The 144,179-nt window shown below is 33.3% G+C and overlaps 3 protein-coding genes and 2 long non-coding RNA genes across 5 annotated transcripts; 1 reads left to right on the forward strand and 4 right to left on the reverse strand.

Annotated features, from left to right (window-relative positions):
• Nucleotides 1-11,953: 11,953 nt before the first annotated feature.
• LOC133206015 (uncharacterized) lies at nt 11,954-20,776 on the reverse strand. Its single transcript, XM_061341919.1, has 10 exons — nt 20,755-20,776; nt 20,589-20,607; nt 19,620-19,756; nt 19,274-19,369; nt 18,114-18,846; nt 17,714-17,965; nt 13,820-13,973; nt 12,896-13,034; nt 12,477-12,673; nt 11,954-12,327 (listed from the first exon to the last, which is right to left on the reverse strand). Exons 3-10 carry the CDS (start codon nt 19,698-19,700, stop codon nt 12,138-12,140), a joined length of 1,842 nt encoding a protein of 613 aa, XP_061197903.1. The 5' UTR covers nt 19,701-19,756; nt 20,589-20,607; nt 20,755-20,776; the 3' UTR covers nt 11,954-12,137.
• An 11,137-nt stretch (nt 20,777-31,913) lies between these two features.
• Nucleotides 31,914-47,464, reverse strand: LOC133171675 (craniofacial development protein 1-like). The gene is made up of 8 exons (XM_061306460.1): nt 47,381-47,464; nt 44,303-44,435; nt 42,690-42,924; nt 39,562-39,641; nt 39,140-39,253; nt 35,175-35,244; nt 33,404-33,489; nt 31,914-32,240 (listed from the first exon to the last, which is right to left on the reverse strand). Exons 1-8 carry the CDS (start codon nt 47,433-47,435, stop codon nt 32,147-32,149), a joined length of 867 nt encoding a protein of 288 aa, XP_061162444.1. The 5' UTR covers nt 47,436-47,464; the 3' UTR covers nt 31,914-32,146.
• A 3,705-nt stretch (nt 47,465-51,169) lies between these two features.
• LOC133171674 (enhancer of mRNA-decapping protein 4-like) lies at nt 51,170-71,941 on the forward strand. Its single transcript, XM_061306459.1, has 29 exons — nt 51,170-51,423; nt 53,858-53,918; nt 54,233-54,325; nt 54,670-54,787; nt 55,054-55,159; nt 56,339-56,525; nt 57,392-57,557; nt 57,732-57,836; nt 58,149-58,258; nt 58,653-58,736; nt 59,132-59,227; nt 59,731-59,839; nt 60,712-60,883; nt 60,997-61,096; nt 61,183-61,277; nt 62,231-62,351; nt 62,486-63,008; nt 63,393-63,523; nt 63,859-64,014; nt 64,100-64,141; nt 64,338-64,407; nt 64,581-64,818; nt 64,966-65,121; nt 65,847-65,962; nt 67,341-67,506; nt 67,948-68,134; nt 69,309-69,525; nt 69,666-69,829; nt 70,720-71,941. The coding sequence occupies exons 1-29, from the start codon at nt 51,330-51,332 to the stop codon at nt 70,898-70,900; spliced, it is 4,164 nt and encodes a 1,387-aa protein (XP_061162443.1). The 5' UTR covers nt 51,170-51,329; the 3' UTR covers nt 70,901-71,941.
• LOC133171676 (uncharacterized) lies at nt 58,820-81,882 on the reverse strand. The gene is made up of 3 exons (XR_009718844.1): nt 81,752-81,882; nt 79,171-79,193; nt 58,820-58,834 (listed from the first exon to the last, which is right to left on the reverse strand). It is a non-coding gene; the product is annotated as an uncharacterized LOC133171676 (long non-coding RNA).
• Nucleotides 81,883-117,487: 35,605 nt separating this feature from the next.
• Nucleotides 117,488-119,315, reverse strand: LOC133171764 (uncharacterized). Its single transcript, XR_009718862.1, has 3 exons — nt 119,250-119,315; nt 117,947-117,969; nt 117,488-117,867 (listed from the first exon to the last, which is right to left on the reverse strand). It is a non-coding gene; the product is annotated as an uncharacterized LOC133171764 (long non-coding RNA).
• Between the last annotated feature and the right edge of the window lie 24,864 nt (nt 119,316-144,179).

Genomic DNA, 144,179 nt, shown 5'->3' on the forward strand with positions numbered 1-144,179 from the left:
GTGTGTTAACGATTAGCATTTCTCATACATGCTGATGTAACAAATGGTTTTTAAGTTCATGTTAGTCATTATTGTGCAAAATATAAATAACTATCTTGCCAACAGGGATCTTTATACGAATTGGAACCTTATATTATTTCGCTAAAATGATAAAAATATCATTTCCCAACATTATGCCAAAAATGAATAATTTTGGTCAGGTAGTTCACGTTTATGAAATATTTAAAAAGAACGCGTTTTTCTGGGACAACCCTCGTACTTAGTATTTACATGCAGAATTAAATTAAAAGTGCAAGTAGGTCACAAGGTGATGGCTGACTAATAACATTCAATTACAAATTCTTAACAAGGAATTAAAAAAAATCAAAACTGAAATCAAAGCTAGATTGTACATGCAATACCAGGTAGAACTGATACGTAAGTTGATGATTTTCAACCATGGTATGAAATACGTGCACAATTATTTCAAACAATAATGTGGGCTGTTTCTCGATTTTTTTCTCCGTATATATTTAACCTTTATCTCAAAATATTACTAACCGTGTGTTTGTAACATATATATTCTTTCACTACCTCTACGACGAAGCATTCCCAACAACAGTTGTTGATAGCCCTCCTGGGCATGAAACTAATTGAGACCATCAAAAATTTCGCCTATTGATACCGCCATTTTGTGCATGCTGTGGGGAATGTTACTTTTGCGGAAGTAGTAAAAGAATATGTTAAAAACGTAACAATATTTTGAGATGACAGCTTACGAGAAACAGCGCAGTTTTTGTGCGCAATAAATATACACTTTTTTCAATGGTTGCACTGTAGCTCTCTGGCCGTCCATTCCTTTTTTTTTTCACACCAGCGAGCTACAGAACATTGTGAGTGAAACAACTATTTGGAGATGGAAAATTGAGAGGGGGACATGTATATGTCAGATATCCATTCAGGTCTCGAAAATGACAGTAAAGTACACGATATCGTGAGTTATTTAGCACTGCCATAGTTGGGCGACTGACTATCACACACACGTGTTCAGAGTAGCCTCGTGTATGATTAAGTAGGAGAAGTCAGGGAAGGCTGCACACGTCTTTCGTGTTGTATTCTGGGATCGCGTGAGAAGGTCATGTGCCCCGCTCCCTGTAACATTCTCGGATTAATTAACACCCTTTCTCCAAACTCTGACCTCTCAGAGCCATCATTATACAAATCGACGATAATATAATTTTAACTGAAACTTAAAGCTATTGGTGGTTTGGTGGTCACATACTACTATATGTACAGAACAGAACAGAACAGAACATTTATTTTCTAATTTAGAGCCCATAACAGACAAGTATGAAATTATTACAATAATAAAGAAAAGATATGCCAATGGATAGTATAACAATTTGTAAATGACATTGCTCATTTCAACAATAGTATTGTACTATTTCAGTTAAAGGGAATACTATATATAAAACTGTATGGCTACTACAACATGTTATCATTTATGAATTTGCCCACAGAATTAAGAGTTTCTTTGTCTTCAGTATTGAGTAACCAAAAAAGTTTTTGTTCATCATCTAATGCCGAGAAATTTGGAAATTTACTTTTAATTGATTGAAAAATTTCTTTTCTTTGATGATCATATTTTTTACATATTATTAGAAAATGAGTTTCATCATCTACACTGTTAGAGTTACATCTATTGCATAATCGATCTTCTCGAGGGATGTTGGTAAATCTTCCCACTTCAATTTGCAATCTGTGACAAGAAATTCTTGATTTACAAAGAGATTTTCTGTGATGAAAATTTTTAACTACTGATAAATAATTCTCATAACCCCAATTTTGTTTGAGTTTTACATATGTGCTTAATTTAATTACCATCAGTATAACTTTGTTGACTTGTATACCAATTTTTTACATAATAATCTAATATGGTTTTATGACAGAGTGACTTAAATTTATGCTTCCCATAACGAATTACTTCATCTTTGATATTCAGTATATTTCTTAATTTCTGTACAAATGCGAACCATGAGTTCTTTCCATGTACAAAAAGATTTTTACTACATTCATATGCATCTTTAAGTAAAGGAAATTCTGTGGACAAATTTTCAAATCTATACCAACTTTTGATTAACAATTTGACAATATCATAATGCAGGGGGAACCTTCCCAATTCAGACAATACTGCAAAATTTGTACTTTTCTTATGAACACCAAGAATATATTTACAGAATTTAAGGTGTATTCTTTGACAAAGTAGATTTCTGAAACAGTCTTCAACTTCTAACTTTTGGCATTTTAGGAATCTTTTAGTATTGATATTACTTGCACCCCACACCTCTGCATTATACAAAAGAATTGGTTTAATAGTAGAGTCAAATACATGTATACTCGTTTTAATCCCAGGATTCAAATTAATAAAATCATTTCTCAATTTATAATGTACATATATGTATTACTGATACATGAATTAATATATCTATCTCAGAAATGGTCATGAAAAAAAAATTAGCAGTTAGTTGTTTACAAATACCCATTCTATGTGTTATTTCTCTTCAAGCAAAAATTTACAATAAAAGAATCATTTTGCCGCTCATAAAGCATGTTAAGTAAACATAATAGAAAGTGTGTATTAAACATCTCTACTCCACATTGTAAAAATTATGTATTAGGATATAAATACATCCATGACGTGTTTAAATATTATGTTTAAAATCTAAACACTTTTGTCTAAACATGTGTTATATCTAAACGCGTTTAGAAATTCAACATGTTTTTTTTCTGTAAAGTGCAGAGTTACCTTCCCGGAAATTAAACATGTATATTTGAAGGTTTTGGTAACAAAGTAAATCACAATGTAAGCTAAAGGGATACTGTATACAGGGTTATTTTCGCCCTTTCACACTTGCAAACAATTTTGCCCCGTTTTTAAATTCGCCCAGTCACAATTGTACTGTCATCTTTGAATTCGCCCCGTCTTAAATTCGCCAACTTATGTGTAGGGCGAAAGGGGCGATAATGAATTGGAGGCGAAAATTTCCCCGTATACAGTATATCAAAGAGAGTTACTGACAACCGAAGTGATAACCATGAAAGAATGTATACCTAAATACATTGGAAAGGCATCTTATTACTGCAATTAAAGGTTTGTTTGCTTTTTTTTAAACATTAATTAACCACGATGTCGATGAACAAAGTTGAACTTGTGGTAGTTGTGAATCCAGTTATCTTGAATTCATTCTTGTGAGCCGAAGATGAGTAAATATTGAATTTCAATAAAACATCTATATTGATATCAGTAGTAACTAGTTTTACTAAAACTAGCACAATTATGTTTCGCAATTAAGGCAATGCAAATTTCAGTGAGTAGCGTACTTTTACTTAAACAATGTTAAATCTGACTTTCGTTACTACAAGTTGAATGCACAGGTACTTGTGGACAGAACCCCCCCCCCCCCAATTCAACCCTGATGTTTGTTGGACATTTTTTTTTCACTAATTATATTTATTACACTTATTCATCATGTGCACCATAGGAAAAAATCGTGAAAACCCCAAAATAATCGTTCCACACAAAAATATCCCACTATACATTGTAAGAGAGATATAATGTATAGAGAGGCATTTTTTGTGTGGAACGATTACTTTCATGATTTTGGGGTTTTCACGATTTTTTCCTATGGTACACATGATGAATAAGTGCAATAAACATAATTTGTGAAAAAATGTCCAACAAGCCCCGGGGTTGAATATCGGGGGGGGGGGGGGGTCCTGTCCACAAGTACCTGTGGTTGAGTGGTCCATATTGAACGTAACAAAAAACATGTATCTGAGTAGCTGTTGTCATCTTCAAGTTCAAGAGCAATTTTTGTTTCATTTGTTTCATTATTCAGCACTTCTTACATTCTAGAAGAAACTAAATGGTGTGAAGACTTCCAAGTCAATTCGACAGTTTTGATTACCTGAAAATATATTCTTGTACATTAGAAATGGATTACTTTCTGACAATTATTGATGGACTATAACTCATACGTGGTGCTAGTGAAGGACTTGCTGAAAGTTAAACAATTTGCTGATGATCTTTTTGTGAGTGACATCAGGAAAACTGTCTGCATCCGATTTATATTGTAATTAATTATATATAGGATCTCCCATGATTTGTAGCTGGATATGATTTTTATCCAACAAGTTGTGTGGTTTTTTTTTTTATCCCCGGGCCTTGGAGATTCTTTTTATCCCATGTTTTATACATCACTATCAATATTTTACACTGTTTTTATATAGGAATCCACTTCATTTTACTTCACCACTCTCACGCTAAACCCATTGTGACGCCACAGCAGTGGGATATAAAAAAAAAATCCAATGACATGAATGAGTTATATCCACGGAATAAAAGGGTAAACATGGGATAATTTTAATTCAAACTTCTTTAATAAAGCAATGTTTAAATATTGAGTGAAGTATTGTAATTTATTAAATTGCCAGCTGTTATTTTCTTCGTAACATGAAGTTCAAAAAAGTTTGTTATCTATGTGTATATTATATCTATACGAGTATATATATATGTAATTTCCTGTTGCCCCTTGAGGGCCCTTATAAAAATGACCTTTTTCTTTTAAGTTTATGATTAATTCCAACTTGCAGACAATTTGAAATTCTATTAAGTATCATTTCGAAAAACATTTAAATTGAGGAAAGTGACACATCATTTTCTAAAGATCTTTATGTTCTCACAACATATTTATTTGCATAAAATATAGTACACCCCCTCCCTCCAGCAAAATTTTTATCCGAATTTCAAAGCACTCCTTACAATGTCTTGCAAAAAAACAAAACTTTTAAAACAGAGGAAAATAACTCCTGACATTTTTTAATAAGAAAAAAACAATAATTATTTGATGCGGAGATTGATTGCATACATTAACACACAACCAATCTATACCTCCGACTACACGGTTGTACGTTCTCGTTATTGAACACACTTCCCTTTATTAGAACACAGGTAACCCTCCTTTGCCGTTATTTGCACGGTATCTAGATTTTCGATAAAAGGGTTTGCTTTGATGTTCACCTGACATTTTTCAACAATCGCGACATCCATAGGCACGTGCCAGAACGCGCTTGCATTGCGCAGGCGCGTGCGAAAGCCATTTATCCTGTTGGGATAGGTTTCTCGCGCGACTTGTCGTTAATGAGTATTCATGAGGTTCATTCATCCGTGTAAGACAGTATGCGTCATTGGCGTTTGATTACACACAATTTTGTTATTTGTCCATTATCTCGTTTTTGGCATTTTCACCGCAAGAGGGAGATTGACAAGGATGCTCGAAATGTAAATTGTTTTCCGAGATCACCGGCCGCGCACACCGAGAGGAGAATTGATTTTACGTGGTTCTACCTGAATGATGAACAATCATCCTACCTTTCCTTTAGGTTCCTTCACCACTTGGTGATTATTTCAAAACACTACTGATTCACAATTTATTTAAATGGATAATTTTACTTTATGATATATTAATATGATTTTTACATTACTTTACGCCTATGAAACTGTAGCTTATGGTTTCTACTTTTACATAAAAGTGGAAGGGAAAAAATGCAACTGGAATTGAAATTTTCAATTTAATTAATATTTCAAAAATAATGTGTCCTGAATTTTCTAAATGAAATAAGTATTTAAAAAAAAAACCAAGAGGTCCATGGGCCGCAACACTCACCGGCGTCCCAAGCCCCCCCCCCCCCCCCCCCGTTCTCCATCCTATGATTAAAAAAGTCTACTTTAGTTCACATGAAAAATTCCTACCCAATATTGTGGTCCCATCCTACCCCCAAATCAACACATCCTAGAGATGCTTCAATATCATTGTGATTGACATGGCCTTCCTGCAGAAGTTAAGCATATATTAGGTGAAAATTGCACCCTGGTTTTAACATTACTCTAACTATACTATATTTTATTTGAAAAAGAAATAGCTCCATACAACAAATATTTATATAGGAATGCTATTTAGTTTTTCCCTGCTTTTTTTCAACAGAATATTTCAAAACTAAAATCTTTACTTATTTCCATTTAAAATATGGATTTTCTGTTGTTCCCCTACCTTACCCCGGGGTGGTAAGAGGACGGGGTGTTTTTAGTAAAACTGAATCTGGAGTGGCGTGAATGTTTGTATATTAATATCACTAATAATGACCCTGCTGTTCTTAAAAGAAGATTTTAAAATATTTTCACAATACATTTCCGTGTAAACCTTTAATCCAGTATGTGGCCCTACCCTACCCTAGCTATAGGGCCCATGATTTGATCAAACTTGAATCTGCACTGCCTGAGGATAATTGTATATTAATATCACTAACCATGGCCGTGTTCTTGAAAAGATAATTAATATCAATAATCATGGCCGTGTTGTTCTTAGAAAGATTTTCAAACATTTTTTCTCCGTATATATTCCCATGCAAAACTTAAGACTCCCTTAGATGATTGCATCTTATTATCACTAAACACGGCCCTGCTGTTCTTAAAAAAATAAAATATTTTTCCTTTATATTTCTATTTTATTTTGACCCTTTATATGTGTTCCCTACCACACCGTATCCCCTGGGGATGATTTAAACAAACTTGAATCTTATATATATGAGGATGGATTCAATTTGTCAACACTGTTCAAGACCCTCCTGTTCTTGAGAAAAAGATTTTTAAACATATTTTCCTACGAACTTCCATGTCAAACTTTGATCCCCTTTTGTGACCACATCCTAATGCGAGGGATGGAGGGGGTTGAAGTGGTTTGAACAAACTTGAATCTACACTATGTAAGGAAGCTTCCACATAAGTTTCATCTTTTGTGGACACGTGGTTCTAGAGAAGATTTTTAATTGACCACTTTGTCATAAATATCTCCCCTTAAAAGTCTGAATCATGACTTTGTGCTCTTCTTGAGATCTTAAAGAATTTCCCTATACATCCCTACGCAAAACTTTAATCTCCTATTGGGACATGAACAAACTTGAATCTACACGATGTAATGAAGCTTTCATACAGATTTCATATTTTTTGGCCTGGTAGTTCTTAAGAGATTTTTGAAAGATATCATCAATTTCTCGCTGTTTCTTAATTAATTATCTCCCCTTAAAAAAGAGTGGGGATCTTCATTTGAAGAAATTTGAATACCCTTCACAAAGGGATGCTTTTTGGCAAGTTTGGTTGAAACAAGCCCAATTGTTCTGGAGAAGAAATCGAAAATAATAAACGATTGCAGACAGACAGACGGACGGACGCCGGACAAAATGTGATCAGAAAAGCTAACTTGAGCTGTCAGCTCAGGTGAGCTTAAACGTACAGTTGTTATTATTTAAGGTTATAACTTCATAAGTTGTAAGAACTTTTGTTCGAAATTTTGTATATATGCATCAAGAGGTACCTGTATATAATTTTAGAGTTTCAACAATTGAAGGACATTTGTGTGATTATATGATGCCTGGTAATGCATGCTGTACACCTCCTCTGAATCAAATTTTAAGGACATACCAGCTAAAACTTTATTTTTTGTCAATTTTTCTTCAAACAAACAAACAAACAAACAAACAAAAAAAAAACCAACGATTTTCATAATTTCATATCTGTTCGAAACTCCTGATAACGTATGTTTTTTTTTTTTTTTTTTTTTTTTTTTTTTTTTGATTTGTTTGTTTGTTTGTTTTGTTTTTGTTTTTGTTTTGTATTGTTTTGTTTTTTTTGTTCTAAGAATATCTGATGGTATACCACAGGCACTTATTTCTGTGATAAATATTTTAATTAACCCATAGTATAATAATCACACAAGATATCTAATTCCGAATATTACATGGAGCCCCCCCCCCTCCCCAAAATGCACTGACAAACTGTTTATTACCATTGTCTTTTACGATAATTTATCTACACAACCATATATGGCACGCTTGTCTTTATTTTCTTTTATCTGCATAAAAAGCGTAAAAACTGCTCGCCAACGGGGAAAGAACTATAAACGCTAACTCTCGATTCCCGCCTTCATTTTAAGCCTATTTAATTCAATATAAATGGCAATTTGGCCATTAAAACTTATTTGAATGCAAAGAAGAGTTCATTAAGATTTTTTGATTAATAATTTTAAAACAATGTCAAAAAGTTAATTGCTCTTATTTACAAGTCTTTTCATAAGGGGGGGGGGGTAATTTTTCCCCATTGAAATCAGGCTTTTTATCATCACCAGATTTTCAAATACTCACGAAAATGGATATATGACCCTTAAATCTTTTCGTTTATTTAACTTATGTAAAATTCAACATGTATGATTAATAGAGTACATAATTTATTTGTAATCTCATTTGAAATTGGTAGGAGAAAGACCACTTTTGTTGTTATCTGTGTGTAAATATATGTTACCCACCGTGAAACAACAAAAGCTTTGGTATGAATTTGTGAAATAACAATTTGTTATACCGGTGAAAAGGAATTTTTGTTTCACGAGGGGGGGGGGGGGGGAGGTGTTTCTAAAATAATTTCCGTTTTCCGTTGATTTCTATAGTGAATAACACGTTTTACCAAATTATAGAGTAAGTTCTCTTTGTTTTCCCAAATAAGTTATGTTTTATGAAAATTCACATAAATATAAATATGAAAAATCATTCAAATACGTCAACTTTTGAAAATTGACTTGGAAGTAGGCGGCAGAACAATACTATCGTTCGCAGTTCTTCGTCTCACACAATGAAGTGGTATGTACTAATCTCATGCGGGACGTGTTCTTGAATTTTGAGCGGCTAAAAATCTGTTCCTAAAAATACAGCGGAAGATATCGTAATGTTATTATTGAAAAAATAAAACATAAACAAATTTCATTTATTCACTGCAATGTTTAAACATTATAACTGAATTTTAAAACCCACTCATTTTTAAATTTCCTATCTGCCCGAGATTGGTACATACCTTTTCATGGTGTGAGTCGAATTTTCTAGTCGGCGAGCAGAGTTCTTATACTATGGGTTAAAGAATGATTTTGAATTAAAATATCTTGGAAAAATAATATTGGGAAAGTACATTGTAATGTACATGTTCTTTCCTATATATACGAGGGGTTATCAAAAAGTTCGTGGACTAGCGTCATAAAATTAAAACCGCTTTAGGTACATCAATGAATTTTTACACATTAAGTTAGCATCATCTTCTCTATCTATAGAATAAACCATAAATCATAATTTTTATTTTTTAATAAATTGTTAGTGTTTTTGTAAGCAAAGGTATGTCCAGGCGGCGCAACCTCTAATATGACGTTTTTTTCTACCTGATTGTAACTGAGAAAAACTCTTTAGATATGAGTATTTGTCATCAAAAAATCTCGTTAATTCAGGCATGTGGTACGACACATTTGTTCAGTAAAATTTGCAATTTTTACCCCATTCTGTAATTTCTATGAAATTTTATCGTAAATTTTATATGGAGTGTCCAAAGAATTATGGGCTTGAAAATAACGTCAAAAGGGGGGAGGGGTTTCTTTTTCAAACACTCTATAGAGTTTCGCTCCTGGAAAAACTGGTATTGACCTAAGGAATTTTAAACTGGCTACAGAAAAATAAAATGCATCCAGAGTACTTGTTTTTTAATGCCCAAAAAGATTCAGAGAGATGAAATATGCACAGTTAGTGTCGATTTGTAGTCAGGGTGTCAAAAGTCAGTCACGTCGAAAAGTGACGTTGATCATGTGTGGTAGAAATTGAACTCCAACAAGCTAAGTATTCTGGCATAATCAAGTGAGGATCTTTCCCCATATAAAGATCCATTTACAATATTATATGCATTGAAAAAAGCTGCTCATGACATTTTAAATTCATATAAATAAGACGAGTTTAAGTCCTTACTTAACTCCAGGTAATCTCATTAAGATAAGTGTATGAGGTAGAGAGAGCGGACAGTAAGAAACAATGACGTTAAGCGGACGTCATGACACTAAACGGCGACAGCGCCGGGTGATCACATAAAGTCTTTTTAATTTCAGAATAATTTGGCAAATTTTCAACGTATCAAGCTAAAATTTTCAACATTTCTTAAACTTTTGTTGTTTTATGTTCCGCATAAATTTTGTAAGCAAAGACTACATATTATTAATTTTATCGCGTCAGTCCACGAACTTTTTGATAACCCCTCGTGACACTAATTCTTGGCCAAATTATTCGAGTATAACCTGGTTTGGGTCAGTTTACGCTTTATAATCCGCGAAGCGAATTATAAAACAGCGTAAACTGACCCAAACCAGGTTATACTCGAATAATTTGGCCAAGAATTAGAGTCATTCCTTATAATTTAATTTTAAAATCATTAAATAACTATGGGTGTAAAATTTCGTTACTTTTATTAGTTCAAATTTGCCGCTCAATAATACAACCATAGTAACGGAAGTAACGGAAGTGATGGGAATCGAGGGGAGGTAAAAACTGATACATAGGCCTAGCAGCCATGTTGTTTGGTTACATGTGGTAAGATCGAATTATTGTTTGAAATTAAAGGTACATTTATTAAATCTGGAATTTTCCATGAATCCCGAGGACTGGAAATGAGAGGATTGTATGGATACAGATGATTCAGCTGGTTGTCAGGGGTGTGTGTCCCCATACCAAACCAGGTTATACAGAAATAATTTGTGTTCCTTTTTGGATATTAACCAATCAGAGGCTAGTATACAAACAAAATTAAATTATTTTAGGAATGACTCTAATTCTTGGCCAAATTATTCGAGTATAACCTGGTTTGGGTCAGTTTACGCTTTATAATCCGCGAAGCGGATTATAAAACAGCGTAAACTGACCCAAACCAGGTTATACTCGAATAATTTGGCCAAGAATTAGAGTCATTCCTTATAATTTAATTTTAAAATCATTAAATAAATATGGGTGTAAAATTTCGTTGCTTTTTATGAGTTCAAATTTGCCGCTCAATAATACAACCGTAGTAACGGAAGTAACGGAAGTGATGGGAAGCGAGGGGAGGTAAAAACTGATACATAGGCCTAGCAGCTTGTTTACATGTGGTAAGATCGAATTATTGTTTGAAGTTAAAGGTATATTTATTAAATCTGGAATTTTCCATGAATCCCGAGGACTGGAAATGAGAGGATTGTATGCATACAGATGATTCAGCTGGTTGTCAGGGGGGTGTGTCCCCATACCAAACCAGGTTATACAGAAATAATTTGTGTTCCTTTTTGGATATTAACCAATCAGAGGCTAGAATACAAACAAAATTAAATTATATATATATAGTTATATATATATATATATATATATATATATATATATATATATATATATATATATATATATATATATATATATATATATATATATTAATGCTATAGTTTGTTTATTTATCAAATTTTATTGAAATCAAACATAAGGCGTATTGCTCTGAAAGTCTAATTTTCGGTTCGTTGTTCCGCTGAAGAGGGATAACTCTCTATGAATCCTTACAGAAAGTTTCAAGTTACAAGGACATTTCATTCTGCCTGGGCACAGTACGTTGAAATTGTGTTTTGTTTAAAATTATGAATTAGATTTCTTTTGGAAAATCATAAGCCTTAAAGGAAAATTCCATATGAGCAGAGGGTTGATGAACGCGGATCCAGGAATTGAAGTTAGAGTGGGCGCAAAAAGTAGGCAGGGGGTCTGGGGCCGCCTTGAGCCCCCAAGTGGCTTCAGGGCGAAGCCCTGGTGGGTTCCCAGGGGGCGTAGCTCCCGGAAGCTCCTGGATTCTAGAGATTTTGTAGGGTAAAAATGAGGTCTATCGTGTAGACATTTTACATTTTCTCGACGAAACTATGACTTACACACACCTTGTCATCACATACTCTTCAGGTGTCTTTGACCAGAGAATATACCTTGTGCATCAAATATATCAACATTTTCGAAGAAAATAAACAAAGCTATAAAAACCCCACTAATTTTTGTACATATGTGTCCTTTATTCCCTAAAGGTATACTCATTCAAAACAATTTTAAAGTTGTTGTTACTTCTGTTTGAGTTTATCCAATCCATATTACCATATATACATTTCAAGAGAACACAGAAAGATAACATTCAACATTCATCAATCATGACGAAATAGTGTAGTACAATCCATAAGAATGTCTCACTTATTCTATCTAAAATCTGTTCCAAAATCTCCTTCCAGCAGGGTCATAGGACTGGACGTAAAGACAGACATGGTATTCTGTGGACCGGTCTGATAAACCCTAGCCACTGATGACGTCATTTCCGTGTGGTTTATGGACAACCCACCCTCAGCAAAACAAGAGTTGCACGTGGGATCTGGATTCATGTGACAAAACCTAGGAAACAGAAATAATTACTCGACTGTACTTTTTCTGCGTGTTTGTTTGTTTGTTTTTTTTTGGGGGGGGGGGGGGTTCTTTGGTAATTTTTATTTCAAACAGTAAATTAGAGAGTATAAGAAACTTCAGATCAGAGGTGTACTGACCACATAGACTGATATAGAGGCAAATTCCCATCATCAATGCAGGGCACATATCTCCACCGATAGCAGAGTTTGCACTGGAACCAGGCGAAGGAGTTGTACGTACTGTACTGCGCCATTTTCCCGCGCTTCTTGCGCGGAACACGAGACTGCTTCCTCTCCGAGATTGCTGGACCATACTTGATAATGGTTGGTAGAAACTAGAGTATACACAGATTGACGAAATATTTATGTGATGTAGTCTAATATCTACGATCAAGATTAAAAAAATACTTTTACTTAAAAAAAATGTTTTTTTTTAAATTTTAATCATCGGCAAGAATTGAAATTATTCCTGTTTAAGGAAAAGACTTAATTTCATTACACGTTTATTCATTTTAAACTTCTAATACCTTCTTTAAAAGTTATTCAAACCCACCGACCTTCTTTTTCAGTTTATCCCGAGGTCTTAAGCGGCTCGGCATGGGTTCTATGTGTTCAGTCTCCATTTGTTTCAGAGGTGCATACCGCCACTCGGGGTGTTTTGAGCGAAGTTCCATTATATCTTTTCGGAATTCCATCCTATAAGTAAAAATAACGTACAAACCCTAATCGACTTTAAGGGGATAGCGAAATAAAATTTAATTTTAATAAACATGTGATACCTACTTCGTTTTGAAATAGTATACATTCTCACGACATTCTTCTTTTGATATAAACTGATAATACCACATAACACTTCAAATAAAAGGATGACTGCACTTAACGCCGGTTTTGGAGTCTTTTTCGGGGGCTTCTGTTGCTTTTATAACTTAACCTGATTTCACTTTTTTATATTTATTTAGGAATCCTGTCAATTTGGACAGGCCCGTAGCTACGGTTTCAAAAGTGTGTGTGTGTGTGTGGAAGGGGGAGGGGGGGGGGTTCCCAAAAAAACAAAACTGACCAAAAAGTGAGGAGGCCAACTTCCCATATAATCTGACAAGCAAATTAAAAAAAAAAAGAGAAAAAAAGAAATAAAACCGTAATTAACCGTCCAAATCCTGGAATTTGCCAGTGCTCGACCTTACTGCAACAAAAAAGGGGGGGGGCAACCAGTGTACTATTGCAACATACTATACTCAGAAAAAAAGGGGGGTCAAACAGTAGATCATAGTGTTTGCTTTTAATGCTGTACCTTAAGCTTTTGCATAAGAAAACCCACAACCTAATTTAGCTTACACATCCGACCTGACCGATATTCACTTTTTCTTCGGTCTAAAGAGCAATCAAACAAACTTTTTTGCTTGGGATGAGGTATGAGGGTGGGGGGTTAAAATTATATACTTATATTATATATATTATATATAATTTAACACAACTCTTACTCGTATGGTATTTTTTCTTCGTGACTCATCCTGCGCCATTTAGCGCCCAACATTTTGGACACTTCTCGGTTGTCCAGTTTCGGGTGTTGTTTGGCCAAACGCTTTCGATACTCCACAGAAAATCGTATAAATCCATTTTTGGGTCTTCGTAGACCTGATAAAGTATGAACAAAATGTAATTACATGCTCACAAATTGGGTCTTATCAAATTAAGGTAGGGTTATATTTTGAAATTGCTTAAAAAAGAACCCGTCGTTTCAAAAAATAAATCAGTAAACAAATGCATATTTCTTTGTCCATAATCTTCTTAACATTTAATAGGTAGATGTATGTAATAGGTTAATTGTTGTATGTCATAGGTTGTTATATGTAATAGGTTTATAAATGTAATAGGTTGTTATATGTCATAGTTTGTTATATGTAATAGGTTGCTGTATGTCATAGGTTGTTTTATCCCATGTTTACCCCTTTATCCCGTGGATATGACTCATTGGATAAGTTTTTCATATTCCACAGTTAAGTGCAGTTGTGACGTCACAATGGTTTTTGCGTTAGAGTGATGAAGTAAATTAAAGTGGAGTCCTATATAAAACAGTGTAAAAAATTGGATGTGAAGTATTTAACATGGGATAAAAAGAATCTCCCATGATTTGTAGTTGGATATGACTTTCATCCAACTCGTTGTGTGTTTTTATCCCCTCGCCAAGGCTCGGGGATAAAAAACACACAACTCGTTGGATAAAAATCATATCCAACTACAAATCATGGGAGATCCTATATATATACGTAATAGGTTGTTATATGTAATAGGTTGCTGTATGTCATAGGTTGTTATATGTAATAGGTTGTCATATGTAATAGGTTGTCATATGTAATAGGTTGCTGTATGTCATAGGTTGTTTTATGTAATAGGTTGCTGTATGTCATAGGTTGTTATATGTAATAGGTTGTTATATGTAATGGGTTGTTATATGTAATAGGTTGCTGTACGTCATAGGTTGTTATATGTCATAGGTTGTTATATGTTATAAGTTGTTATATGTCATAGGTTGTTATTTTTCATAGGTTGTTATATGTAGTAGGTTGTTATATGTCAAAGGTTGTTATATGTTATAGTTTGATATATTATGTCATAGGTTGGTATATGTAATAGATTGCTATATGTCATACGTTGTTATGTTTAATGGGTTGATATATGTAATAAGTTGTTATTTGTCAAAGATTGTTAAATGTCATAGGTTATTATATGTCAAAGGTTGTTATATGTCATAGGCCTGATGTAGATATAAGTTGAAGGCTGAACCACCTCCTCAGGAACTTGACAGACCCTCTACAGCATCCTCAGTGACCTACTCATGCAATCCAAATATTATTTTTCCATTTCTGGGCCCGTGTTCAGGGTCATGACCTGATATCCTTTGATAGCAGGCCAAGAATGATCCTCTTATATTATTTTATTACAAAGTGATAGAATGGACAATAATAAACAATCATACATATCGCTTTGGGGACTGTCATAAAACTGGTACAATATGTTTGTACATAAATTATTATTCCTCGAATATCCATACATTTAATTAATGACGCAAGCCCTTTGTTAAAGAAACTGGGGGGATAAGCCGAGCCATATGCCTACACACCGATCGATAAAAATTCAGTAAATTCATTTTAAAAAGATTTCACTTTTTGTTCAATTAATGTAATGTTTATTACTATTGCATTCAAATTTGACAAAACCTGAATACTGTGACAGCGAAAATGATTCTGATTAACACAAAAAAATGGCATCACGCTCAATTTTCACAAAAACTGACATAAATTGGATGATATAACTACATTTTTTTAAATAGAGTGGGTCATCGTACCATTTTTTGAGAACGATTAATGAAAGGCAATGGAAAGATGTTGCTTTTTACACTTGCAAAAATTTGGTACGAAGACCCACTCTACATAAAAAATTAAGTTAACTTACTTAAATTTTCACCGTGGTCTTAAAAAATTCTAAGTCCAAATACGCTTGCTAAATATAGAGAACTGTATGCTATTTAAATGGGTATGTATGTGTGACTCCGTGGTATAGTGGTTAGCGAGGAGCTATTTAAAGGGACGTTTATTGAGGAAAGTGTTCGAGTCATGATTTTTTCATTTTTTATTTTTTGGGGAGGGGGTTAATTTTGTTGAACTTTATAAAAAATGTCTATAGGAATAACATATTTTTCATTGGAAATTATATATATATATATATATATATATATATATATATATATATATATATATATATATATATATATATATATATATATATATATATATATGTAGTAATGAACTCATTTACAGTAAATTATTTAAAATGCCGGATAAAAATTATAATAGATATTTGAATACCTTTATTCCCGTTTTTATTTATTTTTACCACAAGCGCTTCTAGATCACCACTATCATTATATACAATGTTAACATTTGTATATTATCTCCACAATAAGTGTTAACACTCAATATGCAGATTAATTAATAGAAGTCCCTACCCATGTTAGACACTTGTGACAGTAAATGAAAGTCAACTGTTTAGCTTGTTTAGAATATAAATATCATTTTGAGAACTACTGTAAACATTAAAATGCTTAAGTAAATTCGAACAATTGAGAGATTTTTTCCAATAAATGTTCTTGCATAGCCGAAAAATGGGCATGGGCACATGGCTCGTCTTATTCCCCCAGATTCTTTACAGATATCACGTATTTCTGTTAAGGAATAACTGTCTTATTTTTTGGATTCATGATGTGATCAATCGAGTGGCTTGCGTGATAATTTGCATAAACGCCGAAGGCGTTTATGCATAAAATTATTACGCAAGCCAATCGATTGATCATCGTCATGAATCCAAAAAATCTGACAGTTATTCCTTATATTTACATGCTCCTGATTCTGCAAATTCCCGTGCTAATAGCCCCGCTTCTGTCTCTATTTGTCCCGCCCTGCACGTGATTTTTTTTAACCGCGCCTATCGATGAACCAGTAGATTTATGCAGAAATAAAGTATTTTTACAATTTGTAATTTTATCTCGGTCAAAGACATTGGAAATGTAAATATATATAGATATATTACATGCCAGTTACAGCGTCGATTACTTTGTAAACCCATGTATAGAACCTTAAAGACAGAAACATTATAATTTCTACTGCAAAAATAAAGAAAAATCATGATCATATAAAAGATAGGTTTTTTCCCCAGTATTATTCATGTTGGATAAGTCCTATCCCTTTTCAGTATATATAGCTTTAACTCCTGATTAAGTATGCATAGGGCCAGACCCAATATATTCATAAGCCTGTATGACGAAAAACAGAACTTTGCAGATAATACCCCGGGCCAGTGGAATTTGTTAATATACTGGGTTTTTTTGTAAAGTACAACATGTAAAACATCTAACTCTTTAACATTTCAGGTCAGTATCTAAGTCTGACCTCTAAAGGGGTGATCATTATAAAAATTTCCCATGAAACACTACTACACACACTAACTCTCTTGTAAATATGATAACGAGAAATAAAGTGTTTTAATTGCCTGGCTTTCAACTGTCAGAAAAATATTATTAATAAAACGTTTGAAATAGTTTATATTGAAGTAAACTGTTGTTTAAAGCTGAAAGATGGATATCTTTTTGTACAAACATAATAAAGCTGTTTAGAATTGTTTCTAAAATTAGGATTGGTACTTCTTTATTTTCAATGGTTAAATGGGTCATTGAAATTTATTATTTCACCGGCTAAATATTTCTGGAATATTCCAATTGACCATGCCGGTGAAAAATAACAAAAGTTGTTTCGAATCCTAAATACATTTTAAAATGAAACGAATAAAGAGAAGGTAATTTTAAGTCAACCAACGGGTACCTGTACCTCTGCCTTTATCTTTGCAATGTCTATCAGTGGTAGAATCAGGTTCGGTTTGATTTGACGGGAAAAATACGTCATCGTCATCATCTTCAACTTCATCATCCTTCCCTGAAAATCGCCATCCATCAAAACAATTCACTGACGAGACTAATGATTCAGAGTTTACCCAGCTTACTGCATGTTTTCTGACGGTGGATCCAAGAGTGGTGGCAGTGCCATGTTTGCAGCTGCATTCAGTGTTACGGGTACCTACATCATTATATCTATGAGTTTATAGATATTGTAGATAATAATGAACAATTACCTTATCCAATAATCATTGGTTTATACAATCTAAATATATGACACGTAAAAGAAACAACAAGAGTTTGAGAGAAATCTCAATTGCAAAACAAACCTGTTTCATCCAGAAGAGATGAAAGAACGGGATATTTTTCCAGGGAGGCCATTCCATGACTACTGTAGATTGCAGAGGTAAGGCATTCTCTAAGTCCTGGATCTTTGATTCTGGTGAATTGGTCATCATCACCTCGTTTGCTGCCATCAGACGTGAGGAATGTGTCCTTTTCGATGACATTTTCATTAGTGAAACCATGACTCGCCCCAGAATAAGGGACTGTTTCTGAAAAAGTACGGTCATTTAGAACCGTGTACGAGTTCATCCGTCTTCTTGGGGGTGTGCTTGGATCTTTCTTTTCACCGTCGTCATTAACTCTATGGGAAATTTCCTGAGGATAACATTGCTGTTCTTCGTGCAATTGAATCTGATTGATAAGTCGCTTGTTGGGATAAGTATCAGAGAACTTGTTTTGCCATAAAGCAACTGGGTGAGGAATGGACGCCGTGGGCGTTAATGCAAGCTGATTTTCAAAAACGGGACATGGAAACTTGAAAGGCGATTTGGGCCATCCGTCCTCTTCACCATACTCCAGGTTCCATACATCTGACGTGTCCTCGTCATAGACTGCACTTCCGGTCTGAACGTAACGCATGTGATCTGTACCGGACTGAGGAACGAACACCCTTTCTCTCCCCACTTCCGGTTCAGATGTACTCTCGGTCGAGTTTTTGTTATTCAAAATCTGTCGAAGATGGGCAATATAGTCCGATGCACCTCTGACGACAGACAACTGCAATATCCAGAAGAAGAAAAAAACACTGAAACTTATTTCAACAGAAATTTATCATTACTAGTATTTGTCGTGTTTTTGGTCAAATTAGCTCTATTTTGTATTTAAAAAAAGAGACGCAGTCCATATTTTTATCGATTACCACCAAAAGAATTCTAATTTGCATTAGCATAAGTGTCATAATCTGAAGAGGAATTTGAAATCATCGTTTTCTATTACGTTACGTTGGCTCAAACGTAAATACCATATAACTATAAATGCATGTTTTTAAAGGCAACCAGCAATTTCAGTTGTATATTAAATATACAAAAAAGGAATAAGGATTACATTACATTGTATGTTTATACCGGCACCTGTAACCAAAACATGATTTTTTCCCTTCTTGACTGTACATGTACATTTATGTATCTATATACATGGAGCATACTTCATCAATTGGCGTGTCCAGAAAGCTCTGTGGTATCATAAAGGTCAACTGTTGTATCAGAGTATTGTATTGGTCATCACAGCTGCTTATGTCTATCTAGAAAGAGAAAATCACGTACATACGTATCAATGTAATTATACTTCATGGAGAGTTTTGATTAAGGAAATAATCAAAACTACCATCTTCTAATTCAAAAATTTTAAGAATATAATTTTATTGAAATTAATTACAATTTCTGCACAGTGTAATACTAAAGAAGCCAGATTTAAGCATTACTGAAGATCAACTTTTATGAACTTTCATCTCCAATTTGATATGATTTTAAATAGAACTCCGAGTCTCTGACCGTAGCTAAACTAGTGGCGGAGGAGACCGAATCAGCAAGGATACTCTCCGTGCTCAGACACGCCCACTCCCCGGTGTACATGTCACCCACAGAATCTGAAATTGCATCACTGCAACCTCCAAAACCAGGACAATGGCCTAAAATATACATTGTATCTATACAATAATCTGTGCATAAAAATTTACCTTAATTTGACGATAAACTTTATATTTTTGCATAATTTATGTTTTTCTGTTTTTTTTTTCTTTTTTCTTACTTTCTTTCTTTTTTGACTTTTATCATATACATGTTTTCATTAGCATTTAGTTCCAATTCTTACAATATTTTAAAAGATTTGTGAGTAATGTAGACCAGCATAATTACATATATGTGAATCGCGAATTCTCGGAGATCATTTTGAAATTGAGCTGAAAATGAGAATTTTTTAAAATAAATAATTATAGCGTTTCTTTTTAAAAATTTCTTTCTATTTATGTTGCAATTTTGACCGCTAATGCAAATTTTTCTGATGTACATCACGAATTTCAAAAATAATATAAACTATGAATTGAAACCATAAACTCCATAATGTGTGAAGAAATAGAAAGAACATCATACAGACACAAAAAAATATAAAAAATAAAAATACTATGATCAAAACAACTTCAAAGAGAAAAAATCCAAATAGTAAACTTGCTACAAACAAAAAGATGGATGGTATTCGTATATACATAATTTTTGGACTTATTTTTGTTTTTAATTATGCAAATACCAAAGTCCTAAAATAATATAAAGAAATTGTAGATTTCATTTTTTTTTTTTTAGATTTTCAAATTCTTTTTATCATTTTATTGGACACTATTGAGAAATTTTGAAAAAAATAAACTTAATGTGGCTAATTCATTTTACTTATATCAACAAAGACTTACAAAAAAATTAATTAAAAAAGGTTTGTTTGTAGCAAGTTGCCTTAAAAGAAACAATACATACCAGAATTAGAATCTAAACACTAATTAATCAAATAAAAAAAAATATTTTCTTGAGTTTCTTTTAAAATTATATGTATCTATAAAAATGGAAACTATTCCAAATTTTTTTTACCAAAATCATCGATAAACTTTTATTCCTTTGAATTATTTTGGTAAAATAAACATACTAAGTCCTGGATACAGCAGGGACTGTTACTGTTTCCGAAGTCCGCCAAAACCGACATGATTCAGATCCTCTATCGAAACGTGCGCTGTCCACTTGACGAAGAGAGACAACTATAAAATTATAATGCTGTCTCTTCTGACCTTTACTTTAAATGCAAAGATTATTTTGCTTTTTAAAATACAGTGGACGGAATATATACAGTGAGTTACATGGGTCTATACTACACCTTATTTAAAGTTCAATATTAAAATCAACATATTTTATAAATTAATATATTTATCAAATTATATTTTGTGACCTCTAAGCCTAAAATTTAGAAATTAATGATAAATATAAAGTTCAGCATAGACTCAGTGACAAAACTGAGTTTTTATACAAACCACTGTGAATTTACAAGTTACGGTGCTGTTTAAAAAGTAAAAATATATCCTTATTTTCCCACGTAAAAACTTCTGAACACGTATGTATATTACATTGTCCTTGTTGACATCGTGGGAAGGAAATGAGGCATGCGCCGATGTCACAGAAAAGATCCGGAACACCTCGGGCCTTTCACAGATACACCTCGGAATGGGTAGACCACCCTCCCTCCTCTTTATTGTTATAATTCTATATTCAATTCATTTACCAATTAAGGGCCCTCATGGGACAAAAAGAAAGCACGTTGTAAACACCTGTATATTTTCATATAAATGTAATACAATATACATACATACAAGAGAAAAACATGGCCGTAGGAACCGGGGGGGGGGGCGTGCCCCCCAATAATTTTGCCGATATATAGATTACTATAGTAAACATAGATATTATATGCTTGTGCCCCCTCAATAAAAACCTCTGATGCCCCCCCTTTTTTTTTTTTTTTTGCTTGTCAAGGAATTTTTTTTTTTTTTGGCTTGACAGGAAATTTTTAAATTTTTGGTAGTGCCCCTCAACTGTCAACTGAAAAATGTTTGGTTGTGCCCCCCCCCCCCCACTGAAATTGCTTCCTACGGGCCTGAAAAAGAGTTCCATGATTAATAGGAAAAAGACATAAAAAGGAGAAATAAACCAGACAGTTTTTATACATATACGTTTACATTAAGTTTTGAGCAAAAATATTTGTTTTATATATATATACATCATATATATGCATACATTTTCTCTTCAAATGCACTAAATTCAAAGATGAACGAGAAATTTTCTTAAAATCTGTCTCAGAATTATGTACAAATTTCCCTAATCTTGATTTTAATGAGAAGCTTATATGGGTATATTCAAATGAAAATGAGTCAATCTTAAGAATATTAAGTCAATTCATATCAAAACACTGTATATGATTTTTAAACAATATTACTGTATATTGCTACATTTTGTTAATTATAATTGTGCTCATTTTGCTTATCTACATTAGACATGAGGAGGAATGCAACCTTTTATTCATGTTTTTTTTTTTTAATTGACTAGAATTCATGCATTTCCTAGAGCACCGTCCCTTGATGTCTTCTGTAGACTGGCAACCATTAATGCACCTTTATCTTGTAATCTATTTACATTTATACACTCACCATGGTAAAATTTGTTTAAATTTTTCGATTATGTACATTTTCTCTATTTTATGTGATACATACATTATTGAATTACTGTTCTACATAAGTTATGAGGAGGAATGCTGTCCAGACAGTTACACTTCTGAGACATGTATTTCCTAGAGCACTGTCCATTGAAATCTTTTGTAGTTTAGGGAGTCATTTGTAATGCCATATATGGCTTCCTGGTGTAAGGGAGATAATTGAAATTATTCATCAACTCTGTTTTGCTTAGACTCAACATCTAGTATTTTTATGTTCTTTATTGCTGTATGTTCATGTATTTTTTTGTCCTCTTGAGTGTTACAAAATATGCTTGTATCTATATGTTATGCCCCCAGTGGGACCATGATTGGCAAATAAATTCTTTTCTATAGCATACACGTATGAAAGCACATGTACATACCTGGTAATTCATCATAAAACAGTTTACATGCCTAAGACTTATGCTTTTTGTAAAAATCTTCCAAGAGAATTTATATATTTAATTCCTCACAATTTAGAATCCAGAATAATTTTTGTTTATATCAGGCATATTTGTAAAATGTTTTACTTTAGATGAGATTAAGTTAAAGGGGAGAAAATAAGCACCGCCTTCAAATTTACTGTGAACCCCTGTCTAGGTCTTCTCTTTCCTTTGTAAAGGGGGTGTTTCGATAAGGTCACTCAGCGGCCCACTGTTTTTCGTAAAAAAAAAAACAATTTCGATTTATTTTTTCAAAATTAGTTTAGAATTGAAGATAAATATATTAACTTTTGTTATTTATATTTCAAAAGTTAACATGAGATTAATTCACACCGTAGCTGACACATACTTAGATGTACCCTCAGATGCGTTAACATTCTAGACTTATGCGAAAATATAAGAGGGTGGCATTTATAAATCGATGTTTAGAATATGAAGTGCATGAGGGACACTGCATGAGAGACACTCACCTAAATTTGCTCAGTAATTAGATATACATGTACTCTGCATGCACACTAAATCACTAATATCTTGAAATATGATGAGTGTCGCGTGTGCACTTCATATCCAACAATTAAAAATTGCATAAAATTTGCATAACTAAAATTAGAAGCTCCTGGTTTCTTGTTCTGACTCTGTGTTAAAAGTAACATTTTTTTTTTTAAATCAAAGAAGATTCTCGATAATAATATTAACAATAGAAAACATTATCGTATCCTATCTTCATAACAATACTTTTTTCGTCGCCAACGCATAACGCTAACGTCACATTTTTAGCTCACCTCCATGATGGGGAAGCTTTTGTAATACCGTCGGCATCGGTGTTCCAGGTAAAGGTTTTTGAAGCAGAGTATATCTATGCCCCCTATATTAATTAGAGTCACCTAATCTTGTGTGTTTCCTTGTCACCAGTCAGGTTTCAGATGCTCAGTGCATTTTCAGCCAAAAGGTAAAAGTTTAAGTTTTTGGAGCAGAGCAACTGTAAGCACTTGTTGACCAGACTTGCTTCACAATGAATCTTCGGATGTACACTACCAGACTTGCTTCAGGTGCTGGATCTGACCTACATTTTCTTAATGAGTGAGCAGGTTAAAGATTTTGAAGCGGTTCTCATTCTTATGTAACTATAAGTCCTATCGTGACCAAACTTGCACTGATGATTCATCTAGGATTGCACACTACCAGACATGGTTCAGATGCTGAATCTTCCTTACATTTTCCGACTGGCTGAACAAAAAATAAGTTTTGGAGCAAGTCCATTCCTTAACTTTATTTATCATGCATATTTCTTGTAAATAGAAATCCAAGCTCCAACATGCTAGAGAAGCGCCCATATATTTATCATATAATTTTCCTGCGGCTGCCAGATAAGTTTCTAACGCCTGTCATTGAAATATCTGGTGAGCGCCAGATAAAATTGTAGTGTTTTTTGCTTTAACGACACCTACAACTTCAATTTGTAGTCAAATCTGGTACTTTCATGCCTTATTACCAAAGATCAAATCTACACTTCGCACAAAAAATCGCTTCATAAAGTTAATTTTCCCTTTAAAGGATGATGTGACATACGGCCCCCGGTAAATTGACAAAACTACTTTTACCGAAAATAGAAACATGATTTGGAAGAGATATGTCTTTCTTTTGAGTAGGGGTACCATGTTTACATCCAATTCCCATTGAATTTTGGCCCCGCCTCGCTCTTTGAAGCCCTTAAAATATACGAGCGCAAGTAGGTACATTTTTCTCCTTTGGCTGGTCACTGTCTTTTATTGAAATCTATCTATATGTGAAAGGAGAAAAATGAATCTAACTGCGCTCACATGTTGTTTTTAAAAAATAATGTAAAATCTAGCTGGCCTTTCCCATTATAAACAGATCGACGAAACTTTTTTTTCTGACGTAAGAATAAATTCATATGCTAATCGAGGCACTGGCGATACTTTCTAACTGACCAATAAGCTAAATGAGTTGCATAACTAGTGAGTACCACAAAAATACTAAGGACATTTTATGCTTGGAAAAAAGATTGGGTTTTTTTTTAACCTGCTTTCCGATAAACATTTTTAATGCATTTGAGTCACAGATTAGACACGGATCTACAATTTCCCAGCTCATATTCACAAACAATTGATTTATAAATATACATAGTTAAAAGTTTTGTAAAGCGTTCAGTGGGCAATTCGCTAGGTCTACAAGTATTCCCGAGAATCAGTGAATAGAAGTTTCATGTTCATTTCTTGACCCTAAACGGTAAACACTGTGGTTCCATGCGTATTATTATGTATAAGTAGCCTTCGCTGACCATTAAAAGTTTGAAATGTAGTAGAGATATTGTGTAAATTGACCTAAACCACGTGTCTGTGATAAAATGTAAGCGTAGTAAACCAGCATGTTTTGCCGTTCTGTCATCGGATTGGACAATTGTTCTCGGTAAGCGACTATGTGCGAAATAATAACAATAGCCATATAAGGTAGATTCCTCAAACATGAATATCCCTCTATTGTACTAAGACCCGCCTATTCTCTTTTCATAAAAGAACGTATTATCACAAACCAGGCCGAATTTTGCTGTCATAGGGTAAAAAAATCATAGATAATGCAGTAATCCTTATAATTAAAATTTGTCGGAACTATTGAAACTATTCAAAAGGCGTCGTATTTATTCATTCATGTATGAAAATTATCAAAATCGTTGTAGATTAAATATAATTCGTCGTAGAAAAAGGGGCCCCAGATAGCAGTTATGTCACATCATCCTTTATGTTTTATTAGATTACATGTTTACACTGCAAGAATCTCATTTGGCGACTTCTAGTTATTATTGTCGTGGCCGTCAGATAAGTTTTTGGCCTCCGACAGTTATTTATGTGGTGGCCACAGGAAAACTTTTTGGCAGCCGCCAGATATATTTTTCTACGCAGGTAGGTTAAGGCTTCCCGTAGAATATGACAGTGCACTCTCTGAAGTACTAAAATATGACGTCATAATGGAAAATGACGTCAAGTCACTGCCAACTTGAGGTGCTATGACGGGGAGAGTGTCATGAACTTTACACTTTATTTCAAACTGCATGTAAAATGCTAGATAGCTATTGCAAAATTCACGGGTTGTTAAAGGGTTTTTTTAAGTCTTATATGTCCGAATATTTTAAAAATACACCGCTTACCTACCCTTGATTGAAATTCAGCATGTTCAAAATGCTTATGAAAAATAGACTTTTGAAATGTACTCTGTTTTATACCCGTGGTTGGAGGTAGAATTTATTTTGTGTGTATAAAAGAGTCTGGCGCAGGTGATTAATGAGGATTAATCTGAGAATTTTTGTGGAAACCTGTAAGAAGAGTTTGTTCTCTAACTGAATCTTGCTTGGGAAAAATGTGTGTTTTAATACAGATTACGATATTGTGTGGAAAATACCCTCAAATTTGTAGGTAAGTTGAATTTCTCACGAAATATTTTGTAACCAAGTAATACAATGATTTTCCCCAAGCACATTTCGGGTACACAAGGATACGATGAGTTTATTTATATAACAATATGTTAATAATTCTTTTGTTAATCAGCTGCGCCGAAGCGATTTATATGAAACACTTCAAAAAATTATAAATGACCGTCACGTGATCAACAAAGTCATGTGATATCATAACAAATATGTTAATATATAGCCGAGGAATCCCTCTATATAAATTGGAAGTACTAAAATTCAATACTTATAAATTAAAACCAAAACAGACCTCGCAATGACATATTATGTTCTGAGCGCATTTTAAAGCTTCGGGAAGCCTGAACATAGCTGCGTAGCGGCCGCCGAATAATTATGCGACAGCCGCCAGATAAAATATTTTGCACCTACCGGCTTCCGTAGCAATATGAAGCTTTTAAATAAACTTTTTATTTATACAGGTGTGTATATAAAGCTGCACTTATTTTTCAATCGTACCAATTTTTCTTTTTATTTCAAAACATTTTTTTTTAAATGGAGACCATGAATTTCACAATTTTGGTAGAGGTCTCAATGCTGTATTATAATCATGGTAACAGTTTGACGACTTGATGTCCATTTCTGAAGCATAAATAAAATATAAAATCAATGGAAAACCTGCACCTTCCAGGAAATTTGCTCCTTGGACCCCAATTTAGCCGAATTAGAAAATTTATCGTTTATGCATTTTATGCTTGATAACTGCGGACCCCTTCCCCTTAGTCTGGTTCCCGCCCCCGCCACTCCGTTTTTACCTGACCCCAAAACGAAGTGAAAACGGAGTGGCGGGGGCGGGAACCAGACTACCTTCTCCTTTGAAATGAAAATTAAACCGGCGTATCTTTTATTTTCAAAAAAAATAAAGAAGTTTTGTTAGTTTCTTCAAAGATAACAAATTTAAAGAACATGATCAAGAGCTTCCGCGGGGACTTATTCTGATCTCTAATTTAGATCCTGGGTCCCCTTCCTGCTTTTCCAGTCGTCTGTCTCAAGTCCCTTCTAATATAAAATCCTTGATCCGCCCCAATACAGGTTTTAGATTCGGCTTTCATCTTTACCGCAACCCCAACTTTTTGGTTAATGATTGATATGCAGGGATCTCTGTTTAGTGTACATGTATATGCATTTTCTGACTGATCTTAATTATGATATCATTTATTAAATATATTTATAAATTTTTACACATTGTAATTATTTTCCTGAAATGATATAATCACAGGATCATTGTTTTAAATGAGCAATGTTTTATTAAGCATATTGTTATTCTATCCATCGGCATGTCTTTTCCTGAACATATTGCTCCAAATGAGAAACATTCTGTTCTATTCATTACATATCCTAGAAATTTCATCTGGTTATGGGTGTAAGTTGATCAGATGCCATTATTAGACAGCATTTTCCATCATCAATTTGATAATCAATTTATTTTATTTAAAAATAATAAATCGAAACATTTATTTTTATTAAATTACCGACCTCTGTAGTGATTGCATGTCCATGTCAATGAGGAAATAACAGCTAAATCTGGAGAAAATTGGCAACTTCAAAATTGATATATACTCATTTCTACATCTCAAAGAACATGAAGATGACAAGTTGACAACTCAAAAAACTCAATACAAATGAAAATACTTAGTCCAGGTCTAAAACATTAAATGTATTTTCTTCATTTCTTAGACAATGTAATAGATTGACTCACACTTACACTAAATGAGTTAGATTTCATTCCAATCATCTGTTTTAAAGTTATAATTAACCTGCACAATTTCAGTTTCCATTACATGTACATCAACCTTGATAGATACATAGATATGTTGAAATATTTTTATATTCCAAAATTTATAAGTCTTCCATATTCGTTTTGAATTTTTTCCTTTATTTTATTGCTTTATTATCTTTCAAATTGTTTCTTTTCATCATTTATAGTTACAAAACAACATACGATCTACTATACTTTGTTGTAATTACTTAGCAATAATTAAGGTCATAGGATATCCAAAATCTGAAGAAAGTGGGGTTTTTATCTAATCTTCTTGTGTCGTTGTTTTTAGATTAAAATTTATTTGTTACATGGTAAAAAACAATAAAATAAATTCATTTTGGGCAATTTAATTTTTTCATGTTTTTGTGTTGAAATTCAAACTGATGATGCTTTCATATCAATATAACAAATGGCTTTGTTGTTCTTGAGCAGCAGATTTTTTTTCCCATATATTCATTTGTAAAAATTTGATCCCCCATTGTGGCCCCACCCTACCCCCGGGGGCCCTCATTTGAACAAATTTCATTCTACTACCCAAAGATGCCTCCATATCAATTTGACTAATCATGGCTTTTCTGTTCTTGAGAAAAAGACTTTTTCCTATATATTCCTCTGTAAACTTTGATCACCCATTCTGGCCCCAACCTATTCCCGGGGTAATGATTTGAACAAACTTGAATCTACACTACCTGAGGATGCTTCCATATAAATATAACCAATCTTGGCTTTACTGTTCTTAAGAAGAAGATTTTTAAAGATATTTTCCTATATATTTCTATGTAAAACTTTGATCCCCCATTGTGGCCCCACCCTACCCCCGGGGGTCATGATTTGAACAAACTTGAATCTACACTACCTGAGGATGCTTCCATAAAAATATGACCAATCATGGCTTTGCTGTTCTTAAGAAGAAGATTTTTAAAGATATTTTCCTATATATTCCTCTGTAAACTTTGATCACCCATTCTGGCCCCAACCTATTCCCGGGGTAATGATTTGAACAAACTTGAATCTACACTACCTGAGGATGCTTCCATATAAATATGACCAATCTTGGCTTTACTGTTCTTAAGTAGAAGATTTTTAAAGATATTTTCCTATATATTTCTATGTTAAACTTTGATCCCCCATTGTGGCCCCACCCTACCCCCGGGGGTCATGATTTGAACAAACTTGAATCTACACTACCTGAGGATGTTTCCACATAAGTTTCATCTTTCCTGGCCCAGTGGTTCTTGAGAAGAAGATTTTTAAATGATGCCATTATTTTTTCACTAATTCCTAATTATCTCCCCTTGAAAGAGGGCGTGGCCCTTCATTTGAACAAACTTGAATCCCCTTTACCCAAGGACGCTTTGTGGCAAGTTTGGTTGAATTTGGCCCAGTGGTTCTTGAGAAGAAGATGAAAATGTGAAAAGTTTACGACGACGCCAACGACGACGACAGACAACGGACAAATTTTGATCAGAAAAGCTCACTTGAGCCTTTGGCTCAGGTGAGCTAAAAAAAACTTCGCCGTTTTTAGCATTAAACTGTTAACTGACATACACCTATCAAGCCGTATTATTTTAAGTACTATAGTTTTTATGCTCCCGTAATCGAAGATTTCGGGGCAAATAGTTTTTGCCCTGTCCGTCCGTCTGTCTGTCTGTCCGCAAAAACTTTAACCTTGCCCATAACTTTTGATTGGTTGGAGCTATGGCTTTCATATTTCACATGTGTATTCCTTGTGACAAGACCTTTCTTTGGGTACCATCATATTTGACTTTTGACCTTGACCTTGGAGTTTGACCCACTTTTGCAAAATTTTACGAGACTTTAACCTTGGCCATAACTTTTGAACACTTGGAGCTTGGGCTTTCAAACTTCACAAGTGTATTCCTTGTGAAAAGGCCTTCCTTTGGATACCAACATTTTTGACCCTTTGACCTTTACCGTGGAGTTTGACCTATTGTTGAAAAAACTTTAACCTTGGCTATAACTTTTGAACAGTTTGAGCTAGGTCGTTCATATTTTGCATGTGTACTCCTTGTGACAAGATCTTTCTTTGCATACCAACAGCTTTGACCTTTTGACCTTGGAGTTAGACCTATTTCAATTTTGAAAAATTTTAACCTTTGCAATAAATATTAAACAATTAGTGCTAGGGTTTTCGTACTTCACATACACATTCCTTGTGAGAAGACCTTCCTTTAGATACCAACAACTTTGACCCTTTGACCTTGGAGTTTGACCTACTTCTGAAAAACTTTAACCTTGGCCATAACTTTTGAACAGTTGGTGTTAGGGCTGTCACACTTCACATGTATATTTCTTGTGACAAGACCTTCCTTTGAATACCAACAATTTTGGTATTGACCTCGACCTTGGAGTTTGACCTACTTTCTAAACTTTTTAACATTAGCCATAACATTTGAACGTTTGGTTCTAGGGCTTTCATATTTCACGATCATGTGTATCACTTGCGACATGAACTTCCCTTGTGGTACCATTTGACCTTGACCTTTTACTTTGAAAAACTTTAACCTTCGCCATAACTTTTCAACGGTTTGTACTAGGCCTGTCATATTTCACAGGTATATTCCTCGAGACAAAATCTTTCTTTGGCTACCAATATTTTTTTTTTATTTCTTGACCTGCAGTTTGACTTGCATTTAAGAAACTTTAACCTTCGCCATAAGCTGCCACACGGGGGCATCAGTGTTTTACAAACACATCTTGTTTAACTCTGTACTTCTTCAACAGCTTTTTACAGACATTAGCCCTACCATATAAACAAAGAAAACATTTCAATGTTTGCATGCAGAAAAAGAACTTTCTGTCAATCAAGAAGATATTTTTAAAAAACTTAATAATACTTACTATGAAAAATTAAAGTGTCAGTTTAATTTACTGATATTTTCTTTTGTTCGTTTTGTCGATCATTTAAAGATTGATAATCTTGAAAAATTGTTAAATTGTACAAAAATTTAATCACCTGAAAATTATCTCCCTTGCCTTGCACAGCCAATGAAATAATTGACATTTTCACATCATGCATTTTCTACCAATCACAGGAGAGAGGAAAAGCATAGTCTAAAGACTGTAAAACACTTCAACTCTGTATACCGTCTTCCAAGGAAGATGGAAATAACGTTATAAACGCAACATTTTGGCAATATAAAAGCAAGCTTTGAAATTATTTAGCAAAAAAAGTAACGAGAAGACATATAATTGATTTTTTATCTCAGTAGTTTTTAATTTTACCTATCTTTACATCTTGAAATTCCTGACTAATTCGTCTACGTTTTCAAAAAAGTTGTCAGACCTTTTTTAAAGTAACTCTTTCAGTAAAATTGGTCTAAAAACGTTATTTTTCTATATTTTTCAAGTAATGCGTCAAAAACTATACCGGGCTTACAGTAATATAGCATTAAAACCTCGTAGGCAAATTTGATAAAAAAATTGCAGATATGCTGCAAATTCTGAGAAACATTATATAAAATTTTCAGGATATGTTTTCTCATAAGATTTTTTATGCAGTAAACCCGCGACCTACCTTAAGTCATGAGGAACAAAATCCGTGCAGTTATAGCTCCGACAAAAATTGTGACAGAGAGACAAAACAATGCTTTAACATGTACAATATGTCTCTATCCTGTCAGAGGGGGATACTGTATAAAGGGTTATTTTAACACTTTTACACCTGCAAACGATTTTGCCCCATTTTGAATTTGCCAAAACACAGTTCTGTTTAAGCGATAATGCAGTTTTCTTTGAATTTGCCTAATTGTGACAAGAACGGAAGGAGCAAAAAAAAAAACAGGGGCAAAAATTTCCCTGTATTCAGTAATAATACATTTAAATCCTGGATAACTCACCAATAAAAACAACATACAGTATATTAAAGCACTGTGTGCATTTATTTACACAAGTTTCATACCAGGATTTAATATTTTGAACAACCCTCGAAGAAGCAATTCCCGGATGCTTCCCTTTCTGGTTTAACCAGAAAATAAAAATAGACTCAAATCCTGTTGAGCTCCTTAAAAATGAAGAAATGGTCACAAAAAGATGTGTCTTTGTGATTCCACACTAATTTTCACAACAATGGATGTGTACTTTGCACTTTTTGTGTCATCTTTTGCTACTTAATCCAAGTCTTATATTTTTTTCAATTTCAAATTGTCTTTGATCTGCTCTGTTAAGAAACTGCATCCTCTCAATGTATCTAAAACAAGAAAAGAAGGATTACTTCATAAAGATTTCTTGAAACTATATACTATTGCTTTATATATACATGTAGAGTTAAAAAATATGATGAAATATTATGAAGATTTCAATTTTTTTCTTCATAAGTTTCAGTCTAAGGTGTGATAACCATGATATTTTTACTCTCAATATATGTGCAGACAAACTTTTTCCTAATGTCAACATATTTAAGTGGAAACTACTCACTTCATTTCATTCGACATACTAATTAAAATCTATCAAATCAGGATGAAATTCACCATGTGCCAAATGCCATTCTCTAAGACATACCTCTATCCTTCCATTACTCCATGATTAGTCTGGCCTTACCCATCTTTTCCTCTGTTGTGAATCTGGCACAGATCCCCACCCTTAAATTACCCCTTGATTAGTCTGGCCTTACCCATCTTTTCCTCTGTTTATCAATCTGACACAGATCCCTACCCTTAAATTACCCCTTGATTAGTCTGGCCTTACCCATCTTTTCCTCTGTTTATCGATCTGACACAGATCCCTACCCTTAAATTACCCCTTGATTAGTATGGCCTTACCCATCTTTTCCTCTGTTGTGAATCTGGCACAGATCCCCACCCTTAAATTACCCCTTGATTAGTCTGGCCTTACCCATCTTTTCCTCTGTTTATCAATCTGACACAGATCCCTACCCTTAAATTACCCCTTGATTAGTCTGGCCTTACCCATCTTTTCCTCTGTTTATCAATCTGACACAGATCCCTACCCTTAAATTACCCCTTGATTAGTCTGGCCTTACCCATCTTTTCCTCTGTTTATCAATCTCTGACACAGATCCCTACCCTTAAATTACCCCTTGATTAGTATGGCCTTACCCATCTTTTCCTCTGTTGTGAATCTGGCACAGATCCCCACCCTTAAATTACCCCTTGATTTGTCTGGCCTTACCCATCTTTTCCTCTGTTTATCAATCTGACACAGATCACTACCCTTAAATTACCCCCTGATTAGTCTGGCCTTACCCATCTTTTCCTCTGTTTATCAATCTGACACAGATCCCTACCCTTAAATTACCTCTTGATTAGTCTGGCCTTACCCATCTTTTCCTCTGTTTATCAATCTGACACAGATCCCTACCCTTAAATTACCTCTTGATTAGTATGGCCTTACCCATCTTTTCCTCTGTTGTGAGTTTGAAGTTCCTCTGAGATTCCCTTCTCTTGCTTGAAGCTGTCCCAGTCTAACTTTGATTTTTCCTGATGAACCAGAAATTAATAATGTGTTAAAGCTTGAAATCTTTAATCAAACTGCCTGCATAGAGTTGAAAGACAATCAACTCTTTTACCAGAGCCAAAGTCTCAGGTAACTGCATTTATTCCCACTTATACATGTATAACGGATACCATGCCAAAAAGTGTTGATTTTTCCAAATTTTGAGATTAAAAGTTCCCAATTCAACTGGTGAAGAACAGACTGCTATATGACACCGCAGTTCTTTTAGTATGAAGTGTCGTTTGAGTTTAAAATTAATCGAAAGAAAAGATGGCATGACTCGTTATAGACAGCTTAGTGTCTGACATTTCTAATTCAACTGCCAAGTGACAGACTGTTATGACAGCAAAATTCTTTTAGTACAAAATGTTGTATGAGCTGACTAAATTTTTCACTTCCTCTTAAAATTGAATGAATGACTCATGTTATGGACAGCCTACATGGCATGACTCGTGTTATGGACAGCCTAGTATTGATAACTTGAAAACTTAAAAATGTGAGAACAATAGACATTTAAAAACATGTTTATACGTAAAACAACAAATACCTGTTGTTCATTCTTTGAAATGTGGATTAAAAGTGTTAATGATTTAAGAATGATAACACACAATAAATGACATTTTTAATAGAAAAAACCCTGAGTAAGGTTTTATGATACAATTTTTCTGTTGCCCATCTGTTTGGGTATTTTCTGTTAACTTTTTACATTTTTAACATTTTTGTAAACAATTACTATATCAGTTTTAGTCAAAACAGGTCAGAAACACTGATCTGTAAAGGGGTATTGAGGTTTGTTAGAATAAAAGCCTTGTGTCTCTTTCCAAAGAGAGATAATTCATGAAGTGAAAAGATTTGCTGGTTGTTTGCTTTATTTGAATCATCTCTATGAATTTTTTCACTCATGTTGGGAAGCCACCAATTATCATTGGAAGGCTCAAATTTAGACCTGTAGCTGGCACTTCTGGCCACTGTGAAGTTTTGGCTCATGTTTCTGGCTCAGATGAGCTAATAATCAACCTTATCCATAAATGATTGTTTCCATAACCTATATTCATATAAAAGGACAAGACCTTGGTCATGGCAGTAATCTTGATTTCACTGTCAGGTGATGATCAGAATATATTACCTCAGCATAGATAAGATGTGTTTGTGAAACACTGATGCCCCCCGATGGCAGCTTTTCAGAAGTAGGTCAAAATCCAAGGTTAAGGTGATGGGGAAAAATCTTGTTATAAGGAATACAGAAGTACAAAATAAAAGGCCTTTCACAAACTGTTCAAAAGTTATGGCCAAGGTTAAAGGTAAAATTCTAGGGCCAAGGTCATGAGGTCAAAATGTTACAACCCCGAGAAAGGTTTTGTAACAAGGAATACACAAGTGAAATATTAAATAAACCCTAGCACTAACCGTTCAAAAGTTAAGGCCAAGGTTAAAGTTTTTGCAGACAAACAGATAAACAGACTGAACAAAAACTATATGCCCCTGAACCCTCCATAAAAGGGGCAAGAAAAATTTTCATTTACAAACATTCATGTAAAACACAATGGTAAATTGGGAGAAATGATATAAGATATTGGTATAAAATCAGGAGTAATTATAATTTTTTGATAAGTATCCTACATACATTTAATACTACAATGTACTAATATAGAAGAGAATCTTTACATACCAAAGTACTGATCTTATCTTTCTTTCCAATTTTATTCAGCACACTGCCCAGTCCACCTGGTTTTTTCCCTCTGAAAAAATCAAATATAGATAATTACCAGTAACATGTTTCTCATTTCAAAGGTTACAGAGATATCTATAACTCAAATTAATAAATCTATATGTGGTTACAAGGTATTTTTAAAATATATATGTACATGTACCAGGAATACTAGTAATGTGTAGTAGGAAAGGAGGATGGAATAAAGAAAAATTTTACACACAATCAATGATTTTAAATAAATTTCCATAATTTTTCTTACATATATATTATGAAAACATAACTTTTTCCATTTTTATTTACCTGGTATATACAGACCCTGAAACGTGCTACTACCCCAAAAAAGCGTGTGACTTTCGTGCGCTTTTCGTTTCGTGCAAACCGTGTAGCGTTTCGTGTAAACCGTGCAGCGTTTCGTGCAAACCGTGTAGCGTTTCGTGTAAACCGTGCAGCGTTTCGTGTAAGCTCCAAAGCGTTTCGTGCAAACCGTGTAGCGAGCGTGCGAGAAGCGTGTGAGAAACGTGTCGACTTTCGTGTAAGAACCGTGTGAGAAACGTGCGACTTTCGTGCAAGAAGCGTGTGAGAAACGTGTAGGATACATTCGGAACTCATTTTATTTTAAATATGGCTATTGATGGATCAACATGTCATTCTGTGTTGTTTGTAACTAATATTATTCGAATATATTATACCGGTGGTATTTTAAGAGAGAAAAAACTACGGAAACAACAAAATAATATTACTCGGTAGTGTACATGTATTACATATTTGTTTGATTTTTATTCTTTTTTTATTTAAATAAAGAAGGAAAGAGAATATGTTCAAAGTAATTAATTATACGCACATCAATTTTAAGATATTCAATACATTTTTTTAAGGGGGCAATACTGAACATCGTTTAAAAAAAAATCATCAATAATCCGGTCTTGTTCTTTTCATTCATTTATTTGAATCTCTTCACCATTTTACAGTTGTGGTATATAGATATTACAAAAACATATGGGTGATTAATGCAAAATAGTAGATAGATAAGGCAGGCGTGAAATATAAAATACTAAGTTTATTGCGTTGCTATAATTGTTAAGTATGGGAATTCTAGGCTGGGGAGCACAATTATTTTTTTTCTTTATAAACGAACATAATTTTCTTCTGTTACAAGATTGTGATACAAATAATTTTTAAACGATGAGTCACTTATAGTCCTTTTATGCATAAAATTGGTTGATTAAAAATTGTCTTATAAATGAATCATAATTCACATGCATCGGCAAATACAAGGTCAAATATTTCCGGGGAAGGGGGGGGGTGTTCAAATGCAAACACAAACTTTGAGTTTTTGTTATTAACATGTTTTTATAGATGATTTTCTTTTTAAAGAAAATATTGATTTTTTTCGGGGTGCGCTTGATGCACCCCTTAAAAATGTATAGGAATCTTCTTTACACTTCCGACACTCTTCTTACGACTGTGATCAAGGTCATTTACAACAGCGATCAAGGGCTCCGCGTGCCGGGAACTGAAAACTTGTTCTGCTACATGTACATGTATTATCTCTTGTCAATCATGGCTAAGACGACACCCGACAATTACGATTGATTTTTAATTCGTGAAATTTAATAGTTGTATTAGTATTTAAAGGGTAAAAATAAATACCCGTGGATTTTATTTCTTAAATTTATCGATTCTCTGTAAACAGTGAATTGATTTGCCAGTGTTTTCGTGAATAATAAAATATAAAGAAAAAAATCCGGAGTAATTATATATTAGTTGTTTTATTAATCACGCAGTTCTAGAGCATATTTTTTAGTTTTTAGGACACTGGACATGTATTCATGTATATTGAATGTATTGTTAAGAGCCGCGACTATTGATTAAAAATGTCTTTTTTTTTTTTTTTTTTTTTTTTTTTTTTTTTTTTGGCTAGACGGGATTTGAAATCAAGGATCTTACAAGGTGGTGGGTATATTGTTTTTATTTGATAAACACAATGCCTCAAAATGGAGAACTAAAGCATTACAATACCTATTCCCCCGGCTTCTCTAACATATTAAATTTTAATGATAAGTCAAAGTTTGATTCTGTAATGAAGCGATATATTTACCATTCTAATTAAATTGCAGTTAATGAATTACATGTATCTGGTCCCGCTGGAGATATGGATATCCTTTTTTTCTTAGAACGGGTATTTGTTTCTGTAATATTTTTTTCCCAATGGTATACTTACTGAAACAAGTGCCAGTTATATTTAGCCATGAACAGAAGTAAGATCTCGGTAATCTAACCCCCCCCCCCCCCTCCTGCACAATGTTCCTATTTGATTTAGTGTACATATTACCTTTGCAAATTATAAACAGGACCTAATTCAATCACATGAAAGTATTTATTTACTAAATCAAAAAAATGAATAAATCAATCAATAATTTAAAAAAAAAAGGAAAGGAAAGAAAATCAATCCGATTACAGAAATCATACACAATTTAATCATTTTCTATCTTCAAATCAATAACTGGATTTATTTGTCAGTAATAAAACGATTTGTTATCAAACTATAATTGTAGAAACATTGAATGCTGTAAATATTATGAATTACAAATATAATTATTTTTTTTCAGTGCGTACATGTAATTTAGAGTCTAGTGAAAATGTTTTGTACATAGACGATGATACATGTAGGCATTTCACCGTACGCGTCACATTAATTCTCAATGAAAACTATATTATTAATTAAAAACAACTTAACATTGTGTATATTTATCTGTTAATATCGTACTGGTGTAGCGAGGTCTAATCCTAACTTAATCTGAATGATTGCAATTCTTAAATAATCTTTGATTAATCCGTAATTTACTTAATTTAAATAAAGTCCGAGAGATTCCGAATAAAAAATCCAGATCGAGGCCAAAACGTGCGAGAATCGTGTACAAAGCGTGTGAGAAACGTGTACAGAGCGTTTCGTGCAGGCTTTCGTGTAAACCGTGCAGCCTTTCGTGCAAAGCGTTTCGTGTAAACCGTGTAGCGTTTCGTGCAAACCGTGTAGCGTTTCGTGTAAACCGTGCAGCGTTTCGTGCAAACCGTGTAGCGAGCGTGTACCGTTCGTGCAGCGAGCGTGTGGGGTAGTAGCACGTTTCAGGGTCTGTATTTAAAAAAAGCATGTTTTGATGCTAGGATGACGCTGTTTTACTAATTTACAACATCTTTTACAGTTCCACTAATTACAATTCCACTAATTACAATTCAAAAGTTTCAACAAAAAATTCATTAATAACGGAATTAATAATAAATACCTACTAAATAATAAATAATAATTGCACAATTAAAAAATCATGATATACCAGTATACCAATAAAATGAAGCAACCCTAGCCTAGACCAAGATGGTCAGATGTTTAACCACTGAACTACCCTGGTCAATGTCCATATAGTTAACACTATTACATAAGTTTGTGACTATGCACATTAACTAGAACTGTCCAAAATGGACCCCCCCCCCCCTTCCCCCTGGATTTTTCAAAAAATGTACAAAGTCACAAAAAATATTTTATGGATCTAAGAGGTGTTCACAATTTGTTTAAAATTTGAGAGTGAAAATTTAATTGCTCATTGTTTCACCGTATTTTTTATGAATGATGAACTAAGCTGCAGCCTAATAAAACATCAATACTAATAATTATATTGTTTTATATTACATTGAAAAAATTAATTGCAATAATTATTAATAAAAAATCAAAATAAAATGATCATATAATACAATATCAAATTAGTCTTGATAATTTTACACCAAATTAGTTGCTAGGTAAAATACTTACAGAACTGTTGGACCAGGTGTTGCTAGGTTTATACTAACAGAACTGTTAGAATAGGTGTTGCTAGGTTTATACATGTACTTAACAGAACTGATGGTCCTAATGATGCTAGGTTTATACTCACAGAACAGTTGGTCCTGGTGTTGTTGGCTTCTCTTCTGATTCTTTCTTTTCTTGAGTCAACTTTTTCATTTCCTTTTTTCCTTCTTCTGTATTTAAATCTATATCTTTGGTGACCCTTGAAAATACAAAATACATACATGTATATACAGTTTGTATTTTCATGTTTTTAGTACAATATACAGTTAAACTTTGGTATCTTGAACAACGATATCTAAAATACCATGAATATGAGGATGTAAGTTGGAAATCCCAACTGCTTATTTCTCCGTTTTTTGACCTTGATACATGAAACATCTTGAAACATCAGATATATCTAAGTATTTTTCTTGGCCCCAACATGTTTGAGATGAAAAAGTTTGACTTAATATAATGAGATCAATCGGAATCCCAATAAAATGATACAAATTAATTTTGATCACTTACTTAACTGTCTCTCCAGCAAAATCAAACTCTTTTGTGACTGTAACTTTTTTTGAAGTTGGTGTAACAGGGCTTTTGATTGTCTGCAAAGTAAAGGTGTAACGATACAGTGATACATCAACCATATTGTCTGCAAGGTCTCAAGATATGCATAACGTATTATTAGGTATGTATCAAGATACAGTACAAGTTAATTTTTATTTTCTTACTAGAATAATCTATGTACGACCTAATAAATTTAAATGGCAGAAAACATTGTAGATCAAATAGGATTTCTGCATTTGGTCTGTGAATCCACCCATAATAAACTTTGGTAAACAGTGTTGAGACATTCAATTAATGTGGACTGTTTATGTAACCCAAAAATATATGTAAAGATTTTATTCAATTTCCAACAGCTGTATTGTGATATGTTTTATTGCTGGACTGTATCATAAATATAATGTATAATTTAAAAGAACAACTTGACTAAATGAAATCTTGATTATTTTGTTCAATCTCTAAATAACTGCACTAAAACAAAGAATGAAAAAAAAGAATAGCCTCATAAGTTATCTACTCTATAGTTGTTTTCATTTAACCAATAATGCAGTCATTTATCATTGTAAAGTTAATATGCAGTGGTGGTAATACCGTGGTATTTTACTAACTGTAAAATCACATATTTTTTTATGTGTGAAAAATTTAGGGATGGCAATTTGTAATAAGTTTACCGGTAACTCAGTGGGAACGATGGTAATCAGTTAGAAAATCTGTAAACAGTTAGTCGGAAAAAAAATAATATGTGCATGTGTAAATTTGAACACAATTTCCTGAAAATTCAATTAAAAATAGCATTTTCATGTATCTATTTCTAAGCAGATTCGTAGATACATGGACTTATCATGATCTTTCAAAAATTGTAATTTTATGAAAAATATTATCTATAACCTTATTTATTAAAATACTGAATGCAATAAACGTTGTTGAAAGCATATATTTTAAGAGATATTGAGAGCTGAAATTCAAATACGGCAATATGCATATTTCAGTCGGATTTCGGCAAAATACTGCTCTGACGTCATAGGCGGCAATTCGATGATAGAGAGACGAGGATATGCACACTATTAACGGAGTTATCGATGGCAAATGCAGCTATATTACGAAAATTGCTGAGAAAAATTCCTTATATACTTTTCAATTACTGTAGAAACATTAATTATTTCTAAGGTATAAGGCTTTTAAGATATTTTCGGTTTTTATTCAAAACACTTAGAACCTGTAGCTCTAATTGCGGCAAAGTTTCGTGATCGGGAAATTATTTTTCAAGATCGCCATCCTTTAAAAAACATATGAAGACTTGCATAAATTAATATTATATACAAAACGAAGAATAACAAAGTTATATGATGTTTAATTTGTGAATCAAATAAGTAAATACATGTGATAAGATGACAAATCAAATTGCATTGTTATGGCGAGTTTCTTCGTCTTCTCTGCATCTCCCTCGCTATCGTTGCTGCTATTTTTACAATGTTAACAGATTTTTCAGATTTTTTCTTGCTGACAATTCTAACATATAAGGTTGATATTAAATTTTATATCAATAAAATAAGTGATTTGGTCGTCCACAACGCAAAAATTCAGGTTGTATCGCGCATATTTTAGTAAGATTATTGAAGAGCTGATCAGCCATTGTCGCCTTTGACGTCACAGGGTCACATGATCGCTATCTTATTAACTTAGATTTTTAATTCAGGGGTTTTCATTTGAGTCAGTAATTAGTTAAGTACCGCGATTTATCCACAGTAAAAACACAGAATTTATAAATTGTGGTCACAAGGAACGTAAAACGCTTTTAATTTCAAATAATTTAGAAACATGTGATAAGTCCTTTAAGGCCCTTCGGACTGACATCATGGGGGGTAATTGGTCAGTTTTCAAAATGTTAACTGCTGATTAAACACCATGTCGTTACCCAGCCTGTCCTGTGTTCTTTAATGATTTTAATTAAATGATCATTGAGTACTGTGAAATGATTATAAGGTGTACCTTACCTCTTCTATCCTTTGCAGTTACATGTCAAATTATATTATTAAACAAACATCATAAATTAAGAGATAGTTCAGATTTAATTTTGATTATGGTGACAATGCAGAATGAACTTCTCTTCTGAATTTTATTTAAATGTATCTGATACTTCAGGCATGTCTCATGGGTTTCTTATTTTTTTTTCTCCTCTTTTTTTCCCCCATTTTTATTTTTTTTTCCTTTTGCCAATTAAAATTGAAATAAAATAAAATAGTGTTCTGATCATATATGAATATAAACATAATATTACTACATGTAACATCTTTATAGTCTTGTTTATTTGAGTGGAGCTATGTTGACAGTGTTTCAGTTTGATACAATTAACCGATTTTAAAATCAGTCGGAATGTCTTACAGTTAACTGATTGGCAATTCTGTATTCGATTGCCATCCCTAGAAAAATTACACTTCGTGGTGGACATAAATTTGTGGGTCTCTTCATACCTTGAAAACAACGAAAATTAAACCTCTACGAAAATGAGTGATTTCACAGAGATACTGTTAAACTCAAGGTGATTGTTAATTCTTGTAGCATTCAAATTTCTCGTGTTGAGTCATCTAAGCATGAAGTTGGAAGATTATAATATAAACTGGTTATCCATTACACATATGAATGGGCAGAGCTTGATTTACCAATTAAAAAGTCAAAGGTTGAAACCAGATTTAATTCCAATAGTGATATGTGAGGCATCTCATCTTGATTTACCTAGATTCATGATGTTTGAATTTCGAATATTATGGTCAAGATGGGTAATCTTCAACAGAAGATTTTTTTTGGCTTACTTATGTCAAAGTCTAGACAAAGTTAACTCTACAAGATTAATTACGAACAAGTCAGGCTTAAAAAAGCTTAAAGCATTAGCTAAACAAAATGCTAAAAGAGAAGGACAGGTGAACAGACTCTCTCTTTCTGCTTTACAATTTGGCCAAAAATAAATTGCAAATACACTATTCTAAAAATATAAAAGAGTTTTGATATGGATGTAGTCTTCAGACTCCATATGAAGTAGATACACCTGTATGAATACTTACTACATGTACATGTCAAAGCATACAATGTACCTTAGACATACTGGCTAGTGAAGTTCCACTGGGAGTGGCTGGCTTTGCTTTTGGTCGACTCCCCACATCGGACAGAAAACTTGACCACAGGTCATCTGCCTTTTTCTTCTCTTGTTCCTCTTTTTTGGCTTCTTGTTCTTTCTTGACCTCTTCTGACAAGACTTTGTTGTAGTCGTCTTCTGATTCCTTGGTGACTTCTGTTTCTCCCTCAAGCTTAATACCACCTTTACGCTTTCTTGAAAAGAAATGCGTGTTCCTTTCTTACAAGTCAAAAAAATAACTGACAAGACATTATCAGATAAATCATTGCAGATTATTATTTAACTAATCTTTGTTTACCTCTTCTTCCGCAGTCTTTTTCAAACTTAATAGACTTACAATAAAACTTCAATTAAATATATTCATATTGGGTGAAATTACTTGAAAATTAATGATGTTTATAATAGTAAAAATACAGCCATATATACAAATGTTAGTACAACTGAAACTAACAATTTCTCTTTCATACAACTTTACCTAACTCTCTTATGACTTCTCTGAATATGACGTTCAAATTTCAGGGTTTTTCTTTTCACCATGTTCAAAAGACTAAATTCTTAGTGGCTGATAATTTCTGGGTTTTCTGACCTTATCTTTTTCTCTCCCTAACATGACTTTACTCCTTTCTGAACTTTTGTGATATATTGGGAAAAAATTGTGATAAATCACAATTTGAAATTTTTGATGATACACCTATCCCTAATAATTTCCCCCTTTCTGGATATTCTCAGAGCTTTCCCCCAAGCATGATTCTCCCCTTTCTGGATATTCTCAGAGCTTTTTCCCTAGCATAATTCTCTCCTTTCTGGATATTCTCAAAGCTTTCCCCCAAGCATGATTCTCCCCTTTCTGGATATTCTCAGAGCTTCCCCCCTAGCATGATTCTCCTCTTTCTGGATATTCTCAGGGCTTCCCCCCTAGCATGATTCTCCCCTTTCTGGATATTCTCAGAGCTTCCCCCTAGCATGATTCTCCCCTTTCTGGATCATCTCAGAGCTTTCTCCCTAGCGTGATTCTCTCCTTTCTGGAAAATCTCAGAGCATTCCCCCTAGCATGATTCTCCCCTTTCTGGATAATCTCAGAGCATTCCCCCTAGCATGATCTCCCCTTTCTGGATATTCTCAGAGCTTTCCCCCTAGCATGATTCTCCCTTTCTGGATATTCTCAGAGCTTTCCCCTAGCATGATTTTCCCCTTTCTGGATCATCTCAGAGCTTTCCCCCTAGCATGATTCTCCCCTTTCTGGGTATTCTCAGAGCTTTCCACTTAGCATGATTCTCCCCTTTCTGGATATTCTCAGAGCCTTCCCCCTAGCATGATTCTTCCCTTTCTTTGTATTCTCAGAGCTTTCCCCCTATCATGATTCTCTCTCTCTGAGTATTCTCCTGGCATTGTCTTTCTCCCCTCTCTGTTTTCCCTTTAATATGTTTTTACCTAGCTGTAAACCCATTCTATGATTTCCTTTAATTTAACTTTATCCCTTTTCACTAATAAGAATAATGATCTTCTGTTTTTCTGTGATTTTTCTTTATTAGACCATACCCTTTTCTTGGATTTTACTTGTCATCACTTTACCTTGCTGTAAGCCCTTTTGGGGTTTTCCGTTTCCGTTTTCCTGACTTGGTCCCCTCTAGCTCAGCCTCTTTATGGAGAGCATCAAAATCCTCTTCCTCTCCTGAATTTTCTTCCTCACTTACTGCTTCCCCATCTGTAATTTGTTTGTGAATCCTTATAAGATCTGAATGATCTTGATACCACAGAGTACACGAAAGTTGCAAATCTGTAGTTCTCTAGTTTGAAAATTTTTATGGATGACCAGAGAGCTACAGTTCCATGTATCCAAAATAGTGTACATTTATTGCATACAAAACGTTTGCATGGTTTAAGTTAGACAGAATGTTCTATCATTAAGATGATAAATGTCCTACAGACCTGGGGTTTAACAGATTGCAATGCTTTTGCAATGTAACAAAGTATACACGGGTGATAACACTGACTCAGTTAAAATGTCTAGAGAGTTCCGAATGTCAACATGGTGAGTAAAATAATGTTTAGAAAAAATGTTGAATTCTTCCAATAAATGGATTAAATTTTTGGGTGAAAGGTATCCATAATCTCAAAAAGATTTTTTATAATTAATTTGATGCTTATTTTCAATTCAACTTCATTTATTTTCTCCAAAATCATTTCGGAATGATTCTCTACAATTTTCTGCTACATTGTGGGTATATGGGAAACATTCTTGGTGAGGGCATGTCCAGAGACAATGATTAATATTCTAACTAGGTTCAAGTTATATATCAATCTTTTTATATTTTCATCTCGACCTGGGCCAGTAAAAATAGACTGTCTCAGAGACACCTCCCACATACATCACTTATTGTCCATAGGAAGTTTTTTTTTCTGTGAACCTAAGCAGGTCTGGCACAATCTCTTGATTTAGCTATATAGCTTGAAAAAGCTATACAGCTTTACTAAGCTATTTAAAATAGCTTGATCAAGCTATTTATGTGCAGTTTTTCAGAAAAAATGTTTTTTTAAGAAAGAGACAAAAAGTCTCAAGTATTTGATTATTCATATATGTACTATGGGCTATCAAAACAACAACAGAGATTAAAGATAGTTCTATCATTGCAGCATTTGAATAATTTTAAGCAAAAGATGAATTTCCATTGTTTGAGTAACAGTACACTACCTTGTGTGCATTGAGGCGTGGATAAGTATGATTGCTTCTCATTGTACTGAATTATTACCAATCAATTATCTTGTTGACCATAATTGGCCTCTTTTATAATTTCAATGAAGAAGTAACTGTATCAATTGCTTTATATAGCCCCAAAACTTTTAGTACTTTGAGAACAAAGTCTCTTAAGGAGACGCAATTTGATGAGTGATTTTTACATGCATTATTTTCATCAGAATTCAAGGTTGAATATTATCACTGCACCAAGGTGCGACTTTTTGTGCATGCTGACAAAATAATAGTTATAGAATAATCTAACTGTGTCTCCGGACAGGCCCTCACCACAGTTATAATGCCTCCCATATACTGTAATGTAGCAGAAAATTGCAGAATCGTTCCGAAACGATTTTGGAGAAAATTAATGAAGTTGCATTGAAAATAACAGTCAAATTAAGGAGGCTCATTACACCCACAGTTTATTTTAGATTTCGTTACAGCACCAGTTATTATGAAGATTTCAAATATCCAAATGGAGGTTATGATAGGATAAATATTTTTTAAAGATTTTTTAATCTTTTTTTCTGATTTTGGTTAAATGTTCTATTTCAAGTTTCTGATTGATAGTATTGCAAGAATCTCAGTGTCAAGTGATGGATATCGTCTTCAGTTATGTAGGCAATATAATAACACTTCATAATAATCAACATTATTTTTATAAGAAAAAATAATTTTCTCCCAAAAAAGAATCAATGTGATTTTCTTCTTAATTTTTGCATGAATAATTTGGAAAATCAGTTATAAATAGACAAGGAATGTATATTTATGAATAACAAGTGACAAATTGAATGAAAAATGTTTTAAGGAAATGAAAATTCAAATTTAAAAAATAATTGGAATAAAAATTCCACTTGCAAGAGTTATCTTTCCTAAATCCCCCTGACTCAAAACACTCAAGAACGGTTGAACATATCGGACTCAGAATAAACTAAAATTTCTAGAATGAATATACATTTTTTAAAGAAAAAAAGACAAGCACACAAACCAACAAGAGTACAGTACTCTAAAAGCGCAAGTCAATTATAATTTATTTCAACGAGGTTGTAGATTTCAACTCGAATTTCCTCTATACGTACATGTTGTCAGTGGTAGAACTTGCTGCTTTCGCCATGACATTGTACACTACTTGGGTAGCGAAGATTTGACTGTCATTCTCTTTGGTCTCTACTTAAAAATAACCTTTCTTCGTTTGTGATTTATAATGAATCCGTTATCTTGTTCTCATTGTTTACAACACCGCATGTAGTCTATTTTTAGAGCGTTTTAAAGATTTAGATCATCAGCAAAGCGAACCTGTACAATTCGTCCCCAGGAGAAAACGGGCGAAACAATGGAGGTTTATTTTTCTGTGTAGTACGTCATCAAAAAGTGGTGTAATGAGCCTCCTTAATCATAACAAACCTTTTTGAGACTGTAAATATCTTTCATCTAAAAATTTAATCCATATATTAATGGAAGAATTCAACTCTTTTTCACCAACGTTTTTTACTCGTTTCAAATTTACACACCATGTTGACATTCGGAACTCTCGGGATTTTTCATAGTAAATGCACTGAGTTAGAGTTATCTCCCGTATTTTCTTTGCTACATAGACAATACACGATCGCATTCTATTGTTAAACAGGATCCGTAGGACATTTATCATTTTAACAATAGAACATTCTATCTAAGAAAATAACACATTTAAGAGAGAAGTGTGATAAAATAGCTAAATCAAGCTATTCTGAATAGCTTAATAAAGTTATGTAGCTAAATCAAGCTAAATCAAGAGATTGTGCTGGACCTGCTAAGTATATTAAAATATGATATCTGTTTTCCTTTGTTTGGTATGTTTTCATTCCGAGAATGCTACACTTACAATGAGTTTAAAACAAAGTATCATAGATAATTTTAAGTATCAGTGGAAAAATCACCCGATGGTACGTAATCCTCATCGCTGCCTGAACTGTAATCTTCTTCATCAGACATTTTTCAAAGAAATCTAAATCTGAAACCGGAACTCAATATTTATGAGTTGTAACTAATGTACGAAAAAATACATGAGTACGCTATGTTGAGGTACTTTAGTGTACCCTGGTTATAATTTTATATTTATTGCAATCAAATTGGTTTGTTTTGTGTATGTTTACACTTCAGTATAACCAAATAAATATATAGAAATTGTTTTTGTTTACATTTGGGTAATCTTGTATATCGTTTACATTTAATCCCGATCCCGATTTAATTTTACATGTACTACAATGCAGCCACACCCAAATCATGTAATATGACGATAGACTAGAAGGATCAAATGTTAGCCGAATAAAAGGAATAATTCTTCTGATAAGGGTCATTTAAGACCCATCTTATATATATTTTTTTTAAAATATTTATAAAACTTTATATATTTTTAAAATATTTCTATAATCTGTATCCGTAGTAGTCCGAAATATCTGACGTTTTCCAGGCTTTTTTCACGATTTTGATATTTTACGTGCCAGGAAAACGTCAGAACCGGCGCCATTACGAAAACTGGAAATTTCGCCGTCTTCAACCGGACCTGATTTTAGATACTTGCGAACTGAATTAAATGCCGAACTTACAATTTATCAATAGCACAATGCTTCTAATACTCACCAATATCGATGAAAAGGAAATATCACTCTACATTTCGATACAGGTCTTGCAAGATTTCAAAATGCACGAATTGTAAACAAAACTCGAGGGTCTGATAAAATGTTTTCACCGGACTGTATATTTTGTAAACAAACCATAAAAACGATGTTGATGAGTACTAAAGGCATTGTTCTATTGATAAGTTGTGAATTCAGCATGTAATTCGGTTCGCAAGTATCGAAAATCAACCCGAGAATGCCGCCTCCAGTTGGAGGCGGCGAATTTCCAGTTTCGTAATGGGGCCGGTTCTGACGTTTTCCTGGCACGTAAAATATCAAAATCGTAAAAAAGCCAGGAAAACGTCAGATATTTCGGACTATATCCGTAGTTGTACGTCACGGAATCCCCTTGGGCTTTAATGTGACGGAGATCGTGTTATTATGAAATCAGAATTCAAATTCACAAGTTAATCAGTTAAACAATATCAAAATTTTGATGTAAAAAAGCAATTAACAGTGCAACATTTAACTCTAGACACGACATTGTCCGGACTTTTTACTACCATTTCTAATTGTGATGTCCAAAAAAATTATAGGACTAGATGGGATTTCTTAGCAGTATCACATGGTCTCATGTTGAACTCAAACATCTTTTTTTTCTCAAAGATATGGAGTCCTAAAAGTCATAATTCCATAGGAAAATGGTGGATTTTTTAGTCCTAGCAACTATCCCACCTTTCTCCCATGGGAGAAAAAGTGTCAGATGGGATATTTTCTCCCATTGGAATTTTTTCTCCACACATTTGTTCAAATAGGATAATCCCACAAATATTGACAATGAGACATTTTCTCCCATACATTGTCAAACATGGGAAATATCCCATAGATTCTCATGAGTGGGATATCATTATCAGATTCTTGGGATATATCCCATGTTTAACAATGTATGGGAGAAAATGTCTCATTGTCAGTATTTGTGGGATTATCCTATTTGAACAAATAGTTGCTTTACTATATACATTTTATAACACTGCAAATTCCGGGGGGGGGGGGGGGGGGCTCCGGACCTCTGGATCCGCGCATGCACGACGAAAAGGCGAGGACAGGAGACTCAATTCCAAGAAATGTAAGTATATCAATATTTAGGAACCGAAGTATCTGGGTTTTTTTTTTCAGAAACACCAAGTCATATATTGTTTTGTGGGTAGCACGTGACCTGTGTGTTATGAGGCGCCGTTTTGGTATTTACTGACATGAGTGATATCACCTATTCGAATAGGTGATATCACTTATTCATTTGGTGATATCTACTGATGTCACCTATTCAGATTCTGAATTGGTGATATCACCTATTCAAATAGGTGATATCACCTATTCAAATTATTTATGAAATAACAACTGCTCCCAGGACTTTTCGATGACTTTCACTTTCGTTTTTTAACTTCCGGGGTACATGAGTGTTCATGTAGAAACAAGCTTCACAGTTGGTTTTAAGCACCGAAGTAGAATTATTAATATTATAACTTTTTTGTCTATCAATAAATATAGCAAAACTAATACTGCAAGTAAAATTTATAAAATTAATATAACTTTAAAGGAATCGATAACATAAGGTATTCAAAATGTCTCGGACTAAAACGCAAGGGAAAACTGGACAGCCTGAATTTGCTTGGGGCCAATGGAAGGGAGCATTCATTATTTAATGCTGTAAGAAATGCAAATAGGCGATATCACCTATTTGAATTGGTGATATCACTAATTCAAATTGAATAGGTGATATCACTAAATCAAATAGGTGATATCACTTATTCGAGTAGGTGATATCACCTATTCAGATTGAAAAGGTGATATCACTTATTCGAACATGATAGGTGATATCACCAATTCGAAAAGGTGATATCACCTATTCGAATAGGTGATATCACCTATTCGAATAGGTGATATCACCTATTCAATTTGAATGAGTGATATCACTAATTGGAATAGGTGATATCACCTATTCCAATTAGTGATATCACTTAATGGTAATAAAAATACCAAAACGGCGCCTCGGAGTGTGTACACATTGAGACTGTGTGTCGATCGCATCATCTCGGGCCTTTCCGTCAGAGGTCGGAAAACAACCTCGAAATTGAATTAACATCACCGGATGTTAAAAATTTATACAACATGGAGTCGCTTCCTATTTATTTAAGTATTGGATAGACGGAGTTGAAAGTCCTTTTCTTTAGTATATTTTAGGTTTACAATATCTTTACATTCAATAAAGTTAAACTCCATACTCAACGGATATGAGGTCTTCCCATTTATTTCAATGTTCTTGAAAAGGGGGGTTGTCATGGCGTATACGTAATACATTTAATACAATACAATAATACAATACGAGGTTGTTTTTCCGCTAGTCGGAAAGGCCCGAGAAGTTGCGATTGACTGTGTGCAGCCGAAAGCTGATTCGTGTCTTATATTCCGCGGACGCGCTTAATTCTGCGTCAATATCACAGAATGGCGAATATCACGTCACGTCCTTTCAGCCAATGAAAATTACGAAAATAATCTTCTTATATAATAAGTAATAACATATATTTAAATTAATTTTACTATATACACTGTAATGTGATTGGCTGTAACTGCACATATGAAGGCTAATTATAAGGTTAAATTTTACTCTTAAAAATCACAAAAAATTTAGGAACTTTTGGGGGCTTTGTCCTGGACCTACTGGGACCCCAAGATTCTCTGCCTCTTAAAAAATAATTTACAAACCCCCACCCCCACTAAAATCCGCCTCTGATTGTTTATAATCTTACAGAGAATTTTTGCAAGGGCGGCATGTGTCGTGAATTTTGCAATTTGTTATCCAAAATTGAATAGAAATATACTTTAGCAAATTTTATAAATCCTAAAAAAAGGTTTTGGCTGTTAATGACCATTTTCCGGATAAAACGGATATTACAACCAGGCGTTTTTACATCGAGTCTTTCAGTGATAATTTTGCTGATTTTTTTTCAATTCAGAAAATATGACAATCGTAGAGTACTTTTTTCTAATTTAATTGAAATTGTTAAATTCTTCTCGATATTTAAGTAAAGGTAATGTGTTTACGAGAAAATTCGAGAGCCGCCATATTTGGATGATCGCTTGTCAAAAAAAGCAGGAGTCCAATGTAATTTATTGAAAAATAGTCAATGACCAAGACCTCTCCTTGTTGTTGAAAAGAAAATACGCATTATCAATGATTTTTTCTGTCGTTTGATAGCAGTTGACAGCAATGGATCACGGAGATAGTCCAGCATCGTCCCTTCAGTCAACCGGCGACACAGGCCAGCTCTTGCAAGAATTACTGAATCTTCAGAAATCAAACGGTAAACATGAGAATATGAGTCATACAATTATGAGATAATCTCCCTTTCCACAATTTCTGTTCTGCCTTTAAGTCACTGCCTCTCTTGATGAGTATTTATCAAAAACGTAATTTGTTTTCCCGAATTTCCTCAGTTTATACACCAATAACAATATATTGGTAAACCTAATAGTCAGCATCATTGTTTATTGCTTTAATATTGGCTGTGCACAGCAGAATGTACACAGTTTTATAATTTAGTTAATGGATTGTCTTATCCCCACAAGTACTTATATCCACAATATCTGTTAGCTGCAGAACTGTAGTGTTATGGCTTTATTATTAGTCTTTGACCATAACACTACCGTAATGCAAATATCAGGGTTCGACACTCGGCAAAATTTGGTCTCGCCATTTGGGCAACCTTGGTACTGATTTCAGGTTGCCCGAATGAATTTCAGGTCGCCCAAACAAAATATCAAATGAAACAAAAATGTGCAATTTGTAAAATTTGCTAAGATAACAGAAGTTGTGCTTTTCGTATTATAAAATGTAAACCAGACATTTTTCGAATGTCAAAAGCTGTATTCCAGTATTTTATCGAAGAAAACAAGCAACAAATATTATAAGCAGAATCAGAATGCTAATTAGGCTTAAAAAATATGTTTGATTCCTGTAATATTCCAAATAAATCAAGGATTGGTAGGTCGTTTTTTTTGTTTTGTTTTGTTTTTTTATTTTTGTTAATATGTACAATCTCACCTCACATATTGACACAAAATAAAGTTTCTAGTTTAAAACAGTCATTTTCACTTACCATAAAGGCCTATATAAATGTGGTCAAACATCCCTGGACTGAATTAACCAGGTGTGATGTTTACAGTGGACACCCAACATGGCTTTCAAGGCCTTTTAAAGTTTATTTTAAATTATTAAACATTATTACTGAATATTCCCAATTCGTCCCAGGTCGTCATTTGGGCGAGCCAGGCTGAAAATCAGGTCGTCCAAAATCATTCCGGGATGGAAATGACGAGGTGACGAGCGTGAATGTCGAACCCTGAAATATGGTGCAATTTATGGCGCAAGATTTTCTGCGCACTTTTGGGGTGAATTTCTCCACTTTCCACCATTGGTTAATCCAATACATTTTACTCCCTAATTCTAGACATATTTTTTAACCAATTTAAACTGTTTATTTTATCAACTTCCTAACCCTTAACAATTGTCTCTACAGACTAATAAATTCGCTTGTTTTGAATTTTCTGCCATCCGACAAAAATTCAAAACAAGTGAGATAATGGGTTTGTAGAGACAACCATAAAGGGTTAGGAGGTGAATAAAATATATGGTTTGGTTAAAAAATGTGTCTAGAATTGGGGAGTGAAAGTGGAGAAATTCTCCTCAATGGTGTGCAGAAAATGTTGCGCTGTAAATTGCAATGTATTTGCATTACAGGATCTGTAGCATTATGGTCAAAGACTAATATATAAAACCATAACGCTACAGTTCTGCAGCTAAAGATCAGTGCACTAAGTGTATTATGATCAGCTGATGACAGATTTAGGCTAGTGTGTCCACTTGACTTAATATGTTGATGTTGATTGCCATTGGGGCAAGTGCAGTAAGTTGTCCATTACTGGATAATTTTATCTATTTACTTTTAACTTAGATCTGCCTCCTCAATCTGCATGAGACATTTGGAATGTGTAGACTGTGACATCACATCATGTTAGTTGCATTACCTTAACAATGTCTGAAAAGAGCAAATTTTAACCAAAAAAAAGTTAACTTGTCTATTTATCTGCAATATCCATGATATCTGTTACCTACAATGCAATGCGAATATCGCTGCTAACTACTTTCTCAAGGTACCAACAAACATTCACCAAATAATAAACTCACCTTGAGTTTATTATGGTGAGTTACTTGTGAAAAAATCATTTGGGTCAATGTGTACAGTCTGAATTTTCTCTTCACTCAGGCATTGCTTTAAGAGCTCGCAGTGTTGAGTGGTGCTTTGCGCCACTGGCTGCGCTCGCTATTAGACATAGTTTCACATCCATTTTAGAGGTTAGGGTTAGTTTTTCCACACTATTTGACAGATTATGATTAGTCCCGCACCCACCGAAAAGATAATGGTTAAATTAATTAATAAATTAGTTGAATCAACCATTCAATGATTGACTCTACAAACCTATATATTTACCAAAGATCTTTGAAATTCAGCTTCATGGGCATCAGATGCAGGGCTCTGACATTAACAATTTTTTCCTGCTTGTCCATGTTGACCTTTCAGACATGTGACTGTGAAATTTACTTGTCCAAACAAAATTTCTACTTGTCAATGTTAAAAAAAATAAAATAAAGACACCTTGAAAAATATTGTAAATCAATTTTTTTTAAAAAAATGGAAAATAAGTGATATTTAAGAATAATGAAACTCTTATTTATAGGCCTATCCACAGGAAGTTTGACTGTACCACCTGGTCCACCACTAAACCAAGTCACAGACAGGTAACAAGATTGTGTCTCCACTTCACTTCTCAGAAGGTCAATTTTTTAAAAGTCTTACTACTTTATTTTTATTTGTTCAGGTTTGATCAATCTCTTTAAAAACATTTTTATTTGTTTAAAGAAAAAAAAATACGAAATTTATTTTTAATCCTAGAATAGGGAAATCTGCCAGTAAATTTCAAGAATGAGTGTACAGGTTCATTAGAGAGTACAACCAGAGGCTGAAAGATTATAAATTGTTCTAGAATGTTCGTTTAAATAGCAGAATGTTTCTTAAATGTGTCATGCTTACATGTGAATTGATGTATTTTTAGCACTGAAGTGCCAGGGTCAGGTGATGCAACTAACCCAACATTGGCAGAATTAATGATGACAATGTACGACAACCCCGTACCCCGGCAGCTCATGTAAGACTTAAAATCGACTTATTTCTTAATAGTGCTTATCAAGTAAGACCTAATTAAAATATAAAATTAACTCATTTCATTACAGAGTTATTTTACCTTTGATAACAGCATTATTCATTTCATTTGCTTGCTACATTTAATTTGATATAAATCAAGTTATTAAGGAATTTACATGTATGAAAATGTAATTTTAACTCAGCACATGTACAAAATATTATTTGGAGAAAAGAAAGTACATGTATATGTAGTACTTCTGTGAAGTACACAATAACTAAAATAAGTATTCAAAAAAATTTGATAAGAGAGAATCTGATTTATAGAAGGGATGCTTTCAATTTTTATAGTACTCTACAAGGGAGTGACACAGCCAATAGTTTTAGCGTATATGGAAGAGAGGTAGAAATCATCACAAGTAAGCCGAACGAATCCGTCAGCTCTCAGGCCAAGACAGGCAGCAATAAGGTAACAGTCCTAAAGAAAATAGTCATGTGCATTAACTGACTAAAAAAGGAATAAATTTTTGAATTATTTATAGCAATCCAGTTTATGCATTCATTTTATCTGAGTAGAGGTTTCAGTGATCTTTTGTTGACTAAAGTTTGTGTTCTTTTTGTCACCCATGTACATGAATATACCATGTTTTGGGTTTATTTTCAAAATAAATGAATGACAAATAAGTTTTAGAAGATGATATGACACATGTAGCCTGATTGCTGATCTGGTTTTAGGTGAAGACGACTCCTGTTGTGAAGTTTGAATGGGAATCCGTGTACTATATAGGAAATCTAGTCACTCTACACAGACTTAATGTATACGCTGCATACTCACTTAGAGGTACAATTTGTACTATTTAGAGTTAAAACCTGTCTTATATAAATATGTCAGTTAATATACAGTAAAACATATTTATAACGAAGTGCCAGAGAAGGATTATTTTGATTCTTAATAAATGTAATTCATTATATCTGTCAGTATTACAATACAGTTTAAAGTCACAGAAAATGAAAGTCACTTTGCTATAAGCTTCAACTCATTATAAATGTGTTTGCTATAAGCGTGTTTTACTGTATATATACCTGTATGACTTGTTGAATATTACAGTACATACATATCTAAGACTAAGAAAAAAAACAACTCTAGGTCGAAATCTGCAGTCTTTTATACTTACAAACGTAAATGCTGTTTTATAAAGAGCTTATTGATAAAATTTAATTTTCAGTACATTGTGTCTATTTTTTGTGTTTAATTTTGTTAAATTATATTATTATACTTTCATGTTAAATACTAAAATCTGATTGGTTTAGATACATTTAACAATCCGTAATATTACCCTCAGCGTTAGCAACACACTTGACAACGGGTAACATTACGAAAATATCACATGCGTTCAAATCATGCGCGTACGGTTCACCGTAGAATTCTCAAAACGTCAGTTGTGCGTTTGAAAGAAGCCGAATAAACGACGTCAATAAAAGCTTGCGTCCGATGTGGCTTACTTGAAAAAGACAAACGACAGACGAAACATCCTTGCGAGTGCAAACTTTAGGTGATAAAGGACTTTTTGAGTAGCAAACAAATAATAAAGAGGTTGGTAAATCTTTTACGAAGCTTTCCTATTGAGAAAAATAGAAGTGGGGAGTTTGAAAGCTTTCTAAGCGTGAAGTTAACGATGATCTCCGAATTTTTTAATGACATCCGAAATCAATAGACATTCAGTATAATAAAATAAATAGTGCACGTTTTTGAGGGTAACAGTTGAAATTGACACCCCGCGGAAAACCATTGTCAACCTCCGCTGACGCGTCGGTTGACAGTGGTTTTCCTTGGGGTGTCAATTTCAACTGTTACCCTCAAAAACGTGCACTATTTATATAATACATACATGTATATGTAAGATTGATATCACTGTGTCTTAATAATGGAGTGCAAATGACTTGAGAATATTATATTCTTTTTATCACACAGTAGTGTATACATGTATGTAGTGAAAGGCCTGTTTGATGTTTGTTGTAGGTAAATCTGGGGGTGTGGTTCGGATCATCAACAGGAAGACAGCTGAGAGGGCTTTACTGAAGGACCTGACAGGGCGGGTGGTGGACATAGCTTTTGCTTACACTGATGATGTCATCCTAGCAGCTGTTGATGAAATAGGAAATCTACTTGTACACAATATCAAAGAGGGAGATGATAAAAAGCTTCAGTATCCTCTGTTTAATTATGAATTAAGAAGTATTTGTTGTTTCTTTAATTGTTGACTGTTTATGCAGTAGTTAAAGTTTGATCTGTCAATTGAAAACTGATATCTCAAGATATTTAAAATACTGTGGCTGTGTCATATCGCTAATATGCCACTTAGAATGTCAACTGTCTGTATGCCTGCCTGTTTGTAAAAAAAAAAAATATATTTTAAATTGTTATTTCTCCTTCAGTTTGATGTTGTATTTCAATAAAACTTAGTACACAAAATAAGATTACATCAAGATACATTTGAATCTGTTTTGATAACAGTTTTTTTTTATTTCTATATCATGTAGCATATATATACTTATATTTTTTTAACTTCTGTCATAATACTACAACTACAGGTTTTATTCTGATTCAAATAATGCTTGGTACAAAATTGATACATAGCAGATATGATTAGCTGAAAATAGATAATCAGGTGAAGGTATCAAAGCATGAGGTCACATTTATGAAAGACGTTTAAGATTGTTACGGTTACATTGTGTTAACTGCATGGAAACTATAGAGACTTTGAATTTGCATGTTTATATCATTTTTTTGGTTCAGTAATGCACTGCTCTGATTTTTCTTCCACATGGACTCTGCAAACAATGCAGTGAATGTTTTTCCATTGTAGATAGGTTTAATTTTATGTCATTTGAACTAAACACATTTGTCACATTCTCAGAATCTTAAACTGGATACAAAAAAAAAAAGATTAAGAAAATATAAAATCATACTTTTTTTTTGTCAATAGTGTATCAATACAGAGGTTAACACTGGAATCTTAACAAAACATGGAAACATGAAATAGAGACAGAATTGTGTCCTTGACCTTGTAAGAGTACCGTTATTGCTGAAGGTCACTCGCCCGCGGGGGACCATCTCTACAGAGTACCACCGTGTGATCTGGTGCCCATTCATCCCGGACGATTGTGACGACAGCTCGGTGACGGAATCCTCCACTCAGGACGCCTCCCGAGTACTGGTGCTGACACATGGAGAAAGGGTATTACCTCTCGTATAATATTATAGTAGTTAGCTGTCTATGAATGGGCTGAGCAAAGCTAAGGCCCCTCTTTCTGAGAACTTTCTTATAGCATTACTATGTGTAAGTTAATGCAAGATTTTTTATAATCTCCCTTTCTCTGCAGTTTTACACAGAAGTGATTTTATCTTTCAGTGTGAGATTTGGAATGTTGACATGGTGACAAGAGAGCATGGCAGTGGACCGATTTCTGTAGATGATGTGGAAATTGGACTCATTAGAATTGACAGTCACACACAGGTTACGTCTGCCTAGTATTAATCAAACAAATGTGATTAGCATGATTTTTTTTAAAAATGTAAAAAGTGAAGAAAATGAAAATCACCAATTTTCTTCATTGTGAATTTTGTGAAGGTAAGACTTGTGATATTTATCTTATTTAGTTCACAAGAAACTGGTGTACATGTACTGAATTTGAAGAAGACATGTTTCAATGTTTCCATCCTTTAAGATGATATTAGAGGTTGTCATTGTGTTGTAGGCTGTGATGGATGACACCTTTCAATGTTTCCATGCTATAAAATGATGTTAGATGTTGTTATTGTGTTGTAGGCTGTTATGGATGCTGCCTTCTCTCCTGATGGTACAGCCCTAGCTACAGCCAGTCTAGATGGAGAAGTCAAATTCTTCCAAGTCAATATGAGTGAAAGTACCTCACCGAGGTAATGTCTTCTGGAGTTCAGGAACACATCGTTATACCAAACTGGCTTATAGGCAAATTAAAAAGAAATGTTTTCTTTTATTAAGATATAATACTGCAGTATTACAATTGTTGGATAAAACAAAACAGTTTTGATAGTCACTTAAGGAATATTCTTTAAACATATTACTGCAAATATTTGAATTTGTTGAAAACGTGAAATCTTCAGTCATTCATTTTTGGAGCATCAGGGCACATAAATTTACATGCAAATAATACTTTGAATTCCATTCTATATATTATTTTATTAAAATTTGTGGATGTTTTTTGTTTATTTTGAATTTTCATATTAAATTTTTACATGTATGTACATGTACTATTTCTCTGAGTGACACTATTATGATTTTACCCTGTAGATGTTTACACCAGTGGAAGCCACATGAAGGGAAGCAGTTGTCTTCCTTGTTTTTCCTTGATGATCACAGGAACTCGAGTGCTGAGTAAGTATGTTTAGAATTCTCAGTCCCACCAAAAATGAGTACTTCTGCACTAGCTCCAATAATCAATGCTGGCATAATGTCTTCCCTTCTGAATGAGGCTTGAAAAAAAGAAAAACCTTAATTTGGTTTAGTAGTGAATCCAGTTTCAACCAAGAGCTTTGTATTCATGTGATACTGTAAAATGGGGTCAAATTTTTGTAGTTTGAAGAAAAATTATTGGTTCATGAGTATTTGGTTTTATGATTTAAGAAGTGTTGAGATATTAATAAATATTAAAAATTTTACATTTCACGGAGGACACAAATTCTACGGTCTCTTCGTGTCACAAAACAATAAAAATCCCACACAAAAATTAGAGATTTCACTGTAAATAATTGTTTTTCTTTATTCTACAGTACCCAGTTTTGGAGATTTGCTGTCACTGGAGCTTGTAACAATCAAGAAATCAAAATCTGGAGCTGCGAGTCCTGGGTTTGTCTTCAGACATTAAGGTAGGGTTTGAGTCCTGAGTTTGTTTGCAGACATTAAGGTAGGATATGAGTCCTGGGTTTGTCTTCAGACATTAAGGTAGGGTGTGAGTCCTGGGTTTGTAAACAGACATAAAGTTAGGGTGTGAGTGTTAGGATTGTATTCGGACATTAAGGTAGGGTTTGAATTTTGGGTTTGTATACAGACGTTAAGGTAGGGTGTAAGTCCTGGGTTTGTATACAGACATTTAGGTAGGATTTGAGACCTAGGTGTCTTCAGACATTTCGGTAGTGTATGAGTCCTGGGTTTGTATACAGATGTTAAGGTAGGGTGTGTGTTATGAATTTGTTTACAGAAATAGAGTTAACAATCTGGTTTAAGGTGAATGTGAGTGGTGTTTTTCTACAGACATTAAGTTTGATTCTGAGTTTTGAATCTCTTTATAAACAGACACCACACAGGTCTAAATATATTACCACTATTTTTACTTCAGTATATATAGATATTTATTGTTATTTGTTACCAGGTTCATGTGTCCACCAGATCTACCAACAAACTTCAGTGCTGAGCCATGTATGAAAGCAGGATTAGACCTCAGTGCTAAATATTTAGTGCTGTCTGACATCAAGAGACAGGTAATGTGTCATATGGAAGTAGTGTTGTCTGACATCAAGAGACAGGTAATGTGTCATATGGAAGAAGTGTTGTCTGACATCAAGAGACAGGTAATGTGTCGTATGGAAGTAGTGTTGTCTGACATCAAGAGACAGGTAATGTGTCATATGGAAGAAGTGTTGTCTGACATCAAGAGACAGGTAATGTGTCATATGGAAGTAGTGTTGTCTGACATCAAGAGACAGGTAATGTGTCATATGGAAGTAGTGTTGTCTGACATCAAGAGACAGGTAATGTGTCATATGGAAGAAGTGTTGTCTGACATCAAGAGACAGTAATGTGTCGTATGGAAGAAGTGTTGTCTGACATCAAGAGACAGGTAATGTGTCGTATGGAAGAAGTGTTGTCTGACATCAAGAGACAGGTAATGTGTCGTATGGAAGAAGTGTTGTCTGACATCAAGAGACAGGTAATGTGTCGTATGGAAGTAGTGTTGTCTGACATCAAGAGACAGGTAATGTGTCATATGGAAATAGTGTTGTCTGACATCAAGAGACAGGTAATGTGTCATATGGAAGGCTTGTATAGATCTTCTGTTGTGTGGAATATGATACAAATTAATGTTGGTAGACACACACAATGCAATTTGTTTTTGGCCATTTGAATTTTGAGAAATGTTAAAAAAAAATAGAGTACTGTGCTCAAGATTAATTTCATATGAAAATGTTTACATGGAATTGATTTGTAAAGAGAACTTTTTTAATAGAATCAACAATATTCTACTTAGTAAGGAAAAGAACAATGAAGTGAAATAATTTACATGAATTTCATTCAGATTTACTAAAAGTATTTTTCACTGTTTGAACTGCATATTGACACATATTTTTATTAGGTGTTATACGTGTTACAAATTCACCAAGACTCGGCAGCTAACACAGCTCATGTGAGTTCTGTCTCAGAGTTCCTGTTAGCTCAGACCTGCCTCAGCTTTGCCATTTTGGATGCCAGCAAGAAAAAGTTCAAAAAGGTCACCGAGGAGTCTCATCTGGATGAAATAACAACTGGTAAGGTACTCCACATAGATGAAGATATCATATACCTGTAATTAATTAAAGATACAGTGTATATAATTAGAGTCTGGAGGGTATAGAATATCACATGACTTGTGTATCTGTAGGTGAGTTGGATAGAGAAGAAGGAGGAGAGGATCCAGATCACAGACATGAGGCCACTACTGCATCAGGTGTCCAGATCAAACTCTACACTGTCCATCCCAAGTAAGACATTAATACCGATTCCAACATAAATCACACTGACACCAAAGTAATTGGTGAAAAAATTATCTTTTTCACTGTTATTTTAGGGCCCTGCAGGAGTTGTTGATAAGATTTCGTCCGGAGTCGTCAGCGCCACCTGCCCCCACTCCATCTGTCAGCACCGTCTCTCATGATGATACAGGTACACATAAACTACATGTAGTTACTTTTTAATGGATAAGAATTCTTCAGTTACTCCCATTCTTAAACATCATGCTATTCCCATTTCAAGTTCTAAAACTTACTTTCATATGTGATTTTTTTTTATTAAAGAAAAAGCATGTATGTGCCATATTTTTTGCTTCTTCATCTCGATTTATTTTTCAAAATTATTTTGCTTTGAGTAATGCAGTGAAAGGTCCATGTGTTTCCTTGTGTTTCATTCCCAAACATTGTTGCTTTTCATTTCCTGTTAAGGACAAAAGAAAAAGGGTAAAGGAGTGCCTGTGTTGTATAGTGTATATGTTTGTTCTGTGTGACACTTCTTGTAAAATTTGTTATTTTATGCTCAGCAGTTTCTCAGGATGAGGGATAGACACACCATGAATGATAAATTCTTAATTTTTGAATAAAATTTTATATGTTTTATAAGTTAAGGTCAAAGAAAAAAAAAGAATGTGAAATTGTGTTTTAATTTACACTGTGTACATAGTGTAGATGAGTTGGGTGACAGATTTAATGAGGAGTTTTGTGTTGTCATGTGGCCCCTTTTCACTGTATGAAGTCACATCAGTGTAATCATTACAATGACATATATCAACACATATTGTAGATCATTAACATTCATTTTACTGTAATATTTCTGTGAATGTTTTAATTGTCCTGTCTATAATATTTCCGTCTTCCCTTCCCATGATTCATTTTACCCCTGTCTTATTTTAATTACAGCTACATGTAATTTTGCATTTCATGAAATCAGTCTGCCTTATTTCACTCATTATTTTGTTTATGAACATTTGTTTCAACCTTTCAATTTTTTGTTCCCCTGGAACCATTTCCATTGCATACATACTTATAATGTATCAGAGAACACAAAACAACTTGTTCCTGATCTGAGAGCCTGTAGTAGACTGTAATCTGCTGGTGTATTAACAGGTCTGCAGGACGCCCTGTCGGACATGAGCTTCAGTTTGGACAGCAGTCGAGTGGACACATCTCTCCAACAGGACCAGCCTGTTCTCCTTACACCTGATGCTTTTACTTCAGCCAGTCCCAGGTATGGCTCCATGTCAGGCATCTCTTTCTCTCTTGTATTGTATATTTGTTTTGGAATTATTGATTTTTTAAAATCTAAACCTGCAAGGTGCTGCTGAGTTGAAATTCATAGAATGTGTGAATTTTTATTTACAGAAAAGATCTGTCTACGACGGACCCCATCAGAGCAAGTGGATCAAGTACCAGTAGCTTTACACAGGTGACAGGCCTGAATGAAGAAATGTTCTCCCCCCACAGCTCAGGGGATCAGTCTGTCATATCAGAAGGCAGCACAATCACCCAGACCCCCACAGAGAAAGATGCCCCTTCACCTTGCAAGTACCAGCCAGACATCACCCCAACTAAACTTCCACAGACCGGGGAAAGTCTGACCAGCATAGAGGAGAGCACTGCGGAGGACAAACCCTCAGCTCTACAGAAAGTTTGTGTGGACGATTTATTTGATAGTACCAGACAAAGTCTGGAACAGACACTTAACAGCACTGATTCCACTAGGAAGTCTATAGAGAACACAAGTAGTACCACAGGGTTTGAAGTGGGACAGCTTGGGGCCCAGAAACTGTCAACGATGAAGGAGTCATACGATGAGAATGATGAGGAGGTAGCAGAGGTTTTAGGAGAGTCGTACAAAGAAGAAGAAGTCGAGGAGAACTTACAGGTGTGGATACACAATGGAAACAAATGAAATACAATGTATTGTAGAACATGTCAAGTAGAATAAGAATAAACCTAAGGAGACTTTGCTTGTCTAACTTTGCCCTATGACTTGTGTTGCAAATGTCAATGTACACTCATTGTTGAATACTGTAATGGATCCATTCACTGAACTTCTGATACAGAGATGTGTATACCGGGTATTTTGAGAGCATTTAACTAACATTATGTAGATTTTATAGGAATAATTTTCTTTGAAGCTATAGTCATACATTTCCAGAATATGTTATACTATTGTAGCCTTCTATAAGGCAGTCATGTTATACATGTTTGTGTATATTTTTTGTTTTCTCTAAGTAAAATGTTTTATTGGTACATTTTGTAATAGGAGGACCCACAGGGCACCCAGCCATTTGAGGAGCACAGTGGGGACATGGAGTCAGGTTCTATGCCCACATCCTGGCCTAAACCTCCCGACGTTAACACAGAGACACAGGTGCTGGAAGATATACAGAATGAGTAAGGACTATTATTATCAGTTCTCATCAATATTTAGTTTTGCTCTAAAATAATTGCTAAATGCTGTGCATCCCCACATGTGAAGTTGTGTTTGCAAATTTAGCAGAACTGACAAATTTGAGATAACTTGATCTCTCCATCATTGATAATTACAGATAATACTGTAATGAGGAAAGATAACTCAAGGTGTTCGTGATTTGTTATTTTGGCTCTCTAAATTAACAGTGAGAAATACATGCATATATTCTGCAAGTTAATTGCATGTAAATTTATACATGAGTATGTTTTTACATTAACATTAACTTTAATTACATTAACAGTAAATTAACTTGTAGGGATGTTTACATGGAGGATGATGATGTACAGATAGAGGAAGAAGAAGAAGAATCCAAGGAAGACAATTACGAGAAGGATGAGGACACACAGAATGTACAAGATGGCAGCAGTGAAGAAATAGAGCAGATAGAGGAACAGAGTGAAGATTTACAGAGGTCAGTACTTAATTAGGCTCTCTGTATTCCTGTTAGAGATTTCTATAATAAATGTGGATATTAAACTTTGTCTTTTGTTTTGTAGTCCCAAAGAAGCACCTGTTGCTGCTCCTGTAGCTAAATCAAGGTAATACTTATCCATTCTCTTAACATTTTATGGAGTTTTGATACTATTCCTTGTGAAAAGCTAGCATTGTAAGAAAAGAGGTGATAGTGATGTTTTTAGGGATTGTGTCAAAACCCTGAGATTCAGCAACAAGTATCTTGTTCTCTGTCTAGATCTAGGATTTTTTGAAACAGATTTTAATTTTTCTTTATGACAGGGAGATAATTAAAGAAATCCATACCAGAGAAATTATCAGGGAAAATGTGGACAAAGAATCCATTACATCTGTACGTATAGCTTTGTTAGATCATTTGTGTAGGATTCAAACAGAAAAGTTTTTTTGTTATATACATGTATTGAAATACTGACATATGTCATTAATAGATGATTACTTTTTCAACACCTGAACCATAATATCCTTATTATTCTGGCAGTGTTTACTATAGACTTTTTCCAACAGTTGAATGAGAATATCCAGAGTATTCTGGCAGTGTTGGAGGCTCAGAATGCTAAGATTGAGTCCCTACAGTATCAGCTCGCTGAGCAAGAGGCTCGTCAGAGCGAGATTAATCGACGACAGCTAGAAAATGAGGTCATATCACAACAACCACAGAATATCGAGGAACATCTGGGTAAGCTGGAAGGCATCGTGACGTCCAGAGTGGAGAGGATGTTTACACAGCATGCTCAGAAAGAGAGTATCCTTACAAATAAACAAACTACAAATATAACAAGTCTTAATCCTGTCATTATTTTATTTTCATTCTATGGCAGAAAGGTTACTTGATTCTATGTTAAAAAAAACTCTTTGATTGAAGTCTTGTGTAGTTTCCTTAATGAGACAGACCAGAGAGTGAGAGATTTACTCCAACAGACAGAACAGCGAGATAAACAGAGACAGGACAGACTACAACAGACGCTTATACAGGCCATGAACAACGCAGTAGCCAGCAACATGGAGAAACAAGTTAGACAGGAGATGAACAACACTATTCTACCCAGTATGTACAAACTTATAGGCAGCATTACTATGAAGTATGTACAAACTTATAGGCAGCATTATGATAAAGTTTGTACAAACTTATAGGCAGCATTATGATAAAGTATGTACAAACTTATAGGCAGCATTATGATAAAGTATGTACAAACTTGTATAGGCAGCATTATGATAAAGTATGTACAGACTTGTATAGGCAGCATTATGATAAAGTATGTACAAACTTATAGGCAGCATTATGATAAAGTATGTACAAACTTATAGGCAGCATTATTATAAAGTATGTACAAAGTTATAGGCTGCATTATTATAAAGTATGTACAAACTTATAGGCTGCATTATTATAAGGTTTGTACAAACTTATAGGCAGCATTATGATAAAGTATGTACAAACTTATAGGCAGCATTATGATAAAGTATGTACAAACTTGTATAGGCAGCAAAATTATAAAGTATGCACAAACTTTTTAAAGGCAACAAAATTGCAAACTGATTGGCTAGAATCTTGCTAATTATCATAAAAATAGCTTTATTATATATTTGTGCCAAAATATTTTGGATATTAGATTTAATTTGTATACATTCTAGTATATAAATTGTTAAAGAGACTAAGAGAATACAAAATGAAAAAGATCGGCATTGAAATTTGACTTGAATGCTGTACTTTGTTAAGCATGCTTCCATACATGTAGTTTGAATGGCTTGATATAGGGTATTTGATTTTCCTAGATGTGACCAGGATTCTGGAACCTGTGAAGGAACTCATGCATCAGGAGATTGCCCAGAAACTGACTGCTACTGACTCCATCATCAAGGACAGCATAGGGAAGATGGTCAGATCTAGGGTATGTACAGTATAGACAGTAAAGGGAAGATGGTCAGATCTCAGGTAGGTACAGAATGGACACATAGGGAAGATTGTCAGATCTCGGGTAGGTACAGTATGGACAACATAGGGAAGATGATCAGATCTTGTGTAGGTAAAGTATGGACAGCATAGGGAAGATTGTCAGATCTCGGGTAGGAACAGAATAGACAGTATAGGGAAGATGGTCAGATCTCGGGTAGGTACAGTATGGACAACATAGAGAAGATGGTCAGATCTTGTGTAGGTAAAGTATGGACAGTATAGGGAAGATGGTCAGATCTCGGGTAGGTACAGTATGGACAACATAGAGAAGATGGTCAGATCTTGTGTAGGTAAAGTATGGACAGCATAGGGAAGATGGTCAGATCTCGGGTAGGTACAGTATGGACAACATAGAGAAGATGGTCAGATCTTGTGTAGGTAAAGTATGGACAGCATAGGGAAGATTGTCAGATCTCGGGTAGGAACAGTGTGGACAGTATAGGAAAGATGGTCAGATCTTGGACAGGTTAAGTGTGGACAACATTGGAAAGATGCTTAGATCTCAGGTAGATACAGTATAGACAGTATAGGGAAGATTGTCAGATCTTGAGTAGGTACAGTATGGACAACATAAGGAAGATGGTCAGATTTTGAGTAGTTAAAGTATGGAAAGCATAGGGAAGATGGTCAGATCTTGGATAGGTAAAGTATAGACAACATAGGGAAGGTGATAAGATCTCGGGTATGTACAGTATGGACAACATAGGGAAGATGGTCAGATCTTTGATAGGTACATAAGGTCAACTGTGTAACAAGATTAAATTCATAAATCATATACATCCAAAGTGTATTACTGTACATTTACAATATGCATGGATATGTATTTTTGTATTAGTTATTAAAGTGAAAGGGTATGAATTTTGGAATAATTGAATTCATTTCATATTTACATAAAAATGCTGCTGTTTTAGAACAATTTAGGTCAAATACTTAAGAAGGGAAAGGCAGCTTTCCCTGAGATTTCTATGCTTGATTTTTAAAACTACAATTAATTTACATTTGTATTTGAACACTACTTTTGATTTCTTTGAACACTGTAATATTGATTTTCATTGTGAACATTATATTTGATTTATATGAACACTACTTCTGATTTCTTTGAACACTATAATATTGATTTCTTTGAACTTTATATTTGATTAATTTGAACATTATATTTGATTCATTTGAACCCTGAATTTGATTTATTTGAACACTACAGTTGATTCATTTGAACATTATGTTAGATTTATTTGGACATTTATGTTTATTTTAAGCAAACAATAGAGGTCCTGGGTGTAGCTGATTTTCTTGGGCATTTATTTTATTTTAAGCAAACGATAGAGGCCCTGGGTGTGGCTGCAGGGAATGTATTACAGACCCCTATACAGCTGGCGTATAGGGAAGCCTTCCAGAACATTGTTGTGCCAAGTTTTGACAGAGCCATGCAGAACATCTTCCAGCAAGTCAATGAAGCTTTTGTGAAGGGAACGAGGGAAAGTAAGTCCAATGGCTGCAAACAGAAAAACTCGTGGCTTAAATCTTGAAAGGCATATGAAAATTACGAAGTGAAAACTGACTCACATTTCACAAAATGAATGTTCCATGTCCAAGTTCATTTGACCATTGATTGTCATAATTTAATTGGTGAATTCCCTGATAATCTTTTTATTTCATTTTGATGCTGCATCTTCCTCCTACTAAATGTGACTACAGTTGAACTTTGTTATCTCCAACATCAGTATCTCAAATACCAGGGATATGTTGATATGAGTTGGCAGTCCCAACCACTTTTTCATTAAGTTTTTACCATATGATTGTATGTAAATATCAAACTTTTTCCTCTAATTAAGTATATTCACCTGTATCAAAATTTTCAGAAGTTTATGAACCATTTTCCTACTGAACAACTTGATAAAATCAATGTTTCTTTTGATTCAGCTACCAGACATTTAGACACTCAGCTGAATGAAATGCGTGAGAAACACATGGAGGCTCGTGACCCAATTATTGCTCAGCTACGTAAACTTACAGACAGTTTTCAGTCGTCAGCGGACTCTGTACAACAGCAGGTGCTCTCTACAATACAGAGTAGGATTAATACAGAGATCCAGACAGCTCTCTCCAAGTAATTATCTTCTGTTATTTTGCTTGCTTGACAATCTCTGTTCACTTTATAAAAGTTTGCAACTGTGGGGTCTAAGCTTGCCAACCCTTACATTCTGCATAGGAGACTTCCACATTGAGCATTTTAAAAAAATTCAGAAACTATTTGTACATCTGTCAAAATGATTCATCTGTTTCACAGATATAAGGCATGGATAAGTAAAAACTTAACTATTTCTTTAATGGCATAGATACAGGTAATAAACAAAATGAAATCCTTCTGTGTTCTTCATATGAAATCACAAAATCTAACTTTTGAGCTCCCTTCTTTTTAGACAAGGGCAAGGATGTGAGGGTTGGTGGGTGATCTTTTGAGTTGTGACAATATTCCCTAAACTTACAAAAACATATTCACTAGGAACTGAAGTAGCTTGGATTCAGAGCTTAGATATGACTTATTTAGAAGTGTCCTTTTCAGTTGGGATGAAAAAAAGACAGTTACTAAAGTTATTTCTTCTATTTAAGTTTGAAACCAGCAGTAATATTTCTTGTGTTGACACAATCACCTTCTAGTCAACAAGGAACTAAAATGGATCTTTTGGATTATTCTGGTTGTAATATCAGTTAAATGTGAAAATGTACTGCGATATACTGTGACTGTCTCACTTTATATTGTTGCATACTTACAGTGATACTCTAAACTTGTGCAAGAGTTGTATTTGATAGCCATGGCAGTTTTCTGAAATGTGTGCTTAATATCAAATGTAATCATGAATAATATTAGACTGGTTATCTTCGTACAGTTTCATGATCACTGGTTATCTGTGTACAGGTTTTATGTTCACTGGTTATCTGTGTACAGTTTTATGAGGACTGGTTATCTTTGTACAGTTTTATGAGGACTTGTTTTCTGTGTACAGTTTTATGAGGACTGATTGTCTGTGTACAGTTTTATGAGGACTGATTATCTGTGTAGTTTTATGAGGACTGGTTGTGTACAGTTTTATGAGGACTGATTATCTTTGTACAGTTTTATGAGGACTTGTTTTCTGTGTACAGTTTTATGAGGACTGGTTGTTTGTGTAGTTTTATGAGGACTGTTTATCTGTGTAGTTTTATGAGGACTGGTTGTGTACAGTTTTATGAGGACTGGTTGTCTGTGTACAGTTTTATGAGGACTGGTTATCTTTATACAGTTTGGAGGAGACAATTGTGAGATACGTCAGACAGGCAGTGAAGGAGGAGGTCAGTATAGCGGTGAGGGAACAGGGAGCCAGTATCAGTGATAGTGTACTTAATGCCATGAGATCAGGGGCTGTAACTCCAGTACAAGTCACACCTGACCCCCATCAGCTCCAAACTCAAGTCCTGAATCTCCTCAGACAAGGCCAACTCAATGCAGCATTCCAACAGGTAATCATCAAGGAAAATATTGGGCTTTTTCTTCTATATCAGAATTTCTTCCTTGTAATTCCTTGGTATGAGTGAAAATAGTAATATGCCTGTGTGTAGGCAGTTTAAAAATAGTTAATTAATTTTTTCATATATTGCAGGCATTATCAGCTTCAAATCTTGACCTGGTGATGTTTGTGTGTGAGACAGTCAACCCATCACAGGTGTTTAACCAGAGCCCATGTCCTCTTCAACAACCAGTACTTTTGTCTCTGATACAACAGCTGTCAGCCGACATTGGAAATAACACGGAACTAAAACATAAGTAAGTCAGATGAGTAGAGAACTGAATCGCAAGTAAGTCAAACAAGTACAGAACTCAAACAAAAGTAAGTCAGTCCAGCACAGAACTAAAACACAAGTCAGACCAGTACAGAACTCAAACACAAGTCAGTCAGACTACTACAGAACTCAAACACAAGTCAGATCAGTACAGGACTCAAACACAAGTCAGTCAGATCAGTACAGGACTCAAACACAAGTCAGTCAGATCAGTACAGGACTCAAACACAAGTCAGATCAGTACAGAACTCAAACACAAGTCAGTCAGACTAGTACAGAACTCAAACGTAAGTAATGCAGACCGGTATAGAACTCAAACACAAATCAGATCAGTACAGAACTCAAACACAAATCAGATCAGTACAGAACTAAAACACAAGTCAGACCAGTACAGAACTCAAACACAAGTCAGTCAGACTAGTACAGAACTCAAACGTAAGTAATGCAGACCAGTATAGAACTCAAACACAAGTAAGGCCTTAAAAAATTAACTTGGTTCTCAAGCCCTCCCACATCTCACTTAACAACATTACCCATTTTATCCTCAAATAAATAAAACAAATTTTATCTCATGCGTTTGTATAGTGCAAAAGAAAATCCAGATCCTCCGACCTCATTTAAGATATATACTCCCATCAGTAAAATGTTTGGCGAACATCAAGATGATACAGACTAGTGACCTAGTTAAAAATGGCAAATATGGCCATCAAGTCATTGTTAAATCATTTTTGAAATGAGTCATTTCTCTGATAAAATAATTATATCTAAAGTAAAAAACATGTTTAAAAAAAAAAATTGTGTACATGTACATGTATTTCATTGGCAAATGTTAGCCTTCCTGCATTTGGTAAAATACATATTTTTTAATGGCAGATACTTGGAAGAGGCTGTGATGAATCTAGACACTTCAAACCCTGTTACTCAGGGACACATGAAGGGAGTGTTAATGGGACTGACTCAGAAACTGAAGACTTACATAACAGCTAACCCAAACGACAAGACCACTCGGTCTTTACGCATGTTGCAAATGGCATCCGAGTCATTACTCAGGTGAACAGGGGTCTTCGTAGCTTGTCAAAACTTTTATTGTTATAAAACAGGGATTTTCACAATAGAAAAAGTACTATGTACAAGGAAGAGTTCATGATAGAATAGCCAAGGATCCCTTGAATTTGAGTCTCAGTTAAGCTTGAAGAATGATAGTACATGTAGGAATCATTTATTTTGTGATTTCAGTTTTAATGTTTCACAAGTTTAAAAGTTAGGGAAGTATCTTTCTGTGTAGTTTTAGTACTATAACATACTATATGAGAACATGGTTTATTTGTAGTACATGTAATTGATTAAAATACAAAACTTAAGTCTTATCATTAAGTAATCAATCTTAATTAAGCAATATTATGTTTGAAATTTGTTAAGATATAGAACAATATCTATACAAATAAGATATAGATAAAATCTTGTTACTATTTTAGTTTCTGAAGAATTTTTTTTTAAATTAAAAATCAGATATGGTCTGTAGGCACAGCTGAGGAAAATTCTTTGTACCACATACTAGTTTTCATTTTTCGATTTTGCCATAGCACTGTCTATGACAAATGAGAAGCAAACCTGATTAATGAATTTTATAAATGACTTACAATGTAGATTCAGTGGCTTTTCAATGAGAGGAATTGAATCTTTCTACCATTTATGATAACTACCAATGAAACACATTTTGAACTTTCTCAGATAATATTTTTTTCTTCTAAGGAAGTTTTTAAAAATAATTGTGAACAGTCACTGTGTTTCTGCATTATGTAGGCTATATCTGGGATATCTGTTATGAGAAAAAAGGTCCAATCTGATGATTATTTCATATAACATCTTAAATAGCTTTTGACTGGAAAATGTTTATGTTTCTGGAACTTGCGTTATTGCTGAAGTCTGTGTGTTATTGTTAGTCTAAGTATGAATGATAGTGCCAGAAACAATAAGTCAGTTTAAGAATACATGTAATTGGTTGGTCATACTTGTTTTGTAAACATCAAATAATGTTTACATGTATCAATGTTTTTACTGTGATAAAATACAATAAATATTGTAAGCATTTTCACTTTGTGATTCTGTTGCTAGTATTATGTGGTCAGATGCAATGATCCAATTGAAGGGAAATCTGGAGTCATCATTTGCCCTGCTCTCAATTTGTATAGCATTATTAACATTTTATTTAGAAGAAAGATGAAGTGATGTGTGTTCATGAATATGTCCTTTTCCATGAAAATTCTTCTTTCGACTAAATGACTGTAATATTAGATCGATGGAACAAAAGAAAAACTCAATATTTTCACCATTTTACAATATAATTTTCTAAATGGTCCAAAATATAAATTTCACAGTTGTAAAGAATGTACTTAATGGAAGAACCATTTGATTTCTGAGAGGGAAGGGGGAAGTAATTTTTTGAGGTAGATTATTTCTTTTCATGTCACTGAAGGGCAGATTATTTATTTCCAAGATAATTTTAGGACAAATTATTTTTTTTTCTTCTCTAGAACAAGTTCGACCAGCCAAAAAATAAATAGATTAAAAAATTTTTAAGAGAAAAGAAAATTGCCACTGCCACTGCAAAACTATTTTGTTTGTTGTTTGGGGAGGGAGGGATAGTTGCACCAGGCAAGGACAGATTATTTATTTTCTTGCCAGTTGAGGATGTTATTTTTTAGGATAGATAACAGGGTATTTACCCCCCCCCCCTTAGAATCAATCATCCCCTAAGCTATGATGTATATTAAACAATGTCCACAGCTGTCTGTGAGGTTAACACATGTTTTAGCTCACCTCAACGAAAGGGGAGCTTATGTAATACCATCGGCGTTTATGGTTAAAGCTTTTGGTCAAGACTTTCTCTGACTTGTCTTGTTCAGCGTTGCATGGTTCATGCACCTACATGTAGTGTTATTCATTTTAGAAAAGTTGCTACATTTTCAGCCACTATTTACCATAAGAATGTCCAGGTTAATGTTATTGAGAAGGTTCATTTTAAGTATTCATGAGTCCTATGGTGACCAAACCTGCATGTGTGAAGCATCTAAGGGTGTATGTAAGGGCGATGTAGCAACCGCTAATGATAAAACACCGCCATAAGTTATAACATTAATAGTTGACATTACAGGGGCACAGGTACATATGGGACTTTGATGAAGTATAGGCATTAATTACCCTGTAAACGGCGAGGAGTTTGGGGGCCGCCGTAGGCCCCCAGTGGGTCCAGGGTAGCGCCCTGGTAGGGGTTTAGGGAGGCGAAGCCCCCCAACGGAAAATGGATTTCACGATTTTGAGCATTCCAACCTTTTTTTTTTTATACCAGAGGTCTTTAGATAACTGAAAGTAAGGAGCATTTTTATTTTTTTAGGAGGAATCAAATTTAGAACATGAAGATATTTATTTAAAAAAAAAAACATAAGACGCAAATCAATATTTTACAATAAATAATGAACAAATAAAAATCTATTTTTGGTAAAAGCTAGTCTACACACAAAGAAGAGGTAAATTTTGGTGGACAGCCATAAAAAGTTGACTGCTGTAATGTTAATTCAATTTAATTTTGTTAAAAGACAATTAATGCCACACATATTTTGTTAGTGTGAGTAGAGTTTTATACATGTATCTATTATTAATTACGCTTATACTTGCATGTAGAAATGTAAGGAGTCATACAGTGAAACAGCCCGTTAACTATTGCAGGTTAATATTATTACCTTGCACAGTATTGTGGTCATTTATAAATTCATGTTCTCTATCAATGACGAAAATATCATATTTAGTCGTTTATTATTATTTTTTTTTTACACTTCAGTTTTTATATATTTTTTTTTCTTAAAAAGAACTACGTACGCTAACTCTCGATTCCCGCCTACATTTTACACCCATTTAATTCAATACTTATGGCAACTTGGCCATAAAATCTTTGTTAAATGTAAAGAAGAGTTTAATCGTAATTAATTAATAATTTTAATACCAGTGTTAAATAGTTAATTACTCTTAATTCCAGCTTTTTTTATAAGGGGGGTAGACGATGTTTTCCATTGAAATCAGGCTTGAAAGCTTCAGCATACTTTAAAATATTGTTGGATATGGATAAAAGTACTTTAAACCTTTCCTTATGTTTTACGCATATGAAATTAAACATATTTAATTGATAAATACAATGTTTAAGTTGTAAACCCCTTCGAAATTGGTGAAAAAAAGAGAATTTTTGTCGTTTTTTGTCTGTAAACATATCCCCCCCCCCCCCCCCCCGTGAAACACAAAAAGCTTTGGTAAGAATTTGTGAAATAACAATCCATATTACCTGTAAAAGGGAATTTTTGTTTCACGGGGGGGGGGGGGAGGAGAAGATGTTTTAAAAATATTTGATTTCTATAGTTAAAAACACAAGTTTTACCAAAATTATAGAGTTATCTCTCTTTGTTTTCCCAAATACGAAATGTTTTATGAAATTCATATAAATATCTATATAAATATGAAAAATCATTCAAATATGTTAACTTCTGAAAATTGACTTGGAGGTAGGCGGGAGAACAATACTATCGTTCGCAGTTCTTTAGTGTAGGCACATGCCTTAAGTGCCTATATAATGGCAGCTACGCAACTGCGATTACCAGACTTGCTTCACATGTTGCATCAGACCTAGTCCGAAATATCTGGCGTTTTCCTGGCTTTTTTACTAGTTTTATATTTACGTTTTCCTGGCACGTAAAATATCAAAATCGTGAAAAAAGCCTGGAAAACGTCAGATATTTCGGACTACATATGACCATTTTCCATGCGATTGAACAGGTTAAAGTGTTTGGAGGAAATCCATTTCAAAGTAACTATAAGCCCTATTTCGGTATGCACACAACCAACATTCGTTTGGTGTGGAACGTTGCCTTCCTTGTAGATAGCATTCGTTGAGGTGAGCATAGTATTTGAATTAAATTACCTATGTGTGTTCTTAGTTTGGCATATTTGAATTAAGTCATGCTCGATTTTGTGCACGTTAAATATGAATTGCTCCAAAAACGTGAAGTAGATATACAATGAAATATGAAGATAATAAACAGTGATGAAGCTCAAAAGTCCATTAGAACGATACAAATCGGGAGCAGAGCAAACAGGGACCTCTGAAAACATTGGTAGACACAAGACGCAGTGTTCAGAAGATGCAGATTCATTTTTTTTGTAATTTTCTTCTGTTTTATTTTACTGATTTTGTCAGTTATAATGTATAAATAATAATTTGAGAATGCATGAATACTACGGATTAATTATTAAATTATCAAATGAAAGGAAAAAATGCATTAATTGTAAGTATGGAAGTAAAAATCTTAATTAATAGAACTCACACAAACACCAACAAAATTTTTTAGGTTTTCCTTGAGCACTCTTCAGTACTCTGGTTCTAAAGTTTTGCAATCTATTGTTGGATATAATTTCCGCATACGCAGAAAAAAGTCGAACTGTTGTTTTTCTTTTCTTTAATGGATGACCATTGGTTGTATAGAATGTTTTTTTAAGTAGGTCACAGAGTTTACACAAATTAAACCAAATCTATTAAAACTTACTTCCTGTGGAGGGTTGTCTTGCTTTAGAATATATGGCCTTCTCAAAATTTGTTGATCCCAGAATAATATATCCTTATTTAAAGAGTTTCGTGCTATTTTTCTATTAATTTTATGTTTAGACTTATCAGAAATTTCCTGTTTATTAATACGATCTTAAATGTTCATAGAAAAAATATTATCCAGGACATATTGTGAATGATATACATGTATTTTATCAGATGAGTCTTCTAATTTATGTTATAAGTCCTGCGTTATTCTGTTTCTGATGTTTGTAAAATTATATAAAATGATAAATTACCACTTGTCGAAGACATGAACTTAGTTATCAGAATCTGGGCTTTATTCTTATATGTGTAAAGTTAAGGCACTCTCTAACACACATATATTTTAGTGGTGAATTAAAAAGAATGACAAAATACAGATTTATCAATCTGCACTAAATTAAAAATACAGGCAATAGGAATAAATTTCAATGTTTCAGCATATATCTTTAGATAGTGTTATAATACTTGCCAAATATCTCATTGATATCTCACTTCACAAAAAAGTTATGCCTAAAAATGATGCTAAAATGTCAGGAGTGCAATACCTTTTTGTGACATTTTGAAAATTCAATATTTTTGGAAGATTTGTGAAATAATTATAATGGTTTATGTTGAAAATAAAGACTTTCCTGATAATATTCAAAGTATTGAGCTTTAAATGTAGACTGTAGCAACTTTGTTTGACCAAGTTGTGGTCATGGTTGATGTTGAAAAAATGTTATACCATGTCAGAAGTGCAACAGAAAAAATGTACTGTTGCCAAAAAACATTGATTTTAAAAATCTGAAAGACAATTAAGTCAAAAAAAATTTCATTATGTAAAACAATAACTGATATACAATTTAAAACTTTAAAATGTTATAGAAATCACAAGCAGCATTAATGAGAATCATGTATCTTTGCATACCCAACAATATCAGGAGTGCAACATTTGATGTTTTGCTCCCCATCATGAAAAAAAAACTTTTATCAATATATGATTCTCTGATTTCTATTTTGGAAAATAAAGACACAAAGAACATTTTTACCAAAAAAAATTAATTATAGGGTCTGTCTAAGTTTCAGATCTATATTTCTTTGGTAAGGAATGCAACATATTTTTTTTAAAAAAAAATTTAAGATTCAAGATATATGATGAAGAGACTACTATTCATGCTAAGAAATATTCTAATTAATAATGATCTATTTGAATAATTTGTTACAAAATTCTTGACAGTTATATTATTAAAAACCTTCTCTTTTTCAAATTTATCAATTCAGATGTGTTTTTATCTTTTCTTTGATATTTTTATGAATGTAAAAAATAAACACACTGAAAAATCGTTATAAAATTCAAGTAATTCCACCTCAACTTTACTGAAACAACAGAACAAGTTCTGATGTAATTTTCGCTTCACAATTCTACTTTAAAGACTCCCATGCCCTTGGTAAGGAGTCCAACAAATATTTTAGAATTATTGCTGATCAAATATGAATAAATATAAAGAAAACATTGATGAGTAGAAAGTGGTTGACCTCAGTTGCTGTGAAGGAAAATAAACTATGAAATATATTTTATCTTCGTAATATATATTTTAGCTCTTTTTAGACATAAATAGGGAATAACTCAAGATATAAAGCCAAGTTTAAATACCTTCATGTGTTTTAATTATGAAGTATTGGTCTATAAATATTGCACAATTTCGTTACCTCTTGATTCTGCCAAAAAATTTTGTGTTCTATGGTTTTAATTTTCAATCTTACTGCAGTCAGGAGTGCAACAAAACTGTTTATTAATTATCAATGATCTTCATCTATCTTTACTAAAAAATAAATTGAAAAAAAATGCTGTTTGATGTTCGAAGCATTATGTCTATCAACTAGTTACAGACATTTTACAGTTAATTCAGATATTAGTTTTCATCAGTAAACACCTATTTTTTAATACAATGTATATATATATTGCACATTGCAAATAATCATGTTTTGAAGTCTTGAAAATATGAAAGTTGCCGTAAATTATAAAAAATATAAAAATGACGAACTGATTTACAAACTAAGAATGAATTATTGTGTTTTTATAATTTTTAAACCAATGCTAAATAAAAGACATATGAGATGTCAAAAGTTAAACACAATAATAACAGTAATATAGACAGTAAAATAGAGTCACTTCAAAATCTAGGGTCCCAAAAACTAGTATTTTTTGTAAGAAAACTTTTATATCAAAATTCTTTTTTGGCTTAGATTTAAAGAATTAATTGACTTAATTGAACAAAAAAGTGATTTGGGGGGTGGGGGGGGGGGGTGTTTCTATTGTTTCAGATTTATTTCATATTATAACTATTCCAACCAGAATTGAAAAAGTAATGTAAAATAACAATCAAAAAGCCATTTTTCCCCACATATACAAGAGAAGAAACTCAATCAAGGTTTACATCTAATCATTTATATCCCTGATACCATTTTAAAGCATAAAATAACTAAATTTTCTTTTGATTACGGATTTTAGAAAGTCTTTTAGGATGTAGTGATATTTTCTTTTTTCAAATGAGGTTTCAGTAATAAAAATTCTCATTTTTTTTATCCAATTGTGTATTCTATTGCAATTTCAGGAATATGAATTAGAATGCAAGTACAATATGATGATATGTAAGTGAAAAATATGTTAAAGGTAGTTGAATTTTTTTAAAAGAAAAAATCAATTTGGTGGTGATTATTTTTGAATTCACCCTTCATCAATAATATTAGTATCGGAATTCCCATCAACCGCTGCTGTACCAGTCAGTGAATTGTTTGATAAAGAACCCTGTACATCTTGATACGTTTGACTTCCATCACGTTCTGTATTTATAAAAGGCCAACAGTTAACTTTTGTCTCTTCTTGCTCACAGACATCAGATCTTTGTATTTCATTGTCCTCCTCGGAAGTTACCAGTTCTGCTTCCTCGAGAGCCATGTCCATGTTATCATTTTGATGAAGGAATGAAGAATCCCCTACTTTCAATTGTAATGTCGACTGGTGTTCGCCAAAGTTGCTTTTCAACATTCTCTTATCTTTTTGGTCTGGATAAGGATTTTTGATGTGTTCACTTTCCCTGCTCGTTTCAGCTACAGTAAAGTTTCTATGTTGATCGGTAAATTCACTTTTCAAACGATCGTCTTTAGTTGGATTTCTCGTTATTTCACTACACAGAGATCCCTTCTTCTGTGGAACATCTACACCATTCTCCTCTTCACAGCCACCACCCTTTGTTTTAATTGAGAAATCTAACTCGCCCTCTGAGTGAGAACGTATCAATGGATTGAAGTTAAGACACGGCTCCTCATACGCACTGTGAACATTGATATTCGATGCTGAATGAGGTTTCCTTGGTCCAGTACAGCTACATACCGGATCTAGAAACTTTTCCTCCCTTAGATCTATTCTGAGGGAGAGAATATGGTAAATAGGATCATCTTTGTGGCCACAGAGTGGGTCGGAGATTGCAAGAGGGAGGGGAGATTCCTGGACAGATATAGAACTTATTTTACTATATATACATTCGTCTTCCTTGAATTGCTCTGCTGTGTTTCTGATATCAGGCCCTAGATGAGCTCTGCCCCTCTCTAAAATATATTTAATTTTGAAAATCTACCATCAGATGGTGGTTTTATACATTGCACATGTCTCATTCTATTTTAATTTAATCAAATGGATAAATATTACTTACTTCTTCGTTTTCCTTTTACGATCCTAAAACAAAAATGGAATTATAAAATTCAATACTTATTAATTGTCAAATAAATGTATTGTTAAAAAAAATGATTCTCTCACTATTTGTATGGCATTGCAAATTCAAATGAGCAAATGTTATTTGATATTTGATGAAGTAGGTTTGATTATTATAATCTAGTTTACAGAGCTTGAATTGTAGTTACCGATTTTTAACAGTGCGAATGCTTCATAACATTTTTTTTAAATGAGTTGTTCAACAATATACATTTATTGACTGTGTTCTCGGTCAACATACGTTTTGTCAAATCCAAGAACGAAACTGTTTACCTGAGGCCGTTAGTTTTGAGGGTTCGACAAAACGCATATCGCCCGAGAACACAGTCAATAATTTTTTTGTTATACCTTTTATGTTTGACATACATGTATCTTGTGCTGGCTTCCATGATGTAAATATCTTTAACCTGCACTAAAACTCGGTCAATTCTGTCAATGTCGAACACCAACGAGTGCAGATAAGATTTAGCTGATCCCGCCCACAACCAGGGATGGGCACGATTACTGAAAAATGTAATCGATTAATAATCGATTACTTAGAGGAATTCTGTGTAATCGATTATTAATCGATTACACCCATTTTTGTCCTGTAATCGATTGTAATCAATTACTTTGGAAGATGTAATCGATTAATAATCGATTACTTCCAAGTTTTTATCTCTTCAAATATCAAAGCAATATTTAAATGTTGATGTTATCCACTGAAGTCTGAATGTGTTTCTGTAGTTCCAGTGCAGATTCTTTTAAGGTTTTATTCTGGCTAATGTTCTTACTAATGCCCAAATGAGGGATTGAGATTCCCTTCCATGGAAAGTGGAGACATGATTCTTACAATAAATTATGCCAAGGAATTAATTATTCCTTTCAACTTTGGATCTGAACCTCCATATTTATTGACTTGTTGCAAAAATTATTTAATATTTTATTGTGAATTACTTCATTAGAAGTATTTGCCAATGGACAGTACACATTAAACATTCCTGTACGTGTCTTTTTTTAAAAAAAAGATAAGTAAATTACATCGAACTTTAAGAAATAAACATGTAAATTAAATGTGTCTTTAAGTAATTTAACTAATAGTACAATTTCATTCTGCATTGAAATAAGTGTTTTGAGAGTTATTAATTTTAATAATATTGTTTGTCTTCAATGGAATGAAAGTTAAACATTGGGTAGTTCACAGTTTATACCTCATTATTTGTAATCAGGGATGTCTAAGTCAATATTAATTAGCCAATTAAGATAAGCAAACACTGACACACTCCCTCTCTTACAGACACTTATAACCTCTCACTGATATAAAAGCAACCTTACAATTTTGCATGAAAACATGAGAATGATTTTACAAATTTTAAAGTTACTAAAACACAAGTTTGAAGTTGTTTCAACATTTTCAGATATGAATAAGTATTTCCATCTTTTTTTTTCGAGTACAATGTAGTTTATTTACCAAATTATTTATATTTAATACAGAACTTAAATTTGTTTTTGCTATTTATAATTTTCTATTACAAGACAAAGTTTTTCAACATCTGAAATATGAAAAAGGACTTGCGCCAAGAGGACAGTGGGTCAAATGTAAAATGCACACAAAAAATCTATATTTTATTAATAAATGGTTGAAATACATTTCTGAATTATTTAATACTAGACCAGTAGGTCTATAATGCAAATTTTATTGAGAACGTTATTAAACTTCTGATAATAAAAGTTAGGAAATCCAAACATTACACTAGGTGGTTTATATTTGATATTTATGTGTAACTGACTGGAAATATATCTCCAAAATAACATCCTTTTATGTATAAAATAATCGAAAGTAATCGAAAAATTAATTATAATTACATTGAAAATTTTAGCTGTAATCGATTAAATTACGATTACAAGTAATCGAAAATCTTTTCGATTACAGATTACTGTCGATTACTTGAAAAAAAAAGTAATCATTACAATCGATTACGATTACTCGATTACGATTATCCCATCCCTGCCCACAACGTGACGTATCTCATCGACAAATCTAATATCGTACTCTGCGGTCAAACATCGAGTTTTTATGACCGCTCAGTAAAAGACTTTTTTAGTATAGATTTTTACAATTATAGAGTAACTGATTTTGAAATGTATAACAATAAATATTAGATGTTTTGAAATTCAATTTGTAATTTAAAACTTTGGATCGCAATAATTACTTCAAAGTTAATTATGGTTGTCCACAGAAACGAACAATATCATTAATCGCATTTACGATTTATAAACCTAGTTTATCGAATATGTGTTGCTCATCGTGGTGAATTTGTCTTGTCTTGTTTGTTTACCTTTTAGAATAACAGAGATAACCAATCACGGATATTATGCAAAGAAGAACAAGAGAGCTCCCAGTGATTATGACGTCATTGCTATGTACACCGTCCAGCCTAAGGTGTGCTTCTCTTTCTTCAAGAAAATATTTCGTATAATTAGAAGTACAGTGTACATTACAGTAGACGGAACTATAATTTTAAGAATAGACTTTAGTTCACCTTTTGTGGAATTAAATTGTGCTTTGGTTGTACCAAGCGTCAAAGTAGAAATGCTGTACGCAGTAATGATCGATATAATGTCAGCTGTTGAATCACTTTTTGGAGTTGGAGTTTTCACGCATCCCATCCTCTTATTACAGATCTCTCCTTCTGTACAATTACAGACAAACAACTGTCTCCGTACTGGCCATCAGGACACGGCTCTGAACAATTTATTCCATATGTACCTGGCTCACAGCCTTAAAAAGCGTTAGAAAAGAGTTTCTTATTTAACTGGCATTTGAGTTGCTTATTTAAACTATCATTTATATTTATTACCCAGTGAAACAATAAATGCACACAATTATCAATTAATACAAGTACATACGTATGCAGCTTGTTTCAGCAAGTCTGTGATTTGCACAACAAATCTTTGGCCTGAAGTGAGAAAAGTAAATATTTTATTATTGTCTCATGTGAATATATACAAATACAATAGTAATAACAATAGAAACACGTATATAATTACACCCGACACATTGGACCAATATGTAACTTTAGCATATACATGTATAACATATTTTCATTTTTAAAGGGAAGGCGCATGAAATTAATTAGATTTTTAAAAATATGTTTCTCTTACTGAAATGAATAAATTAAAGAATTTGGCAGTTTGTCTTATCATTTTTCATTAAAGTGTTCAAATTATCACCTAAATCAAAATTTCTCTTTAAATTTACACTATCAAAGAAAGCCTGAAAATGTTTTTGAAAAAAAGTTTATTTTTCAGTATTAAAAACTTTCACAAAAGGCGAGTAAGAGGAAATGGTAACCCGTGTATAAACGTCTGCCATGTAAAATGTGCCATTGCTTGTAAGACTTGCCATTTTAATCAGAAATCATTTTGCGTCAAACTTTTTTTTTACAATTCTTGTTTTGTTATGAACATGTTGGAACAATTTGTGCTTACCCTTCCTGCTTTCTTACGCAATTGCCAACATATTTCCTTTTTCCCTTTTTTAGGTCACTATGGGATATATCAAAATGATTTTTATTTACTGGGGCAATTTTAACTTTTTTGAAGTTTTAAAGGTCATTTTTGAAAGGAAAATATATTTATTCTTTTGTATATAGGTATGATATCTTTTTCATTCTGTCAGTGTACACATATTAAAGTCTTAACTGATAACATCGAAGGTTTTATTCCAGACACTTTTAATGCTGAGAATGTGGTATGTTTGCATTATGCAAACTTAACGGATAAAGATATAGTTTATTCACAGCTAAATAGAGACGCGTTAAAATCAAAAATCCTACAAATGTAGTGTCAATCTGAAAGGAAATACATATATTATATTAGAAAAAAAAAACAAAAACAAAAACAAAAAACAAAAACAAAATAAAAACAAAACAAAAACAAAAAACAAAAAAGAAAAACAAAAACCATGCATCACTTCAATTTACTACACAACATGAGAGAGTACTCCAAGTACATGTACTTTTTAGATTTCATTTTGGTCATCATTGCAAAGTAAATGCTTAGAAAATTTACTTAAAGGTGCTTGGACACAGATTTGAAGTTAATATTTTCTCAAGTTTTTGGTATAATATCATGAGTTATATGTTGCTATAGCATTTCAAACGGAAATAAAATAAAATAAAAACTTATTTTATCTGGAAATTATTGAAACTACAAATTTCGGGACGCGTTTGATTGATACATCCTAGCAGTTTCATAAAGCAAACTTTATCCTTAATACTTAAGAAAAGTAAAAATGTTGTTTTGTATTAATAAAATATATTAAAACTATAATCCAGAAATTCAAAGTAGAAATGTGAGAAAGCAAAACCAACTCACCAGTATTGTCAGTCCGTGCTAAGTGATGTGTGCAGAGTTTAACAAATTGAACACACCCGGCGAAACGTAAACATTAACAATAAAAGAGCTCGTGCCCTGTTTACAAAAACAGTTTACGTCTCACGGGTGTGTTCAATTTGTTAAACTCTGCACACATCACTGAGCACGGACTGACAATACTGGTGAGTTGGTTTTTCTTTCTCACATTTCTACTCTTTATTTTCTTTATTATAGTATAATATTTTTCATAAATGCAACAAAATTTCTACTTTTCTCAAGTATTAAGGATAAAGTTTACTTTGTGAAAGTGCATAGATGTGTCAATCAAACGTGTCCCGAAATTTGTAGTTTCAATAATTTCCATATAAAATAAGTTTTTTTTAATTTTATTTTCATGTGAAATGCTATAAAAATATATAAGTCATGATATTATACCGAAAATTTGAGAAAATATTCACTTCAAATCTATGTCCAATCACCTTTAAAGTGTAAATCATATTATTCTTAGAAAGAAAGTGATATTTATCATATTTCAAAAAAGAATTTCTGAGTTATTGATAATAAACGTAAATTCTTACCTTTCATTAATCACACATCCTCTGATGACTGGCATCAACAAAAGTAAAAGTAACAAGTTATAGTTTTCCATCTTTCTTTCTCCTCAATACATTTGTTTCTAGTTTTGATCCTGTTTTATAGACTTTGTTTGAATTGCTTCCTTGCAGCTTGATGTAACAGATTATATCTGACACTAACAGGCACGTAGGACAGATTTTGAAAGTGAGGGGCAAGTCAGATAGAAGACAAAATATTTGACTGAAAAAACTTTGACAAAAAATGCCAAGGATCCTATTTCCTGTGCATATGCAGGGGGTGATATATGTGTGCGCAAGATATGTCAAAATTAAAAGTGAAATGTATAATAAAACATTTATCAACTGTGTTCTCAGGTAAAATGCGTTTTGTCTTCCCCTCAAACCAAACTGTTTGCATTCGGCCTAACGGCCTCAGGCAACAAGTTTGGTTCTTGGGTACAACAAAACACATTTTGCCCGAGAACCAAGTCAATAAATACATGAGTATATTTATGTCTCTCCCTGATTTCCTAAATAAAAGCAGCTTGATTTTTACTCTGAATTTCTTAAATACGACTGGACAATTATATGTGAGAATGAAATTATCATTTATTAAGAATATATTAGCGAATAGTGTAAGCGTTAACTTCTCAGAAAGGGTGTTATTTGTTTAGGGCTCAAGGCAGGTGTGACCGCCTCCCAGGCACCCCCCCCCCCCACTTTTTAAACTATAAATCGAAACAGAATTTGACTATCAATAGAACACCACACCTTTGCTGTTTTTTTTTTTTTAAATTGCCATATGAACTTTTCTTATACTTGTAAATGCTTTTCTTCGAAATGAATATGCTTAAATATAAAACACTATCTTTATTCGTTTACATAATTATTTTCATAAATAAACTAGAAGTCAATGTGATGGATAAGTTGAATTTCTGAGATAAATTAAATAATCTTCTGACTAAAAAAAAAAATTATTTCACCCTTTTTTTTTTTTAGGAACACAGGCCTCCGAAATTTTGTGGGATTTTTTTTTTATTTCCGTTTCAAAATAATCGTGCACAATTGGACAATTGTCATTGAAATGGAAGTTGGTGATGGAATATCTAAATCGCTATTAAAATATTCTAAACTATTCATGGTACAAAATTTATCATAGCTGCAACGTAGTGAAAACAAGATATGGTAGAGTCAACATTTTTTGAAATACACAATTTCAGAATTAAGACCTACATTTCAATGTCACCGTTATTATATAATGTTCTTTCGTCTTTTGTGGTGTTGAACTAGATCTAATTTATAATGAATTTTCACAAGGAAAAATAATTGTGACTTTAATGAAGAAAAGATAAATCTCACTCATAATTGCTCTATTAACACTATTTATTAGCTTTATGAAACAAGTCCTCATTTAATGCAGATACATTTCATTTCAACTTTTCATAACAGTTATCGATATAGTATCCGATATAATTTTATACACAATATTTATTATTTTTAATGATATGCTGCCTTAATATTACAAAAGTAAACTTGAGGTTAAAGAGAGAACGTAGAATTATCTTTTACGTTAATTATTCAGTCCAGTACACCAGCTTTATCGTTATATGTACAATGTATAGGTCAATTGACATTACACAGTCCAGTTGCAAAAAGTCTTCAGGAGTACCGTTTAACAATGTATTCGAGAAGTGGTGTAAATCAGATGTAGATTCTTAAAAACTCCAAGGGTGCTTTGGAAAATTTGAAATCACAAAAGTTTACCAAAATTAATAACATCAAAATACATTTTTTTATCAACACGCTATACAACTATTCCCCATTTTGTTTTTCTGTTTGCTCGATTATGACAACACGGCGGGTATGACCGGTCGACAGGGGATGCTTACTCCTTCATGGCACCTGATCCCACCTCTGATGTTTTTTTAGAGGTCCGTATTTGCTCTGCTCCCTATTTGTTTTGTCTTAATGGACTTTTGAGATTGATTGCATTATTTCCACATTTCAATTGTAAAAAGCATTCTGATTGTACATATTCTTGATATTAAAAAGATGCTTGAGTTTCTGATTGACAATATCTATGCATTTTTAGTGATTAAGTCTTCCAACAATCTGTCGGAATTCCCTTAGGTACTAAGTGTGCCCACTTATTAGCAGGCCTATTTTGGTATTCATTTAAAGCAGAATTTAGTCAAAAACTTCTACATGATAAGAAGAAGTCTCTTTCTGTGGCCCTCAATTCAAAATTTAGTTAAATTGACGACGTTTTATCAATTAACAATATTCATTTTCATTCCAACGCTGATATCCCTCTAAACTCGAAATAAAAGATACTACAGAATTTAAAAAAATCTGTTTCATATTTGGATATTTTACTAGAAAAAAACGTCAATTGTAATCTAACAATCAAAGTTTATGATAAACGTGATGATTTCAACTATTTTTTTTTTCGTTTTCTCGATCGTGACAAGGTGTGATAGGTCGACAGGGAATGTTTACACCTCCATCCCACCTCTGATCTTTTTAGAGGTCCGTGTTTGCTCTGCTCCAAATTAGTATTGTTTCAATGGACTTTTGAACTTGATTACTGTGCGTTATCTCCATATTTCACTTCGCTTAGGCATTTCACATACAGTAATACCTTAAAAGCATTTCTACCTATAGTTCACATTTGTTCAACGTGTAACAAGTGATTTGCCTATTAAACAATCTGAATATATGTGTTCAAGTAAATACCAAGTAATTATTTGTGATAATAGAACAGAAATGAAAAATGTAAAGATAACGATCAGTATTAATCAGCATTAATCTCGTTTAAAGTCATCATTTCGTAAGTTCTATGTTCGATACAATGACCTTGTCAGCAAATACAATTTATCATTGAGTCAAATGCAGACTGACGTTTTTCATACTAATTGTTAGGCCACTGTTACACACTGAATTGTCGACGGATTTTTCCGTTATTTCCCTATGATATCAAGGAGCAAACGGCGAGTGTGACCGGTAGGCAGGGGATGCTCACTCCTCCAAGGAACCTGATCCCACCTCTGATCTTTTGGAGGTCCGTGTTTGCTCTGCTCCTATTTTGTATTGTTTAATGGACTTTTGAGCTTGAACACAGTTCGTTATCTCCATATATTTCATCATATATCTAAAAAAAATCTATAAACAATACAAATTTTGAACAACGCATAAAACACGAACCCCTGGAAATTCCAGATGTGGGATCGGGTGCCTAGGAGAAGTAAATTTCCTCTGTCGATCAGTCACACCCACCGTGAGCCCTATGTATTGCTCAGGTAGATGGAATGTTCAGTAGGGTGTTTTTACCTTTATTCGTCATACTGTGTTTGAATTTGATGTTGATTTTATGTCCTTGTCAGATTACAGGTTGTCAATGTAATAATACCTTTCATGTACAATTATACAACGTGATACTCAGAGACTAACGAATGTAATGGATTACTGGTACGATACATGCAGGCACATAGTATCGTTTATTAAAGTGCAGGGGAGGGAAAGCAGAACTTGACAACTTACCTAAAAATCTTTTACAAGGAAGGAGAAAAAAGTTGTCCAAAAAATCTGAACACTCGAAAATCCTATTAAATTTTACCTTAACATTACCATGGGATATTTGACTACGCTTTGACAAAAAAGGATGGGGGCCACCCTCCTTTCAATGAAGATTTCAACAGTAAAGGGTTACGTTTGGGGAGTAGTGGGGCCGGCAGGCCCCAGACCCCTCACCATGGCCTCCTGATACTACGTGCCTGACATGCCTCCAACGTATTGTATTGGACAAATATACAGATAGCAGTTGTTATATATTTCTCAACTATTTTCAATTAAGTATTATGATGGAAGAAAACTTAAAGTGACAGTACGGCGCATCTCATCAAAAAACTGACTTCATAAAATTTTCCGACAAGATTTGGATTTGTTTTTACTACTCATAAATGTATAAACTTTCAGAAAATTAAACTTTCACAATTAAATACTTTTGGTTAATTCATTAAAATTAATAGTTATTTATGGGACAGAAATATATACATCGCAACGTGCTATGCACGCATGCGTAGTTTTCATAAACAAAACAGCATGTTAAGAGAGGGAAGCCCGGTAGGCCTGCTACATTGACAAAGTCGACCAAAAAGAAAAAGAAACTGAAAACAGAACTTGAAAATGCAACTTTCCTGACTAAAATTTAGTTTGGGGATTAATATAATCGTTGGATAAGGAAGAAACGGGAACTCGGCGACGCTCACGTAGGGCTCGCGAAGGTTCTACTCGACAGGTTTGTTGATACTTGTTATCATTTCTCATTTTTCATCGCTTTCAAAGAAAAAAAATTAAGTGTAAACTCAACATAAAAATACACCTATGACTTATAAACTTTGTTGCCATTTGAATTGCTAATTTTTTAACTGTGCAGAAAAATATTTTGTTTGACATTTGCCGCGATAACGTATGATTTGGACGTTTTTCTTTTCTCGGACCCCAATACACAAAACATCAACATTTTGTACTTTTTATTCTGTTAAATTTGCCTGAAAGCAGATTAAAATCTTTACGATTATTATTTTAGATTATTTTATCAGAAAGTTATGATAATTTACTTTTGAAAATTGCTTTTTGCCTCATATTTATTATAATTGTAAACTCTACAGTGTAGGCACGTGCCGTTTTAGAATTCAATACAAATAAACAGATCTAAGATTGCTCCAGTTCGTACGACCCTTGATTTCCGTCAGATTCTAATTACGTTAATTTTGCATGAGGAGGGAATATTTCTGTTTCTCAGACTGCTTACATCAACTTTATACCTTATTTCTTAAATTTGGGTAAATTTGAACTAGAAAGCACACGTTTTGCAGCAGTACTGTCGCTTTAATATGCAATTAATTATTGCTTTGAAAATATTTGTTTTACTCAATTTATTGGCATCACTTGCATCGAAATTATTGTAAACAATTATGTGCTTATAAGTCGGATATACTTGTACAACTTTATGTAAGTCCTAAACAAGACTGATTTTGTAAAGGAAACATTGTTTTTTTTCCTTTTATGGTTGGGTTTTTTGCAGGAAATGATGAATACAAACCAATGATTAATATACCAGAAATAGATCAGATTGAATTGATAAAAATACTGAGATTTTATTTTCGAAATGAAAGAGAATTACTATAGAAACAATGTATGTAGAAAGTACCTGAAAATATTTCGGACAAAACAGAACGTGTAGGTGATGTTTATTGATTTTTTCTTCTTCAAACGTTACTTTTCTTTACTTATCTAAGTCAAATAGATTTAAAAGATTAATATTATTGAATATTGAATAAATTTTGCATGATATTATCTGTAGTTAAAGATCAATGTATTAGCATCACATTTGTTAGATCAAAACTCCTTTTAGCTTAAGAACACATTCTATAGACTTCTATCTTGTCATCGTCTTTAAAGCAATCGACTATTTAGAGTAAAACTTTCTACATCTTAAAGTAACCATTTTTTTTTCAATATGTTATATTTTATTGAACAATGAAAGTAAAGTCACGCTTAATCAACTAAATATCTATACCATCATTTAATAAGTTAGATGTATAATGTACTGTATGGAGTTTATTTAATCGTCGAACGATTTGTGTACATAATAATCTCGGTTCTTTACATTTTATATATATACGAACTTAGGCTACAGGGGTTCAGTTTGGTAAGACGAGAGAAGTGAAATTATGCCTCCATGTAAAAATGAGCGTTATGTTAAAAGATGAGCCATGTTCTCTTTCTTTTACGAAAACTAGTACTAAAAAGGGTATTTGTTCAAATGTTGGAATTGGAAATACGTTCTTACATTTATGAAGATTTTGTAATTAAAATAAGGCAAAACTTTGAAATATACTAGTACCAATATATACAGAATATATTTTTAGTTCTTGTACCAATGTAAGAGTACCTTAAAATAAGAAATTACTTTAATATAATATGTTGATACCTTTTTTCGCATTTTCAGTGTACTATTTAAAAAAACTGTATTTAGACCCATCTCTTCAAACTGCACGTGACATTTGGTACGTCTAGACTCTGACGTCACATGATGTCGTATTTAGGTTGCATTACCATACCGAAGCCTGAATAGTGCTGATTTTAAGGTGGGTCGCAGGTTTACTGCATAAAAAATCTTACGAGAAAACCTACCCCCTAAAATTTGATATAATGTTCATGAGGATTTGCAGCATATCATCTTTATTTTTTATGAAATTTGCCTACGCAGTTTTAATGCAGTACTACTATAAAGGCGGTATAGTTTTTCGTACTAGTATAACATTTTCTCATTCAAGTATATAGAAAAATGGCGTTTTAATACAAATTTTACGAGAAGAGTTTCTTTAAAAAAAGTCAAATAACTTCTTAAAGGCGTTTACGAATTAGTCAGAAATTTCAAACTGTCAAGACGGTTTAAAATAAAACTATTGATGCGTTCTACCTATGTTTAACAAAGCTAATCTCTTGAAATGCATTGTAACTAAAAGGAACTTTATGTGATGAAAAGTCAGACGAAACTCTTTTTTTATCAAAACTCCCAAGTTTGTGGTGACCTTCGAGTTATGAAGATACGCACAGTCACTCAGGTTTATTACAGGTAATATATGCATTTTTGTATATTTAAAGTACATTGACAAGATTTCTATCAAGTTCAATTCTATAGGAATAAAAAAAAAACCCGCGAAATCCTCAGACCCGTAGAACAAGAGGGTGGGTGGATGGGGGCAAGAGGGGGGGGGGGGGCGGTCCGTCCTTTTTCTGAGTAAAGTATTTTTCTATAGTAAATTTTCATTCAGATGCTGGTTGCCCCCACTTTTTGTTGCTGTAAGTTCGAGCACTGGCAAAGTCCAGGATTTGGACAGTTTTGAAATTAGTTTTTTTTTTAATTTTAAGTTTTTATTACTATTATATATATATTTTTTTTTTTTTTGCTATTCAGACATTTTTGGGAAGTTGCCCCCCCCTTTTTTTTTAAACCGTTGCTACGGGCCTGTAAGCCCTAGATTTTACAGCTCACATCCTCTAGACATGTACATGATTTACAGAGATGATCTAAAATATGAACATCTGTGTCGTGCAGAGCTGTTCAATGAGAGAGGAGAGATTGTTTTCACCATTTTTAGACAAGAGCCTTGAACAAATACTGTTATGGCACCTTTAACGTGATCATCTATTTCGTAAATGTAGTGAAGCAAAGACCAGATTAATAATGACGGATAGAAGGACGGAATAACAGCAACATACCCAAACTTTCTTTAGAAAGTGTAGATATAATGACATATAACTTAATAAAGCAGAATGACGTTCGTTTTTGCTATCTTAAAACCATTATTTAAACAATACAGTATTAATTTTATTAAACAACTCAGAAATTTGATTCCCAATTTTTACACAAGATCAGCTAATCTATTCAACGACAGACATCAATGTACGTTACGTGAGTAAAAAGTGAAGAAAACGAACAGTGATCAATCTCATAAATCCAGTATACAAAAAAGATAGTGAACAGAGCAAAACACGTACCCTGGAAATAGAAGAGGTGGGATCAGGTGTCTGTAATGAGGAATAAGCACCCTCTGTTTACTGGTCACACCCACCGCGAGAAAAAATACGACACAGCGATATGGTTTTTTTTTTGGTTTTTTTTTTGTAGTATCTGATAAAGTTCTGCCTAAAACTTGTTTCTCAGCACATTATTATTCCAGAATGGTTTTGGGTACAGACACAATGTGCATAAAACAGAAAGGATTTTTTTTTTTAATTTAAGATTACAAACAAAAAGTCTTGTGAATTCTTAAAGCTTAATGGCTTTTTTTTTTAAATAAAAGAATGTTAATTGCGGATTTCTCAAATTCCACTTTCAATTTCTTTTCAATATATTTCTTTCGGAAAAGTGTCTAGCATCCCAAGATTCTTTTTCATCGAACTCTTAGTTCAATTCCTAATTTCTGCACTTTCGAACTCTTTCACATAATAGCTTCGACTAAAATCAATGTCAACACACATTCTCTACATCGATAACAACAACCACTCTTGTTAAATGGCATGACAAATTATAATAACATAGAAACAGTTAAAATCTTCCAGTTCTATATCAAAATGGAATAATCGCTGATTTTATGAATTAAAAAGTGTTAATTCTTTGTATTTAAGCCCTTCGTCGTCATGGTCTGTCTATTTGAATAGACACTCACATTCACCATTTGAAACATCTTAAAAACAATAATCATCAATCACATACGAAAAGAAAAATCATTTTTAACACATTAGACTGTAATTCAAATATATGATCCTAATCCTTTTAATTATAGTACACGTAACTGTCAAGATTATTGAAGAAAGAAACGATCATTATAACAAAAAAATCTTAGCCACCTTATTAAATTCAAATTTAGAAAAGACAACATACCATGTGATCAGGGGTGGTTACTCCTGTACAAGTAAATCTGACCCTCGTCATTTCTTACCTCTGACCAAATCAGCATTCCGACAGGGTTATAAGAATTAATGTTTTTTCTTCACTTTTTATAGGCAATAATTGATTTCATTTTTAATGATTAATTCTTCGTTTTTATTTCGTGCATCAATGAATTATTCATATATTATATTAGGTATGTCATAAAGAATTTGCAGTTTAATGATGAGATATCTTACATGTATAATGAAAGACCAACAGGCTTAGCTCGTCCTAAAATCTTACCTTTTGAATAAGTGTTAAAATTATGTACATGTATAATGAATTTTAAACATTCATCAAAATTAAATTTTAGCCAAAGTTAAAATAAATCATAAAAGAAATATTGTTGGCTTTAGATATACGGAGCCCTATAATGTAACTTAACCCCTTTCTGTTTTTATTATAAAAGAAAAAAAACATGATTTATCATACTACATTTAGTATATCTCAAATTATTTATTTACATTTCTAAGTTAAACTTTTGGGTCTAAATTTCATACAGGCAATAAATTCCGATCCGAAAGAATTGTGTTCAGATAAAGAAAAAAACATAATTGTCATTTGTCAGTCATCATTTATAACAGTATTTATCCTGTATAATATCTGTACATATATAGCAGAGGGAGTCATCACAGACTGAAATACAAGAGAACTTCGAACGAAAAAAGCAGCAAGCTATTTATCAAAATTGAGAGAATAAATAAATTTAAATTTCACCTTTTGTAGAATTATACCTTCCATTGCTTGTACTAAGAGTCGTGATCAAATCATAGTCAGCTGTTGAATCATTTCTTGGGGCTAGAGTTTTCATGCATTCCATCCTCTTAATACAGATCTTTCCCTCTGTACAATCATACACATTTGAATCATTTCTTAAGATTGACCGTTTTATACACCCCGCCTCTTTATCACAGATCTCTCCATCTGTACAGTGATACACAAGGAAACATCCCTCTCCGTAAAAGCCATCAGGACACGACTCTGAACAGTTTATTCCATATGTACCAGGTTCACAGCCTTAAGAGTTATATAATATATTATAATAGCATGTGAGCAGTTTATTTAAACATACATTTAAAGAGCTAAGTCCATGAAGCATCAAAAACGGCCTCTTCTCAAAAATTAATGTTATATTTATTATAGATAATGTAAAATTTTCGCTTTCAATAACCGTTTTCCTTTTTTCAATATCTATTATACTTTTTGGAAAATAGATATTGCAATATGGCAGTGTTTTGATAGAAAAATGCAATAGGAACGTCATTTTTTGTAATGTAACGTCACGTAAAGAGCGATAGAAATGACTTAAAGTTTGCAACTTCAATGTAGCAATATACGAATTTAAGACTTAAAATTGAATAATTTGAAATAGATATTTATTTAATCAATATCATTTGATTAAGAACCATAATTTAAAAAAAGCAGATAAAAGTTTTTATTTGATATACCAGTCAATTCGTGTTCGAACTGGTTTATTTTCCTTGTCAAAAAAGGGGGATTAGATTTTTTGGCGTTGGTATTCACGGATCCATCATTGACTCTTATATATATATTTTTTAATTTTCTTAAGTGTTTCAATCATGAAAGCCGGAAACTGGCATTCAATTGAAAGTCTCTTATGGGAGAAATCCCCCTCCCTTTTGTATTACGGGGTATAAAATTAACTAATCACATCAGGGCCGGATCCAGCAATTTTTGAAAAAAAAAAGGGGGGGGGTTTCCAGGTCTGTGCCACAAACACTCATGCATAGAATCACACCACAAGCACTTCAAGCCTGTAGAAACGGTTTCCTAAGGGGGCAACCTTCAAAAAGAGTTGACAAGAAAAAAAAAACACCTGTGCACCACGCTCTAAAATTCTATTTCGGGGGGTGGGGGGTAGGTGTCCTCTAACTATTCAGTACATTTTTTCTTTCAGATACTTGAATTTGCGCATTTTTACCTTCCGGCAACAAGAAATGGGGGGGGGGATCCAAATCAAAACTTACATATTAAAACTACAGCAAGATTATTCTCCGTAAAAGTGAGCCCCCTCAGCCCCGCATTATACGGGAACATTTAAAATCTTTCTCTTCATTGATTAAAATATCTCCATAATATAAGGAGAGAAATGTATTCTCTTATGCACACTCCCTTTCATAACGTTTTATGTATACATGTACTTTTTAAGGTTAGATACTTCAGAAGAAAGTCGAAAAAAAATTCATAGCTAAAAGTTCGCCGGGATCTTACTGATAATAATCAAAGTGAAACATTGCATGTTACTTGTGGGTGGTCGGAGACTGGGGCCGGAATTGTGAAGGTACACGGAGGAAAGCAAATACGCGAAACTCTACAAAGAGTGCAGAAAGAGCAGTTATTGAACTACTTGTTTTATTCAAAAATGTTAGCCGTAAAATATCTATATTACAGAATCCCCCCTCTCTCTCTAGAAAAATAGAGGGGAGAGGGGGGTTCCAACCCCCGTAACTTCCCTCTGGATCCATATACATGTATATCGTGCTTAATTTTTTATCAGTGAACAATTATTTGTACAAGGGAGGTGCTGGTCAAGAAAACTTTACAGAAACAATTCATACTCAAGTAGTTTACATGTACAAATTTTACTCGTTATTTACATAAGTGCATATAGTAACGATTAAATAATTCTGAATTTTTTGAAACATATTTCAATTTCCCTGTTACTCCTCTCAAATCAATAATAAACAAAGCCAAGGTCATATATGTAAAATATGCATCTTGTTTCTGGAAGGAAACATATTTGAAATGTGTTGAAACCAGACAGCATCCTTTCTTAAGAAGGGTGAACGTTACTTTTCACGTTTTTATGCAGGAGCATAAGAATTATCACGCGGGCTTTTGTAATGAAATGATTGACATGAAGTTACAAAAATAAAGTTTGATTGCGAGTGAAACAATAAATGAACACAATTATCAATTAATACATGTACATACGTATGCAGGCTGTTTCAGTAAGTCTGAAATTTGAACAGCAGTTCTTTGGCCTGAAGTAAGAAAATAAATATTTCATTATTGTGACATGTGTATGTATACAGAAACAATCATAGTAATAACAATAGAAACAGGTGTACTTTACACCCGACTCATTAGACATAAACGTACTTCAGCATATATATCATATTTTCATTTTCACGAGAGAGGGTGAGCTCTTGAGCTTGAAATTACTTATTTGAACAAATGTTTTTGTCTTACTGAATAGAAAAAATTCAAGAATTTTCAGTTTGTCTTTGATTATTTTTCATTAATGTGTTTAAATTATTGGCTAAATCTATATTTCTATTTAAACTTGTAGGACTCCAAAGTGCGATTGGCAAACACCGATGGTTTTACAAAACAAAGTCCGATTGTGAGTAAAAACATTTATGACGTCATATTTTATTTTTTTTAAAATTTAAAGACAAACGAATATTAAATACTTGATCGCAGAAGTAAAATTGTTTACTAGAGTAGGCCAAAATTTAATTGAAGAACTAGTCCTAATTTCTCGAGTGGGTGCGAGACTAACCTTTATCTCTGGGATGGATGCCAGACAAATCCTTACCGCTCTAAAAGTGTACAACATTAACTTATCTAGATTTCTTGATGGGAGAGAGTCTTATCCTAATTAGTCCAATGGTGTGCAAGTACATATCCTAAATATCTGTACTCAATGCGAGACTAACTCTATTCAGTTGAATAGTGTGCGAGGACTAACAATAATATCTTAGATGAGTGCTAGCAATAAACAAATTCAGTGAAATTGTAACTAATCCTAAATCACTGTTTTTTAAATAACGGACAGCAGCGTTAAGGATTGACGCCGGATTATTGTAACGTCATGAACGTTGAATGTTAATCCGGACCATGAGACATTGGCGTGTCAGACCATGGCGCTTTAGCGCAACACGTCTCATAGGAAACGAACCATCGGACTTTATTGTGACGATCGGACTTTGGCGTCTGTACCAACACCAGAATATCGATGTTTGGCAGAGACCAACGGACTTTGGCGAGGCTATCGGACTTTGACCCAACCATCGGACGTTGGAGTCTTACAAATTAACATTATGAAAGAAAACATGAAAGAAGTTTTTTTTTTAAAGAAAAGGTTTATTTTCCAGCATAAAGAAATTTAATAAAACGGGAGTAAAACGAAATGATTATCCATGTATAAACGTCTGTAACGTAAAATGTGCCATTACTTGTAAAATGTGCCATTATAAAAAGAATTGTAAAAAAAATTAATCTGTTAAGGTTTTACAATTCTCTTTTTTGTCATAAACGTATCAGAACAATCTATGCTTGTCATTCCGTGTTTTCCTTCGCAACATCCAACATATTTCATTTTTTATTTTTTTAGGTCACTTTGGGACACATCCAAATGGGTAATTTTTATTTTTTTCAGTTTAAAAGGTCATTTTTGAAAGATAAATACATTTCTTTTTACATATAAGTATATGTTTATGTAACCGTCTCATTCTATCAATGTACGAACACTTGAATTAAAAGCCTTAACTGATAACATTGAAGATTTTTTCCAGACACTTTTAATGCTGAGAATGGTAGGTTTGCATAATGCAAACTACAGATCAAGACATAGTTTTTTCACATTAAAAAAAAATGACAAGGTGAAATCAAAATCATGCAAAATCAGTGTCAATCTGAAAGGAAATAATAAATTTCAATAAACACATTACTGCAATATACTACACAACCTGGAAGAGTACTCCACGTAGCTTTTAGATTTTAGTTTGGTCATCAGTGCAAAGTAGGTGTTAAGGTTATTTTCTCAAAATGTAAATCATATCTTCCAGAGACAAGGAATGATACTTTAAAAGGATATTTGATCTATGAAATAATCTAATAATAATAAATGGTAAACCTTACCAATTATTATCGACACATCCTCTGATGATCGGCACCAACAAAAGTAAATGTAACAAGTAATAGCTTTCCATCTTTCTTTCTCCTTAATACAAATGTTTCTAGTTTTGATCCCTTTTTTCTAAAGTTTTATAGACTTTGTTTAAATCGCTTCCTTGTAGCTTGATGTAACAAATTTTATATGATATTAATTAATATGCTTGTGAAATTCACATAGATTTTCAAGTATTCAGAGACTTGGATACTTAGTAGACCTAAAACATGATGGGAAATACACAAAACATCATCTTGCATAAATCTCGTTGGAAAACCGGGAGAATGATAACTATGTATTTGTGGCTTGTACATTTAAATATAACTTCCTATATAAATGAATATTTATAAAAGTCTATCATTTGAAATGTTTTCCAGAGTGGTAAAAAAAATCGACATTGGACCGCTGAGCGAGATATTAGGCCTGTCAATGAGATATTAGACCTCTATGACTTTTTTTTACGTTGCACTATATGTGGAATCACTGTATCAAACCACAGATGCTTGTGGACAGCACCACCCCCCCCCCCCCCCGAATATACACCCTGGGTCCAAAGATATTTTTATTCGTCCTTTTCCATAAATTCATCTTCTAATACACATTTACAATGTATTCCATTTGAAAAATCCAAAAAATAACGTAGAATTAACGTTTTATTAAAAAGTCATACCTGCGGTATTATAAAATAGAGAAGGTAAGTCACTTCCATTTGTTAACACTGGACCCCTCTTGGATATCGGGTCTAAAATGTCATATACCTATTACATGTCACCAAAATGTGTCATGATATCTTTGTCTTTGATCGTGCTCACTGATACCAAATAGTAGTGTTACGCTAGGATAATATAGAGAGAATGAAAATGAAAAAAAAAGAGTTCTGATTTTCATTTTTAAGAATTAATATTGAAATAACTCACACATACGTAAATTCATTGGCAAATGATAATCATTATATAAGAATATTAAATTATTACACATAATTATATAGCTTAATAATATCAGAATTATTTGCCAGCAGTTCCATGTAGAAGGGGGGAGGGGGGTATTTGTCTTATAATGTCTAAGCGATTTTTAAAACGCTATTTGGTATCAGTGATAAAATCCTTTAAAAAGAATATTAATGACTACCCTAACTCTTCTCGAAAATCTGCAGCAAAATTAAATTGTAATAAATCAATTCCGACTTCTTTATCAAAATTTTCCCGAACTTTTTCGTGGACCTCTGGCTTTTCCCTTAATTCTTTACACTTGTAACTTGAGAGTTACCCGCTAGGTGTCGTTTCTGCATCACTTCCGTAATTTGTACTTTGACATTTCCAAATCTTGTAGCATTTTTCACGTTTGACGATGAATACTCGGAATAATGTGGAATGCCTGGGCAATTAAATAGCACGATCAAAGACAAAAATATCTACCGAAACAAGATATCATGACACATTTTGGTGACATGTAGTAGGTATATGACATTTTAGGCCCGATATCCAAGAGGGGTCCAGTGTTAACAAATGGAAGTGACTTGCAGAAGGATGAAACGTACGCTCAAATAGGACCTTAAGTCACCAGCTCAGTTCACAACCATCAAACCTGTTTACTCCGCGACAAAATGTAGTGCATTGCAACCGTAAAGTGAAAATAGAATAAATCGCACTACTGTGAATCCTTTACAGTGTAAAACAACAAACAGAAAATCTATTTTTGTCAAAGGAATAATCATCTGATATTAGGAGAGATACTGGGGGGGGGGGGGGCAACATTGAATGCAATATTATAAAATATGTCATACAGCAATGTATTACGTGACCTGTGGTCTCCCTAATGATATTATTATTCCATGTAAGGCAACAGTATCTATTTAACACAGTACCTAACCTCTGATCTCCCTTTTAATATATCAGAGTAGGCGACCTCTTGTCTCTGCATTCGCAGATCTAACAGGCAGGGGTAGGAGGTACATTGTAGGTCTTGCCCCCACCCCGCAGGGACTCTTCACTGATCCTTAGAGATAATGGAATAATTATTTATTGTTTAATAAATTATATTAGGTGTCCTTTGGTCTCCTTTTTGAGGTCATACCTCAATAGGCGACCTTATCAGTTTAACACTATAGTAAACCTCTGGTTAATATTAATCTTACAGAGTAGATGTACGCCCTGTCATGCGAGGATGGAGGCTGAAGTTCTCCTTGCCCTTTCCCTGGAATTTACACTTATCAAATTCAAAAACGAATCAAAACTTCTAGTATATTTTCCAAAATAATAAACTTAAAAAACATGGACCCATTGTCAATTGCTTCTGGGATACATATACTGTGTATGAAGCAAAAGTTGTCTAATATCATCCCCCATCCAATTACATAAATTTAGAGAATTAATTTGGAGAAATTGTGAAATTGTTTCCTTGTAAAAAAAAAAATCAGGGTCTCAATTTTTGTTTGGAGTGGATTTGAAAAATAATTCACATGCCACATTTTTTTTTTAAATTATTGTCTCCTTATAACCTCAAGTGACCTCATGTTTTTCTAATAATGAACAATATAAGATTACCTCTGGTCTACTGATTCATATACCACTTCGTCTGACCTCTGATATCTTTATTGATGTACAATATAAGACATCCTCATGTTTCCATATTCTTTATGTGGGGAGCAGAGGTAACATAAAGTTTATATGAATACGAAGATCATAGGTCCCTTTATATTGTACATCATTAGGAGGACCAGAGATCACATTGTATTGTACATAAAAAGGAAGACAAGAGGTCCCCTTATATCCTTCATCTATAGGGAGACCAGAGGGCACCTTATATCCTACATCTATAGGGAGACCAGAGTGCACCTTATATCCTTCATCTATAGGGAGACCAGAGGGCACCTTATATCCTACATCTATAGGGAGACCAGAGGGCACCTTATATTTTATATCAATAGGGAGACCAGAGGTCACATTATATTGTATATGAGTACAGTATAATATGTGTATAATATGAATACGGAGACCAGAGGTCCCCATATGGTGTACTTTATTGGGGTGACCAGAGGTCCCCTTATATTGTACATCAATACGGAGACCAGAGGTCACCTTACATTGTACATTATAAGGAAGATCGAAGGTCCCTTTATATCTTACATCAGTAGGGAGACCAGAAGTCCCCTTATATCCTACATCTATATGGAGACCAGAGGACACCTTATATTTTACATCAATAGGGAAACCAGAGGACACCTTACATTTTACATCAGGGAGACCAGAGGTCACCTTATATTGTACATTAGTAGGGAGACCAGAGGTCCTCATATATCCAACATCAGTAGGGAGACCAGAAGACTCATTTTATTGTTCATCAATAGAGAAACCAGAGATCACTTCTATTGTACATCAATAGGGAGACCAAAGGTCCCCTTATATCCTACATTAATTGGGAGACCAGAGGACACCTTATATTGTACATCAATAGGGACACTAGAGGACACCTTATGTTGTAAAGTCAGCATTTGACTTGATGATAAATTTTATTTGCTGACAAGGTCATTGTATCGACCATAGAACTTATGAAATGATGACTTTAAACGAGACTGCTGAAATTCTTGCTTCATCAACTTCTTTGTCAATAACTTACCTCGTTTTAAAAATTGTTCATACGTAGAACATGCTCTTCCCTATTGAATCAACTGCGAGATAGCATTAGGGAGACCAGAGAACAACATATAAAGTATATCAATAGGGAAACAAGATGTTCAATATAAGGTGATCTCTGCTCTCCCTATTGATGTACAATATACAATATAAGGTGATCTCTGGTCTCCCAAATTATGTACAATATCAGGTGTCCACTGGTCTCCCTATTGATGTACCATTTAAATGACCTCTGGTCCCCCTAATTATATACAATATAAGGTGACCTCTGGTCTCCCTATTGATGTACAATATAAGGTTACCTCTTGTCTCCCTAATTATGTACAATATAAAGTGTCCTTTTGTTTCCGTATTGATGTACAATATAAGGTGACCTCTGGTTTTCATATTGATGTACAATTCAAGGTGACCTCTGGTCTCCCTATCGATGTACAAAATAAGTGACCTCTGGTCTCCCTAATTATGTATAATATAAGGTGACCACTGGTCTCCCTATTGATGTACTATAAAAGGTGACCTAAGGTTCTCCCTATTGATTTACAATATAAGGTGGTCTCTGGTCTCCGTTTTGATGTGCAATAGACGGTGACCTCGTGTCTCCCTATTGATGTACAATATAAGGTGACTTCTAGTCTCCGTTTTGATATGAAACATTAGTTTACCACTGGTCTCCACATTGGTAGTATCTGGTGACTGTTTTGCACACTCTTGTCTCCTTATTGATATACAATACCTGATGACCACCGGTCTCCGCATTGATATGACACATTATTTTATCATTCTATATGCAAGATATTGCTCAAAGCAGGTTTATGACAATAAATTTGATGTGACCAGGGATGATCCCTCCTATGCATCTTATCCTATCTCTTTAGGGATCTGTGTTTTATACTCTGTTTTCAAATTTCTTTGTTAATAGGATTTTTGAGATCAATCTCTGTTTGCTATCTCAACCTTTTTATTTCAATTGTTCACTATATGTTTGTAGTTGAAAATCAGTTAAGGAGGCTGGGGGGTAAACAAATTAACCGTCAGATATAACTTATTTTTTTAGATACGATATCTTAAGCTGTCAACTATCAATTGGCAAAGAAAAATTTCATACATTTTGGTTTTAAAATTTTATCTTTTTTGTATATCTTTATATGGAACAACCACCCAGCCCTCTAAATTTAAAAACAAATTCAGGATATTAAAACTAAATTTGGACTTAATATTATTCTCATTTAAAGTTCTTAAAGTCTGTGGATTTTCCTTTTTTTATAGGAACAAAGGTAACCTTTATTTGTATTATGATATAAAATAACCTTTATTTGTGTTATGATAAAAGAACTGATGTACTCTTTGTTTATGTAAGATAGGAGAAATTATAGAGTGAAAGAAATGATTAACCTCCTTAAAGAAGCTTATTTTCATACTTTTTGCGTTTATTTCTTTTTTCGTTGTCTTTTAGTTAAGCAGAGTTAAGTATCGCAGATGACTGATAATAATACTGAACCATCGACCTAAATTGAACACTTTAGGTATATGACTGAACGAATGAAGAAAAAATCTCATTTTCCCTGTGTGCAATTTTTAACAGAGTAGCAAATACATGGTTCTCAAACTGCTGATAATAATACATGTATTGTTTGATAAAGTTAAGCAGTGAAACATTTGTGAAAGGGGGGGGGGGCGTCCGACACCGAGCCTTAATTATGACATCAACTTGTTGTCATGTTTTAATGTTACCTTCACGTCTCTGCTAATCTATTGGAAAGATCTATATAAAGTTATTAATATAATTGTATTGGAGTAAGACAGAGAAAACTGTTTATTTAAAAATAAAATTCAATCAAAATATAGGGTGACCCGAGGTCACCATATTCATACAGATGAATTTACTTATGTGCCTTTAATGCCTGAAGAGTTCATATAATGTTTTATTACTACGCAAAATGACGAACTATTTGCGGGTGACCCGAGGTCCTAGTTGAGCGTACGTTTTATCCTCCTGCAAATGACTTACCTTCTCTATTTTATAATACCGCAGGTATGATTTTTTAATAAAACTTTAATTCTACTTTATTTTTTGGATTTTTCATATGGAATACATTGTAAATGTGTATTAGAAGATGAATTTATGGAAAAGGACGAATATAAATATCCTTGGACCCAGGGTGTATATTGGGGGGGGGGGGGTCCTGTCAACAAGCACCTTTGTATCAAACATGGAAGCTTGCGCAAAATATGTCAAAATGAAAAGTGAAAGGTATAACAAAACATTCATTGACTATGTTTTGTGGACCCCTCTAACCGAACTGTTTGTCTTCTACCTAACTGTTGTTTGCCTCAGGCAAACAGTTTTGTTCTTGGGTCCGACAAAACACATGTTACCCTCGAAACCAGTCAATAAATATATATATTAACGAAAAGTGGCAAGCGTTAACTTCTCAGAAAACGCATTTGTTATTTAGGATACATTTTAAACTATAAATCGAAACAGAATTCGAACATTATTTTTACACCAAACTTCAGTTAGTATTTGTATTCCATATGATCTTTTATTTGTACTTGTAAATGCATACCTCCAAAATTATTACGCCTAAATATAAATCACTATCATTATTCGTTTTAATAATTTTTTCATAGATATACTTGAGGTCAATGTCATAAAATTTCTGAGATAAAAATTAAAATAATCTTCTGATTAAAAAGGATACATTTGGTATTTTCAGGAACAGAGGCCTCCGATATTTTATGAGATTATTATGCAAGAGTACCTTAAAGTTAAGAAATTACTTTAATACATAATGATACAGGACAGGATATAAACAGTTTTATTGCAAGAATTTTCAGTTCTATGTCAGGTGTCATTTCATCTGCAAAGTAAAGATTAAATCTTAAAAAGCCTGAAAAGAAAACAATGGAATTTGAAAAAAAAAAATCAAACAACAAGGAAAGTTTACTGAGGAGGACTTGGAGGAAAATCTATTATTTCAAAAATCCCATTAAGCTAACTGTCGATACGTGAAGAAATGCACAGCTACTCAAGTGTATTAAAGACATACATGCATTGCTGTTAAAATTACTGAAAATAATTATAACAGCATTGGAGGATGAAAAAACTGCTCTAGCTACATTGATCTCTTTTATAAAAGTCAATGCGAATTTATTAGTACACAAAAATGTCTCTTTCTAATCTATGTTACAACAAGGCTTTTTTCTTACATTACGTGAATTCAAATCCACACAACATTTTTGTCATAATTTTCAATTTCTGTTTCTGTCTTCAGCAGTGTACGATAAATATGGAGAAAACGAACTGTATTCAAGCTCAAAAGTCAATTTAAATAATACAAATCGGGAACAAAGCAAACGCGGAGCTCTAGAAACATCAGAGGTGGGATCAGGTGCCATTCAGGAGTAAGCATCCCCTATCGACCGGTCACACCCGCCGTGTGCTCCTTGTTATGATGGGGTAAACGGAAAAATCCGTAGACAATTCAGTGTTTAAATAATGGCCTAATGAAAAGCGTCAGTCAGCATTCGACTTAATGATAGTTTGTATTTACTGACAAGGTCATTTTATCGACCATAAAACTTGCGAAATCATGAAATTAAACTAGACCGTTGATATTAATAGATTATTTCTAAAAGAAAAATTAAACGGAATTATCAGAGCAATTTACTCAAAGTGAGAATGAAAATTTCAGAAAAAAGCAAAGCACTTCTAGATCAGTCTTCAAATCTATAAAAACCTATACCGGAATCATAAAACTGCTTAATTTTGTTTCAGAAATGATCTTTAAAATTCGACAATATCAGTGTTTTCCTATTTTATGTTTGTTCAAAAAAGTATGACTGCAGATGGAAAAAAAAAATACATCTTCTGGCCTTCCACTCGACATTAAGAATATATCGACAACGTTTTATCAATTAATAAAAGTTACTTCCATCCATACGTCTACTCGATATGATATATCCCAGTGAACTTAAAAAAGACAACTCAGATTCTGTCACATATGTTACACGTTTGGATGGATTACTGACTCTAGCTGATGAGGGCCAGTTAACAACTAAATTATATGACAAACTATATGTCAATTTTTCTTATAAATGTAGTAGTTGCTTTCTCTTATTTATGTAGTGATTTTCCGTAATCACCTGCATATGGTGTTTATATTATGTCTCCCAGCTTATTCGATACGCGATAGCATGTTCTGAGTACGATCGATTATTAAACAGAGACAGGCTATTCACAGGTGTGTTGATGTTACAGTGATTTAAACAACTGTGTTTAACGACGTAAATCACGGAAATGTAGAAAATCCCATGATTGTTAAAATGACCGAATTAACAAATACAATCAATCATCGGATTGCACTTTCACTGACATATTTCATGAATACCAATTATTAGGCCTTTGTTTTCATATCAAACTTGACTACAGAATATTTTGTCTGCCTGATCAGTACATAGGGCTCACGGCGGGTGTGACCGGTCGACAGGGGATGCTTACTCCTCTTAGGCACTTGATTCCACCTCTGGAATTTTCGGGGGTCCGTGTCTTATACATCTTTCCCAGAATTGTATTGTTTATTTTATTTTTTTTTTTTAGATTGATCACTGTCCGTTATTTTCATCTCTTTTTTGTAAATAGCCATATACTATATAGCTTTCAAGGGCACTATTAAATTTGGAGTGAAATTTGAAAGCCAGATAGACCACAACTCTCCTTCATGTTATCATAATGTTAAGTTTTATATGTGGTTGTTTTTCTGAATATTGTTAATGGCCAGTTAATATATAAACTGTATGACAAACGGGATGATTTGTTTTTCCATAGTCAAATTCCCCTATTCATCTAGTAATATTCCAACATCACCTGCATTTGGTGTTTGTCTCGATACGCAAGGATATGCTCTGAGTACGATCAATTTTAAAAACGATGCAAGCTACTGACAAATAAGTTGATTTTAGAAGAGATTTCAACAGCCCCATTAAAGCAAGTTTTTCACAAAGAAGAAGGTACGGTTTTGGCTTTATTGTGCCCTAAACATTTATTGTTTTCAAAAAGTTTTCAAACTGGCTTAAATATGAGTTGATTATACGACTGTGATAAACCAGGAAAGAATATGGCATGAAGTTGGACCATTCTGGAAATATGACGTCATTCATTTGATTCTTTATTCTGTTATAAACAGAAAAAGCCACAAAATGATCCATTTCAAGGGTTCATGTCCAAAGAAAATAGTGTTCACAGCCGTCGCACACATTAATTTTCGGATATGTTGTGTAAAATTATTTAAAAAAATCACATATTTCAAAATCTTTGTGGGCGATGCATGTGATCTATATTTGTCATCTTTTTTCTTGGAAAGAATGCTCTGACATCCGGAGGAAATATTGTCAGATGTGTTACAAACAATTCGTGAACATTCTGACAAAAGTAGGTCAAAAAATGAATATAATTGAAATAAATACGAGAGTCATTAAAAAAAATATGCAGACAATGTCCCTCATTATCATATGCTTTTACAAGATTGAATATCAACACAATTTTCATATGTAAAAAAACATTTACCGTATAACGGGTATTTTCTGCGGTTGTACAATTTTCGCAGAATTTTGCGGATAAGACAAATCCGTAAAAATTACAATCGCAAAATTTTCTTCAGTATTAATTCCAATATTTTATACATTCAAATTTGATAAGTGGTGCGTATGTACAGTCAATCTGTATTCTTAAAAAAGAATTATGCTTAGGTATGTATGAAATAAAAATGATTTGAAAATAGTTTACGAAAACTAACTAAACAATACATTTAGTAGGTTTATTAAGTTTAATAGCTTAATACCAATTCTCATGCACCTTTGATCAGCATTTCTTAATGAATTTATAAAATGCAAACGTGGCAGTGTTCTGCTTTATCCTCAGAGTTTGGTGATCATACCCCGTAAATATATTTTTGCGGTAAAATGCAACCGCAGAAATTGAAAAGGCAGAAACTAATTTTCTAATTTCAGGGGTTAAATCGCAAAAATTTCCAACCGCAGAAAATACCCGTTATGCGGTATTTTGTCGATATTTAAAAGTTCCATTCAATTTGATTAAATGGAACTCATGTAACACAATGTAAAAAAGCAACATGTTTTTCACCACGGAGCACGCTCAACAACATTGTAACGTCAAAACCAACGTCGAGAAAATTTCTTAAAAAATACTCTGCCTCTTTTCAATTCACACACGATTTGTAGCGCCTTACCCATTCATAAAATCGTATCAATAACACCTAACACCTAGTTTGCTAATAATTGTTCGAGTAGATTAAGTTAGATTGTCAGTGTTTTTAAATTCTTTTTAACTCTGCTTTCACAAGTTCCGCAACAATGAAACACACATCACGTTTCATGATGTTGCTAACTCTTTTGACCAGATTTTAAACTATAATCTGTTTCTTTGCAAATCGTCCATCGTTCAATTCAAAGTCTCTACAACTCAAAAACCGTCTTTTGCATGTATGTACAAATGCACGGCTCATTTTTGATATATTTCCTGGTTCCTCCAGCATATTTAGAGGTTTTCTGAATGCAAAATAAAATTTTATCGCTACTCACTGCTCCGACGTATTTTTTTTCTTTTTTGAATGAAGTCTATCTGTCTTTAGAAATTGATGTCTTTTAAACGAAACAATGAATTACATTACATTTTAGCATCTGAAGTAAAAGAACAATACTAAATTTGATATTTCTTTTTTTTTGTTTGAGCCATTTATTAGATTTATGACTGCAGAAATTTTAAAGTGTATAATTAGTAAATACCTCAATGTTGACCCTGCTCCGTCACCCCATTTCTTCTGTTTTAAATCTTTGATAATTTTTAGAAATATCAAAATATATTTCAATATTTGGACTCAAATTATTTGAATCTATTGTTAAAATATGCGTACGAAATTTTGTTTTAATGTGACGTTAAATAAAAAAATACTTATGAAAAAAGTCTACGAATTTTTTGAATGACCCTTGTACATGTAATTCATTTTCTAATCGTTTAAATTCAAAATTTCAGAAAGACATTGTGTGTTTCAGATAAAAACTAAAGATTTTATATCAAATCATATAGATTTTATATGGGCAAAATCAGGCATTCATTAACATACAGAGACCAGGCACAGATCCAGGAATTTTTTCCGGGGGAGGGGGGGGGCACCTATTTCAAAAAATCTCCAACCCAGAAAATTTCTTGACAAGCAAAAAAAAAGGTAAAGTCCATTCCCAAGCATGAAAAAAAAACTATTTCATGGTTTCATCTTTTCTAGAGGGGTCCAAAGTCTATTTTTATTTGCTTCAGTATATATATATTGTAATTCTGCAATTCCGGGGGAAGGGAACCCCATCCCACCATCCCCCTCTAGATCCGCGCATGAGCGACAATAGTTTTATTATCAGAATCTAAAAGATGATTGTTAAAATTGGCATTGGAATATTTCTAGTTATTTAAATTATATGGAATTCTAATGATGGAATTCTCAGTATCCCGAATGATAATTTCATGGGGGTTAATTTACGTTGTTATCGAATGAAATATGGAGAAAAGAACAGTATTCATGCTCAAAGTCCATTTAAACAATACAAATCGAGAGCAGGGCAAACACGGACCTAAAAAACATCAGAGGTGGGATCAGATGCCATGGAGGAGTGAACATTCCCTGCCGACCGGTCACGACCGCCGTGTTCTCCTGTCGCGATATGAGGAGACCCACGAATTCATGCCTACCACGAAATGTAAAATGTCAGATACTTAACTACTCAACAATTCTTCATCCATGAAATCAAATCCCCACGAACCCATAGATTTCCCTCAAACCACAAAAATTCAAACCTATGAAAATTGGTATTTTTACAGTAAAAGATTTCAGTGAAACTCAGTTAAAACAAATTTTGGTAGAGGCAGCATTATTTGAGAATTTTCTTAGCAAATGAAAATCAAAATGCCACTTTGCCTTGTGTGCAGTGCAAAAATGAAATACGGTAACGTAAGAAGAACAAGGAAAAAATGTAGTCAAATTAGGAGGAAAAATGTATCTGTTTTAAATCTCACTCACATATATACCCTAAAACCTGGAAAATAAGCCGCGGCTTATTTTAAGTTTTGGTAAGAAAATGGGGGCTTATTTTCAAAACCGTCTTATTTTCAAATCGCGGCTTATTATCGAAACCAAAAACCGGTAAGCGACGAGAGCATAATCCCGGCTTATTATCTAAACAATAAATTATAATCGATCGATTTTGAACTGCCACATTTGGCCGAGTATAATATGCACGGCTATCGGACATACTGTACCAACAGACATAGACAATTTCTTGTTGTTTACCGCTATATTTTAAACCTTAGTAAATTATGAAAAGAATGTAAACTTGTTGAAAATGTTAAATTTATAATCTGTTGATGGTTAAATTATATTGGAAAGCGAGTTGAAATTAATTTTAGCTGCATATTCAAGCCGCCATATCACGAAGTTATATAGATGTTTACACATTCCTTTGCCACGTGCTTGCGTAATGTATCAAATCAGTCCGACACTCGGTTCTCAATTTTTTTCAGTTTTTGATTTTAAATAACTCAGTGGAAATTTCATGTAAACACCCCCGTATACGTCCCATAAAGCCATTGTTGTGAAGGAGTGTACATGTTTGTTTAATAATTTTCTCATCACCCCTATTATCAATGGCTTTGATTATTTTCATTGATATAATTGGGGTCGATTTATAACCTTCGTCCATTATAGTAATTTAAAAAAAGAAATATCAAGTTTGTTAAAACTTAATTATTAAAATAACTCGAGCTCTGTTGAAAATAAGAGATTACCGCAATGCACACAGTCATGATTACCGTTGCTAAATAAAGATATGTCGATTTTATAAAACTGAAGTTCAAAAGTTTCTCGTGCATTGTTGAAACAAAATTATTTCTGCGAGGATAAAGACGACATGTAATGAATGTCAAGATTTCTGTGAGCTAAAAAGAAAATAATAGTGCTTTAATATTTTGTGCTTTGTTGAATAAAATTATTAATGTCATAGAATGTTTATAATAAAATAAAATATATTGTAATTAAAAATAACACTGTGTTCTAAATGGAACTGTCATTACTGGCTTATTTTCAAATCAGGCTTATTTTCGAGTAGTTTTCAATGCAAGAAATAGGTGGTTTATTTTCAAAACCGGCTTATTATTAAATCCGGCTAATTTTCAAGGTTTTAGGGTATGCGCTATAACAAAATTTATCATTTGTATGAATGGATTCTTCGCTTTATACCGATTTCCACCCTCTTTTGACCCTAAATATCTGAGTTAGTGTAACCCTAACCCTATCTTGTTAAAGTGTTCTTATCCATCCAAACCTGAAACTATGAATTTCAATTTTAGCCAACACAAGTTTTCTGTCCCCCTATCTCCTATATACAATAGATGTTCAACTTTATTTTGTTGAACTAATCTTAATAATTTCATTTGTTTAAATGTCAATTCCAAAAGTATTTCGTGTATTTTCAAGTTTTGTAAATAAGTAAAGAAATATTTGAGTCTGTTTTAACGTACAATTATGGAAAGTGGTACTTGGCTGTGTCATGAGCTATGGCTATTTTGCATTTAAACTATTCTATTCACTAATATGAATCGGATGTATAATTTGATCTTTAAGTTAATCCTCACCAAGATATTTTTTGTTAAGGAAATATATTTTTCTTCCTTGTTATAGTGCGTATTTCAGGAAAAAAAATCACACGTGCGAGCAATTGCCATTTTCCTGTGACCTAATATTCAATTGGTAAAATTAACAAGACCAGAAACAGATATTTTTGGAATAAATATTGAATCTGTAGACTTACTTATAATTAGAACCTGTTTTCAAAATTAGTAAAGAGAACAGTTCAAGCAGTTACACTCATCCTAATAACGATTGATTCGTGAATGTTTTATTCGAAATCTCGATTTTAGAATTTTATATAATGGTCATTTTTATTAATCTTCGCAAAGTCTGTATTATGTTTGATTTTTTTCGACGTAGATTTTTTCCATCCAATTTTACTGTCAAGAAAGAGCAATGTATTTGTATAATTAAAACTAACCTGTCAGTTTTGACAGTTTATACAATTCCAGTTATACAATAGATAGAATCGTTGTATTTTTGTCAGTCAACAATTAGTCTTTTCTGAAATTAACAAAAACTATGAATACAAGTGAAAAAAATATCGCAAACTGTTCGAGAAATGGAAAATTACCATGGAAAATCGGCATGTCTTTCACTCATACACATGTGCAACATTTACCTGTATGTAAGATAAAAAATACAAAATAAAATTACTTTTTAAAAAGTTTTGTTTGAACTTTCGATTTTCCCCTGCACAATATAGATTTAACTAGATGCCTATGAGCTACACATGCTAATTTTGATTTTTTAAATACTTCCGATCCCATATCAAACTTTAATCCAAATGGTTATACTGTGACCAAGCCCATGGTAAAGCAGATTCCGCTTCAAAGCACACAATGAGGTTGCTGTATATTTAAATGACAACTGTTTTCAGGGCATTTTAAAAGAATGTTTCTATATATCTCTATTTAGATTTTTGATCCATCTAGCTCTAGGTAAATTAAGGACGTGGCCGTCCATACAAACAAACTTAAATTCACGTTTATCAAGGAAAATCCTTGTCAAGTTCAATTTTAATGATATTTACTCAGTTGTATGGGGAAGAAATTGAAAATACAAATGTTTATAATGATAAGCAGAGAGAAGACGAACACTTTTTTGACCAGAAAAGTTCATTTGAGCCTTTAGCCTAGATGCGCTAAAGAGTGTTTTAAAGAAATAAAGGCTACTTAGTATGAGATGGATTACTAAATTACTTCTGAATTGCTTATACTCACAAACGTTAGATAAATTAGAAAAAAGCGTGATATTTTTCTCAGAAATATCTTTCAACTTATAGAAGTGTACTTGGTCGGGGATGATAGTAATAAATGTTAAATAATGTATAACTTCACTGCATCTTTTGTGGTTGTATTTTAAGATTTGTTCATGTAAATAGTTTCAACGAATTATATTATTCATTCAAGAGAGCTGAATTGTAAGACAGACTTTTCGAATATCAGAAAAAAGCTTGACAGGAAAAGGTCAATCAATACAAAGATAAATGGAATGTTTATGCATGTATTTCCTGTTTCCTGCTCTAATGAAAAAGTGATCGATTGCTACAGGTGTTCGGTCAGTGAAGCGGCTAAAAGTATTTTTTTAAATAAGAAATTAAGAACTTTTTCGTTTGCAAAAAATAAAAAAAAAGTTTTCATTTTTTCACCACGCAAGCGTTTGCCGACGATGATATTGCTTCGGCGATTCCTATTTCAAACTTTAGAAATAGTTAAACATATTGTGAACTTTTAGCGACGAGGATGTTTGACTAATACAGAATTCTTTTTAAATACTACCGTCAGAAGATCAAGATACATTTAGTATGTATTGTGACGCTTAAGATATATTTTTTAATTAATAGACGTTTCTTTTACATGTACTTACATGTATTTCATGATTGATGAATTTTGTTTAAAAACGAAATTATTGTAAATAAATGCAACCCATTTGATTTTTTTAAAATTCGAATGTTTTTAAAGTATCTAGATATCCCATCAAGAACGGTAACTCTACTTTCATATTCTACAGTACAAAAGAACGGAAACCCTACAAGCTTTTTTATCACAAATATAAGAAATCTAAACCTAATAGGCCTTGGTTAAGTGCAGAATGTAATGTAAAGCGTAAAAGTTACCACAAATCCAAAAAATATCACTGGCAATGAAAATTAGTCCAGAAATAATTTACTACAATGCAGTAGAGCATACAAAAAAATTGTTAATAAATTTTTCATTGAATACAAGAAACATTTATATGCAAAGTAAAGAACTTGCAAAATAATGACCCAAAGTCATTTTGGACTTTGATTAACAAAACAGGTATACAGAGTATACAGATCAAAGATAAAATAAGCTTAGAGACTTTTTTTGACCATTTTAAGAAATTAAATTCAGAGTGTAGTGATGATGACTTTGATAATTTTGATATTGAAAATATTACAGAATTAAATGGAGATTTGAAAGAAGAAATTACATTAGAAGAAGTACAAAAGATGATTAAGTTACTGAAGAACAATAAAGCTTGTGGTAATGACCTTATATTGAATGAATTCCTTAAAAAGTTTAGTAAAACTAACCTTTTATTAAAAAAGAATCACACTCTCTGGTTCTCTTATGGTATAAGAGCATGTGAATTTTTATAAAAGGTTAGTTTTTAGTTAAATCCGGATTTTTCAGTTGTAATACTACGTGAATGTTTCAAAGAAAACCTATTTTATATATTAAAAAAGTCGAAGAACCCTTGGGGTACGGAACGCGGGGTGGGGTCCCGTCCCCAAGCACTTGTGCTTTAAACAGATAAATTATACATTAATATTTGGCAAGTAACGTCATAAAAAATATTCCCTTTCTCCAACTGTGTTTTGACATACACATTTTTAGACTGATCATAATAACGTAAATTTTATGAATAATTGGAAGATGGTCAGATCTGAACTGGACAAATAAACAATGTTAAAACATGTACGTCGTATACGCAATTTGACTTTTCCGCGATTCAATACGGCTTTTCCGCGAAAAATATTCCTGCTTTTCCGCGACAAGTTTTGTTGCTTTTCCACGATAATAATTTTTAGCTTTTTTGCACCTCTTTCGATAGCCAGATAAAATATGTTGCCCCCTGCTTACCACGGGGAAGTGGAAGTAGGATTTTAAGCAGATAAAGCACCATTTTTTAAAACATTTACTTTTCTGTATGTAAATCCATCGTAGATTACACAATTTCAATATTGTTTAAAACATTTAAAACTTATCTTCGACCAGTGTGAAATGCGAGATTCTTTCAATTCTTATCACCATGTAAGTACGTACTCACTACCTGGGAGAATGCTTTGGGGAAATACAGGTAAATATCGGCAATCATTTGATGTTCATTGCTAAGCATGACCATTTAAGTAATGGAGGAAAAGGAGTATTAAAAAAGGAGATAACACATAACTAGAGTAAAAACCAAATGCATAAAAGCAGTAATGAGTAGTCGCGGAAAAGCAACAAGATGTGTCGAAAATAAAATCGAGGAAAAGCAGGTCAGCCGTCGTGTATTGAATTTGTATGTATACATAACTTCATAGGCATGTTTTATAAAAGGACGAGCATATTCCTTAAACACTCAAGTAACTTTTCAAAAAGTTTGCCTGACTTTAAAGTAATCAATATCTATAGAGCGTATAAGCATGATAAACGTTTCCATCCATATTGTTGTTGTTGGGGGTGGGGGTTGGGGTGAGAAGGCACTTTCCTACCAAAGTTATTTTCTGCATTTCCGGGGGGTTAAGCCAGTATTTCTTTTTAAGAAGTTTAATCTGTCTGTTTCAGTTTAACTTTAAATCCTTATAAAGAATATGAAGAGACTTCAATATTCTCTCTTCGTTCCCAACATCAAGGATATGTTACTTATTTTTCCAAAGCTTGAGAACAAACTTTATTTAATTTCATGGAGTAATTATGTCCATCCAACAGAATAATCCTAGAAAAAAGCGCGAAGATTTACTCGCAACGTTTGGCGCGAAACCATTGTAGTTTAACACTCGGGGACCTGATTTCCTGCATGTTTTCCAAAGACCTAGCTAAAAGTTCTCTGTTCTTTATTTTTTATTTATTTATTTATTTATTTATTTTTGTTTGTTTGTGCAGGCCAGTTGAATTGTCAATCATAAAAAATATTGACAATGACAAAAATTGAATTTTTAATTAGTATTTTATGATCATTTCTCAATCCAAAGGCTCAGGTGAACTTTTCTGTTCATAATTTGTTCATTGTCTGTAATCGCTGTTGGCGTTTGTGGTGTTGGCGATATCGTTGTTGTCGTCGTAAACCTATTTGTAATTTTTTTTTCATTTTTATCTTCTTTTCAAGAATCACTGGACCAATATCAACCAAATTTTGCACAGACATTTTTTTGGGGCCACATTCTCTTCAAACAGGAGACAATTGAGAAATATAGATGTTACAGTAGTAAAATTTTGGTGGGGTCATATGAAAATATTATACTCAAGAACCACCGAGTCAGAAAGAGAAAACTTATGTGAAAGCTACCTGATAAGTATAAATTCATTTTTTTTTCAAATTATGACCCCATGGATAAGGCTGGGGGATCAGAATGGTCGATCAAAATTTAACATAAGAATTTATATTCCTCGCAAACGAAATTTGAAGGGGTTGGGAGTCATTTAGGAATCACATTGTTCATCTGTCCGTACGTCTTTCTAGCTGTCCATCTATCCCTACAAATTTGCCCGGATTATAACTTTATGGAGAAATTCTGGAAGTTCATTTTTGATACAAAGATTGCTAATGACCCGAAGGTGTATGATGGTCTAAACCCAAGGTCATTCCGGCAAGTTTAAGGTCACTGGAAAAGTATAAAAAAAATTTTTGTCCGGGTCATTAATATGTAAAAAAGAAACACTGGAAGCTCATACTTGATACAGGGATTGCTTAGGAACAAAGAAAGTGCCTTGATCCAAGGACATTCCTGCAAGCTAAAGGTCACTGGCAGAAAAAGTATGAAATTCTTGTATGGGCCATTATAACTTTGACTTTTAGGGAATCACTGGAAGCTCAAACTTAGTAGGAAGATTGTTCATGATCCAGTGGTGTGTCTTGACCTTGACCAATGGTCGTTCCGACAAGTTCAAATTCACTGACAGAAAAGTGTAAAATTACTATCTGGGCTATAACTTTGGAAGCTCATACTTGATACAATGATTATTTATCATCAGCCCGTTTGACGTGATGTTAAACTAAGATTATTTCGACATGTTCAGGGTCACTGGCAGAAAAGGTTGTATAATTGTTGTCTGGGCTATAAATTTGTGAGGGGCAATCACTGGAAGTTCTTTCTTGAAACAGATATTGTTTGAGATCAAGTGTTTGTTCTAACCTTTACCCAAGGTTATTTGGACAAGTTCAAAGTCACTGGCAGATTTCTTTTTGATACTAGGTCTTTCTGGCAAGTTCAAGGTCACGGGCAGAAAAGTACAAAATTCTTGTTCGGATATAACTGTAATTGAGATTCACTGGAAGTTCATGCTTGGTTCAAAGGTTATTTATGACCTGAGGATGTGTCATGACCTTGAGTAAGATCATTCAGGCAAGTTCAAGATCACTGGTATAAAAAGTGAAAAATCCTTATAGGGTCTATGATTTTGTAATGGAGATACATTGCATGTATCGATACTTCAATGAAAGATTATTAATGATCAATATTCAGAAAATGTGTAATTTTTTTTATCATAACTTACTGAATTAAATATCTTTTTTTTTTGTAATTGTAAAGCAGATAATATAATCTGCGTTATAGAACATTATGTGATAGCGTATCATAATACACCTTGTACTTTATTTACTGAGAAGACTTAAAGTTTTGGATTTAAAATTTTAGGCCAGCGCAGAAATCTAAGGAAGCCATTTTTTTTCAATATCCATAATTGACATAAATAATTGCATTGAATCTGCAAATAATTTACACCTAATAAAAAACTATGGAAGATAAGATGTTTTGACTTGATGTATGGTCTGAAAAAAATAGATGATCTTGACCAGTCGGAAACCAACAGATGAGGATTGGCCAAAACCGGAAACTGTTATGGGCTTCATGCAAGGTCATTTGGACAGGTTCAAGGTCACTGAAAGAGAAACTGTAAATTTTTCTACTGTCTTCTAATGGTAAAATATTGGAAGTTAATACTTCATTCGAGATTGCTTTTTATCTGAGAATGTGTAATGATCTTGACCCAAGGTCAGTACTTCCTGTACGCAACTCCAACGGAAGACCTACTCGTTGCTTTGTTACGAACTTTGCTCTAGTATTTATGCAACTTTTATTCATGCCTAGGGATGACAAATAAAAATTTCAGTTAAAGAGTCAGGTGAATGCAACTGGTGTTCCTCAAGGTTGTTTTTAAACATTCGTCTGAATAAGGATTCTCGATGTGTTCACTTTCAGTTTCAGCTACAGTAAAGTTTCTATCTTGAGCGGTAAATTCACTTTTCAAACGATCGTCTTAAATTGGATTTCTCGTTATTTCACTACTCTGAATTCTCTTCTTCTGTGGAACATCTACACTATTCTCCTCTGCACATCCATCCTCCTTTGTTTTATCTAAGAAATCTGACTCGCCCTCTGAGTGAGAACGTATCAATGGATTAAAGTTAAGCGACGGCTCCTCACACGCACTATGAATATTGATATTCGATACTGAATGAGGTTTCCTTGGTCCAGTACAGCTACATACCGGAACTAGAAACTTTTCATCCCTTAGATCTAGTCTGAGAGAAAGAGTATGGTAAATAGGATCATCTTTGTGGCCATAGAGTGAGTCGGAGATTACAAGAGGGAGAGGAGATTCCTGGACAGATATAGAACTTATTTTACTATATATACATTGGTCTTCCTTGAATTGCTCTGCGGTGTTTCTGACATCAGGCCCTAGATGAGCTCTGCCCCTCTCTAAAATATATTTCATTTTGAAAATCTATCATCAAATGGTAGTTTTATACATTGCACATGCCTCATTCTATCTTAATATAAGAAATTACATAAATATTACTTACTTCTTCGTTTTCTTTTTATGATCCTAAAAAGTAGAATTTTAATATATTATTATATGTAATTATTAAAATATGATACTTATCAATTGTCAAATACCGGTAAACGTATTGTAAAAAAAAAAAAAGACTTTTGATTCTTCCATTATTAGTATGGCATTGCAAATTCAATTGAGTAAATATTATTCAGTATTTGATAAAGTAGGTTTCATTATTGTAATTTAGTTTGCAGAGCTTAATTGAACTATAGTTACCGATTTTGCTTCAAAACATTTTTTTTAGATGAGTTGTTCAACAATATACATTTATTGACTGTGTTCTCGGTCAACATGCGTTTTGTCGGACCCAAGAACCAAACTGTTTGTCTGCTACCGTTAGGCCGAAAGCAAACAGTTTCGAGGGGTCGATAAAACGCATTTTGCCCGAGAACACAGTTAATAAATGTTTTGTTATACCTTTTATTTTTGACATACATGTATTTTTTGCTGGCTTCCATGATGTAAATTTCCTTTACCTGCAGTAAAACTCGGTCAATTCTGTCAATGTCGAACACCAACGAGTGTAGATAAGATTTAGCTGATCCCGCCCCGAGGGCCACAGTGTTACGTATCTCTTCGATAAGTCTAATATTTCACATTTTTTATGACCCCTCAGTAAAACATTGGAAATGTTTAACTTTTTAAGTATAGATTTAAACAGTTATATAGGAACTAATTTTGAAAGGTATAACAATAAATATCAAATGTTTTAACATTAAATTTGTAATTTAAAACTTTGGATCGCAATAAATTACTTCAAAATTAATTATGGTTGTCCACAGAAATGCAGGCCCGTAGAACGCTGAGTGTAGTATTTTGCTATAGTAAATTTTCCTTTAGATGCTGCATGGTTTCCCCCCCCCCCCCCAACACACAACACACACACACTTTTTCGATGTTGTAAGGTCGAGCACTGGCAAATTCTAGGATTTGGACAGTAAATTAGGGGGTTTTTTTATGTGTGTATTTTGTTTTTGTCTTTGTTTTTGTTTTGTTTTTTTTTTTTTTGCTTGTCAGATAATTTTGGGAAGTTGCCCCCCCCCCCCCAATTTCGGTCAGTTTAGGTTTTTTTTTTTTTTTTTTTTTTTTTTTTTTTTTTTTTTCTTTTGCTTGTCAGATTTTTTGGGAAGTTGCACCCCCCCCCCCCACTTTTGAAACAGTTGCTACAGGCCTGGAAATGAACAATATCATTACTATTTACGATTTATAAACCTAGTTTATCGAACATTTGTTGCTCATTGTAGTGAATTTGTTTTGTCTTGTTTGGTTACCTTTTAGAATAACAGAGATAACCGATCACGGAAATTATGCAAAGAAGAACAAGAGAGCTCCCAATGATTATGACATCATTGCTACGTACACCCTCCAGTCTAAGGTGTGCTTCTCTTTCTTCAAGAAAATAATTTGTATAATAAGCAGTACATCAAAGTAGACGGACCTATAATTTAAAGAGTAGACTTTAGTTCACCTTTGTGGAAATAAATTGCGCTTTGGTTGTACCAAGCGTCAAAGTAGAATTGCTGTATACAGTAGTGATCGAATCATTGTCAGCTGTTGACTCACTTTTTGGGGCTGGAGTTTTCACGCATCCTACCCTCTCATCACAGACCTCTTCCTCTGTACAATCACACACATTTGAACCATTTCTTGGAGTTGACTGTTTTATACACCCCACCTCTTTCTCACAGATCTCTCCCTCTGTACAATGACACACAGAAAAACATCCCTCTCCGTACTGACCATCAGGACACGGCTCTGAACAGTTTATCCCATATGTACCAGGCTTACAACCTTAAAGAGCGTTAGAAAAGAGTTTCTCATTTTACTGGCATTTGAGCTGTTTATTTAAACTATCATTTATATTTATTGCCCAGTGAAACAATAAACTGGGCACACAGTTATTAATTAATACATATACATACGTATGGAGCCCGTTTTAGTAAGTCTGTAATTTAAACAGCAGCTCTTTGGCCTGAAGTAAGTGTTTAAATATCTTATTATTGTGACATGTGTATATATACAAATACAATTGAAATAACAATAGAAACAGGTATACAATTATACCTGGCTCATTGGACCAATATGTAACTTTAGCACATATAACATATTTTCATTTTCAAAAGGGAAGGCGCATGAAATTAATTAGATTTGTAAAGGTATGTTTGTCTTACTGAAAAGAAAAAATTAAAGAATTTGGCAGTTTTTCTGATTATTTTTCATTAAAGTGTTTAAATTATCAACTAGATCAAAATTTCTATTTAAATTTACACTATTAAAGAAAGCCTGAAAATGTTTAGGAAAAAAAAATTATTTTTCCGTATTAAAAACTTTCACAAAAGGCGAGTAAGAGGAAGTGGTAACCCGTGTATAAACGTCTGCCATGTAAAATATGCCATTGCTTGTAAAACGTGCCAATTTAATCAGAAATTATTTTGTGTCCAACTGTCATTTTTGAAAGGAATATATATATATATATATAACATTTTTGAAGAAGTTTTCCCATTATATCACAAATATGATATTTTTATCCATATGCCCTGAAAAACTGCTGAATCACGCCGGATATAGTTATATTACACCGGAAACAGTTATGTTGCCCTCCCGAACACCGTTATATTCCCTCGCGTGTAATCATTCTGCATATTAATTAAATCGGGTTCGAAATTCACAGAGGCAGTTGCTAAGCAAACGTAAACAGTTCGGCGAAAATGAAAATGTCTGGAAAACGTCTACGTTTTTTTATGTTCATTAAATTCAGAGGAACTAGATAGTTTGATTGAGGAAAAAATTCCGTAAATACAACAAAAGTTATAAGCACAAGTGTCAGCGTGCTGAAAACATTCTGCAATGAAACAAGACGGAATATTTCGGAATTATTTATAGAGGAAGAGAAATCAGCCTTCATAACTTTCAGCCGTCCCCCGTTATCATTTAAACAACAATAGTGTTAATGTTCCTTAGCATTATTATCGAAACTATTGGTACCCACCAATCAACTATTTAAAAAACAATTTGCATGTTTTTTCCAGATATTTACACAGGTCCATAGTCTTCAATACATATGTCAGATTTTGGTTTTTTTTTTAAAAATGTTATATACCATATATTACATGACTTCTCGGGCAACAATACCAGAATATTTGCCCCTCGGTAACAGGAAAGCCCTGAAGTGTTATGTCGCCCTCTGCCTTCGGCATCGGGCGACATAACACTCCAGGGCTTTCCTGTCACCTCGGGGGCAAATATTCTGGTATGTTGCCCTCGAAGCCATGTAATATATGTATAATATATATATATATATATATATATATATATATATATATATATATATATATATATATATATATATATATATATATATATATATATATATAGGTATGATATCTTTCATTCTGTAAGTGTACACATTTTAAAGTCTTCACTGATAACATTGAAGTATCCCCCCCCCCCCACACACACACACACACACAATTTTAATGCTGAGAATGATAAATCTGCATAATGCAAACTGCAGATAAAGATATCGTTTATTCACAGCTAAATAAAGACACTTTAAAATCAAAATCCTAAAACGTAGTTTCAATCTGAAATGAACTATATATAACTAAGAAAAAAAATCAACGACAACAACATACATCACTGCAATATACTACACAATATGAAAGAGTACTCCAAGAAATGTTCTTTTTAGATTTCATTTTGGTCATTATTACAAAGTAGATGTTTTGAAAATTTACTTAAAGTGTAAATCATATTCTTCAGAGAAAGAGAGTGATATATATGATATTTTAAAAAGAATACTCGAGTTATTGATAAAATCTTTTAAAACCTTACCAATCATTATCCACACATCCTCTGATGACCGGCACCAGCAAAAGTAAAAGTAACAAGTTATAGCTCTCCATTTTTCTTTTTCCTCAATAAAAATGTTTCTAGTTTTGAGCCTGTTTCTAAAGTTTTATAGACTTTGTTTGAATTGCTTCCTTGTATCTTAATGTAACAAATTATATCTGACACTAACAGGCACGTAGTATAGATTTTGAAAGTGAGAGGCAAGCAAGATAGAAGAAATAATATTTGACTGAAAAACATTTGACAAAAAGTGTCAAGAATTCTTTTCCTTGTGTGTGTGTGTGTGTAAGGGGAGGGGGGGGGGAGATATGCGCAAGATATGTCAAAATGAAATGTATATCAAAACATTTATTGACTGTGTTCTCTTGTCATGCAAAATGCTTTTCGGCCCAACGGCCTCAGGCAAAAACTTTGGTTCTTCGGTACAACAACGCATTTTGCCCGAGAACCGAGTCAATAAATATACATATTACCGAATAATGAAAGCTTTAACTTCTCAGAAAGGACATTATTTGTTTAGGGCTCACTGTGTGTGCGGCCGGCTCCTAGGCACCACCACACTTAAACTTTAACCGAAACAGAATTTGACTATTAATATTACACAAACCTGTGTTGGTATTTTTTTATATTTCCATATGAACGTTTCTTGTATTTGTAAATGCTTTCTTCGAAAATGAATATGCCTTAATATAAATCACTATCATTATATGTTTCCATTATTATTTTCATAGATAAACTATAGAAGGCAATGTGATGGATAAAATTGAATTTCTGAGATGAATTAAAATAATCTCCTGACTAAAAAGATTATGTCACCCTTTTTCATTTTAGGAAGACAGGCCTCCGATATTTTGGGATTTTTTTTCCGTTTCAAAATAATTGTGCACAATTGAACACTTGTCGTTGAAATGTAAGTTGAAAGTTTGTAATGGAATATTTAAATTCCTATTAAACTACTAGTATTCCAAACATTTTATGATACAAAATTTATCAAAATTGCAATGCAGTGACAACAAGTTATGGTAGAGTCAACATTATTTGAAATTAACAATTTCAGAATTAAGACCTACATTTAAATGTCACCGTTATTATCTAATGTTCTTTCGTCTTTTGTGCTGTTGAACAGGAACTAATTTATTATTATTCACAAGGAAAAATAATTGTTAATTTCATGAAGAAAAGATAAACCTCACTCATAATTGTTCTATTAACACAATTATTTATTACGTTTATCATACAATTCCTCATTTAATGCAGAAATATTTAATTTAAACTGCTCATAACAGTTCTCGATATAGTATCCGATATAATCTTATACACAATATTTATTCTTTTTAAAGATATGCTGCCTTAATATTACAAAAGTAAACTTGAGGTTAAGGAGAGAACGTAGAATTATCTTTTGTGTTAATTATTCAGTCCAGTACACCAGTTTTATCAATATGTACAATGTATAGGTCAATTGACATTACACAGTCCAGTTGCAAAAAGTCTTTAGGAGTACTGTTCAACAATATATTCGAGAAGTGGAGTAAATCAGATGTAGATACTTAAAAAAACTCCAAGGGTGTTCTAGAAAATTTGAAATCACAAAATTTTACCAAAATTAATAACATCAAAATACTTTTTTTTTCAACACTCTATACAATGAAATATATGGAGATAACGAACAGCATTCAAGCTCAAAAGTCCATTAATCAATACAAAATAGGAGCAGAGCAAACACGGACCTCCAAACATCAGAGGTGGGATCAGCTGCCATGGAGGAGTGAGCATCCCCTGCCGACCCGTCACACCCGCCGTGTGCTCCTTGTCATGATCGGGAAATAACGGAAAAATCCGTACACAATTCAGTGTGTAAATAATGGCCTAACAATTAGTGTGAAAAACGTCAGTCAGCATTTGATTCAATGATAATGATAAATTGTATTTGCTGACAAGGTCATTGTATCGACCATAGAACTTACGAAATGATGACTTTAAACGAGACTGCTGATATTCTTGTTTCATCACCTTATTTGTCAATAATTTACCTCGTTTTAGAAATTGTACACTAATTGTAAATTGTAAACTATTCCCCAATTTGTTTTTCTGTTTGCTCGTTCATGACAACACGGCGGGTTTGACCGGTCGAGAGGGGATGCTTACTTCCTCATGGCACCTGATCCCACCTCTGATGTTTTTTAGAGGTCCGTATTTGCTCTGTTCCCTATTTGATTTGTCTCAATGGACTTTAGAGATTGATTACTGTGCGTTATCTCCATATTTCGATAGTAAAGAGCATTCTGATTGTACATATTCTTGATATTAAAAAGATGCTTGAGTTTCTGATTGACAATATCTATGCAGTTTTTGACAATATCTATGTAGTTCAAGTCTTCCAACAATCTGTCGGAATTTCCTTGGGTACTAACACAGGCACTTTGGGTATGGTCCCCCTTTCCATATGTCTTTTTAAATCTGGGGTCGAGTCACCTTTTTCCTATTTTTGTATTCTAATATGCACTATATGTTATCAATAATGTAACTCTTTTGTTTCTATAAGCTGTTATTAAATATATCGTTTTCGACTGATACATAAAAAAGAGAGCGATTTTCATTATTATGTTGATATCGCTATAAACTCCCTCTAAACTCGAAATAAAAGATACCACAGAGTCTGAAAAATCTTTTTCATATTTGAATATTTTACTAGGAAAAGACGTCAATTGTAATCTAACAATTATATTTTATGATAAACGTGATTTCAACTATTTTTTTTCCTTTTTTCAGATCGTGACAAGATGTGATAGGTCGACAGGGGATGCTTACTCCTCCATGGCACCTGATCCCATCTCTGATCTTTTTGGAGGTCCGTGTTTGCTCTGCTCCAAATTTGTATTTTTATTATCTCTATATTTTACTTCACTTAGGCATTTTATATACAGTAATACCTTAAAAAGCATTTTTACGCTATACTTCACATTTGTTCACATTTGTTCAACATGTAATAAGTGATTTTGGCTTTTCAACAATCTGAACATAAGTGTAAATACCAAGTAGCTGTTTGTGATAATAGGACAGAAATGAAAAATGTAAAGATAACGAACAGTATCATTATCTAAAAAAAAAATCTACAAACAATACAAATTTTGAACAAGGCATAAAACACGGACCCCTGGAAATTCCAAATGTGGGATCTGGTGCCTAGTAGAATCAATTTTCCACTGTCGACCAGTCATACCCACCGTGAGCCCTATGTATTGCTCCAGACAGGTAGATGGAATATTCAGTAGTGTGGTTTTACCTTTATTCGTCATACTGTGTTTGAATTTGATGTTGATTTTATGTCCTTGTCAGATTACTGGTTGTCAATGTAAAAATATCTTTCATGCACAATTATACAACGTAGTACTCAGAGACTAAAGAATGTAATGAACTACTGGTACGATACATGCAGGCACGTAGTATCGTTTCCCGGTGAGCTTGAGATAAAAGATATCACAGAGTCTGACACATCTGTTTCATATTTGGATATTTTACTTACGTTAATGGTAATCTAACAACCAATCTTTATGATAAACGTGATGACTTTAACTTTTCAATCGTCAACTTCCCTTTCTTATGCAGCAATATACCTTCATCACCTGCATACGGGTTTATATCTGTCAGTTGATTAGATACGCAAGAGCATGCTCTACGTATGTACAATTTCTAAAACGAGGTAAATTATTGACAAACAAGGTGATGAAACAAGAATATCAGCAGTCTCGTTTAAAGTCATCATTTCGTAAGTTCTATAGTCGATTCAATGACCTTGTCAGCAAATACAAGTTATCATTGAGTCAAATGCTGACTGACGATTTTCATACTTATTGTTAGGCAATTATTTACACACTGAATTGTGTACGGATTTTTCCGTTATTTCCCGATCATGACAAGGAGCACACGGCGGATGTGATCGGTCGGCAGGAGATGCTCACTCCTCCATGGCAGCTGATCCCAACTCTGATGTTTTGGAGGTCCGTGTTTGCTCTGCTCCTATTTCGTATTGTTAAACGGACTTTCGAGCTTGGATACTGTTCGTTATCTCGATATATTTCATCAAAGAGCAGGGGAGGAGGGGGACAGAACTTGACAACTTACCTAAAAAACCTTTTACAAGGGAAGAGAAAAAAAATTGTCCAGAACTCGAAAACCCTATTAAATTTTACCAATTATTATCCCTCAAGCTCTGATCCTTCGACGTATTTGGCTCCAGTCTTTGGCACTTTTTTCTTTTTATTTAAATTTTGGATTCCCAACCTTTCGACTTGAGCATCACTGAGGAGACAATTTGTCAAAATGCGCATCTGGTACATCAAAATTGGTACCGTATATGATTTACCTAAACATTACCATGCGACGTTTGACTATGCTTTGACAAAAAAGGATGGGGGCAACCCTCTGTTCGTTCAATGAACATTTCAACAGTAAAGGGTTATGTTTGGGAAGTAGTGGAGTGGGCAGACCCTAGGCCCCTCACCACGGCCTCCTGATACTACGTGCCTGACATGTCTCCAATGTATTGTATTGGAAAAATATACAGATAGCAGTTGTTATATTTTTCTCAACTATTTTCAATTAAGTGTTATGATGGAAAAAAACTTAATATGCAATTTATTAATGCTTTGAAATTTATTATTTGTTTTACTCGATATATTGGCATCACTCGCATCTAAATTATTGTAAACAATTATGTGTTAATAAGTCGGATATACTCGTGTAAACCAGGAAAGTGTAGAAGACGTTACGTCTTATCTGCGGTAATATGCGTTATATGCTGTTCTTTTTCAAAATAGAAAGAAATCAGCTTATGTTTATCTAACTTTTGTTCATACCTAAGGGTGACAAAATTTCAATTAAAGAGTCAAGGAAATGCATTAGTTTCTTTTATTATACCTCTACTGACATTTTATCTATATAACATAAGATCGTTAGATGTGACTAATTCCCTAGAAATTGTTTTGAATGGACTAATCCTCGTGAGTTAGTCAAGTGAGTTAATCCCTGCTTCGAAAGCTAATTCCCGGTTATCCGATATTAAAATATCTAGATTTTACTTTGACATTGGTATGATATGTGAATGGACTAATCCCCGTGTGTTAGTTCAGTGAGCTAATCCCTGCTTTGAAATCACGCTCTCTGAATCCTCTAAATTTTACGTTTGTATCGGGATAATAAAATAGTTAAAAGTATATCATTGCGGGAGTTAGCAAGATTCCAGTTCCCCTCGACCAGGACTATTTCCCTCGGCTTCGCCTCGGGAAATAATCCTGACCTTGGAGAACTGGAATCTTTCTAACTGCCTCAATGATATACTTTAACTGTATAATTATTAAGCAATTAGCAGAGTCAAAGGTTTATTGGACTTTTCTAGTGCACTCTTGAGTGCTCTGGTTCTAATGTCTAGCAATCTATTGTTGGTGATAACTTCCGCATACGCAGAAAAAATTAAAGCAAAACTGTTGTTTCTCTTTTCTTTTATGAATGGTCATTGATTGTAAAGATTTTTTTTAAAAGCTAGGTTACGAAGAGTTAACACAAATTCAACAAAATCTATTTAAATTTGTTTCCTATTAAGAATTGTCTTGCTTTAGGTTATATCGCCTACTCAAAATTTGTTGATCCCAAAATAATATAATCCTCATTTTAAGAGTTTCTTTTTTTCTATGTTTTTTCTATGTTTAAACATATCAGATTTCTTGTTTATTAATCTGATCTTAAATGTTCATAGAAAAAAAATATTATTCAGGGCCTATTGTGAGTGATATATCAGATGGATTTTAATTATATTTTTTCCTGCTTTATTCTTTTTTGATGTTTGTAAAATCATATAAAATGATAAATAAGCACTTGTTGAAGAGATGAACTGAGTTAACAGAATCTGGACTTCTTATATGTAAAGTTTGGGCACACTCTAACACACATATATACATTATGTTAACTCATCAATAATATTTGTTTCGGAATTCTTATCAACCTCTGCTGTACCAGTCAATGAATTGTTTGATAAAGAAACCTGTACATCTTGATACGTTTGGCTTCCATCTCGTTCTGTATTTATGAAAGGACACAAGTTTACTTTTGTCTCTTCTTGCTCACAGACATCAGATATTTGTATTTCGTTGTCCTCCTTGGAAGTTACCAGGTCTGCATCCTCGGGAGCTATGTTCATTTTACCATTTTGATGTACGAAAGCAGAATTCCATGATTCCAGTTGTAATGTCGACTGGTGTTCCTTAAGGTTTTTTTTCAAGATTCTCTTATCTTTTTGGTCTGAATAAGGATTTTCGATGTGTTCACTTTCCGTGAAATTTCTATCTTGAGCACCAAATTCATTTTTCAAACAATCGTCTTGATTAGGATTTCTCGTTATTTTACTACTCGGAGATTTCTTCTGTGGAACATCTACACTAGTTTCCTCTGCACAGTCACCACCCTTTGTTTTAATTGAGAAATCTGACTCGCCCTCTGAGTGAGAACGTATCCATGGATTAAAGTTAAGCAACGGCTCCTCATACGCACTATGAACATTGATATTCGATACTGAATGAGGTTTTCTTGGTCCAGTACAGCTACATATCGGATCTAGATACTTTTCATCCCTTAGATCTAGTCTGAGGGAAAGAGTGTGGTAAATAGGATCATCTTTGTGGTCACAGAGTGGATCGGGGATTGCAAGAGGGAGGGTAGATTCCTGGACAGATATAGAACTTATTTTACTGTATATACATTGGTCTTCCTTGAATTGCTCTGCGGTGTTTCTGACATCAGACTCTAGATGAGCTCTGCCCCTCTCTAAAATATATTTCATTTTGAAAATTTATCATCAAATGGTGGTTTTATACATTGCACATGTCTCAAATGGATAAATATTACTTACGTCTTCGTTTTCCATTTACGATCCTAAAACAAAAATAGAAATTTAAAATTTAATACTTATTAATTGTCAAATAAATGTATTGTTAAAAAAGACTTCATTCTTTCATTATTTGTATGGCATTGCAAATTCAAATGAGCAAACATTATTCTGTGTTTGATAAAGCAGGTTTGATCATTGTAATCTAGATTGAAGAGCTACAACTAAATTACTTATTTTAACCGTGCGAGTGCTTCACAACATTTAAAAATGATTTTTTTTTCAGCAATATACATTTATTGACTGTGATCTCGGACAACATGCATTTTGTTAGACCCAAGAACCAAATTCTTTTCCTGATGCCATTAGGCCGAAGGCAAACAGTTTCGAGGGTTCGACAAAACGCATTTTGCCCCAAAACACAGTCAATAATTTTTTGTTATACCTTTTTTTTTTTTTTTTGACTTACATGACTTGTATCTTGTGCTGGCTTTCATGATGTAAAATTCCTTTACTTGCACCAAAAACTCGGTCAATTCTGTCAATGTCGAACACCAATGAGTGCAAATAAGATTTAGCTGATCCCGCCGAAAGTGAAGTAAATGATCCAATATCTCATCGACAGGTCCAATATCTCACTTTGCGGTCAAACACCGCTCGGGTTTTTATGACCGCTCAGTAAAACATTGGAAACGTTAGAGTTTTTTTTTAGTTTGGATTTATTCAATTATATAGGAACTCATTTTAAAAAGTATAACAATAAATATTATTGCTTGAAATCTTTATCCTAAACACAAAAAACTGAGATGTTTTTAACATTTAATTTGTAATTCAAAGCTTTGGGTCGCAATAAATTACTTCAAGTTTATTTCGTCTACAGAAATGAACGTATCATTACTTTGTTAATCGTAATTTACAATTTATTAACCTAGTTTATCGAATATGTGTTGCTCATTCTGGTGAACTTGTCCTTTATTGGTTTACCTTTTAGAATAACAGAGATAACCGATCACGGAAATTATGCAAAGAAGAACAAGAGAGCTCCCAATGATTATGACGTCATTGCTATGCACACCGTCCAGCCTAACGTGTGCTTCTCTTTCTTAAAAAAATTATTTCGTATAATTAGAAGTACAGTGTACATCAAAGTAGACAGAACTATAATTTTAAGAACATAACTTAGTTTCACCTTTTGTGGAATTAAATTGTGCTTTGGTTGTACCAAGCGCCAAAGAAGAAATGCTGTAGGCAGTAATGATCAAACCAATGTCAGCCGTTGACTCACTTTTTGGGGCTGAAGTTTTCACGCATCCCACCCTCTCATCACAGACCTCTTCCTCTGTACAATCACACACATTTGAACCATTTCTTTGGGTTGACCATTTTATACACCCCACCTCTTTATCACAGAGCTCTCCCTGTGTACAATGACAAACATAGAAACATCCCTCTCCGTAATGGCCATCAGGACACGGCTCTGAACAGTTTGTTCCATATGTACCAGGCTCACAGCCTTAAAAAGATTAGGAAAAGAGTTTCTCATTATACTGGCATTTGAACTGTTTATCTAAACTATCATTTATATTTATTGCCCGGTGAAACAATAAATGCAAACAAATTATCAATTAATACTTGTACATACGTTCGCAGCCTGTTTCAGTAAGTCTGTAATTTGAACAGCAGCTCTTTGGCCTGAAGTAAGAAAGTAAATATTTTATTATTGTGGCATGTGTATATATACAAATACAATAGTAATAACAATAGAAACAGGTATACATTACACCCGGCTCATTGGACCAATATGAAACTTTAGTATATATAATATTTTTTTTATTTTCGAAAGAGAAGCCGCATGAAATTTATTAGATTTTTAAAAATATGTTTGTCTTACTGAAATGAATAAATTAAAGAATTTGGCAGTTTTTCTGATTATATTTCATTAAAGTGTTGAAATAATCAACTAAATCAAAATTTCTATTTAAATTTACACTATCAAAGAAAGCCTTTTTTGAGAAAAAGTTTATTTTTGAGTTTTAAAAACTTTCATAAAAGGCAAGTAAGATGAAATGGTAACCCGTGTATAAACATCTGCCATGTAAAATGTGCCATTGCTTGTAAAACTCAGAAATCATTTTGTGTCAAACTTTTTTTTTGCAATTCTTGTTTTGTTATGAACGTATCGGAACAATTTGTGCTTACCCTCTCTGCTTTCTTACGCAACACCCAACATATTTCCCTTTTCCCTTATTTAGGTCACTATGGGATATATCAAAATGATATTTATTTACTGGGGCAATTTTAACGTTTTAAAGTTTAAAAGGTCATTTTTGAAAGGAAAAAGTATATATTCCTTTGTATATAGATATGATATCTTTCTCATTCTCAGTGTACACATATTAATGTCTTAACTGATAACATTGAAGAATTTTTTCCGACAATTTTAATGCTGAGAATGATGGTAAGTTTGCATAATGCAAACTACAGATAAAGATATAGTTTATTCACAGCTAAATAAAGACGAGTTAAAATCAAAATTCTACAAATGTAGTGTCAATTTGAAAAGAAATACATATATTTAAAAAAGAAAAACATACTTCACTGCAATATATTACACAACATGAAAGAGTACTCCAAGTACATGTACTTTTTAGATTTCATTTTGGTCACCATTGCAAAGAAAATGTTTAGAAAATTTACTTTAAGTGTAAATCATATTATTCTTAGAAAGAGAGTGATATTTATAATATTTCAAAAAGAATATCTGAGTTATTGATAATAAACGTGAAACCTTACCAGTTATCCACACATCCTCTGATGACTGGCACCAGCAAAAGTAAAAGTAACAAGTTATAGCTGTCCATCTTTCTTTCCCCTTTAATAAAATATTTCTAGTTTTGATCCTGTTTTATAAAGTTTTATAGACTTTGTTTGAATTGCTTCCTTGTAGCTCGATGTAACAATTTATATCTGACACTAACAGGCACGTAGTACAGATTTTGAAAGTGATCATGAGAGGCAAGCCGGATAAAAGAAAAAAATATTTGACTGAAAAAAATTTGACAAAAAAATGCCAAGAATCCTATTCCCTGTGAGCAAGTTATGTCAAAAGTAAAAGTGAAATGTTTTCATACTAATTGTTAGGCCATTCTTTACACACTGCATTGTCGACGGATTTTTCCGTTATTTCCCGATCATGACAAGGAGCACACGGCGGATGTGATCGGTCGGCAGGGGATGCTCACTCCTCCATGGCACCTGTTCCCACCTCTGATGTTTTGGAGGTCCGTGTTTGCTCTGCTCCTATTTTGTATTTTTAATGGACTTTTGAGCTTAAATACTTATCGTTATCTCCATATATTTCATGTATAACAAAAAATTTAATGACTGTGTTCTCAGGCAAAATGCGTTTTGTCGACCTCTTGAATCAAACTGTTTGGTTCATGGGTACAAAAAAAACACATTTTGCCCAACAACCGAGTCAATAAATACATAGAGAATATTACATACTAAAATCCATATAATATCTCATATCAGCCCGAGTGGCCCCATATGATACGGGGCCTGAGGGCTGATATGACATATATAAATTTTAGTATGTAGCATTCTGTTTATCATATATTTTTAGTTAAATACTGAATATGCGAGTTCACATGAAGTCATTGAAGAATGTTTCGTGCTTGTTTATGACCCTTTTGTTTAAAATCTAATAGAGCCAATTTTAGGTCTTTGAAAGCAATTAAGTCCACAAAGGTTAGTAGAGAATTATTTTACATGTATATTTAAATAAAATCATTTTAATTAACTTTCAAACGTTATACAAACATTATACAAACATTACTTCCGGTTTGATATGGATTTTTGCACACCGGTCCGATACGTGATATGGATTTTCGGACCGGTCCGTGATATGCGGTATTGCGACGCCACCCGTATCGCAGAGTGCGGAATAGGTGTATTTACTATTAAGTATTGGATAAATCATTTATATTAGCGAATAGTGTAAGCGTTAACTTCTCAGAAAACGCATTACTTATTTAGGGCTCACGGCGGGTGTGACCAGCTCTTTGGCACCGCCACACTTCTTAAACTATAAACCAAAACAGAATTTGACTTTTAATATTACACCAACCATGTGTTGTTTTTTTTTTTTTTCTTCTTAAAATTTCCATATGTACGAAAGCCGGATAGGCTCATTTTTGACAAGATAAAAAAATAATTAACTCGTTATAACGAGATAGTTATCTCGTTATAACGAGTTAGTATCTCGTTATAACGAGTTAGTTATCTCGTTATAACGAGTTAGTATCTCGTTATAACGAGCTAGTTATCTCGTAATAACGAGTTAGTTATCTCGTTATAACGAGATAATTATCGCGTTATAACGAGTTAGTATCTCGTTATAACGAGTTAGTTATCTCGTTATAACGAGATAATTATCTTATAACGAGTTAGTTATCTCGTTATAACGAGTTAGTTATCTCGTTATAACGAGTTAGATATCTCGTTATAACGAGTTAGTATCTCGTTTTAACGAGTTAGTTATCTCGTTATAACGAGATAATTATCTCGTTATAACGAGATAATTATCTCGTTATAACGAGATAATTATCTCGTTATAACGAGTTAGTTATGTCGTTATAACGAGACAGTTTTCTTGTTATTTCGAGACATAATAGCAATATAGGAATAAAAATGGCTGCAGTTTTAAATGCCATTGAATTTTTAGCAAGTAATTATCAGTCAAATTTAACTTGAACAATTGATAAATGGTTGAAAATTTAATTTGCTCTGGGGTTTACTTATGATTAAATCTTGAACTATCTCGCTGTCATTAATCATGGAAACTCTAAGGCGAACACATTTACACATTTTCGTGAACTCCTCCTCAAATTGTTGCATTAGGACGCGATATTTTTCTTAAAATAATATTGCCAAACATACTTGCTTCAAACTTTGGCAATTTATTTATGACAACTATTTCTGATGAATGACACTATTTCGATATGTTTTGGACGACTTACCGGTATACACTTTCATATATCAATTTCTATACCGCTAAAATTAAATATCAGAGACAATATAAGTGCATCATATCGTTTATGCAACATATAATATATAGATTACAGTGTTATACATATGTTACTTCTGAGATTCAGAAATGTTTTGAAGACGGGGGATGGTGAGACATCAGCAGTTAGATCATAGGCGTAGTAATAGAGGGGCTAATGTCCACACCACCACTTTTGAAAAGGGGGCGGTCAAGAGTATCTTTGTGCCACTTCCTACATATTTTTTTTTTACCTGAGTAAATATCTCCCGAAAATAAAGGCGAATACTCGTAGTTGGAATATCAAATCTATTTTTTTTTCTTTTTACCTGTCAAATATTTTACTTGGTTTACCCCCCCCCCGCCCCCCCCCCTTTGAACTTCGTGACAGCTTATGCATATTGTCCACTATAATGAGGAATGGTGAAGCAAAAATGATATTACATCCTTTTAAGTAATAAGACGTTAAATCTGATCTGCTGATATTGACATTTTATCTAATATTCTGTCATGATTCACTGTTTATATTTTTTGCGGGGGGGGAGGGGGGGGGGGTTCCAAGTTGTGGAGATTCACGGAGACCTATTTGAGATTCACGTCTATTTGGCGGATCCTATATGTTTACCACATAGTGTCAGAACGTCAAACCAGAGTTTACAAAACAAAAAAAAAGTTTACAGAGTTTACAAAGCCAGTTCACTTTTATAATCTTTTTACTTAGGATTGATCAACGAATAGGCCTAATACTACATATGTACATTTATATTATTAATACAACATTGAAGGAATGTCGTTAATTATTTTCCTCATCACAATATTTATTATTTATACTTTACAAGCATATAATTTTTATTTCAAAAAGAGATTGATGATTTTTTTTTTTTTTTTTTTTTTGGGGGGGGGGGGTAATAAATAGAGGATATTCAATGTTTTGTAGTTGATATGGAATTTATTTCACGAGTGGAACAGGAATTTTTTTTTATATTTTCATGAGTGCGAAGCACGAGTGATCAACTGTTTTACTAATGCTGACCTTCACCTTTTATTGTGGCTTCCGTAGAATAAAGAGCTCCAAAAGATTTTTAATTCTACCACATTGATAATAACGCAAAAATTACATATTGTAGTTTAAGATTCTAGTCCATGCCAAATTGGTAAATTAAAATGTTTCTTTCATTTAATAAACAGAAGAAATATATAAATTATTAAGTGATAAGTACAGTATTAGTTCTTGATATTCATCATATTTATTATTGAGGGGAAGGAGGGATTGATGATAAAAACAACGTGAATTTAGTTTTTTGTCAGACATTGAATTTTGATCTTGCCCCTTTAAGACGATAAAATTGAACTGGTATTCCTTGTTAACAGGCAAGGAATTATCAAAATATGATCGTTAAAGCCTAACAAATGGTTTCATATCCACATGATTTATTCGGAATATTCAAAATAATGGGATTATTTCCATGCATTTTTTATTGCTACAAATATTACGCAAACATTATTATAATTTTAACAAATTCAAGAAAGCTTGAACAGGGCAGTTAAATCAGCCAGAGTATATCATTTTTTTCTGATCTCCTTGTACAAGTTGACAAAATTTTGATGTTATATACATTCCATTTAAAGATGACACTAATTCTATTTTGCAATTTAAAGGTATAACACAACAACAGGAGGCGGCCACGTTTCCGTATATTTGTCTTCGGTCATTCCAATAAACAATACTAATCAAAGGCATAACACAAAAAAACTAGTATGCTGTTCCATAAAATCTTTATCACGCACACTTCAAACAAATTTGATCGACTTGTTTCTGTATATTTCCTATAAATAATGGTCTATTCTTTACTTAGATATATCAATTCTAGATCAATTTTTATGTCGTTATAACGAGATAATAATCTCGTTATAACGAGATAACTAACTCGTTATAACGAGATACTAACTCGTTATAACGAGATAACTAACTCGTTATAACGAGATAACTAACTCGTTATAACGAGATAACTAACTCGTTATAACGAGAAACTAACTCGTTATAACGAGATACTAACTCGTTATAACGAGATAACTAACTCGTTATAACGAGATAATTATCTCGTTATAACGAGATAACTAACTCGTTATAACGAGATATTAACTTGTTATAACGAGATAACTAACTCGTTATAACGAGATACTAACTCGTTATAACGAGATACTAACTCGTTATTACGAGATAATTATCTCGTTATAACGAGTTAAATTTTTTTTTGTCTTGTCAAAAATGAGCCTATCCGGCTTTCGTACATATGAACTTTTCATGTACTTGTAAATACTTTCCTCCAAAATGAATACGCCTTAATATAGATCACTATCATTATTCGTTTACATAATTATTTTCATAGATAAACTGGAAGTCAATGTGATGGATAAAATTGAATTTCTGAGATAAATTAAAATAATATTCTGACTAAAAAGGATTTATTTCACCTTTTTTTTAAGGAACAAAGGCCTCCGATATTTTGTGGGATTTTTTAAAATTTCCGTTTCAAAATAATTGTGCACAATTGTCGTTGAAAGTTGAAAGTTTGTGATGGAATATTTAAATCGCTATTAAACTATTCTAAACATTTCATGGTACAAAATTTTTCATAACTGCAATGCAGTGAAAACAAGATATGGTAGAGTCAACCTTATTTGATATTCACAATTTTCAGAATTAAGACCTACATTCAAATGTCACCATAACTATCTAATCGCCCCTACTATTGTGTTCGGAACATTTTATTTTTCGGTGTTCTGCAAATTAAAAAATCCGAGGAGTTCCCAGTAGCTCTCACAATAGCTCTGGCGAGATATAGCGAGACTACAACGAGATAAGGTAAATTATTCACGGAAATGTGGCTAGGAAGTGACTAGCACGTGGATACATGGTAAACAGAAAAGTTATCTTGCGTTTCATTTTCACCACTGAATAATATATGTAGAAATGTACTTCAATCTCTCTTGAATTCATCCAAACGTCAATAAGTATTCTTCGTGACATTATTTTCTGCACGTGTATTACAATTTCTTTTTGGACAAACATGCTTGCATGGGAACTGGGACTATATTTTTTGGCGATAGATTAGCAAACGGGGTACCAATATAGCTTAATCTGAATGAATTGAATTGCTTTGTGGGTTACTACGGATACTGCTGGGATTTTACGCTTGAAAAATAAAAACAAGGCGATCGGAAAGGCACATAGAACATTTTTTCCATGCATTTGCATGCATTTTCATGCAGTCCATTTTTATTCTATTATTTCCATGCTCACAATTACAAACAATTCATTGGTAACATGTTAAATAAACGTGGAATTCTAGGTCTATCAAAGTCATACTGTATGGCGATTTTCGTCTGCATTCCTTTGTTGTACTATCGGTGAATACAATTGTCAGGTGGGTTCCCTGACCAAAAAGCACAGATGATCACGGGTATTGTAATATGAAAAAAAAGTTGTCCAATGAACTGTAAGGAATGCTGCTCGTTTTCCTTAACCTTGAAGCGCTAGTGTTCTAAACGTGGTACAGACTACATTTTTATATGCATTTTCTGCTTAACAACGTAACAACAAATTACAAACGCCCGTGGCATCTTTCATAGTTTCTACTCTTTATATTTTTTCATATAAACATTTTTTTTTTTTTTTTGCAATCCATTCAATATCGATCGTAGATTGAGTTGAACCACGTGTTCGAAGTAAAATGTAAACATATAGGTGTCAAGTTAACGTTACTATTCATTCAATGATTGGTCAATTGTTGGTGGTAAGATCCTCTGTGCGTATTAATAACAAAAGCCATATAAGGTAAACAAAGGTTTGTCATATACATTTTTTTCTACCAGCGTATCGGGCGATTTTGGAAAAATTAACACTACTAAGCTCCAATATTCGCCGTAAATTATCACACAAGCAAAGATTAAGTAGATTGTGATTTTTTAAATCCCACCCATTTCTGTTTAAAATCTTGAAAATATTTAAGAAAGTTTTTAAAAGAAACAGATTATAGCAATTTCCTGTTTACTGCCAATTTTATTTATAAAACCGGTTCTATCCTATAACCTTTGAATGGGTCAACCTACACCACGTGCTTGAATTTAGATCACAATAACATTAGTAGAGGTGTAATGTTCTTTCGTCTTTTGTGCTGTTGAACAGGAATTAATTTATTATTAATTCACAAGGAAAAATAATAGTGAATTTAATGAAGAAAACATAAATCTCACTCATATACTTGCTCTATTAACACAATTATTTATTAGGTTTATCAAACAATTCCTCATTCAATGCCGTTATATGTGTCATTTAAACTGTTTCATAACAGTTATCGATATAATTTTATACACGATATTTATTATTTTTAAAAATATGCTGCCTTAATATTACACAAGTAAACTTGAGGTTATTGAGAGAACGTAGAATTATCTTTTGTGTTAATTATTCAGTCCAGTACACCAGTTTTATTGTTATGTACAATGTATAGGTCAATTGACATTAATTTGAAATCACAAAATTTTACCAAAATTAATACCATCAAAATACGTTTTTTTTTCAACACGCAAAACAACTATTCCCCATTTTGTTTTTCCGTTTGTCCGATTATGACAACACGGCGGATGTGACCGGTCGACAGGGTATGCTTACTCCTTCACCTGATCCCACCTCTGATGTTTTCTTAGATGTCCATATTTGCTCTGATTCCTATTTTTTGTCTCAATGGACCTTTGTGATTGATTACTCTGCGTTCTCTCCATATTTCAATTGTAAAAAAGTATTCTGATTGTACGCATTCTTGATATTAAAAAGATGCCCGAGTTTCTGATTGACAATGTCTATGTAGTTTTTGGCGATCAAGTCTTCCAACAATCTATCGGAATCCCCTTAGGTACTAAGTGCGCCCCCTTATCAGCTGGCCTATATTTATATTCATTTAAAGCAGAATTTGTTCAAAAACTTTTACATGCAAAGAAGAAGTCTCTTTCTGTGGCCTTCTATTCAACATTTAGTAAAATTGACGGCGTTTTATTAATTAACAATATTAATTTTCGTTCCTATGCTGATATTCATCTAAACTCGAAATGAAAGATACCACAGAGTCTGAAAAATCTGTTTCATATTTTTTTTTTACAAGAAAAAGACATCAATTGTAATCTAACAATTAAACTTTATGAAAATCGTGAGGATTTCAACAATTTTTTTTCCGTTTTCCCGATCGTGACAAGGTGTAATAGGTCGACAGTGAAGCTTACTTCTCCATGGCCCTTGATCCCGCTTCTGATCTTTTTAGAGGTCCGTGTTTGCTCTGCTCCAAATCTGTATTGTTTCAACGGACTTTTGAACTTGATTACTGTGCGTTATCTCCATATTTCACTTTACTTAGGCATTTTACACACAGTAATACCTTGAAAGACATTTCTACCTGTGGTTCACATTTGTTCAACATGTAACAAGTGATTTTGCCTTTTTAACAATCTGAATATATGTGTACAAGTAAATACCAAGTAGCTGTTTGTGACAATAGGAATAAAAAGATAACGAACAGTATCATATATCTGGAAAAAAAAATCTACAAACAGTGCAAATTTTGGACAAGGCATAAAACACGGACCCCAGAAATTTCAGACGTGGGATCCGGTGCCTAGGAGAAGTAAATTTCCTCTGTCGATCGGTCACATCCACCGTGAGCCCTATGTATTGCTCAGGTAGATGGAATATTCAGTAGGGTGTTTTTACCTTTATTTCGTCATATTGTGTTTGAATTTGATGTTGATTTTATGTCCTTGTCAGTTTGCTGGTTGTCAATATAATATCTTTCATGTACAATTATACAACGTGGTACTCAGAGACTAACGAATGTAATGAACTACTGGTACGATTCGTGCAGGCACGTATTATCAATTATCAAAGTAGAGGGGAGGAGGGGGGGGGGAGGGTAGAAGAACTTGACAACTTACCTAAAAAATCTTTTACAAGCGAAAAGAAAAAAATGTCCAAAAAAATCTGAAAAATCGAAAATCCTATTTAATTTACCTTAACATTAGCATGGGACGTTTGACTATGCTTTGGCAAAAAAGGATGCGGGCAACCCTCCTTTCAATGAATATTTCAACAGTAGAGGGTTGCCTTTAGGAAGTAGTGGGGTGGGCAGGCCCCAGACCCCTCACCATGGCCTCCTGATACTACATGCCTGACATGTCTCCAATGTATTGTATTGGAAAAATAAACAGATATCAGTGTTTATATTTTTCTCAATTATTTTCAATTAAGTGTTATGATGGAAGAAAACTTAATATGCAATTAATTATTGCTTTGAAAATATTTGTTTTACTCAATTTATTGGCATCACTTGCATTTAAATTATTGTAAACAATTATGTGTTTATAAGTCGCATATACTAGTGCAGCTTTATGTAAGTCCTGAAGAAGACAGATTTTGTAAAGGAAACATTGGTTTTTTTCCTGGTTGGGTTTTTTGGAGGAAATGAATAGAAACCAATAATTAATTTACCAGAAGTAGATCAGATTGATTTTATAAAAATACTGAGATTTTATTTTCGAAATTAAAGAAAATTTCTGTAGAAACAATGTATGTAGAAAGTACCTGAACATATTTCGGACAAAACTTAACGAGCAAGTGAAGTTTACTGGCTTATTTTTTTTTTCAAATGTTACTTTTCTTTACTTACCTAAGTCAAATAGATTTAAAAGATTAATATCATTGAATATTGAACAAATTTTGCTTGATATTATCTATAGTCAATGTATTAGCATCACATTTGGTAGATCAAAACTCCTTTTAGCTTAAGAACACATTCTATAGACTTCTATCTTATCGTCTTTAAAGCAATCAAATATTTAGAGTAAAACTTTCTATATCTTAAAATAATTTTTTTAAAATATGTTACATTTTATGTAACAATGAAAGTAAAGTCACACTTAATCAACTAAATATCTATACCATCATTTATTAAGTTAGATATATGATGTACTGTATGGAGTTTATATAATCATCGTACGAATTTTGTACATAAAAATCTCGGTCCTTTACATTTTATAAATACATGAACTTAAGCTAGAGAGATTCAGTCTGGTAAGAAGAGAGAACTGAAATTATGCCTACATGTAAAAATGAGTGTTGTGTTAAATGATGAGCCGTGTTCTCTTTCTTTTACGAAAACTAATACTAAAAAGGGTATTTGTTCAAATGTTGGAAATATGTTCTTACATTTATGAAGATTTTGTAATTAAAATAATGCAAAACTTTAAAATATACTAGTACCAATATATACAAAACATCTTTTTAGTATTTGTACCAATGTAAGAGTGTCTTAAAGTAAGAAATTACTTCAATATTATTGACGGTGCCACCGTTAGGGCGACCTTTCTCATATTTTCAGTGTACTTTTTATAAACTGTATTTAGACCCATCTCTTCAAACTGCAGGTCTAGACTCTGACGTCACATAACGTCGTATTTAGGTTGCATTACCAAACCGAAGCCTGAATAGTGCTGATTTAAAGGTGGGTCGCGGGTTTACTGCATAGAAAAATCTTAGGAGAAAACCTACCCTTAAAATTTGATACAATGTTCCTGAGAATTTGCAACTATTATCTTTATTTTTCATTAATTTTGCCTACGTGGTTCTGATGCAATACTACTATAAACGCGGTATAGTTTTTCGTTCTAGTATAACATTTTCCCTTTCAAATATATAGAAAAATGGCGTTTTTATACAAATTTTACGAGAAGAGTTTCTTTAAGAAAAGTCAAATAACTTTTTAAAGACGTTTACGAATTAGTTAGAAATTTCAAACTGTCAAGATGGTTTAAAATAAAAACTATTGTTGCGTTCTACATATGTTTAACAATGCTAATCTCTTGAAATGCATTGTAACTAAAAAGAGCTTTTTGTGATGAAAAGTCATTCGAAACTCTGTTTTATCAAAACTCCCAAGTTTGTGGTAACTTTCGAGTTATGAAAATAAGCACAGTCACTCAGGTTTATCACAGGTAATATATGCATTTTTGTATATTTAAAGTACACTAACAAGATTTCTATCAAGTTCAATTTTGTAGGAATAAAAAAAAAACCGCAAAATTTTCAGACCATTAGAACAAGGGGGTGGGTAGGTGGGGGAAAGAGAGGGAGCGGTCCCTCCTTTCTCTGAGTGAAGTATTTTGCTGTAGTAAATTTTCCTTCAGATGCTGGATGGCCCCCACTTTTTGTTGCTGTAAGTTCGAGCACTGACAAAGTCCAGGATTTGGACAGTTTTAAAACTAGTTTTTTTTTAAATTTAAAGTTTTTATTATTATTACTTTTTTTTTGCTGTTCAGACATTTTTGGGAAGTTGCCCCCCCCCCCTGTTTTTGAAATCGTCGCTACGGGCCTGTAAGCTCTAGATTTTTCAACTCAAAACCTCTAAATTTACATGATTTACAGAGATGATCAGAGATATGAATATCTGTGTCGTGCAGAGTTGAGGAGAGGAGAGGCTATTTTCACAATGTTTAGACAAGAGCCTCGAACAAATACTGTAATGGCACCTTAATTTAACGTGATCATTTCGTAAATGCACTGACCAGATTAATAATGACGGATAGAAGGTCGGCATAACAGCAACATACCCAAACTTTCTTTAGAAAGTGTAGGTATAATGACATAACTTAATAAAACAGTATGACATTCGTTTTTGCTGTTTTTAAACCATTATTTATACAATGCAGTATGTGTGGATAAATTTTATTAAACAACACTCAGAAATTTGATTCCCAATTTTTACAAAAGATCAGCAAATTTATTCAGCAACAGACATCAATAGATGTTACGTACGTAAAAAGTGAAGAAAACGAGCAGTGATCAATCTCGTGAATCCAGTAAATAAAATAGATAGTGAACAGAGCAGAAACACGTACCCTGGAAATACAAGAGGTGGGATCAGGTGTCTTTTGGGAGGAGTAAGCATCCTCTGTTGACTGGTCACACCCACCGTGAGCCCGTGTCAGAAAAAAATACGACACAGCGATATGTGGGTTTTTTGTAGTATCTGATAAAGTTCTGCCTAAAACTTGTTTCTCAGCACATGATTATTTCAGAATAGTTTTGGGTACCGACCAAATGTGCATAAAACAATAAGATTTTTTTTTTTTAATTTAAGAAAACAAACAAAAAGTCTTGTGAATTCTTAAAAATTAGTGGAATTTTTTAAAATAAAAGAATGTTAACTGCGGATTTTTCATATTCCATTTTCAATTTCATTTCAATATATTTCTTCCGGAAAAGTGTCTGGTATCCTTAGATTCTTTTTCATCCAACTCTTCACTTTCTAACTTCTGGACTTCCGAAGTCTTTCACACAGTGGCTTCGTCTGGAATCAATGTCTACACACAGTCTCTACATTGATAACAACAATCACTCTTGTTACATGGCATGACAAATTATAATAACATAGAAACAGTTAAAGTCTTCCAGTTCTATATTGAAATAGAATCATCGCTGATTTTATGAACGAAGAGTTTTAATCCCTTATATTTAAGCCCTTCGTCGTCAAGGTCTGTCTATTTAAAAAGATACTCACATTCACCATTTGAAACATCATAAAAACAATAATCACCAATCACAAACGGAAAATTAAAACAAGAGAACATTTTTAACTCATTAGACTGTAATTCAAATATATGATCCTAATCCTTTTAATTATAGTACAGCCTGTAACTGTCAAGATTGTTGGAGAGAAGCAAAGATCATTATAAAAAAAATTCTTAGCCCTCATATTGAATTTAAATTCTTAAAAAAAATCACCATACCATGTGATCAGGGGTGTTTACACCTTTACAAGTCAATCTGACTCTCATCATTTCTTACGCCTGACCAATGCAGTAGCATTCCGACAGGGTAATCAGAATTTATGTGCTTTTTTCCAGTTTTTATAGGCAATAATTGATTTCATTTTTATGATTAATTCTTTGTTTGTCGCATCAATGAATTAATCATGTGTTATATTAGGTATGTCATAAAGAATTTACAGTTTAATAGTGAGATGTATAATGAAAGACCAACAGGCTTAGCTCGTCCTTAAAAATTTTCCTTTTGAATAACTGTTAAAACTATAAACTATGTATAATGGATTTGTTTACTCTCATCAAAATTAAACTTTAGCCAAAGTTGAAATAAATCATAAAAGACAAACTGATATGACTTAAGATGTGCGGAGCCCTATAATGTTTTTGACTCGTCACCCCTTTCTGTTTTTATTATAAAAGAAACAAAAAAAAAACATGATTCATTGTACTAGTACATCTCAAAACCTATGATATTTACGTTTCCAAGTTAAACTTTTGGGTCTAAATTTGACATAGGTAGTATTAAAGCAATAAATTTCGATCGGAAAGAAT

The sequence above is a fragment of the Saccostrea echinata genome, unplaced genomic scaffold (genome assembly GCF_033153115.1).
Source record: "Saccostrea echinata isolate AGI-Se365-2 ecotype Australia unplaced genomic scaffold, CSIRO_AGI_Sech_v1 ptg000054l, whole genome shotgun sequence".
NCBI lineage: Eukaryota > Metazoa > Mollusca > Bivalvia > Ostreida > Ostreidae > Saccostrea > Saccostrea echinata.

Excerpts from the sequence above, each read along its gene's own strand:
- LOC133171675 (XM_061306460.1), bottom strand. The coding sequence starts at position 47,435 with ATGTCTGATGAAGAAGATTACAGTTCAGGCAGCGATGAGGATTACGTA. Across the intron at positions 44,436-47,380 it reads TGAGGATTACGTACCATCGG|ATGGGGAAGCAGTAAGTGAG; the intron begins GTGATTTTTCCA and ends AACAAATTACAG. Across the intron at positions 32,241-33,403 it reads CACAACAGAGGAAAAGATGG|ATACATTGAGAGGATGCAGT; the intron begins GTAAGGCCATAC and ends TTCTTGTTTTAG.
- LOC133206015 (XM_061341919.1), bottom strand. The coding sequence starts at position 19,700 with ATGTACACCGGGGAGTGGGCGTGTCTGAGCACGGAGAGTATCCTTGCT. Across the intron at positions 17,966-18,113 it reads ATCTCTTCTGGATGAAACAG|GTACCCGTAACACTGAATGC; the intron begins GTTTGTTTTGCA and ends ATAATGATGTAG. Across the intron at positions 12,674-12,895 it reads GGGATAAACTGAAAAAGAAG|TTTCTACCAACCATTATCAA; the intron begins GTCGGTGGGTTT and ends TGTATACTCTAG.
- LOC133171674 (XM_061306459.1), top strand. The coding sequence starts at position 51,330 with ATGGATCACGGAGATAGTCCAGCATCGTCCCTTCAGTCAACCGGCGAC. Across the intron at positions 57,837-58,148 it reads GAATTGACAGTCACACACAG|GCTGTTATGGATGCTGCCTT; the intron begins GTTACGTCTGCC and ends ATTGTGTTGTAG. Across the intron at positions 60,884-60,996 it reads TCTGGATGAAATAACAACTG|GTGAGTTGGATAGAGAAGAA; the intron begins GTAAGGTACTCC and ends GTGTATCTGTAG.